The 144,179-nt window shown below is 41.0% G+C and overlaps 2 protein-coding genes across 5 annotated transcripts; one reads left to right on the top strand and one right to left on the bottom strand.

Moving 5' to 3' along the window:
• Positions 1–4,064: 4,064 nt before the first annotated feature.
• On the bottom strand, positions 4,065–90,709 carry wnk1b (WNK lysine deficient protein kinase 1b). The gene is made up of 37 exons (XM_030719795.1): positions 89,744–90,709; positions 52,570–52,742; positions 47,612–47,832; positions 46,726–46,883; positions 41,280–41,368; positions 40,291–40,430; positions 40,004–40,083; positions 38,464–38,688; positions 38,028–38,097; positions 37,540–37,733; positions 32,323–33,750; positions 29,912–30,001; positions 29,036–29,110; positions 28,163–28,240; positions 24,596–24,666; positions 24,276–24,444; positions 23,999–24,115; positions 23,078–23,188; positions 22,785–22,836; positions 22,201–22,335; positions 21,117–22,011; positions 20,581–20,885; positions 20,407–20,465; positions 19,948–20,004; positions 17,799–17,882; positions 17,670–17,706; positions 17,508–17,581; positions 17,041–17,325; positions 16,672–16,922; positions 16,511–16,586; positions 16,289–16,418; positions 15,499–15,696; positions 14,987–15,079; positions 12,054–12,095; positions 10,226–10,398; positions 10,056–10,115; positions 4,065–9,647 (listed from the first exon to the last, which is right to left on the bottom strand). The coding sequence occupies exons 1-37, from the start codon at positions 90,677–90,679 to the stop codon at positions 9,222–9,224; spliced, it is 7,857 nt and encodes a 2,618-aa protein (XP_030575655.1). The 5' UTR covers positions 90,680–90,709; the 3' UTR covers positions 4,065–9,221.
• Positions 90,710–109,749: 19,040 nt separating this feature from the next.
• LOC115773823 (ninjurin-2-like) lies at positions 109,750–142,786 on the top strand. Of its 4 annotated transcripts, XM_030720745.1 has the most exons (5): positions 109,750–109,996; positions 137,981–138,117; positions 138,274–138,353; positions 138,613–138,792; positions 142,376–142,512. In XM_030720745.1, the coding sequence occupies exons 1-4, from the start codon at positions 109,901–109,903 to the stop codon at positions 138,765–138,767; spliced, it is 468 nt and encodes a 155-aa protein (XP_030576605.1). In that variant the 5' UTR covers positions 109,750–109,900; the 3' UTR covers positions 138,768–138,792; positions 142,376–142,512. The 4 variants fall into 4 exon arrangements, with proteins under 4 accessions (XP_030576605.1, XP_030576604.1, XP_030576603.1 ...); XM_030720744.1 differs by lacking the exon at positions 138,613–138,792 and having other exon boundaries at positions 142,376–142,786; XM_030720743.1 differs by lacking the exons at positions 138,613–138,792; positions 142,376–142,512 and adding an exon at positions 141,355–142,240.
• Positions 142,787–144,179: the final 1,393 nt, after the last annotated feature.

A 144,179-nucleotide genomic window follows, 5' to 3' on the forward strand; every position in this document is an offset into this window, starting at 1 on the left:
TGCAATATCATTTTAAGTCATGCAATAAACCAATTAAGATTAAAGATTTGACAGAATCACCCACCTGTGACAGTTAGCTGGGCCGTAATTGGTGATTGCATGTACACGCGTCCAGTTTGTTGCCGTTGTTGTCGAGTACCGACTGTCGGTCAGAAATACCTGTATGTATTTATAATAATGCTAAACACCTTCTAAAATATCAAGGCACATATTTACTCAGCATACAGATAAAATAAGCTGGTTGGCAAGATAACAAGTAACGTGTAAGGTTTTATTATGCGCTGCAGGTTCATACAGGGAAAATCATATCTCAAGTTTATTTTTGTAACGTTTACATAAACTGAAGCCTAGAACTAGCTGTTCTCTCAGTCTACAGTCTGTGTAATTATATCTTCACCCACACACGACATCTGAAGACCCTCACACACACATATGCAAATACACAAGTCTTTTTTTCTTTCTCCTCACCACCATTTCCCCCGGTCTTTAAAGTGTTTTCTCATTACAACAGGATGAGTAGTTGAAAGCGAATCATACAGCAGCCATAAAAATCGTATTAATTCAAGTGCGCTCTCCACTTCAACTTATTTTTGTTGGCAATGTTAGCTCAATGGATTTTTGGAACAAGTGGGACTGCGTGGGACTGTGGAGACCTGAAAGGGATAACTTGTAATCATGTTGTATGAGTGAGCTGTTTACACTCTATATGTAGGTTTCATTTCATCTGTTATTACAGTTACGATGAAGAAATGATGCTGACGTATTCTGCTTAATGATAATTTGGGGGAATTAATGTGTTGCTGAACATTATTTAATGGAAACTGATTGTGAATCTTCCACCACTTTTAGTTCACAGAGCCACTGTCTATGAAATCTTTTCTGCAAGTAGATGTGGCGACCAACCTCAGCCTCATGGCGACCATTTTCAATCATGAGGCAATTGCACAGGTCACCAATTTGGACCTACTGGAATCGATCTCAGCTAGCCTGGTGAAGGTTAAATCACAGTTTAATTATAAACACAGAGATTACCAACACATTGCAATTAATCTGAGTCAGTCTCATGACTTACTTGTCTGCAACATATTTCTTGGCAATATGGGACTGGACACTGCGTCCTGCAGCAACTACGTCACTATTTGTGTAGGAATTTCATGTTTTACATCTATGAGCTTCTGGCTGGACTGTCAATGTAAATTTGTGTTTAATGCAAATGTCTGTTTATGTAGATGCCAATTTTTCCTGATTCAACACAGTTGATCTCCATATATCATAAAAAAAAAAAAAAAAAAAAAACTGCCTGTAGTTACCAACTTCCCCCCATTCAAACACACAGTGATAACAGGCTGACTGTCTTATATGGCCATTTTGACTTTAGCCAGACTAAAGTCACTTTGAAGACAGCAACTGACTGCGAGTGGTCGCAGAACTGGTCCCCATCTTCAAAGCAAACATTTTAAAGGCAACAAGATCACAAGTTCACTGCACACAGTCACAATATTTTTTTTTTATGCCACAGTCTTCAGCTACCTTTTTCCCCTGGTGTGGCTGTAGCATATAACAATGCATAATGTCATGATGGCCATCTTTTCTGTACAGTCTGTTTGTTTATATGGTTTTATTGAAAAAAATGATTTTATATCTCAAGCAGTACTAAGATAAATATTAGACCTTTTTCAGCCAGGGACTAATGTTCTTTGCCTTGTCTTTAATGCTCCATTAAGCACTCAGCGAATGCTTAAATTAACTTTAATTATTTCCTTCTGTTGCAGGTGCAAGCACAGCCATTCTTGTCCTCAAGCCACAATCAACCCAGACCTCAGCCTCCATATGTCATTTCCTGCCACATGAAGAAGCAAAAAGGGAATTTCCACATGAATATGATGGTGTTACATAGTTACGTCTATATACTCTAATCAGTAAACTCTGTATCAGTGTGTAGTTGGTGATTTTGTATCTGCATCTTGTAAAAAAATAAGTATCATAAAGAAATTGATGCAAAGCCACTGCAAGCTCAAAGCTTACAGAAGGCAGATGGGTGCTGGTGATCTGTTGAATGGGGAATGTGAGACCTTGTCATTTGTGGTGTAAATAGTCTAAGTGTGCGTAAAGTTGAGTTTGTTGTCGCTTCATGCTTGTGACATTTCAACTCTGTCCCATCTGACTCTAGCAAGCTTTCACAATCATTAAAAAAAACAAACATTTTAGTTAGACTGCAGGATTACATTAGAAGCTTTTTCACCATTCAAGCATGACCAAGAACACCAACAGCTGTGAGATAAATAACGACAAAACTTATGATAACGTGCATCTACGTCTCCTGTATCGTCGTATCTTCTTCCAGTTTTGAAAAGGCTAAATGTGGAGTGAAACCCCAATCACAGTGTAGGACTTTTTGCAGTGTGGTATTCATAACATAGCAGGAAAATTGCCTGATGTCAGTTTATTGTTTTAATGTACCGGTAAGACTCATTTTCCTTCCCCTCTTCCTTCCTCGGGCCTCTTTTTCTCTAGTCTAACCAAGTAGTTTTCATTGTATCCATGGCATCAGATAATAAGCACTGATTCACACCTCACAACGAGCTGTTTCCTGTCTGGATTTGAGCCAAGAAGCTGTTTAATAAAGTCTGGATAACAGGAAGCAGGCCAGCATATAAAATATAAAACCTGCAGGTTACAGAGTGAATGAAGTTAGGTGCTGTAGCCACGTGGAAAGGACTGGTACTGCAATAACAGGAAAGTCTCACTTATGCTCACACAATACAAACCTGATTGAATTTGTCATTTTTTTTTCTAATGAGTGGCCCAAAAAGATTAACAATCATTCAAAAATCAAAAAGGCACCTAACTCAAGGGATGTTGTGTCGACACAAAACAGACAAATTAGAAGAGTCCATTTTAAATTGTATATTTAAACACTTTGTTACTACCAGCCTGCCAAAAAACACAATATGTTCCAATTTCTCTAGCTGAATCTGCAAGATTACAGTTTGACAGGCGTTAATTCGTTTTTTTGCACCACTCATGTGATTCCCAAAAAGCTATTACCTGAAAACCTGGTATATTTAGGCATGGTCTGAAGCGTCTCCTTAAAAAAATCTCAGGAGACTGAACAAATTGAGGACAGAAGAAGAAGTGGCAGGCCTAAAAAACTCTCTACATCAGATGAAGAGTATCTGAAGGTCATCTCATTAGGAAACAGGAAAAAAAAAAAAAAGGAAACAGGAAAAAAAATCCAGCAAAGACCTGACACAGGACCTGAGAGATGCATCTGTCCCTTCAGTTGATACCCTCATCACAAATGGTCTCAGTAAAAGTAGGGCGGCTGTCAAGAACCCGTTCTTAAGGAAGAGAAACAGGGAGAAGCGGGAGGTATGCCAAATTACACAAGAACAGAACTGAAAATCAATGGCAACAGGTCTGGTGGACTGATGAATCCAAATTTGAAAATTTTTGATCAAATTGTCATTATGTGCAGATATGGTCAGGAGAGAGGTACAACAGTGAGTGTCTACATCCATCTGTAAAACACGGTGGAGGCTCGGAGCTGCATTCAAGCCAGTGGTGTTGGGGACATTGTCAAAAATGATGGAATTATAAAAACAGAAAAGTACTGTCAGATTTTGATGCACCATTCAATATAATCTGAAAAGCACCTGATTGGCAACAGTTTCATTTTTCAGCACGACAATGATCCCAAACACACCGCCAATGCAGTAAAAGCAGAGCCTGATAGAAAACTCACGAAACTCCCCAGAGCCCGGACCTCAGCATTATTGAAGCAGCGTGTGGATCATCGTGACAGAGAACAGAACAAAAGGCAGCCGAAGAGCTTCACAATGTCTACATATTTCAAGAAATTACTGCACCTATTTCCTGTTTTCCTAGCAAAATGAAGAAATGGATGGTGGCTCAACTCTGTATCACTGGGTACCCAGTTTTTTTGGCAGCTGCTCTGGTGCTTCAGGCCTGTTAAAAAGACAGTTATGATGATGGCATGAAAACAAACGCAGCAGAGAAACACGATTTACTTCACTGCAACAGAAAACTCCAAGAACTCTCACTCATTTAAACAACTTTTATTTATTAAGTTTTACAAATAAAGTAACAAATTTATTTACTGTAGCGCAAAGCGCAAAGTTTTATTTTTAATAAGAAGCTTGAACACTCTATACTTAGTGCAAAACATACCATTAAAGGCTGTTGATGACTCCTTACATGTATTGTTTTTTTTGTTATTCTCTCTTTCATTCTTCCATATTTTTTTAAAATCCAACCACGTTTGTACAATGTCAACCACGACACAGAAAAGGGAAACCACTGAATTAAATTAGGAGCTGTTAAGAGACAGTAAAACAGCACATAAAACAAGTGAAAATTCAAAAAAAAAAAAACAAAGTAAAATGTGAGAGTCAGAAAGACCAGAAACAAAAATTCACACATTTTCAGCAACAGTCACAGAAACCGTTGCTGTTCTCGAGACATCATTTCCCAGGAGCAAGCTACACAGAACGGAAAGGAGTTGCACTGTATCTGTGACTGTGGGTTTGTGTGCGCGCTGAAAGGCAGAAACTTTTTCTTTTCTCTACATGTGGGCACTTCTACAGTAAAAAGCATAAAGGGAAAGCGAGCCCTGACGAGGCGAAAACAGAAAACTGATTCTATGATGCAAGCAAGTTCAAACTATCGTTACACTGTGCATGCCTCTCCTGAAAAATAAAAAAAAAAAAAACCCAAAACAATCCTACTATTCCACTTTGACTTCCAGAAACTTCACAATAAGAGTGCCTGTGCTGGAAAACTGTGCCTTTCACAGTAAAATTCCTCCACTACAACTCCAAAACTTCACAATAACTACACCCACTTCCAGCAGGGGCAGAACTGTCAAACCCAGAGCTTGATAGCATACTGTCACTTTAATAACACTGCATTGCAACCATTGCAGAGCAGTAGGTATTCCTTTTATTGCAATCATTATGTATATGTGTAGCTGCAAAGTGAAAATCCAGGATGATACCTGGCAGATAAAACAGCTCCAGTGAATAAAAGCAGGTAAATGCACCGTTTTCTTTGACAAAATGACCTCCATTGACAAAAAAAAATGTCCAATGGCGCTGAGTTGGTGGCATCGTTAAAGGTCTGACAGAATGATTATTATTGAGAACTAAGAAGCAAAGTGGCTCAATGACTATTCACAGCTTCAACCAAACTTGCCTAGTAGTAACAATGTTGCATTTTTTTTTTTTCTTGACAAACCGAAAACTGGCAAAAGCAATGTTCTTTTGTACAAACTTTACAAAGTAACTTTTTCACGATGTGTTTCATTTCATCATGTAAAATCAGAACATCCATTCTGGCAAAAAGTAAAGAAGCAAACTTTGACGTTCATTCGTGTGACGGATGAAAAAAAAAAAAAACTGGAGGGTGTCCGAGGCCTTGGACCTACACCTTTACATCCATTCATTGCTGTGAATTCCATCATTACTGTGGGCCAAACCATCATCACCGTGGGCCAAACCATCATCACCGCCTCTGCCACGCATTCACGCTCAAATACTTAATACTTAAAACTGAATGAATTTTTGGCTCAGTTTCTGTAAAGAAACCCGACAACTGTGTGGTCATGAATGGTTTTCACTCAGATTTGGCTACATTATTATTTTCTTGCTGCTTATTTAGACACACAACCCCTTTTTTAGACTTGCTTTTTAATATGCATCCTGGGTGACCAGATCACAAGTTTACAGCTCTTGAATCTATGTGTCAAAAGGTGTTCAGCTGACTATTTTGATACTTCCTGTATATGTCGCTTCTGCTAGAAGCCCAAGGGGACTCGTGTACAGGTACTTCATCAGCCATTGTGGCCAATCAAGCGACAGATTTTTTTTTTTATCCAAAGGCTAGCAAAGAAACATGTCTGAATGTTTCAAGAACTCATCTACATGCACAGACTGTTCTGATTGTTGACCCTAGCAGGATAAATTCATTTGTGACTTGCAAAGGATGCAGAACAAGACAAATAGGATGTATACATCTTGTGTTGGTGACATATTTTCCTCTGATGGGGATGCATTGGTGCACAGTAATGTTTACACTTCAAAAGAAGTGGCCTGGTGCACTTGAGGCCATCTCAGCAGATCACAGTGCACCTTGGTGCTTATTTTATATTTAGTGCCACAGCCACATGTGATCTAATCTTTCCAGATACATTTTAAAGCCAAGTATAAACAGGATTTTCGGCATCCCTAAACAGGGCAAGTTTTTTTTTAATTCAAGGACCATTAGTGTCTGTCTCTCACAATATTTCACAAGTGAAACAGACTTTTCGAACAGAGCGGCACCGTTATCCTCACTAATCCCAAATTCAGCTGACAGTAGAGTGCGACATCACGGCTTAGAGCACATTTCTGGCTGGCTCTGGTGGTCTCAAAGTTTCAAATTCTGACGGAAAGCTAAAATGGATCTTTGCTTTCAGCTGATATCACATTAAAAATAACACTATTTTGCTGTACCATGGCATGGTCTACTGCAAGTATGCTGCACTTGGGTCAAAGTACAGAGTGGTCCAAGCTTCGAATACAATCTTTAATAACTCCCTCCTTAAAACTGGAAAAAAAAAAAAAATACAGCAATAGAAACAACACTGATCACAAACGTTGGCCTCTTTTACTATCTGTTGACGTCAGTCTCAATCTTCGTTCAAACGGCAGAAGAATAATTCACTCCAAAATTTTTCCCATTTTGCAGAAAATACACTCATAAGAATTAATCATAAACCAGCCTAAACACACGCACACACACCAATATACTGCAGGCCTCTCCCACAAAACCACTGACTTCACAGCGACACCCTTATATCCTCCACATATTCTATCCAATGTGCTCACTTTAACCCCCCCCAAACAGAAATGGGAAGGATGCAAGGCACTAGTTAATACCTCCAGCGATCACAGGAGGCTCTAGAAGGGTCAGGAGGAGCGAAGACAGCGAAAATAAAAGACAGGTTTTTTTTTTTTTCAAGTACATTAAAATGGACACCATTGGTTTTATACATTCACATTCATCTAACAAAACCAGGGGAGAAAGGGAAGGGGAGGGCTATTTAAAGTGTCTGATAGATAAGTACTGTGTTAAGAAAAAAAATAGCTAGCTTTACTTTATTACCTAAATATCAACTATCCTGGTGTTCACTCCGGGTTTATACTCAGGTCTGAAGGTCAGTTTCAGCTTTCAATTCACTCAGTTACAGAGATGAGCTGCAGTTGATTAGGTGTTGGTAAGGCATTGGTACGGAAACGTGTCCTCAGTAAGCGGATAGAAGGACGCTTATTGAAATAAGAGAGGGGGCTTATGAATCTTCAAAAAACTCATTTGTGGAAAGCTGGGAATTGAAAGCGAAAGGACCCCCAAACTGTTCTATGTATGCTTTGTGTTTTTTTTCCACCCTAAAACTAATGTTGTCCAACAACATTTGCTAACAACAAACAACAATAATCACAGTGTCTCCACATCGTACAGCGATGTGCACATATAACAGGTCCATTGACAGAACACGGTTTTGTTTTTGTTTCTTTTTAAATAGAACAATCATTAACAACAATAATTATGATAATAATGTACATTGCATTTCAACCCAAATATTGAAACCAACCTAATTATGACACTAATAACTGAGGCATAGCCTATGACTCAGCTGCTACACCTCCAACAATGTGTGAGTGTATTTACATGAGTCTGTGCATGACTGTATGCGTGTGTGTGTGTGTGTCAGATTGCCAGCTGGGGAGCAGCAAGCAACATAAACCCATCAACACAAGAAAAAAAAATGGAATCATCATAGCCAACATTCAAAAAAGAAAGAATAATTAGACACGAACTGTACATGGATATTCTTCTGATAACAAGGTCACTTTTACACACCGAGTTGTCTCGTGTTTGGGCTTTTTTTTTCTTTTTTTCTTCTTCTTCTAAAAGGTTTCTGCTGTTATTGCTTCAAATGGCAACAGGGAGGTGAAGAGAGGGATGGAAGAAGAGGTGGAGTCGTGATTGTGAAGAGGCGTTTGGTGCGCAGAAGCATCTGTTCTGCCCATTCGGTGCTCCATCAATGTAAAGTGAGTGGTGTTAACAGGTTAACTGAGGGAGGGCTGCTCCTCTTTGTGAGCTTTCCTTCTTCCATCCGTCTCTCTGTCTGCTTGAATACTTTGTAATACTGAGGGGGGAAAAAAAAAAATAGAAGACAGTGGAGATGCGGGGCTACATCTATCCGCGATATGTATTTGATTTAATCTTAATTTCCTTTGTGCTTTTAAAGGTTAGGAAGGATCTCCAACTTCCAAATGACTTCCTGAAACATTCGATCAGAGTTAGGATAACAAATGCAAACTCGTTTTCTTATCATCTTTTCTGCTCTCACCTCAAAGTTCTATCCTGCTGCCATTTGCAGCTCCTCCTGTAAATCACTGCTGTCAGAAACACTGATGATTTTGATTCTTAACACTAAGTAACAACCACTGTTAATGTGGGCACTAGCAATGCTCATCCCCAATGGAAGAAATGCATTTTTGAGGGTTTTTTGTTGTTATTTCTAATAAAGACTGACAAACATGGACACCAGAGGCCCTAAAATCTGCACCAGCAAGAGGTGATGAGAAGGTACTGCGTGGACAGAAGGGCTAAAGTTGGATTTTGTAAAAGCTGGCCACCACAGTCTTCCTCCTCCTCCTCCTCAGCCTGATGTAATGTCTTCCCACCAGCATCTAGGAAGGACAGTTGCTACCCCATTATGTAAAGATATGTTAACTCATTTCGGAGCATGAAATCCAACAAGTCTAACCCAGACATTAGAGCATATGCAAAAGATCTCACATGCAGACAGTTGTTGACAGCAAGCCCACACACACCCTGTCAGAACCCCTTTGGCCTTTTATCATTGCACTCTTGAGTCTTTTTCTTGGGTTCCAAGCCCACAGCAGAAAGGCTGCACTTCTGTCTGTGACCGCTTCTCATGCACAGGTGAGAGGGAAGTGGAGATGGCCAGGTGTCATTTCTCTTTCCTGGAGATTTCCTTTCTTGTTTTGAACAAGTTAAATTCAAATATTTAACCCCCCCCCCCCCAAAAAAAAAAAAAAAAATTTCACACTTTCTAGTCAATCCAGCACTGAACACTCCACTTCACACCGGTCCTTTCAGGCCGTGATTCAAACCGGCCCTCACTCTATTCCCTACGTGGTCCTCAAGTTGGGTCCTCCTGGGTTACTGACTGACTTCTGCAAGGAATTGGTCAGATGGAAAGGTTGGAGTGACCCCTGCCCTGGAATCTGCCCCTGTGGGGTGGGATAGGGGCCCAGGGGTTGGGAGGTGCTAACCAGCAGAGGCTGTGTTGGTGCTTGGTGTGTGGTGGACAGGCTGTGAGCCGGACCAGACCATTGTGCACTATAGGCAGCAGTTGGAGTGTAGTGGATGAACTGGGGAGGTTGGGGTTGAGGTGGAGTGGAGGAGGCAGGAGGGTGGCATAAAGAGCCCTTGCGGGCAGCCAGAGAGGTAGCGGTGCTGGAGTTCGTTGGGATGTGGGCTGAACCACCTATGCTGCTGGGACACAGCTGGCTGGGAGCGGAATACTTCCTGCCCAGACTGGCTGACTGGATAACCTGCAGGGGTGGAGGCGACTAAAGTTCATTCAAGCCAAAACATTGACCAGTTTTTCAAAATTAAGCATTTTTTTCCCCCTAAAATAATATTTGATTTCTCGGAAAATAAAATAAAAATACAGCCATGCAACATTTACCTTAGTTTATGAGATTGTGACATAATATCTTTTAGAGAGAATCAAGATTTAAGATGTTTGTTTATCCATCCATCCATATTCTATATTTATTTTGTTCTTACATGACACATGATCCAAAATAATCAAACTGCCAAAGGATTGGCACAGAAATCCAAGTGTTAGTTGTTTATGGTATATAGTAGATATATAGTATATACTGAGTATGTGTCAATACAATTATGTCAGCTGTATAAATTGGGCACTCTGAATATAGCAAAGCTTTAATACTAACCTCGTAGCTATGTCCCTGCACCGGGGCCTGCTGTTGCAGCTGTTTGGCACTCCTCTTACCCTGAAAAAGTTTTATTTAATATTTAATTCACTTTACAAACTTATTGAACAGAATAATTAATCACAAAAAAATTGCTTTGGGATTCACTGATAACTAAAACAGCAGTAAACCTGTGAGAGGTTCATGGCATCTCTGGCCCAGTTGTCCACCAGTTTATGGAGGTCATCGGTGAAGGTTCCTTTCCTCTGGTGTGGGGCTGGCATGTTGGGGGCCAGACACTGGGAACCCCCCTGGCTTTGACCCAAACCACCTGAACCACTCACTGCATTGGTGCTATTCGTCCCTGAGAGGCGAGACAGCGACAAGGGAGGAAAAGAAGAGCAAATAGTGTGAAATACGGTTTAAAAAGTGAGGTAAAACTGATGTTATCTGGATGATTGTGAAGGCAGGCGGCTCTGTCTTGACCACAAAAAGGGGCAGACAGAGGTTGGTCAGGTCAGGAGGTTTAGGGCAAGTCAGCATGTCGACATGGTCGCAGAACTGCATCGTTTAGTTTTAATGAATAATGATGATAAACAGGAACAAGAGACGACTTATGCCAGCAGAGGAAGGGCACTTTTGCAGTTAAGATAAATTCTGGACCTTTTACGGTATCAAGGAATCAGATTAATGATGCACTGGGCAACCTGTAGAGCAACATTCTCAATCAAAATACTCGAACATGCAGAAGTCAGCTCAGCAAATCCTGCAGAGGCCTGTGTACCTCTGAACGCTCAATTTATTTCCCAGCCACTAGATGGTGCTCAAGCTCTGCATCAGGAATTATCTTTTTTTTGGCCATCACTCAGTACCAAACTTATAGCAGATTAAACTGCAAAAAAAAAAAAATGCACACACTGCAAACTAGTTTTTCGCATATATAATTATGATTTGTTAAAGAAAAAACAGATTTCATATGACACGAGTACCTTCACCACACCATGCTGAATGATGGTGGTCTATCAGTCTAATAGGAAACTAAATTACTGAACACTGGCCTGTGAAATAAGCCCTTTGCTACAAGACACTGCACACTCTGCTGCTTCACATAATAGAGTTCTGAGTCACTTAATTCTAGATCGCTTATACTGCAGATAAGTCTGTGAGAATACATGTTCCTCTTTCATAAATATGTCATTTTAATAAATAATTTGGGTCTGTGAAAGAGGGAATAATAATTAATTTAATAGTGCTATGAGGAAAAGTAAACAAATATATATCGCATACTGTACATAGATCTTGTTTTCTTACGTTTTAAACATTTCCATACTGCAGATTATCCTGATAATTACATGAAGCTGATGCACTTCCTTTGCATATAAGATCAACCCCAAAGCCATGCCGGCAGAATGAGCATGGGCGTTAAATATTTACATGATTTGTTCGTATCAGATATTAAATGAGAACAGACATAATATGCAAGGATTGTCAAGGATCATACAGTTGGTCTGACAAAAAAAAAATAAAAATTGTCATGTCATGCTAAACAAAATGGAGGAAAATAAGAATGAGGAGAGGCTGAGTCATGACTGACTGCAGCAGCGTGGGATTCTGGTCTATGTAGTCTAGGCCATAAGCCATGATGAAGGAAGAGAGGAACGGGAGGGGCAGAGTGGCAAACAGCTGTTCACGTGTTAGTGTTAGTGCATGTCTCTTTATAAGTGTGAGAGAGAGGAAGAGCTTGCAGATGCATGCACTGTCAGTTTAGATCTGTTATGGCTACGCATTTCAGTTATTTCAGTCCTTAAACTGGGCTTTCCCTGAAACATCGTCATGAAAAACTGCAAAGTTTGTATTAGACACAGTAGCTGAAATAACTGAAGTTAACTGATCTCAAATCTGGCAGAGGGTCAAAGTTTTTTCAGAAGGCAGGAGGAAGCGTGGCAGAGCAAGTGCAAGGATGGTGGAGCGGGGTATGGATGGAGGGAGGGAGGAAAGACCAAAAAGAGAGATAGTTACTACAGAGCTGGTTGCAGGGGCAGACTTTTTTCACCATCTTCCCTGTGCGGCCGGAAGACAACGATTGGAGGGATTGGGAGAGAGTCAGAGTTAAACCCCGCCCACAACACACAACAACCAAACACAATGCACACAGTAATTGGTATAACAATTTGACCTTGAAGTAAACAGGATTTTGGCATCGAGCTGCCCAAGAACATCTTAAAAACCACCACACAGTGCAACGTGACTCCAGAAACACAACGGAAATATTAGGTGAGAGCATGCACCTGATTTCTTTTTAAAAGTGCAACCATACAAATGAGTAACGAGTTTACTTCCTGACAAGACTAAGATACTTAGGCAACCTCTGCAGATGTGCAGACCTCAGATTTAACCACACTCAGTTGACAGTTACTTTTAGCCCTGAAATATATATATTATCTAACAAAAACACTTAATGTTGCTTTACTTTCTATTTAATAACAATGGTACACCACCCAGAATTGTATTTGCATACAGCCACATCTGCCACAAATGTGTACTGTGGCTTTAAGATGCTGTTGGGCAGCCAAAACCTGGTGTCTGATTTTCTCTGCAGCTCAGAGGCCCTTACCAGACCTGGGTCCGATATCTTCACAGTTTGACTTTTAGATTATTACAAGCAGGGTGTGATTTGGAGGGTGGTGGTGGTGGTGGTGATGGAGCATTTCTTATTGGTGTCCATGTAAGGTTTAGAGAATAAATCCATAATTTTTCAGTTAAACATAACCACAGCTTTTACAATAATACTGTAGTTTCCTGTGGAGTGTCATGTGCAGCCCGTCACCCTCTTCTACCTACAACAGTAAAATCTCTGTACAGGGAAGGAGGTGACACTGTTCATTCTCTGAGAGCAGAAGCAGACCTTCCAGTTTCACGGAGCCTCCTGATGCTCTGAATCTGGTTAATTTCTCTTATTTGATGAACACCTTTCACTCTGAAATAGCTGCGCATTTTGAACGGAGCTGATCTTGATTATCCCGCCCCATGCAGCGTCATCTCTACTGTAACAGGATCACAAGCACTGATTGTAAAATGATAAAAATTTACATCTCCACTGGGAATGAAAAGTTATTTAGCAGAGGCAGGGACATTAAACCAGAGGGGTGGGAAATCCCCTTCCCACCCAGCAAATCACACCCACGATTATAAAAATGAATTTTATTCTAATTTTATGCTCATCAAAATTGTTAAAAAACAAGAATAACTTAAGACCACTAAGACCGAGGTTTGCTTCTCTCCCCTCCTGGAGGTGCAGCAACACGGGGAGAGGTGATGGAGGGTTGGGGGGGGGGGGGACAAAGAGTGAGGCCGGGAAAGAAGGAAGGGAGAAAAAGGCTTTGAGCTGCAGAGGGTTCAGAAGCATTCATAAACATCCCTTCAGCACAAAACATTTACAGATTATGGTTTAAGGAAAACACTTTATTAAGAGAAAAATATAAATTAAAGCACTGATTTGAACTGAAGTGCGCTTAATTGATTAAAGTTCTTGTAAAAACAAGCTATTAAAATAAACAAAACTGAATGAGAGAAAAGCTAAAGTAACCAACATGTCCGTCTTTGCCTACTTGGAAACAAAGGTTAGAAATGGAAGCAGTCAGGATTTTAAATTAATACCAAAAGACATACAAAAGTGCCTCATCTGTCTCTAAATGATTAGGACCAAAGAGGAAACTGATGGTACGGAGAATGCCTGTAACGCTGTTTGATGTGCATCTTGTTAGGATGGACTCAATAATTTACCAGGGAGCATTAGTTAAAGGGCTAAAATAAAGCAATCTAAATGTCCAGCGTTATGAAGCTACTTGTAAAATCCATGTGCATTTTAGCTGCTGTGATCTACCGGTTTTCTTTTCTACTAATATATTTGCTAGCTTTCCCAGGAATTTAAATCCATATTTTATGATTTAGATATTTTGAAAACAAAGCTGTCATCCTTAAGTTTTCCTTCCCAGTCCTCAGGAAAGGTGACCAACTGCAATCACGCAGCAAACTTCATTAGAACAGCACGAGTATTTCTGGTTGCACCAGATGCAAAATCTACTCTTCTGTCCCGTGACACAGCAGCCAGCTCTCAAATTCATTTCTGCAATATTAATCTGCAGCATGTTGTCATCAATCAACCAGAACTGATACGGGCTATAACTGTAAGAAGTCTAATGAAGCTCAAACCCACAATTACTAATCTTTGATTAGGCAGACAGCCTTCTATGAGGTTATGAATGGCAGCCTATTTTTTAACTCAGTGTCTCTTTTTACCTTTTCAGGCCCTTTATACTTTACCTTCAGACAGTAAGATTTTTTTTGTCCTTTCCAGTAATCATGACCTTATTTTATAGTAAAAGGATTACGCTATTTCCTGCAGCCAAAAGTGCACAAGGCAGCATGAAATGTGGAGTTAAATAAAGAACTTGTCAAGGAAAAAAGAAAGAAAAAAAGATTACAAATGAATAAATAGTAAGTAAGGATGACTGTTGGAAGCTCTGGGACTGAAGAGCTATCAGCATCTGAACCTTTTGTGTCCTGCAGTAAGATCTTATCTCTAGTTTCCCACTTTTTTATGCACCTGCAACCTTTTTGAAGATAAAGATATAGTTTTGCTTGCTTAAGTAAGCAAGCTGATTTCTGGTCTATATATATATATATATATATATATATATATATATATATATATATATATATATATATATATATATATATATATATATATATATTTATTAATTATTTTATTTATTTATTTTTTTTTAATTCAACAGATTTCTGCAGGACACGGGAGATATCAGAAGGAGAAGGTCTTCCTCCATCAAAGAAGAAAACCCACAGGATGACTGTGACTTGACGGATATAGGGGGGGAAAAAATGGAACAAAAGTAAGTAAAGATAAAAGAGCAAAGAAATAGAGCGTTACACACAAAGAGCCAAGCAGGGCGTACTCAGAAAGCGCGTCCTCCTGCCGCCAGGCTTGAAGGCCAAACGCTCCGAACCCCAGCTGAACTTTACGCAGCCTGAAGAGAGGGAGGAGGGAAGGGAGAGGAGGAGAGAAGAGATGAGGAAACAGGAGAGTACAGAAAAGAGAGGAGTGAAGATGAGGAGAAATGAGGGGAGAGGAGAGCAATAAACCCAAGAGAGAAAATTGAAAAAAATGATGTGATAAGAAGAAGAAGAAAGAAAAGATGAAAAGAGACACAGTTGAAGAATACACAGAAAGGACACAGAGTTAGCCCTCACACAGTTTTCGTTTTTTTTTTTTTTTCAACAAACGGAACAATAGAGAGAGATGGGAGATCTTTTTGTGAGTGAGTGAAGACAAACCAACAGCATGCATTTGTCTTAGTCGGCATGCAAAGCATACAATAAGCTGTTTGTGTGAACTTTTAATGCTGTGCAGATGTAATGAGGCCTGGGAGTCTTGGTGGATGCCTACCTGGGGTGGGAGCACACAGGCTGGGCACGGAGAGCGCCGCCTCGCTGGTGTAGGCTGAACACAGGTTGTCGCTGGAGGGAGAGGGTTTGAGGGGCTGGAGCATGGTGCTGCTGTTTGAATCGGCTAATCCTCCTGGGGCTAGCAGAGCCAGCTGCCCGGGGTACATAGTCGGAACGCTCTGGGCGGATAAAGTGCTGCCTGCAGATAGCAGAAGGCATGGGCAGGAGGAGGGAACAGGGCGGGAACAAACACAGAAAGCAGAGAGACACGCACAAACATACACACACACACACACACACACAAAGGTAATGGATAGTTAAAGAGACCCATTGCCCCACATTTACAGAGACACACCCCACACACAACCACACAGAGAAAAAACAAACAGAAAGCGGTCAGAAATATTCAAGCTCCGAGCCTGATCCGGCAAACACCCACAAGCAGATAAACACACACACACATACATATATGTGCACACAGATGCATAAACACAGAGAGGATGTGATGTTAGAGAAAAGCTTTTGAACCGTGCTGGCTGTAGTGGACTTAGGGTTCAAGATTAAGGTGGTTATTTTTGTGGTGAGTTTCTGTTTAGAAATGCAGGGTTAAAGGGTCAGTTCAACCAAATCTTTAACATATATACTGTATCTTTTCATCCTATGGTGGCATCAATATTTTTGAGTTAGTCTGTCCACTAGATTAACAGAAACTTCAGTTACCTATTGCCAATTTTTGTTTTTTTTTAATGAACTGACCCTTTATATGTATAAATGTTTATACCAAAGCTCACCTGGCTGTAATGGACTCTTGCTGCCATGCGTGGAGCTGGTTCTGGACGATTTTGATGACTTGCTTTTGGCAGGTCGTCTCCTCCTGCCAGTCAAGGCTAAAACAGGAGGGATCACTGAAGGTGGAGGAACCTATAACGCCAAAAGGAAGAATGCTTGTGTTGCATTATTTTTTGTGATGCTGCCTTAACTGTAGTTTGTTTTGTTTTTAACTCATTAGTTACCTTTCCCAGCCTGGTGAACAGATGGTCTATTTCCTGCTTCTGCCGGGACTGGAGCTCCTGAATCTCACGCATGTGCCTAGTAGATGGACAATAAAACAAAAAGGGGGCAAATGACTCTTCTTTTCTCTGACACTTTAAGAAGAGAAGAAGGGATAACTCACTTCTCTCTGAGGCGGCTGACTTCCCGTTTGAAGTCCTCATCCTCAAATTCAGAGTCATTGTCGCTGCTGATGTAGGAGTTATTGAAGGAGTTGTTTAGACTTGGCAGAGAGGCTTTATGTGTAGAATCTGGGCTCAAAACTTGGCCAGGATCACTGGGTCCATTAGCAGCCTGGGCAGCAGGTGGAGGACTCTGCTCCTCAGCACGACTGACTGAGAATCTACCAACACGGGCCTCGGGTTTGGTAGTGACCTAAAATAATAAAATACAAACAGTACCATCAGAAGAGGGAATTAAAACTGTTGAAAATGACAAAAAAAAGTATAAGAACAAGAGAAAGGAGGACAGAGTAAGGCAGAGAAAATATTACCTGAAAGCGTCCAATGGTGGTGGGGGGTTTGGGGGAGGGGCGGGGAGATGTAGGAGGGGAGGGGGGGTGGGATCCTGCGGGACTCCTTTGAGGGGGTCCGTCCACCACGTCTCCTCTTTGTCCTGCTCCTTCTGCTCTCAGAGGAGACAAAAAGTCTTTGTGCAATGTGTTCTCTGGGCTCGAGAGAGTAGAGGATGAAGAGGAAGATGAAGTGGAGGTGGTGGTGGAGGAAGATTCAGTGCAGGCTGGTCGCTGGACAGCAGGCTCTTCAGTAGCCAGTGAGACCTAAGCAATGACGAGAAAGATGGAAACAGGCCATGAAACAGAGACGGAGACACACTGCCTGGATCCTACTCGCCAGCTGTTAAACATTTTCTCCTTAGGATGGTATCCAGCGTACCTTTATTATGCTACCCTTACATGCAGACCATATTCATGTGTGGTCTCTTGTGTTGAAGATCTTTTACCTGAAATCTTCCTAACTGAATTCGAGGAGGATGAACAGGAGAGGACAATATCTCTTCCTCCATAGGGAAGGGAACTGAAGGACATATGATCGATATTTTAGACTCCGAACAGATACGGGACAGATAGAGAAAGATACGGTTATAGGGCATAAGACAACATACCTGCATGGCCCACTGAAGGCATAGTAATGTGGGAGGCCTGAAAAAGCGGAGAAAAAGAGTTCAAGCTGAGCAATCTTATTTAATCATTGTGCACAGTATCAGTCCAATATCAGACATTTGTATGCTCACCTGTGTGTGAGAGCTCACAGGAACATTCTCTGGACTTAGCGCTCTCCTTAACTGGGCATCCAAGTCCTCCAGAGGCTGCTGGGACTGAAGAGATGGGCAGAGGCACTGTTAAACCACGCGTGAACAAAAATAGTGCAAGAAAAGACTCAGGCTGGGCGCTCAAGTTATACTAATAGCTCCTGATTAGCAACATAAGCACAGATCAGCCAAAATCAAACATGGTAGAGTTGATTTTAAGATTTTATGGATTAAAGCAACACCAAACTCCAAGCTAAGCTAAACTGATTAATTGATGAACTGCTGCTCTGCGGTGAGCTAGAGTGCAGCCTTAGATCTCCAGGCAGGGCTTTTCTTCCTGAATACTTGGTTTGCAGTTGGCTTTGCAGCTATCTGCCTGAAGAACTGAGGATTGCATAATCAAGGCCATCTCTGTAATCACTGCTAATATATGCACAATCTTATGCTTTTTTTTTTTTTTTTTTTTTTTTTGGCTTCACTTTCTGCTTTTATTGTATTTTAATTTTCTGTGTTGCAATTAATATATTTTTTTATGTAGTTAAGTCAAAACTCATACAATAAAGAGAGACTGTTATTTCTACCAGCAGTAATTCATATTTGCCAACAAGGCCCCATTCTGCACACATACATGGAAAGCCGGAGATAGGAAGAGCACCTGCGAGACCTCCCATATGGCAGACACCAGATCAGACAACAGATATGGCACTGATTAAGACAGACACAGCACTAAAAGTAGGGGCTTTAGTAGAGGTGGGTTGCAAAGCGGTTTGCAAATAGACTACAACATTTGGAAGGCTGAAGCAGTTTGTATAGTGCACCCTATGTTTGCCAATTTGATGTGGGGAGATATATCGGCTGAGCCATTGGTTGGTGTGGAATGAGCTAATCCAGAGGGACTGCTGTTGAGTGTGACCTTATGACCTACCTGTACCTGCACTATGCTCCATTCTCTACTTCGTAAAGGATTTTGTTTTATTGGGCGCTGTATCTATAAAGTCCATTAGTATTATTTTAGAAATTGCTGTATAAATTAATGTATCTAGAAAAACTGTAATAAACACATCATCTGACTAAACATGCAAACCTTTTATTGGTTTATCGGCGGTTAATTTGACATCATCGAAACTAGGCAACGCACACTAATTAGGACCAGTCAAAGACTCAAACACTGAATTTTTATCATCATTCCTCAAAAAAAGTCACCCAATCAGACTCCTCTCCTGAACAAGGTGATGTGCAAGCGGCACAAAGCCTTTCATTCCTGAGCAATTAAACTACAATTATAAAATAATCAAAAACAAATCCCAAGTGAACTTCAGCTGCAGCAGGATTATCTTAATCAAACGGGACACGTATCGCCCGGGAGACTTAAATAAGGGACGCAATGCTGTATCCGGGCAGATCAGATTTTTTTTTTTTTTAGATGTCACATCTCTCTATTTATTCAGTGTGCTTGTCTGGTTAAAAGGAAAGTCTATTTTTAGACGGCAGCATTCACAGTCTGGCAGCTGAAATCAGTTTCACCATCTCTCTGTTCTGAAGTACACGCTGCTCAAACTGTCGACTGCTGAATTTGTCTGGCCGACTATTTGGTCATTCTCTTTGTTAGCCTAACTCAGATGTGCTTCCCAGTCTTTATCACTACCCCTTTTTCTTCTTCTTCTATCATCAGCTGTCATTAGGGGTCACTGCAGCAGATCATCTGCCTCCACTCTCCCTCCTCCACCCATCTAACACTGCATTTAAGTGCTTTTTACTTATTTTTGTTTAATGAAATTATTTCATCTTTTCAGTTTCATTGTCTACTTGGATTTACATGCCGTCACTTAGGCTGTGATCATCATCTTCTGAGTGAAACTGGTGACATGTAATGTGTCTCCTTTTATTTATTTATTTGTTTTTTTTTAGGCATAAGATTAGGTGTACTAAGGTTACTGTGTCAAAGAGCTGAATTATTTAATCTGAATATAGAAAGAGCAGAAATAAGCAAAAGCACCATTTATGCACAGCACAAATTAGATCTGATAAAGATACAACAAAAACGACATTACAAACATAGCAAGTACTCTATAAACAGCGCTGCACTGTAGCAGATATATCAATCTTTAAAATGAGCAAAAAAACCAAACACCTGTATTACACAAGGTCCGGGGAAGGATGGCGGGGGTTCTGTAGGAGGAGAACTGGCCTAATCCCAGAGAAAGAGAAGTGATGAAAAGACAGGAGCAGGAGAAACAAGAGATTTGTATAGGAGATAACAAGAATAGTGTTTATTGTTAAGAATGTTACAAGGAATTTCCATGCCAGATGAGTTGTGAGGAAGGTGGATAGAAAAATGATGGAAGATATACGAAGTGTGATCAAAAAAAGGTCTGTTTAAAAAAAAAAAAGGGGGGCATGTTTTGACCACACCTTGTACAAAACTCCCAAACTACATTATCTGTGACTTTCAAACAATTAAAAAAGGTGTAGTTAAAATTAGCTTCAATCATGCACATGCTCTCTGACCACATAAATACATAATTCTATGACAAATTATTGAACTAGAGCTAGAAAAACCTATCTATATTTTTAGAATTCTGCAACTCACCGGTAGTCTGGATAAGGGAGTTTTGGATGGAGTTGTCTGGCCTATTGTGGCAGAGATGACTGTAAAAATGCATAAAATGTAGAGAGCAACGTTAAAAAAAAAGGGGGGGGGGGGGGGGACCCCACAGATGAATTAAAACTAGCAGGAAAAAGATTGAAATATTATTGCTCCTACTAGACTGTGCAGGCGTAAAGACAGGTGTGCCAGGGCCCTGGATTGGTACGGATGATCCCAGTGATCCCAGCGCCAGGCTGGAGGGGGGTTGAGGGGTAACAGCAGATGCTGTGACAGATGTGGTGGAGGTGCAGCAGGGGCCTACTGGTGATGAGGTGCCTGCCACAGCAGCCAGGTCACCGGCTACGATGTCTCCCTGGGTGCAAGGCACCCCACCACCGAGGTCCATGAAGAGAGACCGCAGCTTCTTTTCCAGAGCTTGGATGTCATCTGGTTTGCACTGCGACTCAGAGGACGCCTCACATCTGAAGAAGACAGGCGACGTCATCATTACAACAGCATCTCTCAAAAATAATCAATATTTATAATTAGAGCACCTGATGCCAGCTTTTTATATTCTTCTTAGTCTTTCTAACATAAGTAATGATGTTTGATACCCAGCCTAAATCTATAAACAATTTTATTTTTTTTTTGGCCTTACTGACTGCTTAAAACACTTTACAAATAGAAATAAATACACAATGGCCACTTCTCACCTGGGGTCACAATCAGCATGGGTGTGCGTCTGCCCAGGCAGGGCTGCTGTCTGTGGCTGAGAGTGCACCAAAGTTGGTTGGACTGTGGGGACATTTGCGGTCACTGGCTGGAGTCCCCCAGAGGGAGATGAGAGAGTTGGAGGAGGGGGGGAGGTGGCAGAGGGAGCGAGCTGGGGACATGGGATGGCAGTGGTGGGGATGACTGAGGAGGTCAGGGAAGGAGTAGAAGAGGGAGTGGGCAAGACTAATGGATGATCAGAAGAGACTTCACTGGCTATAAGAGTTGAAGGTACCGGGGAGGACACAAAGGGAACAGTCTGTGCAGGTGGAGGGGAGGTGAGCATTTGTGGGGGAATGTTGGCTGTTGGTAAAGTGGAAGGTACTGAAGCAGCACTGACAGCAGAAACTGTCTGGGACTGAGAGTGGCTGAAAGCCTGGGGCTGAATTTGTGCTTGTACCTGTGTCTGGGGTTGGGAGACAGCCTGAATTACTGGCTGTGAAAGTACCTGTGATTGAAGGATGGTTTGATTCACTGCTGTTGTAGGAGGAGAAGAAGAAGAACAAGGAGGACTGAGATGGATGGCGGAAGGGGCTGAGGATACAGAAAGGGGAGGAACAGAGGCATCCTGTGTCGGGTTTAAATTGGAAGGGACAAGCCCAGCAGTGGCATCCACAGTGGGAGTGACTGTGCTACTCTGTGAAGGAACAGAAGCTGCTGCAGGCTCCAGAGGTAGAGGATGGGTGGAGTGGATGCAAGGTGGGGCGGTGCTGGGTCCTGGATCAAGCTGATTTTGGTTCTGCTGGAGTTCAAAGAAGGCTTGCTGTAAGCTGACTGCTCCTGCAGACTGGGACAAGCCCAAACCCTGACCCAGAGTCTGCGATGGGGGTGGAGAAACTGGAGGAGGAGGAGAAAACTAATTTAAGCCACACTGTGATTTAATCGTGTGGTGAGATCACGCAATTCCCAGCACAGCTTCAACAAGCTTTGACCTGAGTGCAAAATTTTGGATCACATCATGTGAACACATGTACTGAATGAGAATCAGAAAAACAATTCAATCTATAAGTAACACAAAACCCTTACCCGTTTCAACAGGAGGTGCAGTAGAAGGAGAGGCGGGAAGCATTTGTTCCTTCAGCCTGGCTTCAGGTACGGGGCTAACGATAAACCTTCGACCTGCTGAATGGACCACTTGTGCTGTTGGACTGGGCGAGATATCTAAGAAAAGCAGAAAGGTGAGACACAGCCTTGATGTTAATTGCCATTATGTTCTGTTGCAGCTTTTCTGCTAAAGAAGTGAAAGAAGGTTGGAACAAGAGCACCGCTGAGAGGGCGCCACGCTCGGCTGTTTTGGATTCGTAACAGGTGGGGGGTGGGGGCAAAGTCAGTGAACAAGTTTGATGGGTCTCGCTTGAACCGTATGCATCTACGGTGTGAATTTGAACAGTCTAGGTCACGTCATTCTTGAGTTATGGTGTTAAAGTTTTTGTGGAACCAATGCTGCTTGCCTTTTTCTTTGAAACAGCTAAGCTAAAAAGGTGTTTACAAAAATGTATTTATTGACCTCTATGCAGAAATTCAAGGGCATTCCAGCAGGTCTGACAGTTTTCTTTGCCACCATATTGCTCAGTAAACTTGGTGCCTGATTTCCTTTATATCTTTTTTACCTGGCATGGGGGCAGATATTGCAGGAGTCTGCTGTTCCGCATCACGTGCCATCTGTAGATCAACAAGAGAGCGTGTTATAAACAATGATAGTTGGACCGTGAGAGATAAAGGTGTAGATGGCTATCATTTCAGGACAGGAGCTGAGTAAGTTTACATACACCATCAATGGGCTATAAATATATTTTTGAAACGGCTCTTCTAACACAACTGCAACTATGCACCACCTCTCCAACCCACAAAAGGAACAAAGCCAGAAAGAGGGAATGAAATAAAGACTCATTGTTGTATTTACCTGGCTGTTTGTGTCTCTTTCCAGACCCTTCTCATCGGCGTTCTCTATTACCTCTCTGACCTGCTCAATGAACGACTCTCTCTCACTCTCCAGGATGAACTCACTCTCGACCTGGAGATACACGCACATTGAAAAAGTCCCATTTAGGCACACATTCATGATTTTACAATATTATGAGCCAAAAACAGCAATTATTTCTTTGTTTACAGTGTTCTTCCTACGTGTTTGGGAGGTAACAAGCAGTTTTGCCTTGTGTGGGAACCTGATGAGAACTCTCCATTAAAGTGCAAGGACCAATTATATGTACTTTAGTGGTTTCAGATGATTAAGAGTCAGTGGTGAGTCAGGTGCAGTGGCATGTAAAAACAGTCCAGCCTCAATACAGATGTATTAATAGGGACTTAAATTGAATCTAAACTGAATATTTAATGGTTTTTTACTCCACCGACTAGTGTGACCATTGGGAACAATCTGGGAAGCCATCACTTAATCAGCCTCTAGTGATGGTTTACAATTGTTTGGGGTTTATGGCATAGCCAGGATATCTGGGTAGTGGATAATGGATTTCAGAATCCAGACTTCCTGTTCTGTGCACTGGTCTTTGTTTTATTTGAATGCAAATTCATTTAAAAGGCTAATGAGAAGCTAAGCCGATGCTTTTCAGCATTTTAGCAAATCCAAGCTCTCTGCTGCTCTCCACACGGGCTGTTTACATGCATACAACCACAGTCTGCTCAAAAGTGATTGGATTCATATAAGTTAGACTAAAAGTAGAAACTAGAAATCCTTCAGAACCCAATTCATTTACAGAAATTAAGAATGACTATAAAGTAGTTCTGAGAGACAGAAAACCTGCCACTAATGTATCGACACAGTTGGCGAGAGGGGAAATGAATCAAAGCAGTGTGGTAGTCTGTGCACCATGATCTGGGCAATCTCCTCAGGGTTGTCTCCATCCAAGTCAAACCTAAAGGTCACCATCTTCCTGTTGTGGGTCTCCAGCTGGCACTCTGCCACCCTGTCTCCTAGGTTGGAGATCTACATGCAAACACACAAGTAGACAAAGAAATTAAGCCACAGTAAGATAGAAAAGATACAGGATGTAAACGTAAATTACTTCTATTGTAACAGACAAATTCCCAACAACCATTAAGCAGATACTAGGTGAAGTAGAAAAGAGGGCCTATTGTTTAATTACATTGAGGACATTGAGTTTCGCCTTGGTAATCTTCTCGTGATGTGATCGACTTCGCACAGAACGTCTCTGATGTCGCTTGGTCGAGCGCCCTTCATGACGACCTCCTCCTCCCCCACCTCCTCCTCCCCCCTCGTTGCCGTCGCTCAAACCTGAAGTCTCAGAATGGCCACTGGGGTACGACATAAGCAAAACACAGTAAGAGAAAAAGACCTGAAATGGGCAGTGAGAGAAGGATGTCACAAAGATTAAATGAGGAGAAATTGTTTTTATTTCAGGAAAGCGCAATTGTGTGTGTTCGTGTATGTGCACGCATCTATTACCTCTCTATTGATGAGAGAACTTGAGGTGGCTGTAGCTGGGACTGAGATAACTCTGCAGACTGTGAGGCAGGCTGAAACACACACATACACACACAGCCACATGCATGAAAATGTACACAGTACACAACCAGTGTGGTGGATGTCACCACAAACACCAGGGACACTGTAGGGAAGGGGGAAAAAAAGCAAGGAGCTATTAAAATGTAACTCTGGTGTTTGTAAAGCAGAAGCAAATGCTAGCTAGATTATAAGCAAAGTCTTGATTATTTTCAGAAGTTTAAGTGAATCAAGATATAATATTCAGAAAAGGGCCAAACGAACACAAAAACCGGAATAACAACGATGGAATGAACTGTTTCCTGTTAATTAGGACTCTATCCAGACCTGTCCTCCCTTCCCACATCCATAGCAATTAAGTGGGTAAGTAGCATCCAGGTGCTGCTAAACAAATGCACTTGATTAACTGTTTATCAGCACGTGTGAGCACCTCTATAAAAGCAGAAGTTTTGGAAGTTTGCTCATCTGGAGCTTTCAGGTGTGTGCCTAAATATTCCCAGGAGTGAACATCCCAGCAAATTCACCCCAAGGTCAGATCATGCAATGCTCAGAGAAACAAAAAAAAAAACCCCAAGAGCTACATCTCAGACTCTACAGGCCTCAGTTAGCATGCTAAATGCTAACATTCAGGACAGTACAATTAGAAACAGACTGAACAAGTACGGCTTGTTTGGAAGGGTTGCCAGGAGAAAGCCTCTTTTCTCTAACAAGAACACGACAGCACAGCTGCATCTGAACAAACCACAAGATAGATGAGACCAAAGCGGAGATGTTTGATCATAATGTGCTGTTGTCCAAATGTGATTCTGTAAACACAGCATATCAGCACAAACACCTCCCAACAACTGTCAAGCACGGGGGTGGAGGGGTGATGATTTGGGATTTTTTTGCAGCTACAGGACCCGGACACCTTGCAGTCAGTGAGTCAACCATGAACTCCTCTGTATATCAAAGTATTCTAGAGTCAAATGCCATCTGTCTGACACCTAAAGCTTGGCTAAAGTTTTATCTCACAACAAGACAATGATGGGGCTGAATTAAAAGAGTTCAACTAAGGCTGTCTCTTGTACAAAAAAAACAAAAACAAAAAAATCACAGTTTATTTTCACACCAATCAAACACTGGGTCTAACAGATGTTTCTATTTTTTAACTGGATCCACCAACAACACAGAAAGGTTTTCCAGCAATTATCACTTGATTGCGTATTGCTACACTTTAACCCACAAAAGGCCATTAAACAGGAAACAAACTATTTCTGTGCATTTCCACTTCTCGCATTTATAAACTAGTTGTAAAACTTTAACAGGCAAGTGAAAGACATCAACATCAGTCTATTTAAAAAAAAAAAAAAGTTTAAAATCCACTAAAGTTGCACCTACAGTAAGATGAGTGATAATTTATCATTTACAGGAAAGGCAACACTTTTTCCCCCCTAATGCACACAGTAGCCAGGACCAGTGGTGGTCACTGACCCCAGGATGTGCGTTTCAGGTTGCTAAGAACAGTCCAAACTAGTCCATCAACATCTTTCTAAGTTTCCTTCAGTGAGGATGCCATTAAAAAAAAAAAAAATCTTTATGTAAGAGTGTCAGGATTTTTTTTTTAACATTTTGGGATCGTTTCATTTCCAACATCATTTTACTTTTAATAGATGTGAGAACACTGAAGAGGGACATGAAATCTTTTTGGTGGTTTTGACCATTTATAACCAGTACCTGAACAGGGGCTTCCATGGGGGTATCAGGCGGGGCGGTGACTACACTGATGATTGGCACCACGGTGGCCAAAGGCTGAGGCACAGGTGTGGGCACAGGAGTAGGAGGAGGAGGGGAAACAATAGTAGGCACCACCCCAACAGGGATTGCCAGAGGAGAGGGAGGGGGCACCACGACTGCTGTCGGCATTGTGACGGCAATCAGCGGCGACGGAGAAGGGAGGGTCACCAAAGGAACAGTAGAGGTAGGTGGAGCTACACTGGGCTGGGAAGGAAGGTCCAACAGAGGGAAAGAGAAAAGAAAGGAGAAAAGAGAAGGAAGAAGATAAGCGAGAAAAGAGGATGAGAAAAGGATGGAAGCAACGTTAAGGGGGGGTAAAGAAGTAGATAAACCCAGCCAGTGATCAGATAAGACAAGCATGGACAGAATGAGACTCTACTGGCCTCCATGATAAAATCATGCTAAAATAAAGATGCCAGAGGAGCGAGTCATCCATAGCTGACCAACACATTACTGACACGTTTCACTCTGACACCATTAACGAAGACAACCGGAGCAAACAACAAGCCCGTTAGTAAGGACATCCCAACACCACACACTTTGTGACAGTACAGCTGAGTGATATACACACACCACTGTAAGACCATGCAAAAACAGAACAAAACCCTACAGACAATGTGCAATACGACTTTACAATGTAGATGGGCAACACCCTTAACACTACATCACAAATGAGGACAAAGAAGGTTAAAAACCTACTCAAATATTACCTATGAAATCAGAAGAGTCAAGATTTGGAAACACTGCAATCAAAAACAGCTTTCTACCCTTTCCACCGAGACGGTAGGTGTGTGAAGTCTTTAAGAGCTGAAGCTGCCCTGATTAAATAATATTTACTTATTTTTGGGGTGTTTTTTATGATATTGTGTTATAAAAAAATTATATAGTAACAATAAAACTTATACAAATGTGTAGAAAGGTGAAAATAAACCTCACAGATACAGAAAGAAAAAAAATTCTTATTGAGCATGATCTGCTTTTACCCAAAGATCATCATGCCACACTCACTTGTGTAGCAGAAACATTATGGATACTATTTTGTACACACTGCATAATCAAAAAGCCAAATAAGTTGGTTAACCGTGTGTTTAAATGGCCGATTTCTAACTGTCTGAAATATCACTGTTGAAAATCTTACTCCAAGGTTTAAAAATAAAATCTGTATAAAAAGATGGCTGTAATTCCTTAACAGCTGATGCAAAATTTTTGTTAAACATCGTGAATTAAAGCTGAAATCTTAAAATCCATTGTGGTGATGTACAGAGGCAATACTACACTTTGTCCAATCAAATTATGGCCTTAATCGTAACACCAAAATGAACACTGGCCTGGACACCACACCACTTCAAGATTCTGCTTTGCCCACGGTTTCCCAAGCATTTGTTATTTTCTTCTTTCTTTTTAAAGTTCTGCTGCTGGAAATATTACCCATCTTCATTTCCATGCTCATGTGTTTGTTGTCCATGCTTTTAGTAAGGTGGTTAATACGAGCACGTGGGGTAAACAAAGAAAAAAAATGCTAATTATGTGTGTCAACAACAGAATACAGGGCTTTATACTAAAGGTACAGAAACAAAGGGGGTTATTCTGCCTATGTTCTGTTCAAAGGATTCACCAAACACATCACACTGATACACATCACATCACACATGCAAACATTACACATGTGGACAGAAACACAGGCACAACTACTTAGAGTATGGCAACATACTACACTGTCAATCAAAAAGATACCTGGGACAGAGCTAGCTGAGCAGCTTGGTACAGAAGATAAAGGTGTTCTATGCTGGGAGATGGACTTAAGTCACACAACTAAACACACGCAGACAAACACACACCACACCATACAATCACAGTAACATACAAGTGGACATGTAAAATCACCCGGTGGTAAGCACAGGCAGCATGCCCACGAGCAAGCCAAGAAATGGAAAGAAAAACAGAAAAAAAACAGTGAAAAAAGCAGAACATGCAAGAAAAAAAGTTTAATGCTGACCAAATCTCCATTCATCTGTTTATTGTTTAGCATTTATACCTCTTTATATGTTATAAAATGTATATATCTTCATTAGTATCTGTCAACTTTGCTTTGAAACGTGCGCTCTGACTTTGCTGCATTCCCACTGAATCTCAAAGTTGCTAGCGAGTGTGTGTTTGTGTTTTTTCCCTCTCTCTGGGTGCTTTGAGTACAAAAGTGTATGCTAACAGCAACTTGTACTCTAACCCTGTGGTGAAATAATAAAGGCTGCTATGATTGATTGCGTTTAGTAGATTTGTTTCAGGTTAGAATTTAAAATGCATAAGCATATAGGTGATGGTAAAGATGAATGCAGATATACAAGCCATCAAGCACCTTTAAAAACAACTATCACCAGCCACATGTAACATTAGGAACACTTCAATCTAATGCAGTCTATTATATCTCAAAAGCCAGCTATCAATATTAAATATTGATAGTTGTTTGTTATTAATATTAAACAAAAGTAAATTTCTGGCAATGTCAAAAAAAAAAGATTAAAAAATTCATACGCTTCATAAAAACGACATTTATGGGAAAGCTGCTGTACTGGATTAGGTTAGATTATATATAAATGAAGAGGCCTGTACCTGTGCAGCTGCCTGTGGCAGAGGTGTGTGTGTGGGGCTCTGAAGTGATATGCTACTCTGGCTAGAAGAGGCAACCTGGAGAGGAACAAACAGAGAGAGGTGGGTGAGAAGAAAGACAGAGGAGAGGAAACGTAGTGTAGATATTTACATAAACAGAAATATCCTTTATGTGTTTGACACTTTGAACAAATTGAATAATATTTAAAAAATGCAGTAAAATGGACAAAGTAAGTATTACCATAAAAAATATAAGATGCGACAAAAGTATAGAGGGTCCTAATAGTGTTAGTGCAAGCTATTGCAAAATTTTGCTACCTAATAAAGCAAGATGAATGCATGCAGACCTCTATTCAGCAACCAATTTATTGCACAATCAAAGTTTGGTTCTTTAGAAACAGTTCTTTATAAAAACTGTGGTGTTACTGAAGTAGTGTCAGCTCTGCTGGAGTGGTTACTCCTATTACTCCTATTACTGGTAATTACTGGCATATGCCCAGTAGCTACCAATATGTATGAGCTAAAAATATCCAAAAACTAAGTGCCGAAAAAAAAAAAAAAAAAAAAAAATCAAAAACAACTTTAAAAGGCGTGTTTACAGCGAAACAGCAAAAAACTGTTTGTGACCTCTATGGATAATTTATCCCTCGCGGCAGACGGCTGCCCCACCCTCTGCCAGAAGTTTCTTCCTGTTAAAAAGTGAGTTTTTCCTCCCCACTGTCGCCAAATGCTTGCTCATAGGGGGTCGTTTTGACTGTTGGGTCTTCTCTGTAATTATTGTAGGGTCTGTACCTTACAATATCAAGCGCCTTGAGGTGACTGTTGTGATTTGGCGCTCTATAAATAAAATTGAATTGAATTGTTTTCTAATATTCTTACCTGTTGGGAACTCCCAGAAGGAGGTGGCTGGGTGCTGGCAGGCACCACAGGGGGACCTGGAGTTGGCTGAGGGGAGGACACCTGAACCTGCTGTTAAGAGTCAGATTTAGAGAAAAAGAGACAGAAAAATGGAAAGAGAGGAAGAGATGCAATGTTGTAGGATAAAACAATGGAGGATGGAGGAGAGAAATTGAGAGAGATTAAGGACAAGAGAGAGTAAAAGAGAGAAAAAGACAATCAGAACATGTTTGTAGCTTTGGGATCCAAACCATGCATGAGTACAAACACAAGGTAGTTCTGCTCTTCTATAGTAATCACTTTTTAATCTAGATTTTCTTCTTGTGTATGCACACATGCACACAGACACATATACTCCAATCCGACAGCAGATATATGCACACTAATATCTGATGTATGCATATACACAGCTCGCAGTATAGCATGTACAACAGTACGGGCACAGCACTGGGGGTTAGGCAGGGTGTAAGTAGGATTTATTTTACATGCAGGTCAGAACCTAAGTGATTAACAGCGATAATAAAAAAGATATTATATAGTCAACAAAGCACAGAGTAGAAAATGGAATACTCACACTAAACTTTAATATACTGAGTTAATGATGAAGCTTTTAAAGCACTCACTGAACATATAACCTGTATTGCTCCTACCTCTGACTCTGACAATGCTTTTTAAATAAACCACCAAAAGAAAGCCTGATTGGTATAAACTTATTTGATTTTCAATCCTGATGGCTGTCACCCTGGCAGGTTATGTTTACTTTCTGAACTCTTCAAATAGTCTAAAGTAGCACAGGGACGACTACAACCAGCCTACTGATGACTGAACCCTTACAGAGCTGGACGCAACTTTATACTTGTCATAAAGCTCATCTTTAGAAAATATGGGGAGAGCTTACACAATTACAGTGTGTTGCACCAGGCATACAGCTACCTAGCTTTCTCTAACATTGCAGGGAGTAACATAAACAGATAGGTGATTTCACATAGGAGATATTTTATTAAATAAAATTGCTAAAAAGATCAAGAAATTATGTTAAATGAAATGGGAAAATAAAGAGTTACTGGTGGACAATGAAAATGAAAGGAATAAAAGAAATAAAGTAAACAATTAAGAATGTAGCAATGACACTGATAATATCAGCGTTCTAAGGGTTTAAAGAATTTCAACTGTGACCTTTGAACCCTGTGTAGGAAGATGATTTTCAGTCCGGGCAAGAAATGGCAACATAATATGCTAGATTAAAGAACTGGCTCGAAGCCAAGCTCTTCAGCATTTACAACACAAAACAACAACATCTGAAATACACAGATGAATATTTCTCTGCATGGTTACATTGCTTTGGTTTGTCTAAGCCTCCTTGGTTTTGTTGTATGTTTCTGTGTGTTTGAGCATACAAATCAACAAAGTCGTGCAGCTTTATGTCAATTCAGAGGTTTTGTAGAAAGACAGATTATTAAAATGATACTAAATGCACTGTTTACATCTTGAAGATGCACTTTTTTTAAGTGTGTGGATCTAGATTATTAAACCTAACCATTAACCAACCAACCATCCATCCATCCGCTTATCCTGTTCAGGGTTGTGGGGTGCTGGAGCCTATCCCAGCTGTCACCTTAATATTTACTCTCAACCCAGAACCAAACTGACTTTGGATTTGTACGAGCAAAAATTCAAGTATACCGCAGACACAGTATACAAGCACAAACACACATTTCTCATATACTTTCATATATGAACATACAGACAAAATATTACTTACTGATAATAACAAAATTCACAACATAAACACAAGAAATAAGGGAGCTTAGACTCAGCTTATAAAGCTTTCACACCAGAGAGTGTCCCGAAGAGTGTCGCTTTAATGTAATTATCAATTGGTTAAAAATAATGCCTCACGTTACATTTGAAATGAAATGGTTCCGGTTTAGTATTTTTAACTAACATTCTTCAACAAATCGTCTTTATTGCAACACTGTTGAAAAGTGAAGACGTTCTGATGGCAGAAATAAGACTCTCTGTGGTGCTTTTATGACTTGGGGGGGGTTAAATCACAAAGACTACATGATAACAAAAAAACGCATAAATAAATATGGAAAAATAAACAACAGGAATTGGTGTAACAACCTCTGGGTCAGATTACTAATATAATTTAATTCAGCTACTTTTGCTAGAATTTCACAACTACTTTCCAATTATCTCCTGGCTACTGGCCAACAAGAACTTTAAAGCATTATTTATTTAAACTGTCAGTCTGTGAAATGTAAACAATTTACAGTCAAACAAAAAGAGAGCACAAAATAACTTTTTGTAGATCTTAACTATAAATCTTTAAATTTAAACTAGTAACTGACCCAGAGGTCTAGGTGTGTTTTTAGTTCTGAACTTTGTACCAGAGGGGGGTTCACGGCCTGCATGGCCAGCAATGACTCGTGGTACGTCATATCAGGTTGAGCTGGCACCACTCCTCCGTGTCGGGCCCAGGCACTCTGCATCAGAGACTCCAGTTGATTTGATGACGACCCCCGAAGCGGGAGCTCAGAAGACGGTGTGGTGGGCAGAAAGTTCTGCACTGAAGGAGGGTGTCCCTGGGGATCTACATGAAGAGCTCCCCCTGGTGAATCATAGGGCGCAATCGAGGACGAGCGAGGGATGGACTGAGCAGCTGAGGACTCAAAGGAAGGAGGAAGAGGTGGAGGAGGTGGTGACTGGAACTCTCCTGCATCAGAGGAGGTCAGAGAGTCACTAGAAGGCTCAGGGCTTCTGTCCTTTGTAGCCAAACCTGCATGGTGAAGGAGAAGACTTCCAGGAGGTAAGGGGAGCTCTGGACTGACATAAGAGTACAGCTCTTCTGTCACTGGTTGAAGACGACTATACGTGCCGGAGCCACCGGATCCTGTTCCAGTGCTGTCCTCCAGAGGGAGATCCATGGAACTTCTTCTGGCCCAGTAAAGTCTGGATGCCAGGAGGCTTGGGTCTCCAGCTGCAGCTGCAGCTGCAGCAGCTGCAGCTAAATGAAACTCAAAAACACTTCCGGTAGGTGGTGGGCCGTCAGCCATTACTGGAGGTGCAGAAATAGGAAAAGAGGACGAGGAAGCATGCTGTGGAGGATAGCATCCCTCGGATGAAGAAGAAACAGAGCCACCAGTGGATGCGCTCATGGGGGGTAAGGGTGGTGGTATTGGACTGTGTGCACTCATTCTTTGCAGGATATGAGGATGCAAGAATCCTGCTTGAGATGCAGGCCCAGGATCAAAACCCAAACCAGCAGCTGCAGCTGCTGCCTGCCTCTGCTGATGGAAAAGCTGGTGTGCAGTCATTGGATAGCCTCCATATGCCATTGCTTCATAATGGTCCAATAAGGCAGCTTGATTTAGACTGAGTCTCCTCACTGCTTCTTCATGCTCTGCTCTCTTATCTTTGAAGCCATACAAACTTGGGTCAGATTGTCCTGGGAGATGGAGGGGTTCCCCAACACCAAGTCTTTGAGCAGTGGCTGCAAAACCAGGATTGACCATGAAGAGAGAAGGAGTCTCAACACCCTCCATCCCAGAAAAAGGGTGGAGGCTGCTCCCATAGCGAGGGTAAGCAGGCTGAAAGTGTCGAGTATGCGCCTCGAGAATGGAAGTGCTCTTGCGTCTCTGGCTGTTGTAGGCCTTTGGAGGCCCAGTGGGAGGAGGTGAGAAGGAAATGGGGCGCTCAGGGATAGAGGGGAAGAAAATAGTTGGGGGGTCTGGGAGAGTTGGAAGAGGGATGCTCCCTCCTGCTCCTCCTCCTCCTGTGCTTGCTCCTCCACTGAAGGGGTGTGGCATTGAATGCTGCTGCGACAATGAGATACAATGGATTTAAGAATGACACTCAGAGAGAATGACACAGAACCACAGTAAAGGCCCAGTGAAATGGAGAAAAAGAGCATCATTTCAAAGAACATCAAAAGAAAAAGGGATTCCCCTTCTACACGTAAAGGAAGATTATGTGGTTAAAAGCTGTATAACGAGATGAACCAAACTGGTAATGAAGAGACAGAAAACTGGTTACAATAGACAGATCAAGTCACAAACAAGTACAGCACAAAGACAGGAACACCACTCAGAGACAAGACAGAAAGAAACAGAGACACAATGTGACAGGTGGAGGAAAAAGTGAATTATAAAATGCAAAGAGAGGAAAGGCTAAAGGCTGTTTCAAAGGTTGACATTATCCTAATGCATCCGCAATCAGGAAAATTGTCTTTTATTGCAAAGATATCTCTGCAAAATGTTGACCTTTTAACTTGCCAGCTGCAGCTTGCAAGAAAAGGTAGAGTGCAACACTTTCCAGAAAGGGCGAATGTCTACTCAGATTCATCAACTATCACTAACACCATATTAATCTTAATTGTCCCTGTATGTTGTGGGAACCTCTTGTAATTTTTTTACAAACCACAACTGGCTGTAACATGAGCAGTTTTCCTGATCGAGGATGCACATTTTATTAGAGCTTTCGACTATATAGCAGGGTTAAAGTAAAGTGCAATCACTGTTTATTTAATAGGAACATGTGGTGGCAAGTGGAGGCAGAGAGAGTTTAATAGAGATGGATGTGCAGAATCAAAGACTCACAAAAGAATCTGAAAATCTAAAACAAAAATTTAATTGGGTACATGTGGGTGGGTAAACTATGAAGTGGTCTGTATTATTAGCAATCACTAACTCCATCACTGTCTGTGAGTCTGTTTATATGTGCATTAGTTTTATGGTTTTGGGTCTCCTCCTGGTTTTGATCACATCTGAGATATGCAGTTAATACTGATGGTAGGAAACCCGATTATTGATATCTCTGTGGGTATGGTCACTACAGCATCCAAGTTTCTGATCATGTGTACAGCTGTGTCTAATTTCTCTAGGATCCACTGATCTATCTTCACTGGCTTGATGATGTGTTTGCATGACACAGTTTCCATCACTGTTAATTCTAACAATATCTACTCTTAAATTCATCTAAAAAAGTCTAATTTATACTAATCAATAAGGATTACCTGCTTACTTGGATTTAGCGCTACTTTTTGATCGCATACCTGTTTCATTAAATCATTTGTGCTTGATTTTTCTGAGTCAGAAACATTTTGCGCTAGCAAGCAAACAGTCACGGAGCTGTTCAAATAATTCATTTAGCATTTGTGGTGATCATTATTTCTGGTACAGGCTTTAGAATGGACTGCTGTAGGTGTTTGATGCGGTTTTCAGTGTTTGTGCTTCTAAGAGTTGTGTTAAAAATTTTAGCTAGCATCAGGCCACCACGTCCAAGACTCTTGTAACCATTTATAACGCCCGACCAGCGTGCACATTCAGGGTTTTTCATGTGTCAACTAACAGGGTGCTTCTTGGCTTGTTACAGCAAGTTGATAATAGCTGTTTTTTAATTTTATTATTATTTTTCAGACTCCAGTGTGGCCAATGTCCATCATCTTTTTCTCCCTCTCTCTTCCTCTTTTGTTCTCACCACCACTGTGGCCCATTGGGATTATGTCTTTTGAACCTACAGGGGTGGTGAACAGGGCAGGTAGGCTGGCCCGCCGCTGCCTGGCCCTGGGCAGAGAAGAGGCAGAGTGAAGGGGCAGGACTGTCTCCAGGGCCTTGGAGAGACGCCCAGCGAATGTGTCCCTCTCTGACATGAGAGGTGTGTATGGGGAGGCAGTGGTGAAAAGGGATGAGGTGGACAGGTCTGGAGGTGTGGTGGGCTGTTTTGGAGGAACAACCGAGGATAAGGGAACGTGAAAGAAGGAGTAGGAGGAAGGGGGAACGCAAACGGACATGCTACGACATCGACGGTGGTGCGACACACACTGTGGGCCAGGGAGGGTTGATGGAAGAGGGAGCGACCAACATGGAAAATAAACATGTAAAAAAAAAAAAACAGGAAAAAAGGTACTTAAATAGAGAACACAGCAGATATAGGACAGGAATTAGAACATTAAAATAAACAGAAACAAAATCAATTATACCATAAATAAAAGGCATAGTTTACAGTTTTTATCCATCATCACAACAACAAATAATTCTTAAAGGATTCCAGTTATTTTGTGAGACTGAGATTTATAAACAACAAATTTCTTAATGGAGCTAAACATTTACAAGTCATGTATCATACTGTTAAAAATGTGCAGCAAGACACAAAAGTGAGCTGTAAATTAAAGGCAAATTAAAGTCACACTGAAAAAGAACGAAAGAAACAAAAAAAGAAAAATATCTGAATTAAAATAGCAGCAAAAAAAAAAGAGTATTTACAATAAATAATTAAGACATCGTTTGATGTTATAAACAAATCAGTCTACTCTACTGGTTCCAAGAAACAGACTTTGATGAGAAAATAAGCTTTACGGGAAATTCTGCGTTACTTCAAAGAAAGCCCTAAAGAGGCTTTACACTCATTATATAGTTATATAATCAATGAATGTACATCTAGGTGAACAACAGCAGTCTCAGTCAGTGTGGGTGCTGGTAATTTAGAAGTCAGATGAGCACATGGCGACCAAAAGGTCATCAGATGTACGTCAGAAATAAAAACGTTCACCTCGCCATTATGACTACTTCTGAGGTACCTTTGAATGAGGAATGTGACTCATGTGCTCCAGCTATGAGTGAGTTAGCCTACATATAAATCTTGACCACCAAGAGAAGAGAATAGAACCAAGCCAAGTCGTTGAGAAAATACATCTGTACATCTGTATTCTAAATAAATAATGATGTGATGGATCTCAACTTCGAAAAATATCTTGAATAAGAAAACATTGTCCATGTTACTATTTTTCTGTGTTTGATGTGTGCCCATACAAATGTGCCCAACTATGAATGACTAAAACAAGTGGAAAAATACCAAAAGAAGGAAATAAACATATGACAACACCACAAAAGTAAATATGTAACTGTAACAGAATAAAGAACTGATGTGAAGGAAATGAGGGAGCATTACAAAAATATTTACAGACATGAGGACAGAAAGGACTGAAGATTGAAGGACAGAGAAAAAAAAAGGTGGTAATTGTCTGATAATGAGGGATGCATAATTCCTTTCTGGAATAAAGAGTACTCACTGACATCCATGATACAAGAGAAGTGAGTGGCTACAGAAGTACAGAAGATAGCATATAGTACTACATTGGTCTGCTGGTTGATTTATTGGTTGAGTAAGAGACATAATAGTGGTCTTAGTGTCTAACAGAGGACTGTTTTACCTTACTGGTGGATTAACCAGCTGAAATATTGCCTAACAAACCGTGATATGTCTGCTAAACCGGGTTAAATGTTGTAGGCCGCATGTCTCGGTGAAGAATAAGTCAAGTTGCTGCCTTGTGCTACGTCTCTTCCTGAAGTGTAGTAAGGTTACTCTCGTCAAATAAAAACCCATTCTCTGCATTCTTTTATTTGCACAAATACAGGCGGTTACAATTCCCACACCATTTCCAAACACTGCAAACTTCATTCCAACTCACTCCCACTCGAACACAGGATGCAGTGCTCACTTCAAACTGACTAGTCGTTTTTAATCACATCTGTGCGCCCAGAGAACGTACTAACCCTCACAGATGTGGCACAACCGTCAAGTGTAATTCAAACGAAGGATCCGCTTACCATTGGCTGCGGCGGCTGGGCATAGCCCGGGTGCTGCTGTGGGGCAGCAGAAGGGGTAGAGGGATAGGGGGTCTGGGGCTGGGAAGGAGGCTGGCTAGAAGGGGGGCAGCTGTAGGACATGGTCAGCTGACCCAGGTGGGGAGAGTCTGAGGAGAAAACAGAGGAGCCCTGGCCGCTGTCCACACCACCTTCAGCTGAGAGAGACACAGAAACAGCCTTTTTACTGGAGTAAACATTTTTTATTCCAGACTCTAAAATTCGGTGTTGCACAAGTGAATAAACAATGGCTGCACCTGATTTGCATGAATACATTTACAATTTGATGCTGGAATAACTCTCGTGGCCCATGATGAGGGAGGGGGACTGTATAAATGAATCTTTCACAAGGCTGTGCACTTATGAATCCAAAGATCTTGGTGGGCAAATATAAAACTGTGCAGAATGTGATGATCAACTATTTCAACTACACCTCCTTCTTGCATACTTACATGTGTGTGAGATGCCCGTCTGCTGATAGTGAAGCTGGTGTTGCTCCACTTCAGTCTCCTCCGTCTCTGCCTGCAGACAAGCGCGCACAGGAGGAGGGTCACAGCAAAGCAAAATAAGAACAAAACTCCTATTTCTGAGTCTGACAAGTTTAGGGTTCCCACTGCCGATAAATCCATGTGCTTCATGTTTAAAGTACAGTCTTCCACAAATGGAACAAGGGCCTCAGGGAGTAATGGTTCCATAAAGCAAAGGCAGGATGGGACTTCAAATCATTTGCTGTGGTGACTGTGCTATGACAAAATCAACCTTCTACTGCGCGTATTTTAACGGTAAACAATAAAAATGACTCCCCATCTTTTATTGTCCATTTCTCCTCAGTTTCATTAACTGATAGTCAAACACAAAACCAATGCCATTCCTGTCAGTCCGACAAACCTGTGTGTGTGATGCTTTGTGTGTGTCGAGCTGCTGTTGCTGCTGCTGCTGCTGCTGCTGCTGCTGTTGTTGTTGTTGTTGTTGTTCTGCCTCCAGTTTTCTCTTCTCCTGTTCCTCTCGTACCAGCTGCCTCTGTTCTCTCTTTCTCCGGATCAGCGACACGCGGTCCTTGATGGCCTTGGCCATGGTCTTATGGTCAGCCTCAGCAACATAGCCAGACTCAACCTGTGGGGGTTAAGAGAAGTCACACAGGAATAAGAAACAAACAAGACCCATCACCGATGGGGATATCCTCCCATGATTAAAGAGGATATAAAATAAATGTAGAAGTCAGGATAACATTACAGCCCCATTTCATAATAGAAACCCCTTCAGCAGACATCTTGTTACCTATTCTGCTAAACTACTTTGCCCTAATTTTGAGGCCTTGCCCTGAACTTTTATCCAAATACTTTCAGTCACCCCTGGGTTAGTAAAGATATAATACATATCTCAGCAAAAATATGTTTTCAATATTACCAATACTCAAAAAAATTTTGCTGTAAGACATTGATATTCTGTAATTATCTAACAGTTCTGCAAATACTTTTTTGTAACCACATCCTAGAACAGACACAAAAAATGTTTGCGATAAACAAATTAGAGAAAGTACATACTGCACTCTTGTACAAGGGTATAAGACATAAAGTCTTATATGATCTATAACAATAAGCCGGACATAATGCATACTTACAAGGTATTCACATCATATTGTACGGGAACAGTACTAAAAATGCACCCATACATAATCTGCTGATATCAATGCATTATGTATAACATCACTATAATCATAAGGCAACCATGTTGTTTACATTTGAGCAATATTGCTGAGCAGTAGGTATGGCTTTAATATTGCTCAATGATGAGTCATAGTTATAGAGCAGAAAGGTAAAGCCTGAGGAGACACCCGGACACATGGACAGACATGAATATCGTGTTGCACATCTTTGAAGGGTAACGAGCACATGTCAGATTTCACGGCTCTGCTCCTTGTGGTTTTGGAGTCTATAGAGTGGAAAGGTAAAACCTCATTTCCTTGTGTTCCCTGTATTTGGATGTCAGGAATTCGGGGAGATCAGTGTGTGTATTCACTTCCCTGCCCGCTGTTGTCCCTCACTATTTTCTACGGGGATACTACAACAAACGGATATGAGGGAAAAGAGGGTCCAGGAGCGGGATCAGAAATTGCCTTTGGAGACGAGGAAATCAGCTTTCACTGCTTGCCATCATGCTGTCAAATGTCTGGTCACTGAACAACAAAAGGACTGAACTCTCTGCACTCATCCACTCTGAGTCAGCTTATAGACAAGCTAGTGTTTACTGTTTCACAGAGCCATGGCTGTCGCAGGAAAGTGACGTACATATAGATGGATTTAAAATCTTGACATAGTAGCAACACAGAAATCAGTTGGGGGCGGTCTCTGTGTGGCTGTTAACAACCATCCATCACTCCATAATGAATGGAGTGATGGATGGATTGGTTCCCGTTTGCTGTACTTACCATTTCCTGGGCCACATCTTCAGGGACGTCCTTGTTCAGGTCAAAGGAGAACTCGATGGCTTCGTTGTCTTTGTATTTGCCTGCAAACAAGTCACAAATTGCCAATCAGGCAATTACCTATGGTATAAATGTAAATGTGTAAATGTTTTTTTCATCGGCTTAATATATTGAAGCACTAAGAAAAGCTGCCACACACTGATATCTGAAAAAATATGACAAACAGTGTGCATCATTTTAAATTAATTTCAAGATGCAGATTTATCAATAATAATAAAATCATGCCTCACCTTTAAGCTTCTTCACATCTTCTATCCTGAGCCACAGTTTAATAGCAATCATTTCTCCATCGTCCTCTTCTGCCAGTTCAACCCTGACCCCTGTCTCCTCCTGGAAGAATGCATGGTTCAACAGGATCTTTATGGCATACCTAGAGGAACAGAACAAGATGTATCAAGCTCAGTACAGCATCACAAGAGATTTAGCTGGAGACAGCTATACTGGAGAGGAGGGAGAACTAGAATTTTTTCTAGATACCACTTGATAAGGGACTTGTAGTCGCTTGCAAGCTGATCTCCAGCTCATGAGCTAACAGGAAAGTCAAGGTATTTGATTAACCTTCAGGGAATCACAACATGTTGACGCCATGTTGTCCTAAGATAGCCTCAAACATTGTGCAATCATTTTTGGAACCTCCTAATGTCTCTTGGGGGGAAAAAAATGCAGTTAAAAAAAACATTAGTAATCCTAAAAATGGCTATCAATGTTCCTGAAAAACATTAAAAAGACTCGGTAACTGAATCTGGGTAATTACAAGATTTTGGAAAAAAAATAGAAAAAAAGAGAGTACAAGAGAGCGGTAACTTTGCTTTGGTTAAGCTTCTGACGCAGAAGACGAAAGGCAGTGGTGAAAATGTTGGCAGGCAAACAGCATGTGGAGACAAAACAGAGCACTTCTTAATTTCTAACCAAGAAGGAGTGAGTTAGAACGGTTTTTAGGCAGAGGGGGATTTGTAGTTCAATCTTTCTGCCCATGAAGAGACAATTAGTTTTAAATAACCATTTTAACTGTTGACTTTGAACGTTGAGGTAGAAAATCCAGCATTAGAACTACATGACTTTGGTCTAGCATCACAAACTAATACACATGGAAGGCACACTATCTCCCAGAAGTACCTATTATCTGATGATATTAGGATCTACTCTGTTTTATTAGCAACAAATATCAGATATCCTGTCTGTAAATCTACCCGAAATGTAGTTTTTGTTTGGGACTCACCTCTCGTCCTTGTTAGTTCTGATGCAGCCCTCGATAATTTCCTTCACCTCTGGAATGGCTACCTTGTCAAAGCTGGCAGGCTTCACTCCCTGCACAGAGAAGATGTAAGAGCTATGAAGGGAGGAAGCCTTTAAGAGGAGTCAAACACCAAGACAGACACACAAGGGAGAAAAGAACTTGTGATTTCAGGCTGTCCCACACAAATCATGACCAATGTGACGATATCTGTGGCAGTGGCTCTTGTGTTGCACAGTAAGGGCAGTTCAAATCAAGGTGCAACATGAGCCAGACCCCCATACTGAGGAGATCTGGTAGTTCTGTTATACAGAGGGGGCCTTATGACTAGCATGGTTTGGGTGAATGAGGTTCTGGCTGGACTCAGAATGTAAGTAGTTAATGTGAATTTCTGTTTAATGTGAATTGCTGTGCATGTAGATGGCAACGGATTTGCAGCCGATGGTGATTTATCACAATTAATCGCCATATTATCACAAACAGATTGCATGTAACTGCCAAACTGACCCCATTCAATCATAAACTGAGGGTAGACTGGTAGCAGACTTCAATGCCTCCGTCCAAAGGTAATGAGCCATCACTGAATAGTTTGATGAGTATGAAAATTATATGAGTCATATGCTGTGACCTTTAAAGTCACCAGATCCCAACATAATTCCACAATGAAGGAAGCGTCTTCATTACCATCATTATGCCAAGAGACAGTGAAGCAGTTTTTGCTGTGAAGTATATTCATTCCTCCTGTTAAAGTAGGGCCAGAAAACCCCATTTGTTTGGTCTCTGTACATTCTGGTAAATGACTCCAATGGGGGGGGGGGGGGGGGGGGGGGGGATATATTGATACTTGAAACTTTATGAAGTATTTCTGCATTATTAGCTGACAGCAATTACACTCAATTAAAGTTTAGGGTTAAAATTTTTGACATTCAGAGGTCCTGAACTGTGACAGACAATAATAGTTTGACCCAGGGTTAAATTCCACATAAATCCAGTTGTCCCATCAGGTATAAATAATGAATTGGAGCCTTTCAGAGCCAATTAAGAGCACACCAACAGAAAGAATCAGCAGGATCCCATTCACAGACTTGGCAAAAAGGGCAGCCACCTCTACGGCCTGACAAACACTGGAAATGTCTCCCTGTAGAAAAAGTTTGAAATGATTTGAAATATAAGTAAAAAGCTCAAAGAGAAAATAAGAACATTAAAAGAAAAACTACAAAAAAATAGACAGTAGAATTTTGACAGGGCACAATGTTTAATGCTTGAAAATACAAAGGGGGGAACGGCCACAGAGAGATTTTTCAGGTGCCTTGTTCTTACTGCAGTTAGAAGTAACTGCAGTAAGAACAAGGCACCTCTGAAACCATAGCTAGTTTAAGCAACACGGCTTACCAGAAGGCATCTTAATGAGCAGCACTTTTGTTCAAACACATTTATATTACAGAGGAACAAAAACAGACTGAAGCAGCAACAAAATCAAGAAGGGAGCTGAGGCAAAACTGCTAATAAATACAAGACAGCAAAAGAAAATGAGCTTAAAATGCTGAAATCTCTCCATCTGCCTGCTTGGATAGAGGATGCTACAGTATCTATTTCAGTATTTGAATTTTTTTTTTTTTGTGTGTCAAATCTACTGGGTGCTCACCTGAAAAGCAGTGATTAAATATATGCAACAGGCCGGTGAAATAACCCAAATCTCAAATCACACAGAAGCAAGAAAAACTCAAAAACACTTTCAAAACAGCAAGAAGAAGATGAAGAAAAAAATGCTACATGTGGGGTACGGTTCAGGATTTGTCACTTACCAAGAAAGTGGTCAGAGAAGTTTGACTTTCAGATCCCTTTGGGAGAAAAGTTTTAGTCTACTCTAGTTGACTAACAGCTGCATGTCAGACACACAAACCAGCAAATGACCACTTCTTTCTGCTCTTCCAGCTTCCTTTCCTTCTTTCCTTTGTTTCTTGGCATGTTTCTCTCCTGCTACCCCACCAGTTCATCATTACATAACAACCCTATCTCTCTCCTTCTCCCTGTCACGCACGCACACGCGCACACACACACACACACACACGCGCACGCACGCACACACTCAGAGATTCCAGGGCCAAACAAAGTTAGGACTGATGGGGAAGGTAATGCAATTAAGTCCGACAGAAGAAGAAGGAGAAGAAGAATAGAGGGATAGAGAGAGATGGAGAGAAAGCTAGATTTTAGTTTAATAAGGCTGATTGGAGGCGAGGAATGTTCCAGGAGGAGGACGACGAAGCATGTCAACAAGACTGTTTGTCAAGCTATAAGAAGATAAGCCATAAAGCATACCCAACAGATCTTTCGGACACCGTTTCAGTACAGCAAAAAATAAATAAATAAATAAAATAATCATCATACAAAGGGCCCTTCTTTTACTTTTCGTATTTTTAAAGCGTTTTAGAGCCCTGAAGGTAAAATTATCCAAGAAGAGCTCAGAAATTTATTTTGTAAATTATTTTGTAAAGCATAAAATTTGTTCTGCTTTCTTATCCTGGAACTGCCCTCAGTCTCATGTGCCCTCAGATTTTTACTAAGAGACGCACGGAGAGGTGACTGCGGCGAAAAACAGCCAGGCAATTTCTAGAAAATACAATTAAAAAAACAAAAATTATTAAACTGAAATAAAGTTCCTTAAAGTGGAAACATGATGATTATTTGTCAGTTTTGTATGCTGTATATGCACTACTATCACATACACTACTATTACAATGACAGATGCTTGTTTGAACATAGCCAAAATTTCAAATGATGAGCGCCTGAGACTTCAGACTGCACTAAACATTCGCTTTTAGACTCTTGGCTCAGTATGATGTCACTGAGAGGACGTCAACAACGGGGTCATCTCAGCACACGGCTCTGCCTGTGAGAAGAGACGGCAATGTTCAAATCTTCTGTTTGGGAGGGGTAGACAATCAGGAGAACGCTACCTCAAAGAGACGGTGGCTTTAACAGCGGCAGTAAGTCTAATATTGTTTTTCTGCATAAGTCAGCTGAGTGTCTCTGTGTGGGTTGCAGACAGACTTGCTAAACATGTCAGGGATTAACTAACTTCATCAGGCGCGCCGACAGGGGGAGAAATGGAGGCTGGAGAGCCGGTCGGATGGATTTGGCAGAGAAATGAAAGGAAGCAGCTGACTAAGGCACCCTGGCGTTCTCACAGTGCTGAGTGTGACAACAACTGAAGTTAGCTGTTTGACCAGTTACTTCTAGTTTACGCGAAACACGCAGACCTGCGAACCTAGTGGTCAGCGTCACTGTGGTATTGTAATGGCTTGATCAAATTGAGGATGTGACTTCAGTTTTGTGTGAGAGAGAAGAGGAAAAGCAACGACGGGACAGGAAGGCAAGAGAGGCAGAGAGCCAGGCAGACATATGGACTGAAATATACTGCCTACATTTATTCTGCCCGGGAAGCTTCTTAAATTAAATTGCGAGATTCAAAAACAGAAAGATGAAGGAAGGAAGGAAGAAAAACAGGGGACTATTTTCTGTCGCAGAGATGCTTAGAGGCAGGGAGGAAGTCTTAATCCAAATCCTTTCAGTTTGAATGTGCTGGATTGCATAGGCAAACATGAAAAGGAGCTGAAATGAAAATTTAGATTGAAACTAAACACATATTAATGAGAGCTGCAATAAATGGGTTCACAACGTAAGAAAAAAAAATCTGCAAAAGTAACAAATCAAGGCATCTTTGGCACCGTTTTTATTTTTGGGAAAGAAATATAAATCTGCTGCTCGGCTCTTAAGTTATTAATTTTTAAAGCTAGACTCTACTCAAGTAACAGCAGCTGCTTAAGGTGGAGAGAATGATGCACTCATCCATAACCAATGATAAGCTTCTTCTAATTCAACGACAAGCAGCCAGGAATTCCAGATTAACTGTATGTTCTTCCACCTTTGCTTAATATTAATTATCAAGTAAAATATCTGAGCATCCTTTTTGTTTTGCACTGATGCTTTAGCAGCATTAAAAATGCTATTTTCAGGAAACATTACACATATAAAATGCCACGTTCCCATGGTGTATAAATAGCGGTGCCTTTCATTTGTTCATTGTCGTGTTGTGTTGTTTTCCTGGGTGTTTCCCTGAGTGTTCTGGATTTCTGGCACTTTAGATTTTGGCCTCAGTTTTGGATTTATGTTTTGGACTTGCCAGCCATAATAAAGGCTCGCCTTTTGTTTTGAACTCAGCCTCTGTGTCCTGCATTTGGGTCCTGACTCGACAGAGGATAGAGGGAGAAAATGAGAAAAGGAGAGATTTCTAGTAAATTCCTCGGATCCATTAAGCATCACCGTCAGCATCCACGGAGCTGAACTGAGTTGTGTGAGGAAAAGAGGGAGAGACAGAGCTCATCTGCCTGTGTGTATGCGTGTGCATGTGTGGGTGTGTGTGTGTGTTGGGGTAATGACCTCAGCAGCACTCGGCTTAAAACAGCTTGTGGCTACATCTGGTCATCTTTGCATTTGCTTCATTGTCTGATTGTCCAGCCAACTGTCCCCTAAATTTTAGAAAAGGAGAAACATTATGAAATCTAAAAGGGGAATTCTGGGAAATCTGACCGGATGGGATGACGCCAGAGGAAGAATATAGAAAAGTAGGGATTTGTGCCAGTACGGTTTTTGACAGTTATGTTTGACACACACTATTTAGATGTTTAGACAATCAAAGGAGGCTTTCAATGACTTAAAATAATAATAATAATAATAAAACTGACCCGACAACATAAAACCTATGCTGTTATTTTCATTCCACAAAATACTCCTCCTCATTATGCTCATTTTAAAATCATATTAAAGTTTTGTTAGACTAAGGAAATCAGTTCTATTTAGTTTTTTTGGTCATTCATTACATTTGCAGCTGAAATTCTCTTTTGTGTCCACTGCATTTATTATTAACTGTCCCTCTCAAAAAAGTCAGAGTAAACACACAGAACATTTGTTTTAACCTGACTGAGCTTTCTCACTATTCCCTCAACTGGTGGGGAGTAAAATACAACCCTCCACCCAAAAAAAAAAGGTCTTCCCAAAGTGCTACCAATGTTCCCACACTTTGGGTGTGGCCTATTCTATTGATTCTCAATTTCAGATTTGTGTTTGGAAAAGGCGCTTCCGTCTGTTTTTTTAATCTCTTTGCGAGACAAACCGCAACTTAGCGTGGGAGGGACGGAGTATAAGCAAAAGCATAAGACTGATCAGGGCAAAAACACAATCATATGACTGGATCTTCTGCAGCTTGTGCCAAACTTTTTAATACAGTCAGTAAACAAGGGTGGGGAGGAGTGGCTGACAGAGGACGATGGAGACAAGAGCCAAAAACAGCCTGTTAGATGTGACATAAACATAACACCCTGGTTTACTGCCACTCTCAGCTGATGCACCTGAGCAGAGAACGCAGACTTACACTTGTAACTCTTCTGTAGATCTGGGCAGCGTTTTGGCATTCAGAGTAGGGGTACTCTGAGGTAGCCATCTCCAGCATACACATCCCAAAGGCGTAGACGTCTACAGATTCATCATACTTCTCCTCATACATCTCTGGAGCCATAAACTCTGGGGTACCTGATGAAAGAAGGGGGGGGCTTGTATTTTATGCTTGGACACATTTGCACATTATGAGGTACAAGTGCTGCAGAAATAATAAAAAAAAATAACATGAATAAGGGATTTAAATCTAATAAAATCCAGCTGGAAATAAGACAGCTGAAATTCCAAACCTCCAAACTCACTCAGTGGTGCCACAGACCCGGTTTGTGTGAGTGAAGCCTGAATATTTGAGGTTTGCCTAATTGCTACAAAGAAGCTGTGAGATTTAAAGAGCAGGGAAGTATGTATTTCCACGTACTTGGTGTGAGCGAAGCTCAAATACTTGTGGTCAGCTGTACAACAAAACTTCTGAAAAGTAGCCAGGTCATTATGAGGAAAACTGCAGACTCTTCACTCAAGTTGTGCGCTCAAGCGTGTGCTATAAACAGGGTGTACCTTTGGTTTGTCAGTTTGTATCGATTACTTTTCCAGACAAATTCATCCGAGCTTACTAACAGCCTCGCTGGAAGTTGTTTCACTTTTCACATAGCTGCGGTTTGCTTTAACAACCAGACATTTTTCAAGTAGTAACATTTATCTGCAGTAGGCGTGCACATTATGTGCCTGTGCATGTAAAGTGGTTATTATCGCTGCAGCAAGCTCAAATAAAACAACTCAGTTATTTCAGTTTCTCAGCCTTCACAAACCACATTTTTGTGTGAGCATTTCTGAGAATTTCTGCAGCTGTACGTGAATTCTCCTACCTATGACACTCTTGGCAAAAGACGCCCTCTTCAGCGTGGCCAACCCCAGGTCTCCTATCTTCACCGAGCCCGTGGGCCCCGTGATAAAGATGTTGTCGCATTTCAGGTCTCTGTGAATGATGGGTGGCGCTCTGGTGTGCAGGAAGTGAAGGCCTTTGAGGATCTGTCTGCACCATGAACGCAGAACTTTGATTTTCATCACCTTGAATCGCTTCAGGTAGCTGCAGGACAAAGAAAGCTCACATAAGAAAACTGTGTCATTATGCAAAGTGGCCACAATTATGCAGACAGGAGGAGATTCAGCTCTGGTATCCTGTTCAAGTGACCTTTGTCCCAACACAGTAGCTGCCAGCATATGGCCTCTCAGAATATCGCTCTGTGTAAAACCACTAGCTACAGAAAATCCCATCAAAACCAAGCTGCTCTACTCTGCTAAAAAAAAAAAAATAATTAAAACAACAAGGAAACACACATCTACTGTAAACGCAAGAATGGAGGGTCATGCAGTGACCAAATAAGGGACTAAAGCAGCAGAAACAGGTAGTGCTCCACAGACACATCTGAAAGAACTCGATCTAAGAGTGGCAGCTGAAAAGCCAAAGAGCAGCCAGCACTCATGAGGTCTCCCGATATTTGTTCTACCCGAAGGCAGTTTTAGAGCAAAATCAAAATTTACAATTGCTGGCACGCACACGCAGCAGGTGCCAGCGCTGACTTCAGTGAATCAGGTTTGTGTGTTTCGCCACATAGTTAACATCAGTGTTGCTCCATTTGCACATGTGCTTTACACCACGGAGCAGAAGCAGCCCGAAGATCTCATCTGTCAACAGACCCGGCATGACCCAACCTTCATGTCATCCCTGCTCAAAGATCTCATTGTAACTGTGTCACAATACACCTGGAAGCCTGGCCACTTTTAATTTTCTAGACTGCAAACACAGTGCTGTTTAACATGTAACTCAACTTTCAATCCTAAACTTATTTAGAGCACTTCTTTGTCCTCCCTATTCACAAAACTTGGAACCAATCCCAGCATGCACTATGTGGAAAAGAGGGAAACACCCTTTGACAGGTTGCCAGGCCATCATAGATCCAACGCAGATCCACCTCAGATCCACACCTATGGGTGATTGAGAGTCCCTCCACCTGGTTTGTATGTCTTTGGAATGCGGGAGGAAAATGAGAGGAAATACCACAGAAATACAGGCAGAACAGCACAAAAACAGTACCGCAATTCCACACTGAACATTTCTCCTGTTCTTAGCAAAGCACTGCACTTGATTGACTTTTACTGGTTAAATCAGATGCAGTTCTTGTTATTATTAAGGGCTTCTGAGAACTCATTCAGAAAACATTTGTCTGTGTTGATTTGCTGATTCAAAATCGATTCAGCTTTACAGAGAAATGTGCATCTTCCTCTTCTCAGTAATGGGCCAAGTGTGACCGTGGAGCACGGGAGGCAGGGCATACTCCAGAAATCAACCACTCCATGAGTCATCTTCATGGTGTGCTAATTTCACGGCATTAAAGGAGGCAGAGGAGCTAAATAATCTTGGCTTTGATCTAATTAGTGTATTTAATTCAATATCCAAGCTTAGCTCAGAAATCTCCCCACGGACGCAGTGAATAGCAGGCAGCTGACTGAACTATAGACTGACTCTGCAAACAATGTTTCTGTCTCAGCCAGCAATGCCCTCTTGGTTTTTCCAGCTCTGCCTCCAGACAGCTGACCTGATGCAGAGCAACATCAATAAGTCTGACTCCAGCATTACCGTCAGCTCCACGGTGTCACCAGCTGCTCTAATAACTCAGCAACAGCAAATCTGTCCAAACTGACAAGAAGCAGCTCGCAAAACTCTTGGGTGAGCATTATAGAGCGGTCTGCTTAAGCCACGTCCAGATTGTTGAGTTACAGCCACAGAGGCACAACAACTTTTATCTGTGACCCAGTATCTTTAACAGAGCAGAAAACATCCATTAACGAGTGGTGGAAAGTACACTCACTGAGTGCTGGGCTTAGCTGAGCAGTTCCATTTGGTGCTACTTTATACCGCTACCCATCTTCTTTCCAGAGAAAAACACTGGACTTTTGCCTGCTGTATTATTTCTAAAACACTACATTCATTCCTTGGTTTGAATCCACTGGCTGGCTGAGGCTTTTCTCTGTGGACTTTGTGCCTCTTTGGATTTTCTTCACATTCTCACAATCACAAAGTGCTCTCGAATCACTTTTCTATAGTTTGTCATTAAAATTCCCAAAACAATCTGGGTGAATTCACATATTTCCACAGGGAGATTGTTTCAGGGTGAGGAGCGCAAATAATCTTTTTAGGGATGATTAAAGTGAACAAACCTTAAAATCTGCATCTGAATGACGTCAGTGTTTATGCTACAATATTTCCCACAACCTTCCTTTTCCACAAATCCCCCTCGATCACCCCTCATCGCTTCTGCTACTTCAGATGCATCTCTTATGAAACAACAACATGCCTCTTATCCTCTTCATCTTCCATCCCCTTACCGACCCACCGTCCTCGCCTGTCTCCTCTGCTTTCTTTCTCTGTCATTCTGAAGTCAGAACGCTGTTGAAAGACAAGTCAAATGCTGTGGCATGCAGCACTAGAGTGACGCTGCACAAAGCATCTCTCACATCTCTCAAAGCATTGCGCACGCAATCGCTCAGCCATGCTGCGATTTCAAGTACACAAATTAGCACTTGCAGATACAGGAATGTGTGATATTTGTAAGCAGTAATTGCAGTGTTTATATTTATGAAGATATACTTTAAGTATTCATACAAAAAAAAAAAAAGAAACCTTTACAAAACAAAGAAATGGCAGCAGTCTACACATATCTTCCACACAAAGATGCACACAGATAAGGGCACTCCATGGTGGTATTTCTGTCCTCATCTCCCTTTCTTTTTCCATCTCTTCAGCGTGCAACAGTCCCTCTCCTTTCTGAGTATCTATCTGGATGACGGCCAAATCCCTCAGACGCCTTGATCCACTCCATACAGTAAGTGCACATGTATCCACTGCTTATACTCTTAAAAAAAAAAAAAAAAAAAACTCATGTGCAAGAATTGACCTCCTGCATATATTGTGCTGATCAACATAAAGTTAATCAGCAACAATTCTGATTTAAAATCATTATTATTCAAGTGATTTTTTTTCCCCCCAAAGTTTGATATTTGGGGGTTTTATCTGAGCAGATGTTTTATAATAGGCATGCTCATTTTTTTAGACCAAATAAAACTGATTATAGGATAATGAAAATAACTGTAGTTGCAATCCTGATATCTTGTATCCCTCATATATCTACAAGAGTCCATAATTTTGCAGTATACTGCTTGTTAGTTGCAGTTTTTCAGTTACTTAATAATTTAAGTATGTTTTACTTGTTTGCCACACACACACGTCTGCATCCAAGCAGTTTTTGGATTTTCTGTTGAATTATTCAAGCATGAATTTAATAAGGAAAAAAAAAAATTACAACTCTTTCTCTTCTTTCTCACTCAGCAGGTAGCGGGGGAGTTACATAAAGAGTTGGGAAACAGAAATCGGCACTTGTTAAACGTGTGTGTGTTCTGTTGCGTTGATTCAGGAAATGAAAACTGTATGAACTTTTTGTAGTCTTCCAGTGGAGGGCGCTACGGTCCTTGTTAGCGCTGCATTACTGAATTAACTCTCTTACTCTTTGGTCACAGGTTTGTCACTCTGCCGTGCTGCTTTCACACTGCACATGTAAGCATCCATTAGTCTATTCATCTGACTTTTTGTGCAAACATCTCTCACACTGTGGTCTTCTCTCTCCCTCTCTGTCACTTTAACCTAAACCAACTGGATTCAACTCTCAGATTGGTCGTCCAAACTGAGAGCCGGATGACCAGTGCCATTCCTGAATGATGTCAGGAACGAGAGGAATCTGCAGCAGAAGCAGCAGCTGGCAGGTGGGCCAGTGCCGCATGATGTACTGTATGACGCAGGCTGTGTCACCCCACATTTAGCCTTTTGTCGAATCAAGAGCTCAACGATCACATTCACCAATGCAAACACACATCTATTCTAAACGGCAAAGAGGCTGGCACTCAGTCACATACAGTGACAGTCGCAGAGGCATTAATTCTCCATAGTGATCTTTTTGGAGAGAGACTGACAAAGGCCTGTGGAGCCAGCAGGCCATCGATGTGCAGTTTGTCACACATATGCACTGAAAGGGAACACAACAGAGTTTTGACAAAGCTTCAAACTTCTCTAATCCTAATCAGACTGAGTATCCACGGGATGCTGTGGAACAAGCTTAATCCACAGAGGGCCCCCATTCCTGCCAGGGCAACCCACAGGACACCCCAGAGGTCCTGTATCCACGCCCTGATATGTCCGAGCCGTTATCAGTGACATGAATGGGACCTACACAGTTTTATTCAACTGTGTGGGGGAGAAAAAAAAAAAAAAAAAACTCTCCTCAATAAAAAGCTGGATCACTGTTGATGATTCTGCGTCATTTCGCCCTTTGTGGTCATGTAAGTGACATAAATACACTGCTTAATGCAGGCACACTGGCTGACTCACAGCTGCAATCAGCACTGACACTCTGGGATGTGAGGTGCTTTAAACACTGCTGTGAAAGGCCATTTGAACGTTTGAAAAGAGAGAAAAACTGCAGATCAGTTTAATACGAAAGAGGATGACACAGATGTGTGTGTTTTACATTTCAATGAAAACCTGGAGGTGAGTCATCATCTGTGCTAAGAGCGCTCTTCAAGAGAAAAAGGCAGGATGGATGCTACTGTAGGTAAAGGTGTTAACAGTGAGCACTTCTTAACATGCAGTTAATGCTAATATGTGACGAAGCTCCAGCTGTGGTGGTATGTACTGTATGCAGCACAGCTTCTTAATCTCAAAAGTCAATAAATTAACATGTTGGAAAATGCATTTCATCCCTCGTGTACTCACGTTTTCAGCGTGCCAGATGTCATGAGCTCAGTAACAAGAACAATGCATTTCTTTCCTTTGCAGGGACCCTCCCAGGAGTCATAGAAGCGGACAATGTTAGGATGCTGGAGACCCTTTAACATGCCAGCCTCCTCTTTGAACCGCTGGCGCTCCGACTTGGACAGCTTACGATCCTACGCACAGGACAGAGAGGGAAAATTAGTTGCGTATATACACAAAACTGAGAGAAACAGTACACTGTGGATCTGAAGGGAGGGAATGTTTTCCCAAATTAAGCATGCTGTGTCAGTAGTACAACATTATTACAGCATGTGCAATTATAATCAAATCAAGTCAGGAAGAGGTTTTGAGGGGTGGAGAGGAGAGCTAATCAGACGAGAACAAAGAGATTATGCAGAAAAGAAAATGGGAGGGGAGGAGAATGACAATTCCTATGAAACATGACTCCATACAAGCTCAGAGAAACTGATAACAATAATCTTTTCCATCTGACACTGATGCAGCAGCTAAACATGGAAATCCAAGAGCAGATGAAACGGGGGAAGCCTGATCCTATCAGAAAACGTTGCTGCACTATACAAGGAAAGGATGTGGACGGGGATAAAACAGAAGTGTCCTTTCATCTTAACTCAAAGACTCCACAAAAAATCCATTAGGTTCAGTCTGGAGCTGCATGCCACTCTCATCTTCTTCTGACCCGAGCTGTGCAATATTTATTTGTGAGGCACTCTGTTACAAACTAGAGGTTAATATTCACACCTGTGTTGCACTGCGTGTTCAATACATTTCGCCAACAAGCCTGCTTTTACAGAATTAGTCAGCGTTCTCAACTAATGATTAACTACTCATAAACAGTTGGGTTTAGAAAATGTCAGATTTTTTTTAGGAAAAGTTCATTATCTGAAAAGCCAGAACCAGAACATCATAAGATGCTAACCCCTGAGATCGCTATCTCGGTGATAATGGACACAATTGCTCAAAGGCTTCTGGCTAATGCACACAAATCGAATCCTCACCTTCCAGCTCCTTATGTTCATCATATTATTCCCAATGGGAATTGCAGCCTACAGCATTTGCACCAAGTTTCAGCTGTCTTTACCTGAAGTGGTAGCAGCCTCTCAGTGGGAGTCTCAGTTTAACGGGAATTCCAGCTCTACCACTGATCCCTCAATAAAAACGCAAAGGGCAGTGTGAGTGGGTGAGATGTTGTACAGAACTTTAGGTGTGCTCGTGTGCTTGTCTGTCAACAAATCCTTGCTCATAGGGAATCATCTGATTGCTGGGGTTTTCACCTCACAATATAAACCACCTTGGGTCGACTATTGTGAATTAGCAAAATAAAACCGAACTGAATTGTTGCAATTTAACGGATTATTTAGGAACTTGTCCTAGGCTTGTGTGTCCATTTTAGTGTGAATGTCTTTGTGTACTTATTTGCATTTATCTGCGTGTTTTTCACCAGCTCTGTGTCTAACCATATTTGACAGATTGAGCACATCACTCCCCCAAAAATAAATAAAATCAGCGCTGCCTGATGACAATAAAATAAGGTGACAAAACCTCAATACTCAGAGGATATAAGCTCAAATATTTATGCTCTGAGAGGAAGTCGTGACACACATCCAGGACGTTTCATAACGTCGGCGCCCCTTTTAGAAGATGAAATTATGGGAAAGTGACCCGGCAGGTTTACCGATGAGCACAGAAAGAGCAGCAGGACTGACACACAGGGCTGCGTCTGTATCAAAGTACTGACAACACAGTACACCGTCTGAAAATATAAGAAATGGCAGCGTTTCAGAGGATGCAAGCTCAGACGTCAGAGCTCAGGCACCTACTCCCATAATGTTACAAGGATTATCGCCAAGGCAACCACTTTTGAAAAAGAGGTCCTATGAGGGCACGTCATTCAACGGTTTTATTTTGGTTCAGTCAAAAACATCAACACTGCCTTTCATAAAATGCTGTTAATCTGCTCTCTTTTTTTTTTTTAACCTTTGTATTGTTGTATTTTAGTACTCTGAGTATGAATTCGACAAAACACAAAACATCCAGTGCATTAGCGAAATCATCTGAGACAAAGGAGACACTTGCCATCAATCATTCAAATGGTTTTAAAGCTGCAGTACACAGTCTGCTTTTATAACAGGGCCAGAACCCCCCCCCCCAAAAAAAAACAAACTTGGCACACCCGACTATTCCCTAAAATTTAAAGAAACAGATTGAAACATTACATCTAATATGTTTTATAGAAGCCGTATAGTATTTCAGAAAAAAAAAAAGATATTTACATTTTAGATGGTAGGTTGTATCATCATCACTAAAAATAACTGTTTCATGGAATATTTGATTGCTTCAAGCATTTACGTGTAAATGTGAGGGCGCATTTTCTTGCCTTCCCTTTTGCGTGTGCAGGGTTTCCAACAGAATTCTATTCTACTTGCAGGAGGAAAGGACAACTCCAGGTTCTTCTACTACACAAGGTGCCTACTTTCTACCAAATAAAAAAAAAAAATAAATCAGCTGCCTCTTCAGAGAATCTATTGATCTGCAGACAGACCCCCAAGCTCCATGATGTGCCGGCAGTGTTGTAGTCCTTGATCTGCAATGCAGCCTCTGTGACGTCAGTGTAGCCATGTGAAACCGCTTCCCACCTGCTGCACATCTGGCTAGAATGGCTCTCGAACTTAAAGTGAACTCCTGAGCCACACAAGAACACAACAAACTGCAGCCCAAAACAGCGGAGTTGGAGTTTATCTGATCGCAGGATGAGGAGCTCTCCAAAGCAGCTGATATCGAAGAAGACCACAGCAGTGACCTGGTCAGCCTCCTAGTAAGGAAACACAAGATGGGCAAGGGTCTGCGGCTGCTAAACTTTTCAAATAAGAGTGTGGGAATTGTCCTGTCCAGATGAAAAATGAAAATAAAAAAAAAAAAATCAAACGAGTCATGAAATACACTTTTTGGCTACCCTTAATATACCTAGGCAGTCCACCTATGTAACGTCTGCTGTAAACTGCTGTGTATGCTGTGTAAGAGCAGTTTTCAAAAAGAAAAGAACAAGTCTCATCATTTAAATGACAAACAACACCCATTTCAACAGCCACTCAACAGCACTGTTAGGTCACGATGTGCAAGTCTTTGGAAATGTTATAAAAGCTATTAGAAAATCTTGTGAGCTGCTTCAGAGATTAGGACAATCTCTGAGGTGATGATCTCATACTGTCATATTGTATAACCCAGGGCCTCATCTATATCATATGACTTAGAGAGGGAAAAAGGGGGGGGGGGTCTAAAAGGTTTAGTGTGTTTCTGAAGTGCATTAATGTGTGTGAAGGAGTGTGTGTTGGGTGTGAGAGTTTTTATGGCCTCTAACAGCTTATCCCTTCATCCTGCAGAAACCCAGAGATGGCCCATTAGCAATCAACACACAGAAACATCCACATATGTGCTTACTGTACTCCCCACTCTCTTACTGTCTCCTTCCTATTACGATCACATGACTCCAGTCACCATAGCCGTAGGTCACCTGACTGACTGGAAGCCAGCGGCCCATTTCCCAGCAGCACTTAGAAAAGACCCTGACCACTCATATCTCTGCTAAGACACCCCCCCACCCCCACCCCCCCGGGCATTAGAAGATTTACTCGCTCATTGACTTAATCACCCGTTCATGCACTCACTGTGTGTGCACTCCCATCTCTCACGAACAAATGTGCTTACGCAGTCAGCGACTGAAAGCAAGTGTGTCACATGTAACATATGTGGTGATGATTCAGTTGAAGGTCAGGTTTAGGCGGATACGGTTAGTGTTACAGTTAGTCTGCAGGAAATGCATCTGAAGTAATGACAGCACAAGCACATGTGTGCACATTTGTGTCCACAGACATGAGCAGAGAAAGCAGACAACGAGTCTAATGGGGCTGCTAATCCATTATTAATGTTTCCTTCTTTGTTCTAGTGTATAAATGGATACACATCTCTGATGCATACAGTAGTGGTGGCTGCACCACAATGCTCAGAGACAGAGGAATTTTATCTAGAAGAAGAGCGTATAAAAAAACAAAAAAAACAAAGCTGTTGTCAGGATGTGGGTATTTAAGGAATAAATCTGATCCGTGACACATAAATCATGTTGTTGGGAATTGTGTTTTCTCTCTCTCTCTCTCATCCCTTCTTTTCCATCCAAGCTTCAAAACATCATGAGACTCGAGTTTGTCAGTCTCAAAAATATCCTCTCACTTTTCATTCAAACCCACATCTCTCTGTTATTCTCATACACACACACTTAAAAGCAAGACACGCCTACACACTCAAATCAGCAGCCTCTTATCTGACACTCACACACGTCTTTTTGACATAAGGACTTCTCACCCTCTAATCCCGGCACAGCATTCCCACTGTGTTCCCTCAGCCCATCTGACAACTTGAAAGAAGGCACGTATATATCCCTGCATAGGTGACAGCACTAAGTATGTCTGCCCCACTTCGGTTCTGTAATAGTCAACACAGGCACAGGCACATGCACAGTATTATGAGGTTTCCTGCAGAGGCTGCAAGCTGATACCCTCTGATCAGCTAATTTAGTCTGGACATCCCTCTGTGCTTTAACACTATGATCATGTGATCTGCTCTGGTCTGTTGCACCCCAACAGGAGATCAGCACTCGCAGAACCAGATGGAATGAGGTTGCAACACAAGAAAGCAACACAAATGCCAGGAAAAAAAAACAAAAAACACTCTGACTTGGTCTTCTTTAAACTTACAGGATATTGTATTAAGTGGCTAATCCCTCAGGGGGACAACAGATGCCTAAATATAGCATAAATAATTACAAGATTAGCTGTTTCAAGTTTCTCAGGCTTCCCATTATATACCAGTTATTTTATTAAGTTTTGAAAAAAGGGACAAAAAAAAAAAAAAAAAAAACACTTTTCTGACAGTTTAAATTAGTTGGAAAACTCTAAATCATGAGGAACTTTAACAGTTTCACCAGCCAGTTACAAATCTGTTAAAGTTTCTGATCCTAACAGGTGTTATGAGGAATTGAGTACAGGGTATTTCCCAAGGATTCATACTAAATCTGTTCCTCATTCAGAGGAAAAATACCTCCAGAATCACAAGATTTTTAGTGTGTGCGTGTATGCTCATGTGGGGCCAGAGATGCCTTCAAAAACTAAATAAAATATGATTAATGCTTGCGTCAAACGAACATCAATATACTCCACCTTAAACTGAAGCGAGCACAACTGGTTCCACACTTCAGCAGATGACTCAGTTCAGCGGAAAACACTTAAGCATCAAACTGTGCGAGAGGTTCAAGAGGAGACTTCATCAGATATAAATCTGAGTAATTACAGCATTCAACAGATTAAACAGATGGTACAGTTAAGTGTTTATGAACAATACCGTACATCCTGCTGCAGCATTAATAACCTTGTGGTCAGCACTGTAAAACTAGAGCCAATAAGAACTGACAACAAATAAAATTATTATTCTTTGTTTTTTATACAAACACTGGCTGAAAATATGTTACCACATAGTCTAACAACTAAAATGAAAAAGGCACATTATTGCACATGGTGCGGAGTTTACCACCGTTATACTGACAGGTCTGCTAGGTTTAATATCAAATATTACACCAGTATAAGGGTGCAAAATAAGCCCCAAAACAAAATATCAATAGCAAAACTGTGCTTTTAGCATAGTGCTCCAAATGAACACTGACACTTATGATCCAAAATATTCAAGTGACGAGCAAATTGGCAGATTCCAATAAGCCGTGGGTCCAAAATATGAAGAAAAATAAGTGCTTAGATCCCGTTTATGCTGCTAAACGCATTAACAGATGTTTTGTTTTAAAACCAGATGATGCATCCATGTCAAAACCTGTTGACACGAGGGATGCAAGGGGTGAGTATTAAGTCATTTTGCTATCTGCGCTGTGACCCTGAACTTTTCGAGGCATCACCCAGTAGAGACGCACGTGAGAACGCAAATGCAAAACACAGTCGGATCAGACCCCTAAACAGTCTTTAACGCGCCTCATAAATATCAGTGTGGTGTTGGAATGCACTGATGTGCGAACAGCGCAAGTTCTGTTGCCTCGGGCGGTGTGTGTCCTGCATCCTGCACGACCTACCCAGGCGGCTACTTTCGCCTAAATCACGTGTGATTGCAGCTTAAGTGGACTGCTTCCCGTTGCATGCTACAGGCAAGCCTCATCCCAGGTTAACGTAGACAGAAAATCTTTAATTAAAACAAATACCATCAAAATGCAGCATCTGTTTTTTTTTGTTGCCGTAATCATGCAACCATGCAGCAAACTTCTGATCCAAGTCCTCCAGACTGTGTTGTTGACCCCATTTGAATTTCTTCTAATCAACCTTAGAGTCCTGACCCAAATTTTGAAGAAAGCTGGTCTGTAACTTGAGAAAGAAAAATCAGGACGTGTAAATCCTAATTACCCCTTAGCTGGGTGAATGAGCTGGTTTGTGTCTAGATACTCTAAAGACCTCATCGTGTGTGTGTGTGTGTGTGCACACACGTGTGTCTACAAGTGCACAAAAAAGACCTGGGACGTTCCATTAAGACCCCCCACGCTCTGGAAAGACTCTCCTGCAAAGAACCTCATACCCCACTTCCAGCATACACACCTACACATCTAATAAACACAAACGCACAAAGACCCACACATGCTTTACTGTTACTTGCACACACAAACCAAAACCTCTCCAAGACCTTAACCACAGCTTGTTATGGTTAGCCAGCAGGAGAGCGAGAGAGAGAGAGCGAGAGCGAGAGAGAGACCGAGCGAGAGAGAGAGAGAGAGGATTAGCATCTGTTGTGAATCAGAATAAGTGAAAAGAGAAAGAACAGAAGGCAGAGAAAGTTAGTTTTGATCAAATCATTTCAAAAGGCATTCACACCTAAAAAGCCTCAGTGTTTGCTTTATGCTGTGGTCTCCCACTCGTCTTTGCTGGTCTTTGCGACTGCTTGACTCACTCAGTGTTTCTCTGCCACCCCCCCCCCCCCACCCCCCTTTCCCCGTATTAAGGTGGTTTTTGGTTTCCCCATCAATCACCACTCGACATATTGCAGTAACCAGGGCCATGTGCCCGCGTGCACGCGCGTGCACGTTGTGTGTATTGTAATTCTAGCTAGGCGCAGCAGAATCAGTGGATTCGGTAGTGAATGAGGTGAGATACATGATGCTGTATGTAGGTGCTTTGAATGCTGTTTCGCAGAATATGTTCAGATGTCTGACGTTTCAGTTTACTTTCTCCTACACTGACGTTTGTTTTTTTGCCCTTTATCTCATTCGTACACAAACAGGCCCATTCATGGGACCTCTGGGTGTGTGTGCACATGCTGTATGCTCATGATTGTTAACAATAGGTGCCATCTCAGCCTGCCACTCAGTGTGCATTCTATTGTCCCAACTCTGTGTTGTGTACTTTGTGCAGACAGCCACAGGCGCACACAAAAGCACACACACACACACACACACACACATACACTCTCTGCCAGTGAAGTCATTACCCTCTGCTCTGCTGGTCACGCTTCATCTCCCCTCCCCTTCTCTGTCTCTTCAGTGTTTTTCCTTGACAATTTTTTTTTACTCCTTTACTATCCTACACATTTTCCATTCACAAGATTCCCTCAAATTAAAAGCAGGATAGGTTTTAAACATGGCAACCCACCCACATCAGCCACTACGATTAAGTCACTTGATCCGGTCGACTTGATCCATGGCTAATGAGAGGAAATCTGAGGATAACGAGCAGAACTTCTGGTGTTAAGTTTTTCGCTCTAAAGTGTTAATCTGCAACAGCATGCCATGAACAAAGAATCTCATTATACCTGGAATAATCCCGATTCCAGGAGCTAATAAATAAAACTTTGGTCATCTTGAGCTTGACATGTCAAAGAGGCTATAACGAATTATACTTTGCTTTTTAACGACCTTTAAAACAAACAATAAGGGAGAATTCAATGTCCTTTAAACATGCTCAAGTTACAGGACATCATCTCTTATAGCAAAGCTTATAGTCTAACACACTAATGCCAAAGGCCTAAAGCAGGACTGTTATAAAGCTGTATTCACTGAATATAGTTTTAAATGAAACGATTAGCAAACAACAGTTGATTCCTTTGTTGTTCAAACAGCAAACACAGATCCAGTGAAGTCACATGAAAGAAAAAAAAAAAAAAAAGGGATACAGTGGAAAGGTTTCCTCTGGCCACAATGGAAGGCTTTTGAGTTAAGAAAAAAAAAGCAACTTTGCTGCAGGGGACGAGCTGCTGTTTGGTTTAGATGTTTATTTTCATTAGTTGTAATAAATCAACTTGCTTTCTTTTTCCTTCTTTTTAATTTGTGTCATCCGTTTGTGAGTTAAAAACTGGAAACAGGGTGAAAATATCAAGATTTTAGCTCCCTGTAATTTCATAAATGGCTTAGTACACAGTGGTCCTAAATACACAAAACAAGCAGTCTGTACTGAGAGTTCAAATAACTGCACTGACTGCAAAAACTGTTTACAAGGTGCTACTGAATAAGCCTATCACAACTGCCACAGGGCGAGAGGCAGGGTACACCCTGGACAGGTCGCCAGTCTGGGCGCAAAGCTACTTTATTAGTTCAAATGTAGAACTGGAAACAGTATAATTATGGAAGCTTGTTTCTGCCACAAAAAATTATTATTGTAATAAAAAAAAAGAAAGATGCCATCCATTTTTGAGTTGTTTTCTCAAAATTCCAGGAAAATAAGACAAAATTTTCCCGTCATTTACCGTCAAATCATCTGCTTCCAGGTAAAAAGGGAATGACCTCTTTCACGGAGCTTCCTGATTGGCAGGAATAACTAAAAGTTTTCATTATTAATGCTAATTTTGAGATACATAAATCAAAATTTTGACTTATTAACTTGAAATTTCGAGTTATGGACGGCGAGTTTTTTAGGGTTTTTTTTGTTTTTGTGGTAGAAACAAACTTCCATAGTATAACAGATCCTCCATGATGCCGAAACAAGTGGGTTGCATCAAGTGTGCATTAAACACTTGTGTTTGTGCAGCAGTATTGTATAATGTGATAACTGTTTTTTTCTGTGTGTGTGTGTATGTGTGTGTTCAGAGGTGGGGTATTTGTGTTTAAAAGGCTGCAGTCTCAATATACTGTAGCACAAATCCACCTGCCTCTCTGTTAACACATCATAAACAGATGAGACAGAATGGAAATGATCCATTCCTGAAGGGTATACTCCTCCAACCTTTAAATCTTATTTACTATCCCTTCAACTGAATGAGCTGCATGTTCAATGCCAGGGGGGAAAAATTAAATAAAATACAGACAGGGCTGCTGAGAAAGTCTCTGAAGCTTTGAAGAAACATCTCATGTACTGTAGGAGGATCATGGATGAAATCCCTTCCAAAGCTGACTAAAATACCAACAGATGCTACCGGCAGGAGTTCATTACAAGAAATCTAATATCCATGTCTGTGTGTTTATATGCTGTGTGTGTTTGTGTGTGCTGCTCCTCAGTGCTATAACATGCAAATGACATATCATGCCAAGGTCATCGCACTGTTAGAATAAATGATGACAACAGAGTGTTGGGGTCAGTGTTAGAGAAAGGACCAGGGCTGTCCCAGAAAAAAAACATGACATAATCTGGGAGGACTATCACTTTACACTCCATTAAAACTAGACCTCCACTATTAACACTTAAGCTGAAATTCAACTCTTCTCTAGTTTCACTTTAAAGAGCATCAGTAGCCATCAGCATCCAATCACATAGCAGCACTTTGTGTGTCTTTTTTTAAAAAACTTTCCTTTACTTGGAAAGTGTGACAGTATTAAATTGGCGCAATTAATAAGATGAAATAAGGTCCAGTGGAAATCTGCATGGCATGGAAACCTGACAAATCCTAGTTATAGTCATCTTCTTCAAAAATTTCATTAACTTCAACCTTTTTGACTTTGCCGGACTAGTCTCAGTTCAGCCCCCCCAAAATGTTGGAATATTTCTTGCAACGTAAACAAAAATAGAAAGACAGACTATTATTATCTGCAGCATAATAAACTGAGAACAAAGCCATAAGTAGCACATAGGGAAAAATTCAATCTACAGCAATAACTCCCAACCTTTTTCCTCAAACACCAACTGTTATGTTTCAAGTGTGCTCATCTGATTTGACTTTAAATGGCACCATTTAAATAGTACAACTAGAAGGAGACTGAAGAAGTGTGGTTGGTATGGAAGGGCTGTCAGGAGAAAGCCTCTTCTCTCTAAAAAGAACATGGCAGCACAGCTTGGGTTTGCAAATGGAAAGACTTCTGCAACAATGTCCTTCGGACAGACAAGACCAAAGTGGAGATGTTTGTCCATCATACACGGCACTACGTTGAGTGATTGAGCATATCAGCTCAATCACTTCATACCAACTGTGAAGCATGGTGGTGGACCGGGGGGGGGGGGTCTGTGATTGTTTGGCAGCCACAGGCACCTTGCAATCACTGAGTCTCTATATCAAAGTATTCTAGAGTCAAATGTGAGGCCATCTGTCTGAGAGCTAAAGCCTGGCTGAAACTGGGTCATGCAAGAGGACAATGATCCCAAGCACAGCTGCAAATCTACAACAGAATGGTTGAAAAGGTAAAGAACCAAGGTGCTGCGATGGCCCAGTCAAAGTCCCAGACTCCAACCTGCATGAAATGCTGCGGTGGGACCTTCAGAGAGCTGTGCAGAAACGAATGCCTGCAAACCTCAATGAACTGAAGCAACGCTGTAAATAAGAGTGGGCCAAAATTCCTCCACATTGATGTAAGAGATAAAGGCACACAGAAAATTATTACTTCAGGTTATTGCTGCTCAAGGTGGTTCTGCAAGGTATTAAATTGAGTGTGCTTCATTTTTCGGAAGAACGCAAACCTTTTTTCACATGACTGTAACTAAATAGGCTTTTTAAATTCTTTTACCTATCACTATTGTGACCCCCCCAACCGTTGCTTTTCACTTTCCTATTAACTTAGACATCTATATTAGCTATACTGACTGATAATTGTCATCTTGTACTTTCTCCACTTTGTTACTTTAGAACTGTAGACTTACCTTTTTACCTTTTCAGTGGCAGAAACTGACTACTGTAGGAAGGCACCCCACAGGAATTTCTTCCATGACCTTCCCTTATTCTTTTAAACACGTACTAGTTGGGAGTTTTTACATAAAACATAATTTTAGGTCACAAACAGAGAGGAGAGTAAAAGCATGCACTTAAAACTGTGCGCTGAATTTTTAAAAAGCTCAATATTTATGCTCTGCCAGTCTAACAACCACTTTAGTCCGAGTAACCAACCGGGTGTTTACATGAATATAGTGTTGCTGCAGCACAAACACACACTGACTCAAAGGACACTCCACACCATGTCAATGATGCGTTTGTGCGCCTGTGCCATTTCAGACTCCTCCACAAGCGCCGCAAGGTTGTCAACAGATTAACAGAAACACTGAAGGCACACACACACACACACACACACACACACACACACACACACACACACACACACACACACACACACACATGTGCGCAAAGAACCACTAAAGGAAATGCACAACTGGGAAGAAGCCATATGCATGTGTGCATAAATACACAAATATACACACACCGCTTCACAACTCTCCTCTATACAATAAACATAAAAGGAGGATTAGCTCATGTCAACACAGAAGGAGAGTGGGCAAAGAGATGTGAGGAAATGAGACAAAAGGAACTAGCAATGGCTGCAAATGGAAATGAGTGTGAAAGAACATCTGCATTCCGCCCTCTTTTTTCCCAAGCCATATCTCTCTGCTGTCTTTCTGTCTCTCGCCCTGCCCTTTTCCTCACTTAGCAGTGGCCCATATTTCCTCTGCCGCTGGTTGGTCAAAGCGAGGGAGAGTAACCCATTTAGGCTCCATCTCTGACAGGGTAACCAGAGACGCTGAACAGATACAGGCTACCGATAGAGCCATGCCATAAAATCTGAAGTAATCTGTGAGAGACAACTGAATGAGATCCAGTATGACCAGCAGCTAAGTGTATGTGTTTCTGTGTGTGTGTGCGCGCATGCTTGCCATGTGTGTGTTTATGTGCATTTCTCTGTGGGGTCTGTCTGACGAGTGACTGTGGTTTTGTTACATGCAGGTTTTAGGGTTAATTTGTTCCAGATGTGAGTCCATTACTGCCAAAGTGCACAGTCTTGCGAGACATTAGCCTAGTTTTGCTTTCTTCAAGTAGTCCTCTGAGATGCGCACTCTCAGACATTTGATTTGAATCAAACTGATTTGAACACAAACAGGGGTGATCGTATGAGAAGGCACCCATCATTCCTGACTTTTTTTTGTACCCTTTCCTTTGCACTTTTACACATTTAAAGACGCAAAAGCGCAGAAAACCTTGCACACACGACAAACAAAGCAGGTGGCGAGGACGAGGCGTTACAGCAGAGGCGAGGATGGAAGTGAGGTTACGGGGGAGAGGAAATGGGCATATTTGTCCTCTGAAGTGTTTCCTGTTGGGACAACACACAATGTAGAGATATTCCATACAGTGAACAACAGAGTTTGCACACTCGAATAATAACTTTTCTCAGGGAAGAAGGAAACTGGACGAGACTGTGGAGCCCAAAAAGACTGATTTCAAAAACAGTACACTTTCCTTGACAACTACAGTGTAGTCAACTGTGCAAACAAAAGATGAGAGCGATGGAGAAAAGTCTAGAGAGGCAGAAATGGAGGTTGGATTATATGACACAATGATGCAATAACTGTGAGAACACTGTGCATGCGCGCACACACACACACTCATGGTGTAGGGTTACTGCAGAGGTGCCTGTCTGTCTCACTAAAGACTCAGTGAGAGACAGAGATGTCAATGTCACAAGGCCTGAGTCAGTGTAACGCTTACATCAACTAGAAAAAACACACTGCCTTTGTCAAGCAAAATGAGGACTGTGCTGCTGGTGCTGCTGATGCGTGAAAACACTGTCTTTCTAGTTTCAATACTGTACTTATTTAGAAAGAAATTAGAGGACAGAGTAGTAGGAAGGCATTCAAAACTGCTAAGATGAAGAGAGGAACGGGGGAAATTAAAGGGAAAGAAAAAGGGGTGGAGAGTAGAGAAGGAGGGCTGATGATGACAGCAGAGAAGAAGAGCAGACGAGGAAAGGAAGATGAGAGAGGAGGAGACGGGCGTTTGAATGGCTGACCAAGAGAAGAAAAAGAGCAAAAAGCAGGAAGAAGGGAAGATAATAAAAGGAAGGAAGGAGAGGACATGCTGGAGTTGAAGAGAGATGAGAGGAGTGGGAGGGAAGATGTGCACATAATGAGCTGTCAATTAAGACAAAAGCAGAATTGTATAACTTCATAATGAGTCTCATTCTCAGGATAGATACGTGTAATAATGGCAACGAGGCCTCTTTAATGAGACTACTACAAAAATTCACATACAATATAACAAACGTTTCCCAAAGCGAACTATTATACCAAGATAACCCAGATTAAAACTTTTAACAAAGACACTTTTGCAAAGGGAGGAATATCAAAAGGTTTATTCATAAAGTGACAGCCAGAATCAGACGTTCTTACCTCGGCTCAGGCTAACATTGTTTAAAATAATGAGGCATGAAATAACTTATTTTTTAAATTGGGATTTTTTTTTTTTTCCATCTTCTTCCCTCGGAAGCCCAGAAAAGCCTCTTTAAGAAAGTTTAAAAATTCATTGCAAACATTAAAAATCCTAACTGTTCAGACTAAAGGCAAACAGCAGGTGTGTAACGTGCAAAGTACCGCTAAAGTTTCACAACTATGGGTGTGAATCACAAAGTAACTCACAATATCTTTCCACACAGTAAAAAGTGGTATCACAGTGCAATACAGTGAGCAGGACTTTCTGACATTTTCTCCCTGCAAGTCTCTTCTTGATTGCAAGATAGTTACACTTCAATCACTTTGACTTTTCATTGAAGTCTCATCAGAAATGGTCTCAGGGGAAGGGCGGCTGTCAAGAAGCCATTTTTAAGGAAGGGAAACAGGGAGAAAAGGCTCATGTTTGCCACAATATGCAAGAACTGGACTGAAAATCTGTGGCAACAGGGCTTGTGTGTGTGTGTGTGTGGGGGGGGGGGTTGGTTGGTTTATATCACCGTCAATGTGTTCAGAGGAGATCAGGAGAGAGGTGCAACAGTGAGCGTCTGCAGCCGACTGTAAAACACGGTGGAGGCTGTGTCATGGTTTGGGGCTGCATTTCAACATTTCTGAAGCAGTGTGGGATCATCTTGACAGAGAACAGAATAAAAGGCAGCCAACATCCAAAGAAGAGCTTTGAATGTCCTTCTCAAGAAGCCTGAAGAACTATTCCTAAAGACTAAGAGTGTGCCTAAGAGAGTTCAGGCTGAAGAATAAATGTGGCCATGCCAAATACTCATAAGAATTGTACAAATTCTGTTTTTGCCATGCTTGCATGAAAAGAATGCTGCTTTTTTTTTTTGGCTTTAAATTTCATGCTTTACTTTACCTAACTAACTACTTCATTATTCCAGGGAAGCTGAGTTCATCTTGTGGATCACTCTGGGTCCCAGCCCAAAGCCTATAGTAAAAGAAGTTAGCCTGTTATTTCAGCTGCTTCTTTTTGCTGTAATGGTTGGCAGACTCTTCTGTTATGTGGCGAGAAACTGGATAATTACAATAATGTACAGCTCTGCTGCCTCTCAAAGGAAACACTGTAATTAATCAGAAAGTGCATCTGGCTACAATTAGCTTTACAAAGAGCTGTATAATAAGCAAGCTTTTATCGCCACTGACGGTAAAAGTGCTGTAACTGTAACACAAACTTTCACTGTGTCTGTAACCTGAATACTGCACCATATGAAAGATATCCAACCTTCTTCCTTTGGAACAATGATAACAATAAGATATGACAATATGATTTTTTAAGCCTGGGTTAGAACAATTGCAGCCTAAAATAGACATAAAGGTTGGGACAAAATGTAAGAGACGCCAATGCTGCTCTTCTCTATTCTTTCCAGATTCAAAAAGCGAGAAAATATGGATGTATTTACTTATGAAGATGATATGGGGTAAGTGGGAGACCAGATCTTGGACAGATTTTTCAAAAATGCATTTAATCAACTGCTGCTGGAGTTTCTTGGCTAGCTATGAACTCATTAGCTAGCAGCATGCATGAATATAACTCAGTATTTCCTGGCTCTGTTAACTACTTTAACAGGTGGAGTATGTAAGAATGAGCTGCCACATATAACTGTATGAACTTGAAACAAACCCAAGTGCTGCTTATTAGACTCATTATGTACGGCAATGTGGTATAAAGGTGAAAACATATATCATGAAAAACTGATTTTAAGTGCAAAGATGAGTGCAAAATGTAAGAATACATTAAGTATATTATATACATAAGGTGAAAATGACCAGATGTATTATACAAAATATTTGGATGTATTTTAATCATATATGCATTTTCCATCCATTTAGATTACATATTAATGAAGTGAACAAGCCAAAAAACAAGAGAAGGACAATGTCAACAGAAATCCCTCTACTAGACTTGCTGGCTGAGATAAAAACAAAAAGCACTACCATGCATGCACGCGCACACTCACACGCATGCGCACACACACATACACGTGTTACATCAGCTGCTGGAGGTTTAACAGAGGTCAGAAAAACAGGGTTGAAGTCAGAGAAGGAGAAAAAAGTAGGTAAGAAAGTTTCAGTCGGGCAGAAACAGAGCAAGTGCTAAACATGAATTCATGCACAGTGCAAGCCCAGACACACACACAGAGACACACACAACATGTATGGATACAGCGCTAAAGGAAGTGCTGCTCAGCCAGGATGTTTGCATTGATAAATCCATCTAGTTTTTGATAAGACAGCTCGACCATAACAAGCTGTCTGTTCAAGCAGCTTTTCTGGACATATGACCCTTTATGTGATGACTGGCGACCATTCAGACTCAAAGCCCAGGAGCGAGGAGAGAGAAGTGTGTGTGCGCCAACATATGATCCATCAGAACCATAACTTCAAAAGACTTGCCACAATAATAAGTCCTGTGCCAACACATACAGCAGCATCAGCATGCGTGAATATTGCAGTCCAGAGTAAATCATTAAATTCTCTGATAAAAACCTGAACACATGCACATTAAGTCAGATATGCCCAGACACTATCCCTCTGTATGAAAAACTTAGTGTATCACGGGTACAGGGAATTAAACTTCTGGGCCTACTTTGTGCCTGAACCCCCACCATCTGGAAACATTACTGTCATGGTTCACCCACCGAGCAGGGAATGCAAAACCTCGCCCAGCAGCAAGTCCTTTCCTTTTCCAGGCACACTGTCCCACATGAGGTGCGACGCATGCCACACATTTCGATATGTAGAGCATTTTAAGCTTCTTATGATATTTTTACTTCTCGAAGCTTATTTCTGTGACTGTAGAGGGAACCATACCCCCCAAACGTGAAGGGCTGGGGCCAAGCACAACTTCCTGATCACATCACAAAACAACATGAGTCACATGTTTTCATATGGGAGTATTGTGACTCGTTGATTGCAAACTTACAGACAAACAATGCAGAGGTGTGTGAGCAAACATCATAAATCTTGCACCATTCAAGCTTCCGCTACTGTGTTGACATAGTTTACTGACAGCTGCTATTACAGCTCTGTACAGTACATTGTTATTATCTAGATTTATTTCAGTAGGCATTACCATAAAATATTTTTTCAAATGCTGCAGGATGCCCGAACCTGAGGTACAAATGCGCACGTGTTTGCGGCTTCCTCACGTGTCTGAAGTAGAGCTCATTGAGCATCAGTTATTTATACAGTATCAATCATACAGAAGGCATCTACCCCATAGGTGCCACTGGCGGTGATTTCAACAGGCCGGTTTGTTTTGTGTGTGTGTGCCAAGTGCATAATCTCTCTGGAGCAAGAGACGGTGTTGTTAATAAAATAAATGAATAAATAAAAGGGCAGATGATAAAAAAAAAAAAACTGTTTTTACCGAACATGCAAGGACGGGGGAATTAACAGTAAGGATAAAGACCAGGATGGATTAAGTGAACACAAAAAAAAAAAAGCCTGACTCATCTGTCACTGAAAACCAAACCGCTTCCCTCATCACTGCGGGGTCAGATGGAGATAAATATAATTGATGAGGGATTGGCATGCACACTCATAGTCAGCGCCGATCATCAAATATGATTCACGCGAGTTTTCCTCTGTGTTTGTCTTCCGCCTCTACCAGTCCATCATCACTCAGCGCGTCCCCCCCAACAGACCCCTCAAGTGACCCAAACGCTGACCCTAAAATCTGACCTCGGGCCTCTCTGCTCAATGGGACCCCTCAATCTCTCTCCTTGAGTAGGTGCGTGTGTGTGAATGCTTATTTTGATGGCTGCATGAATGTGACTTGACAGCTGGTATGAACTGAAAAACTGGCTAAATTATAATAATCAGTGTAAGTGTAGCGCAATGTATGAACTGCAATTACATAAATGTTTAACTGACTGTAACAGGACTTTACCACTGATTTTTATAAATTATTAAATCAAAATCTCAAAGCATTTAACCAGTGGCATAAAGGCTGCATTAATTGATAATTGTTGGTTGTGGCCCAAAATGACCAAAAATGGAAGCACAAGAGTCTTCTATCACAGCGGAGTACCAGAGATGCTCTTCAGTTTACATATCTAAAAGGCTGCTTTTAAAAACAGCCTGCTCTGCTCTTAAGAACAGAGCGGCCGAATGTTCAGTCAATCCAGCGGTATTAACGTGGCTCATCCTCTCTGTTTTCATATGTAATTCCTCAGGTAAGCATACATGGAAATACAGCATATAAGGCAAAAAAAAAAGAGGTTGTATAATTCTAATGAGCTCAAAAGTCAATATTATGACCACCTTTATTCTTCAGCACAGTCTGAACTCTCTTAGGCAGCTTTCTTGTGTGTTCAGGAGTGTTCAGGAATAGTTCTCCAGGCTTCCATCTACTCGTATGTTTTAAAGGACACACTGCACACCATGCTGAGATATGCCAAATTTTTGGCTATTACCTCTTCAGTCCACCTTGTTGGTGCAAAAATACTATTTTATGGCTTTCAAACTGTTATCTTGGGCATTTTTTTACAGATTCAGCTAAAGAAATGGAAATAGATTATGTGCTTTTGTGACAGGCTTCTAGTAGCAAAGTGCTAAAGAGACAAAAAGAACCAATTTTAACTTAAGTTGTCAAAAAGAAAACAAAACCCTCTGAAAATGGTCAGGTACAAAGACTGGACTGAAAATCAGTGAAAAAAGTGGTCGATGTCCCAAAAATTTTTTTGAAAGACCTTCAAAAAGACTGGTGAACTCAAGGATACATAATAAATAAATAAATAAAAAAAAGAAAGTTAAAGAAAGTGGAAGCAAAATATAAAGAAACGAAGGGTGTCTTTTGCAGTACTGTGCCTCTGTTTACTGTACAAACCTGACCGCAACTCTGCAGCAGAGATCCTCTTAGGAACTGAGTTTGAATGACCCACTGTTCTGCTATATATCCATGTTTGCTTTCTTTGGAAGGTGGGAGAAAAACTTTCCTCAGATGTCTCACTCTATCCTTAAAATCTGACTCACTTGCTCATTCTAAACATTCATAAATCTAGCATCCCTACACAACCAGCTACTTCCAACTTTGAGCACTAAGCAGTTGGAGGTCACACCAGAGTTTAAAGGGGAGACTGGCTGATGAATGGAGGGCATGATTGTTCAAGGCCTCTATTCACGGAAAGCACTCACACACACACAAACACTCCCAGAGTTTACCAGGGTGAAAGCAATCTGAACATGATCCAGATGCCTTCATGTGTAAAGAAACTAAGAAGTGGAGGGAAAAAAAGGAGAAGTGAAGGAGCTAGTGAGGAGTCTAGCGAGGACACTGGTGAAGGTAAATAAAAAAAAAAAAAAAAAAAAAAAAAAAGAAGGCAGAGCTGAAAATATGAATCATGCGCCGCTGTTGCTGCTGCTGCTGCTAACACCTCCAGCCCACGAGACTGCTATTTATAGGTGGAGAGACAGAGAGAAAGAGAGAGAGAGAGGGGGAGAGAGACAGCAGAATGATAGCAACGAGGAAGACAAGTTCAAAGACAACAGCATAACACTGAGGGTCGACAGCTGGAGGAAGAGGGAGAGATCGAGGGGGGAAAAAAAAGAGACATAAAAGGAGAGCAGTGCGTGGTTACAATGCAGGAGAGAAAGACAGAGGTGTGGAGTGAGAGAGAAATCAGTTAAAGGCAGACAGAGAGAGAAGAGCTGGGCAGGAAGAATGGAGAGAAGGACGAATGATTGTGCACCAGACTGAGAAAATACCAGGGTCAAAATGTGGTCATCTGGGGGCTGGATGGAATGGCAAGTCAAAGATACAGGAGAGAAAAAGTATAAATACAGCAAAGGAAGTAGAAGTATGATGCAAAACATCTGCTGTTTTTAAGAGCTACACGTAATCCCCCGCCACCCCCACCCCTCAGACAGGTGTATGTACCTGACTCAGATCTGAGTCTGTGAGAAAGAGCAAACAGCCAACACAGAAGACAGGAGCTTTGTCAAGATTAAACCTGCCTGATTAATGAAACGTTCAGATGATGTCTCTATCGCACTCTTATTCTTTTGGTTTTATTACCTCATTTTAAGGGTTAATTTTAAAGCAGGGGGCATTCGCAATTAACCTGCAGATTATTTCTCTAATAATTAATCGTTTGTTGACGCTAGGAGACGTCTAAATATACTGAAAAATCACCCAGCAGAACTTCCCAAGTGACACTAAAGTCACTCAGTAGCTTAGTTTAAACATAAAAGCAAGGATTTAATAGGTAAAGGGGACATAAATATGCTCTAAAACAAGAGATGGAAAAAAAACTTTTACATCCTAGATCCAAAATATCAGGGGAACGTAGTAAACCAGACATGTTGGGACAGAGTGGGTCACAACAGAACACACTAATACTGTTTGCCTTGGCATGATTACCCGTTACGTGCTCGTTCGCACTCGCTGACAAACTGGCTCATATATGAGTGTTGCTCAACATTTAAAATCAACCCTTACAGGTACATTTCTGGCAAAGTAAAGATAAAAACCGGTGAGTGATGTGACACAGGTGTACGCTTTAATCCAGATAGCATCAGAAGTACTGTGTACTTCCTTGTTCCTCTCTCTCTCTCTTCCTTCTTTCTGACCTCAACCCCCCCCTCCCTTTTTTTTTTTTTTTGCTCACTTTAAGCTAGTGAGCTGAAACAGAGTTAATGTTTGGGCTAATTAAGGACATTCCCCACCACTGCAGTCAGAGCAGATTTGCTGTTTCAACAAAAAAGGGAAGCCTTCTAAAGAGTTTTACAGTTAAATCCCCCCTAAAATGTGCTGGAAGATACTGCTCAGCTCGCCCCCAAAAAAAAGCTCTCTGTTGCAAGTTTAATCACACAGAGTGGCGAAATTAAATGCCAAATGATCGCTTTATGCTGTTGTCTCGGTTTATAGATAATCCGAAGCAGCAAATCTGGTGGAAATTTACAATTAATAAGAAGAAAAACCAGCAATTCCAAATATGGTCAAGAGTGCTGATCAAATATTTCTTGTGGTTGTGTGTCCTCAACATGCAGTACTTTACAGTGCTATCAAATGTAATGCATTTCCTAATGTTTACTTGCATAAACCGATTAAATATGCAGTACTGTGAAAAACTAAGTACCCCCGATGATTCAAGAGCTGGTAGAAGCACCTTTTAGCAGTGCCTCACACTGCTGTGGAGGAATGAATGAATATTGGCCCCCTCTTTTCTACAACATTGCTTCAGGTCATTAAAAACTCTGCTCTCCTGTCTTCACTCTCAGGTGAAATTTAACACAGGTAATTCCGCCAGGTCGCATGTTTGATGGGTTACTACAGAGACGAATGCGCACAAGCGGCAGCCGGCTGGTGGCTGACCACAATATCTGAATTATGTTTTCCACCATATAGAAATAGAACTGTGCAAAGCGTTTATGCGTACAAGCAGTAACCACAGAGTGCGGATGTGTTGTAGACTGGTGTGGTTTCAGTGCCACCTGCAACTTAAGGATGCAACATGTTTTTTTTTTCTTTTTTTTTGCCTTCTGTGCACCAGTGTGTGCATCTCTTTATCACCTGGTTTGCTCTGTCATATGAAGAAAGCATCCAACAGCAAAGACCTGTGATGCAGAGTTGCTCCCACTTGTAAAGAACTGCTAATTATGACAAGGATGCATTTAAAAAAAAAGAAAGAAAAGCCCATTTCTACCTGCAATGAAAGCACAAGCTCTTTTTGGCTAGCATTTGAAGATACATGAACACCCTAACCTGTTCTTCTGCAAATAAAGCTACACGGCTTTGCATGCATAAATGCATGACCACCCACACTTCAAACACACACACACACAGAGGTATTATCAATATGAAATGCAGGATGGACGTTTGCGGTACAGTAATACGAGAACGCAGGATTGTGAAATTCTGGGTGGATACCAGTGTTTAAGCCAATATTTTTTTTTCTGTTTGTTTATTTTGTTGTTATCCATGTTTCCCATGGAAACAAAGACATGCGGCCTGTTTTGGTCTTTTCAGCTTTCACTGAACTATTTTTTTTTATATATATGTCACCAGTGTAACCAAACAGATAAATATACAATAAATACCCTCTTATTTGCCAATATGTGACTCACCAGGGTCAATATTAGCACACATATTGGTGGACTCTCAAAAGTAATCCGTCTATTTCTCAAAATGTCCAGTTATGCCTCAATTCGCAGAACTAAACCAGTTAATTTAACCAAAAATAAATAAATAAAAATTCAACCTGACGTCAAATAATTCCTCCAAGTTGAAACTAAACTGCAACGCTGTCTTTGATGGTGGTGAGAGCCGCTCTGCACTCTTGTGCAAAAGCCCCTGGACAAAGGAGCATCTGGAAATTGAATATACAGTGGAGCAGACAATGCCTAAAGTACACAGTTTGAATGGGATGGCCGTCAGACCACAGGGGATCTACAGTCCATTACCTCCTAAAGCTGCCCATTAACTTTCCATCTTACTCTTACTCACCCTGTCCGTCTCACCCTCTCTTGCTCCGCCTCTAGCTGCCTCGTCTCTCTGCGACTTTGTCTGCATCTCTCTATTTATCTCTCTCTGTCTGTCTCCATTTATCTGTGCAAATATCTCGCCCTCATTCCGGTTTGTTCGTCAGCCATTACCGTCTCTCAGAGCTGTCCAGCTCTGTTTCTGCCCTTGCCTCTTGCCTTCAGCCCTTTCTTGTCTGTACTTGTGAGTTATCTGTCCAGGCTATTTTAAAGTCTGCTTCTCTATGTACTGTGTGCACTGAGGTTCTGTTCTACTTCCTGCCCAGTATTTCTTTTAGTTTATATCTGTCCCACTGCTTTTGGTTTTTTTTTTTTAATTAGCAAAAAAATAAATTAAGGCATTTAATCAGTTAATAATTTAATCTGTTGCCACTGCATTGCACCTTTAGCTGCAATGCAGTGGCATTTAAAATATTTACCCAAATAGGCATGGATACACATTGTAGTGAGGAGGAAGAGGTATTTAAAATTAAATATTGATGCAGCAAGATTGGACAGAGGCTTTTAGATGACCGCAGAATAGAAAGTATTCAAGTAGCTGCAACACTATAAATAAAAAAAAAAGCCACAATCAAACCCATGCACATCAGTCAAAAGCATCACACTCTCTCTTTTTATGGCTTTCATTCCCCATTTTTTTTTAGGGTTTTCTCCAGTTTCGTGTTCCTCCTGCTTGTTCAGCGTCTCCCTCTTTGCAGCGTAACTGAACCTGGGACAACGCCAGCATGACAGAGATGAACCGTTTATCACCCTTAACACAGTGAATAGGCAACGCAACACAACCCAAACACATTAATGAACACAAAGGAAGGACAACCGTAAACAAGCAGACCTGACCTCTCTGTTAACCCCGCTTTTTAATAACTTGTCCGTGTGTGTGTGTTTTTATGTGTGTGTGAAGAAAAGCCTGGAGGCACACTGCTTTTGAGATGTCTTTTTTTAAATCTTGTAGTGGTGGTGCTGCATACAATGAGGGGAGCCCCTAAGAGTCATGCTACTATATTAAGTGGTCCTGCACACCTGTTGCTCATCAGTCCCTGTTTGAACACAGAACGGGCGACGGGCATTTTCCATTTCAGACATTTCAGACTCATTGTACTAAAAACAGAGGTGTTACCAGTAATATTAACAATGCACTCCATTATTCACAGTGAGCCAGCATGCACCAATATACGGTTACACCAAAGCAGCCAAATGGGGCTGATACCATAAAACATTAATAATCTTTGATAGTGTCACTTTGGAAAAAGAAATCCAAAGCAAATATTTAAGGTCAATTATCAAATGCCAACATTTCCTTCTCAGTTTTAAAAAGGAGGCATGACTGTTCATCCTTGAGTTAACTTTTATGTGAGGTTTCCACAGCCAAAGGCAGCTCAAAAGATCATTTCTGCAAGTCGTCAACCTCTGTGAAAATTGTGGCTTTTCACTAAAGCTACTATGTTCTTTCCATGCTATGACCAACTGCTTATTTATGGCCTTACTCAAAAGACCAGCTTCATAAAGATGGGAAGTCACTTTGAAACAATATCAAAAAGGGCAGTCTGCTCGAGCCAACACTGGACCTGATGATTTTGGGATAAGAGCATGAGGCAATACCTCAGTGGCCTGTCTTATCTCACTGCAGAAACTAATTTCTGGAGGGGGGAAGATAAAAACTGCTCAGCTGAATCAGACAAATGCTTCATGAATTTGGTGACTAAAACCCAAAACTCTGACTTACTGACCACAGCTATGGTGAGACTTCTAACTGGGAAAAAACTGCGGTATATGATACAGACAAACACATAAACTAACAACAACAACAACAAAAAAAAGGTTTGTGGTTTTCATGGCATGCAGGGCTTTAAAAGTAAAAGAGCAATACTTTTTTTGCTGTCCTCCAGCACCACAGCTGGAACGGTCTGAGGGAGATGATGGCTGCAAATCATGCAGCTGTTCATCCTTGCACCCGACCACGGGATTAAAGAGACCAAGGGGGCTTTCCCATTCAATTTAAATGACACTGAGCGTTGCATACCATCCATGTGATCTCGCTCTGTGGTGATTACATCATGCAAGTGTGGTTTATGAGGGATTGACTCCTAATCTGGTGGGGAGAACTTCCTGCCTCACTGACCACAGAGTCTGAGGTTGTGTGTATGTGTTTTTCAATGTGGTGCCACTAACTCAGCATTGTGTTTAGAAGACTCACTTCCATTCTCCACAAACTGACCATGGAAATTAAAATCTAAATTAGAAACTAATTCATCCGATTAACAAAAAAATTCCAACACTGGAATCGGGATTTGAATGAACAACATTCTTCTCCAGATTAAAAGTTGTGCTTTACTGCTGCAACCATCACATTTCAAGAGGCGCAACTTTTACTTTGAAGGTGAATGTTTGCATTTCCACTTTGCATCCCACTATTGTGAGTTACCTTACTGTTCACCAAGTAGATGGCAAGCATTTGCAGACTAAAAGTTGGCGTCTTCCATGCAAACCAACTGTATCAATCTGGTAGTGACCAAGAAGGTTTTGGATGCAGCACCCTCCTTGCGACTAATTTCACCCAGCGACAGCCAGCAACCTCCAGCACCCACTTGCCAGCTGGTCAGGGAATACATATTTTTTTCCCCCCATAGTGACCAGTTGTTCCCAAGGGATCGCCAACCAGTCTCTAGGCCTGTAACTAGGGCCTTAGAAAGAAGAGCTCTAACTGGCATGTAGGCGCAGTGATATCGTTAGGCTCAGTATCATGACTGCCCATCAGTGACGGACAACGGCAGTGTCGATTGGTTCAATATGCTGATACCAACAAAAATATACTACACCATCAGAGCGTATGGAAACCACGTGAGAGAGGAGGCTGAAATTATAACTCACAGTTTCACCAGGCAGATTTTAGCATCCGTAATTTGTTGTCAAGTCACATTTTCACAACTTTCACTTCTAGGTGGGAATAAAAAGTAGACTCTACACACATAAAGACAACACTCTGACACAAGCAGCTACATACAGTCCCCACTCATTCTGCTCTAGTTATGGCTCGGCAGATGACACTCTGCTGCTCTGCTGCTATTTATAGGACAGAAAGAAAAAATAAGAGGGAAAAATCCCATCTCCGCCTTCTCTTTGCCGCCCCCCCTCGCCTCTGTCTCCCCACACACACCCCACAGGCTTCAGTTAAGGTCATGGAGGATGGAGAGACAAAAAGAGACAAAACCAAAGAAAGAGAGACGATGCCGGAGAAACAGAGGCACAAAACGGGAGGGAGCGAGGGAGAGCAGGAAAAAAAAAAAAAGACAAACTGTGTGACAGACACAGACACAAACAGTGTGCGACGATACAACACTTTGTCCCATTTCCAGATGCAAATGAACTCGTTAAACCCAAATCAAACTTTTTGATCTTTGCTTCAACTGGGATCATTTTTACACTACTTTTATATAGTGATCATACAGTACTGTCCAAAGGTCTTGCACAGTCATGTATTTTCTTTACATTTTGCCAAGAAAATGGAAAATAGATGCAATTTATTGAAATTTGCAAACATACATGGAAATACAGCATATAAGGCAAAAACAGATTTTGTACAATTACAGCGGGCTTGAAAAGAGGGGAAAAAAAAAAAAAAAAAAAAAAAAATCAATATTTTGTATGAGCTTTATTCTTCAGCACAGCCTGAACTCTGAGGCAGCTTTCTTGTCATTTCTTTAAGTAGTCTTCAGGAATAGTTCTTCAGGCTTCTTGAAGGACATTCAAAGGTCTTCTTTGCATGTTGGCTGCCTTTTGTTCTGTTAGGTGACTTTTTATGGCTGAATAGGACATAAGTCATAAATGGTTTAACAACACAAAAAACAACAACAGGTACAAGGACTGGCCTGAAAATGAGTGAAAAAGAAAACTATGTTCATAGAGAAACTTTGGAAAAAAAAGCAGGACTGCTCTCTGCTCCTTTGTGCAAGTAGGAGCAGGATGAGCACTGCCAGACCCCTACAAAATGTCCTCCAGCAGGCCACTGGTGTGAATGTCTCTGACCAAACAATCAGAAAGCCTTCATGAGGGTCCAGCGTCCTCTTCTGGGCCCTGTGGTCACTACCCGTCACCGTGGAGCCACTTTGGCATCTGCCATAAAATACCAGAATTGGCAGATCTACCTGTGGCACACCTTGACTTTTTCCACAGATGAGAGCAGGTTCACCCTGAGCACATGTGACAGACATAAAAGGGACTGAAGATCCTGTGGAGATCATTACACTGCCTGTAACATCATTCAGCATGACCAGGTTGGTGGTGTGTCAAGGGAGGCATATCCATGGAGGTATGCACAGACCTCTACAGGCTAGGTAACAGCACCCTGACTGCCATTAGGTATCAGGATGAAATCCTTGAATCCATTTTCAGACCCTACGCTGGTGCAGTGGGTCCTGGGATCCTCCTGGCACACGACAACGCTTGGCCTCATGTCGCAGGAGTACACAGTGGATGAAGGAACTGATATCACTCACTGGCCCCTATAACTACCTGACCTAAGTCCAACATTTCGCGGACATTATTTTTCAGTCCAGCCAATGCCAGAGTGCACAGACTGTCCAGGAGCTCAGTGATGCCCTGGTCCAGATCTGGGAGGAGATCCCCCAGGGCACCATCCGTCATCTCATTAGGTGCATCCCCTGACATTGTAAGGCATCCATACAAGCACGTGGGGGCCATGCAGACTACTGAGTACCATCATGAAGTTTCGGCAAAATGGACCAGCCTGCGGCATCAGTTTTTCACTTTGATTTTCGGGGTGTCTTTGAATTCAACCCTCTGTAAGTTGATCATTTTCATTTGCACCAAACGATGTGGCATCCATTCCTAACATTACTCAGTCCATATCAGTATAGATATCCAACATGATTTTTTTCCCCCACTGAAATCGGATGCGTTTTCAAAGTGTTCCTTTAATTTTTTTGAGCAGCATATAAAGAAATGAGGGTTGCCTCAAGACTTTTACACAGTGACAAACCATGCCACTAAAACTACATTTTCTACATTACAATATTCCATTGTTTGATCGGCTTGTTTGAAACGTAAAAACATGTGAAGCTGAGATTCAGGGCCTGAAGATATTCCAACACACCCATTTTTATTTGGGGATGTGGGGGAAGGGGGGAGTCATATTTTAACACCCCCACCCCCCACACACACCCACACTTCACTAAGGAATGACATCTTATCATTGGAATGCGAAAAATCTGGGAGGGATACAATGAAACCAGGGGCCTGCCCCCTCCTCAAACACACACAAAATAAAAGGTGAGCACAAAGACAGAAACAGTAGCTCCTCTGCAAAGATAGGCTGAGTATGCACACACAGCAGAACAGTCTGTGCATTGTCAGGGCACAGACAAAAGCAAAAGCAGACTAAACACAAATATAAAGCAAAGACACACACAAACAGGCTCACACACACACACACACACACACAGTGATGTGTGGCCCAGGTCACTTTACGCTGGTGTGGACAACAGGCAGTTTAGAGGCGAGATCTTTTTTAGACTCGGGTCAGACACACTTACGCAATCCCCTACACCAATTTCTTAGGACACGTACAGGTCTGTGGGCACGTACTCAACCCTGCCGCTACCGGTTGATCAATTTTACTAATATTGACTGATGACAGTGTTTTCCAAAACATGTATATATCATTTGACCTCACTTTCCTCTCTTCTATTTTTACGTGTTAAAAACATGTCATTTTCCTTTATTTGTGTGATTGTAGATAATGCCCTATGACTGAAGCGCCAAAGGCTTGATTTCAGCCAGAGACTCAACTTTTTGCAGGCAATGGGACAGATTTGCATTATTTACAAGCACACGCTGAATTTCTCCCAATTAGACAAAAAAAGGAAAGTATTCATGATGACCCTCAGCTCTCTGCTGCTGAATAACAGCCTAATGTTCAATAGCAATATTTCTGTCTGTCTTTCAGCACCCAGACTACTTTCAGAAACTGTCCATCTGATCCCAGATTTGTCACTTGGGGCTCAAAACAACGTGATCCAATCCTCGGCCTCTGATCCGCAGCTGTCAGCCAATCGCAGCTTTGGATTTATCAGGAAGCGATTGTTCACACAGTATTGGCATTGTTTAGCAACGTCTCGGCAAGAAATGTAAGAAAGGGGAAAACCACAATGCTTTTCTTCCACTAATCAGACACACACAGTTTCATTTGTGTGTGTGTGTGTGTGTGTGTGTGTGTGTGTGTGTGTGTGTAGGGCTGTATCAGTTTGCCAAATATAACAGCTTCAGGCTGTCTTTTGGACTATGTTGCTTTCTATCAGACTATCTGCAAGATCTACTGTAGGAGATCAGAGATATGCTGGAAAAAAAAAAAAAAGCATATTCAAAGTTGAGTTGATCTTTAATGGAATGGATGAACAAGCAGTGCTAAAGACGGAAGATGAAACAAAAACTTACTCTTCCTTTTACTGTAACTTGTAAAACTGGAAGAAGGAAAGATTGATGCCAGGCAGAAATAGATGGAGATAAGAGGAGGAAGAATTCAGTCTGATTATAGTGCAACAAAGCTGGGCTTGCGGGGGGGGGGGGGGGGGCAGGAAAGTGTGAGGGGGTGTGAGGGGGGAATAGAAAAACATGTCTCACTGAGCAAGTCATCCAACATCTGCCTGATGTATTTACTGTCCCCAACTAACCCCAATATACTCACACACGCACTTATATCAACTGTAAGCACACACTGTCTTTCTGTGAATCAACAGCACACACATACACACAACCTGCTTCTAATTAAACCATGCTATAATCACTAAAAACACACTCAGTGTGACGTAACCACAGACACACACCCACCTCAGCAGCTTCTAAAGCCTCGCTCTCTCCCCCTCTCAGATCCTTACACTTGCAGGATGACTTTATTTAGAAGAGACTGCCAAACACTCCTTCTCTGTGACTTGCACACACAGACACACACAAGTCTTTTAAGTAATACACTTGCTTCTCATTTTTTTTTTTCCAAATAAACAGACTGCAGGGGAGAAAGGTCAGTACTTCTTCACTCTGAGCGCGCACACAGAGTGAATCGCGTAACTAAACTGCTAGCATCTGTATCCGAGGCTTTAAAGATTTCCAATGAGATTTATGTTTGTGTGATAACAGGCTCCACGCCCACGCTTGGAAGGTCTGTGTTTGAGCGACCCTCCGCGAGCACTCTGACTCCATGCTCCTTGCTGATAACATAACATGACCTGAAAATCAGGCCAAGTGACACTTCAACCCTCCACTGAAATCGATACTAACGGAAGGCAGCCCAGCCTGACCGCACTGTTCTACATTATGTGAAACTCTGGCGTACATGCTCGCACATTATTTCTGGGTCTCGGATTCTATCAAACCCCCCCCCCCCCCCCCCCCCCCCAAAAAAAGTGCGACTTATAGTCCAGTGCGACCTATATATGTTTTTTCTTCTTTATTATGCATTTTTTGGCTGGTGCGACCTATACTCCGGAGCGACGTATAGTCCGAAAAATACGGTATGTAAGAAAGATATTTGGATGCAAACTATGTGATATTTAGAATCCCATATACCCGTATCATTTCCTAAATGTTGCCAATACAAACAAAGGCAGCAGAATTTGAAGCAGAGTTTTTAAGATAAAAGACATTTTATGAATGTTTGACCTTATTTGAGGGTCAGAGGTTCAAAGTAACATATTTAGAAACCCGATATATAATACCCCATATGCCTATATGTTCTAAAATCAAACAATGGCAGTAAGAAAAAGTTTTAAAAATCACCCTGTATAGCACTATTATCACTTTGACCTTCAGATGAATCTATTGACCTTGAGGGAAAGGTCAGAGGTCAAATGTGACATAATTTAAATCTTTATACAGTACTTCCTATATGTTGACAATACACACCACACATGTAAGAAATAACTACATTTTGTCGTGTGTTATTATGTATGAGCGTGTCAGGTTTTGATGTCAGGATACTAAACTTCTCGTAGATGCACTGGATTCCTGGAGTTTACAAGGCATGAAACAAACTTTGGCCACGGTGCCCGCTACAGATTCCAGGGCAGAAACGCAACATTTCACCTGTTTCACAATAAGATTTAGTAAAGAATAACAGATTTATGAGAGGTGATATCATGATCATTAGCAGCTGATAAACACACAACCACAGGTGCAGTTTTTAGGGTAGCCAGTGGTGATTTTCCACCCTAACTTACACAGAAAGATCTGCAGAAAAGGTAGATCTTAAATAACTTAGACACAGCTGTCTATCACAACAACAAAAAAACATCAGGAAATATCCAGCAAGTTTCCATAATTAAACAGCTGAGCTTGTCTGCAATGAAGCCCAGCCAAATGAATAAGTTAACAATCCCCAGAAGCTTGCTGCAGTATGAGCTCACATCGTTACAGCCCCACTGCATGCACACGTGAACTCACATAAAGCACAGACCAAACTTCACATGCACATAAGCTCTAAGTTCTAATAAGCAAAGAGAACTGTGTAAGTTATTTGTAGCTGGCATTTAAAACATTTACAAGAGCACGTTTGAGGTGAAAACACAGTTCCTCTTCCTTCACGATGCGTGTCTCTGCGCTGCTGACTGCTACAGTAACTCCAGAATCAATCAGCAAGTAGAAGCAGCCTCTGCTGAAGGCCTTGACACTGCTGCAGTTTGCTGTTTTGTCAGAGAAATATGAACCTCTGGAAAGTCTCACCGTTACACCTCTGCACTGCTGCCCTGCAGTTACCCGAGGATATTTTATCATTCGGCAAAATTCTTTTGCTTTCTTTTCGACACAAACAGCTCAAATTATTTGCATGAAATGGGTCACGTATTCCAAGAGCATCATTTGACCTTAGAAACTGAGCAGCCAGGGTTGTTGGTTCAAGTCTGAAATGTGTCAAAATTGTCGTAGGACAAGCCTTTTTTTTTTTTTTTTTTTTTTTTTTTTTATTTAATAAAAACACATCCTGACAGTTGCTTGTGTCTGCGAACCCTTGCAAACGTTCACAAAGACAGAGAGGATCCACTGTTGAGCGAAACTGCCTCGAGGACAAAATACTTTTAAAATGCTTCATAAATAATCTTCGCTACCTTCTCAATATCCTCTCCCTCCCTCTCGTTCTCCCTTATTTTGTGCCTCGGCCTCCAGAGTGATCTTTTCTTCCTCGTTATGTCCTTTTACCTGCACATGGAGATATTTCAGGCCAACACCAGGTTAAAATGGGTCATCAACAACAACAGTGCTCTGCCATGCTAAAATTGGACACCGTGGGCCACATAGCCTCATTTTGTCAATGTCATGATACCAGTGCTAATAAAACTGCACAAGTGTGATATAGAGAGATATTGACAAACTAATGAATAGTCTGCAATACTTGAACATGCTGGAAAAAAAGGCTGTCTGGGCTCAGCAACTAGTCTCCCTCTTAAGGCACTGATTGAATAACCATTATTAAAGGGCAGTCACAAAGCCCCAAAAGCATGTATGTGTGTGTGTGTGTGTATGCCTGTGTGTGTGGGGAGGGGGCTAATCCGCCTTGTGGTGCTGTTGAGGGACAAATCTGAAGGTCTTTGAGAGCCTATGGAGCCGGAGCCTGAGGTCGCACACCATCTTCTCTCTTCTTTTCATCCTCTGTTTCTACTACTTGATCATCCTCTCTTTTCATTTCCTTTGTCTTTTCTCTCCCCTTACACCCCCCACCCCCCATGTTTTCATTTTCTCTGGCTCCTCACAGGACTCCCTCCACATTCACCTTCCACTTACTCAAACTCGACCCCCCCCTTGCCTAACTTCCCTTCCCCCATCCCAAAGTTCCCCAACTCCACGTATCACTCTGTTTTATTTTAATCAATTTAAACCTCCTGCAAAGTCAACCCCCTCTATCAGTTTGGTAGAGTAGACTGCACTGGTGGTCGAACGCTGGACCGGCTCCTGAAGATCCCTTCTGAAAGACCAGGCTGAACTTTGACTCTTACCCCTCCTCCCACCCTCAATCTCTGCCCTTTCATACAACCCATTTCTCTCTCTTCCTCTTACCCAATCCAGGTCACGGGCGGGGGGGCTGGAAACTAACCCGGCTGTAATAGGGTGAGAGGCAGGGTACACCCTGAACAGGTCGCCAATCTATCACAGGGTAACACAAAGACACAGGCAACCATTCATGCTCACATTCACGACCAATTTGGAAATACCAATTAACCTCTTATTGTGGGAGGAGACTGTGGGAGTAGTAAAAGTAACAGCCAAACCAGCTGATATTCATCGCTTATACTCGCTAATAAAGGTCGGCGTTCATGTGAACAAGGTCGAGTGTGACTCTGTATTTATATGATACTTTCTCTTCATGCTGTACGAAGGAAAAAAGCTCACCAACGTCTCTCTGTGTCTCGTCTCTCCTCCTGTGTGCAGATCTGCACATGCACAGCTGCTTTGTTCTGTCTGTGCCTCCACACAATTAACATTATAGCGGGTGGGTACAGAAATTAAGTGCATCATCAAACTGTAACAACCCCCCCCCCCCCCCCCCCCCGGATCGTAGCTGCTGGGTCTAATTCATGACTCACAGAGCTACAAACAGTCCAAAATTCACAATTGGATGTCTGCCACGTGAACTCATCGTGGTCTAACAGTATCACACAGTTGCTTTTTTTTTTTTTTTAAGTAACTCATGTTCAGACTGATCACAGCCATTCCTTTCATTCCAGGGCACCTACAAGAGCCTCTTCGTTCCCATCCATCTTCTGCCAGACACTCTGATAAGGCACCTTAGCTACTGGATGACCTTCTTCCTCTTGCTCTCCACTCCCTCTATCAATTCATCAAGCGCTTAAGCAAACTACCTGCTCCATCTCCCTTCTCATCTCCTGCTGTGTTTCCATCTAACTGTGAATTTCTCTGGAAACAGCTGTGAACCTATTTTCGGATACGACGCCACGGACCTTAAAAACACAACCGACAAGTTTGAGATGATCCGAACTCTCACACATCTCCAGTCGCCATGCCCACCCAGAGAGTGAATGTGATTGGTTGCAGTGTGTGTCTACATGCGTGTATGTAACTTTACTCCCACCATTCTGCCATATGTCAGCAGTTGCTCAGTCATCTTTGACACACACACACACACACACACACACACACACACACACACACACACACACACACACACACACACAGATACTGGATTACAGCCAGCATCTATAGAGGAGTACTTGCCGTTGCATGCATAGAGCTCAATCACCACAGGCCTTCAATACCCTTATATAAACACATGTACAGTATATAATGTGAGGGAAATTTTCATTCCAGTAAATATAGAACCTCCACGACACACAACACTGTCACGAATCCCCAAGTTTCTCCTTTTTGACAAGTAGTAGAGGCAGAGACACAGAAGCATGTGTGACAGACAAAGCTCAACAAAGGCTAGACGTTTGTTTTCCAATAAACACACGGCCGTTTCCTAGATGCAGGGCATCAGGCAAAGCTGATTTTAGCTCCTGGGATTCAGGAAGACTCGAGGAGCATCTTGTGATGGAGATGACAGAAAAACAAGCACATGCTCTCACAGGGAAATAAGCACACACTGAGAAATATAAACACAGATTAGCAGAGAAAGTCTGAACATAGCGTGATATAACATTTTAAAAGATGAATGAAAAAGAACAGATTACAAAAAAAAAAAAGGACTTGTACCATATTTCAGTGTTTAATGTCTAAATACGGCAACACCTATGAACAACAGATGAAATACGCATTTTTATCTTTAATTCTTAAAAGTTGCTTTTCTGGCACAGTAAAGTGCTTCATCAGGGCAAGCAGTTCCACATGAGTCCACGTCACTGTTTTCTTCCTCCGCTAAAAGCTCAGCCAGTGCCCTGAACGTCACATGACCGGCCGAGACTGTTATTCTACATCTCCAACTGCTCACCGCACCGCCGTCTCTCTGCCTACTCATCGACAAGAGGTGAAAGCTGAAAGACTTTCTCCATTTCCTTCAGTTTCTGTCTGCCTAACCTCCGTCACAGACTGATACACTCTTTATCTACAGGTGTCTTGTTCACGCCTTATGTCTCGCTCCCCCCTGTGACACGCACACACACACTCAGTGAAGAAGTTGCATAAGTGCACCGCAATGAAGCAACGGCATCCTGTGTTGTACTGCAACATGTCCAGTCTCATTTTATGACTCTACAAAATAAAAGTTACCCAGCAATGCCTGACTGTAGGAAAGAGGCGACAGTTTTGCATATCCACTATCAATACTTTTCAAATGTTAAGATAAGATACTGCATATTTGTATGCAGATATTAGGCAGGAGTCTTTAATAGATTTGGCACAGTTATCAGGAAGTTAACCACACTTGCATTTAGGCCTTGACTGGTTAGCATCCTCTTCCGCTTTCATTTTATACAACATGTGGTAGTGGTAACGTGATGCACCACAGCATCCGTTCACACACATCTGAAAGTCAGCCGTCAACACCAGAGACACCAGCACATCCGCAATAAAAATACACAAGCATGAGTAAGAGAAAAAGAGAGGCCTGAGCCCCAGTTTGGCACAGTCACTGTCTGTGATGCAGTACTCCAATATTCAGAAAGAATTTTGTTAAAACTTTAAATAACATTAAAAACATTAAATTGGGGCAGAGCAAGTAGTCTACCAATCAGAAGGTTGGTGGCTTGATCCCCAGCTCCTCCAGTCTACGTGTTGAAGCATCCTCGGGCAAGATACTGCAAAGTGTCCCCATTGGACTGCGAGTGTGTGAACAAGCAGAGTGGAAAATCTCACTGCTACATGTCAGTAGATTGCAGTCAACTGAATTCTTTTCTCTTACCCCTCCCAATTCAAGTGCATAATCCTAGCTACGTCAACAACTCACCTAGCGATACTGAGGTTTTTGAGGAGATCGTGAACTTTTCTGTCCATAAATACTGCTGTTTTTGCTGCCATTAGCTGCTATTAGCCAGCATTACTGAAACTTTCTTTTAAGTAGATTTAATGTTGCTGGACTCGGACACCTGGCGAATAAATACTGTAAAGCATGTTTTCACGTGTTAGAGCCCTGACTTCAGTTTAACAGGCCAGGCTTGAGGAGGAACAGGATGCCATTTCATCAATCTGCCAATGGTGTCATCTCTTTCCTTTGTGTTTTCATTTATTTGGTGAAGGAGACCCCTTCCCAGATGATAAAACACAGGTATGATGCTTCATATCATTAGACTGGAGGTGCAGGCACAAATCTGCTTCCACAGCTTTGGTGTACTACGTATGGGGCCGGTCTCTAGCCACATATGTAAAAACCCAATTAGGTGGAACAGCGATGTCCATCTTGGCCACTGTATTCAAGATGGCAGAGCAACATGGCAGCTTCCACAAACCAGCACCCACTCCTATGCATTTTAAGGGATTCATTCTAAGTTTACAAGAATGCACCAGTTTGTTGAAAGATGCAATTACACACTAATCAATATATATTTATAAGTACAAGGCAAGAGGTATTCTTTTATCTATTAAACAAAAAAAAACTACTGACTATACATGTAAAGACGTAAATTGAAGCACCGTATGAATATGTGTGTAACAAAAAGTGCTTTGAGTGTTCAGTTGAAGTAGAAAAGCATTATATACTGCAAGTACCGGTCCACGTCCCATAAGAGAGTCTGCAAAGAGGCTGTTACATTCCTAACCTGACACATGTGGACACAACAGTCCCTTATTTCCCATCATGCCTGTTAGTTATGGACTGAGTATTCAGTCATTGGTTTATGCTGGTATTTGTAATTTTTGTGCCAATTTAGAGTTTTTTTTTTAACCCTTAATGTTATATTTCTTCACACTAGCCAGATGTAGTAGTATTTTTCTTACAAATGTTTTGTATAAACTACTGTCTAGATTACTGCTCTGGTATATCTGAATGGGAAATGGTACTAATGTGGCACATTTCTACTCAATTTGAGCACTCAAAGCACTTTCTTACTACAAGTCTCATTCATCCATTCACACACACATAAGCCCTTTTTTAACCTAACATTCACACGCTCACAATCCGATGGATGCATCAGGGGCAACTCGGGATGCAGTATCTTGCCCAAGGATACTCCAACATGCAGGCTGGCAGGGCCAACTCTACCTCCTGAGCCACAGCCACCCCCTAGATTGGCACTACTGAAAATATTCTGGTTGGTTGTGGCAAGGGAGCTGCTTAAATAGAGGCAGTAGGAAACACTTTGTACTATGGAGGATTTAGGGCTGCAGCTGATGAGTGACAATAGCTTTTAAAAATACAACTTTGGCCCAGGGAGGCACTAAATGTGCAGGTCAGTACTATTAAAAAAAAAAAAAAAAAAATGTTATAACCAGACAGCCAAATAATTTCAAGCAGTGCAGTCCCCTGAGTGACCGCTCTTGCTGCATTAAATCAGTCCAAGAAGCAGTTATATTTTTAATGACTAACCTACAGATGGAATCCACTATTCATTAAGACAATTACTGGAGCATCTTCATTACATCTTTTGCTGCTTGGGCTACAGATACTATGATCATTGTGATACCACTGTAACACCACCCACATCCACATGCAGTGAAACTTAAGCTTAACTAAAGACACACAAGCAGAGAGAAAATGTGAGACTAAACTCACCGCAAATCAAAAGTTACCAAAGGTTAAAGTCGCTGCCTTTAAATAATAAACATTTTGTAGATTTCGTTTTAAACTTTTTACCATTTAATCTGCACCGGTACATCAGTCCCAATCATGCATAATTACACAGAAAGCCTCTGGGTCAACAGGAAGTTCTAACAAACCATATCAGTACATCTGTAACCTGAAGGTCTCAAGGTAAAAAGCAGGAGACCCAAGATAGAAAGTGTAAACTTCAGCATGAATTTTTAGAGACTTGGGCAGATATACAGGAAAAGACAGAGCACACACACACACTGAGGAGGTCACAGTTTCATGAGTGCGGCCTTACCTGTAGCTCACACCATGCCACTTCCACTGTTGTCTCTGTATCCAGTCCCTTGTATACAGTCTTAAAAGACCCTCTTCCGATCTCAATGTCAAACTTTAGGAAGCGTCCATCTGGTGAAGTCCCTACAGCTTTTATTTCAGCCTCCTCTATATCCTCTTGCACCCGTTTCTCGGCTTCCCTCTGCTCTGCTCGTGCTTTCGCAAGCTCCTTCTCCTCTTCCGTCTCCCTGTCTTTCTCCTCGGTTGGACTGCTGCTTCCCTCATACACATTTTCTACTGCTTTTCCATCTTTGGCCACCTGTTCCTGAAGCCCTCTGGGACGCAGTACCATGCCAGGCTGTTTGGCTACTGTTTGGTTGGTAACATCCAATACTGTCGGGCTGGGCTCTGTTACTGCCCCATCTGTACTATGTTCAACACTGCTAAAGGAAGGAACAGCAATCGTGCACACATCCAAACCTCCCTCAGTATTTTGTATGTGCCCCTCTACAACTTGCCCCCCATGCCCAAATGAAGGCTGCAGGGTGCTGCTTTGCAGATAGGAACCTCTTTGGGACTCCTCACCTTCATAATCCTGTCCACCAGGTCCAGGCATTAAAAGCTGTTGAGAGAAGATGATGGAAGCCCCTTCACAGTCTGGGGGTGACGTGAGTATCACAGCTGCTTTGCTGGGCAGGTCCAAAGCTGTGGCATTCGAGTCACAAATGACACTCCGGCGGAAGAACCGGTGCTCGGCCGTTTTAGAGTCTCTATCCATCGTGTGGCGCCGACGTTGGACCTCGGGCTCTCCACCAAGCTTCTCCACGACATGTGTGTCTGAACTGGCAGAGCCGTTCACATTCTTGTGGGGGGTCTGGGGTGATGGACAGGGGGAGGAAGAAACAGGGGGCAGAGGGGCAGTGAATTTCACTGCTTTGCTGCTATTTTTTTCAGACATTCTTTCAAAAAACAAAACAAAAAAAAAAAAAAGCTGAAACTGCAAAAGAATTTTTTGTAACCTATTCGTGTAAACTTTGGACACAGATCTGAACCTCAAAGTTTGCTAACCTTTGATCAAACTGCAAGAAAAGCAAAGAATGTGCAACAGAACAACAAAAAAAAACCCTAAATGCAGCAATCCTGGATGTCTTTTGTGGGGTTTTTTTTCCCTCTTTTTAAGTCAAAATGTTTTAAAAAGACAACCAACAGTTCCTACAAAGCCCGTTTGTAGAGGGCTCAGGGAAGCCCCAGGTAAGAGGAAGGGGCTTTCTCTTAAAAACTGGGGAGGGAAGGGATGAAAGGCAGTCAGTAGAGGAGGGGTGCAAGCACTGCAATGAGGTGATAACCCTCAAATCAACACAGAGATCCATCCTGCTGCCAACATCCAGACAGGAATGACCAAAACATGGAATGACTGGAGCTCTATCAGACCAGTATGGTCTCCCAAAAAAAAAATAATGACAGAATGTGCCTGGACTCCAAAGCTTCCTCTGGTGGCGTTTCTGTAAGACCAGGCTGAAGCCTCCTCAGCTGATTGAACAAGGGACTTCCAAGAGAGGTTGCTGGCCTCTACTGTAAGGCCAGACTGATGGCTAGGTAGGCCTAGCCTGGCCCAGCTTGGTCTGCTTTGGTCCTTGTCCCTGGAAAAAAAAAATATAGAAAACTATGAAGTTAAACTGTTTTATTTATAGATATGATTATACATTACAGGAATCAAGGTACCTGGCTCCCCGCCAAAGTGGCTGATAAGAACACACAAGCTGTCAGATAATCTAACCTTTTATTGCAGGAATTTGAAAGCAATTTCGAAACCCTGACTTTTTCCAGCCTGTTCGGCTGATTTCTATCTGGATATGTTTTTATTCTCGGACTCACACAGGACTTTGAAAATCATTCGTGTAGCAACTCTGCATGACCATTAAAAATAATTATTTAACTTATAGCTGACCCAAGCAAACCCCCCTCAATTCATCCTGTCTGACACGAGTCATCATAGTTCATCTTTTCAGCCCAATTTTTTTTTTTTTTAATCTCCAGCTCAAGCTCATTAACCAGATGGAGATCTGCATCCCACACCAGTCTTTCCCTCCCAGCTGCCCCTCCGTAGTTAAAACTGTAAAGAGATGTAGCAGAGAATGTGCCTAATTGCTCCATGTTCCAAATTTAGCCCAAGTCAGCACAGCCTGATTGACCCCGAGGTTAGGCTGCTCGGTAGCAATTCAGCAGATTAACATGAGAGATGAGGGGCACTCAGAGTGACACAGACAGAACTACTTCACACAGAATGTATTACATATTGCATTACAGAAAATGTAACAACTAAGTATTCTGTTCGGAATTTGAAAGCTGGCTTGCATAATGTCCTACAGACACCTTCAACCAGGTTATCACGGTAGCACTGGCACAGAGAAAGAGCAGCTGCTTTCGTGTGTTATGTTAGAAACAATTCACAGTAAACTTATTCAAGCTGGAAAACAACTCAGCAAGTTTTCACAAGCTTGACACTCATGCACCAAAAAAAAGAAAGAGCAATTGTCATACAGGCAACTGTGGCCAAACTTGTACATGTACAAATGCACTTTTCTTCAGGAGATATTTTTAAATGACATTTGTGTTTCATGTATCCCCAGAAGCAATTTTTTTTATTGTCTCAATTCAGGGAAATGCTTAAAAGAAAACCACTGAGAATGTATGTGAAAGCTACAAGCTGCTGCAAATGTGACTGCTTGAATGGTTGCGCAGCAATCAGTGAAGGCAATAAAGTGACAGAAACTAAAGAGACTCAGTAGGCTGAGTGGCACAGCTCATCTCATTGAACAACCTTTGAAAGTTGTACTCCTGTGCCTGACACATCTGGCCAAAACGATGGATGCACTGATACCAGATTGACATTAAACTTTAAACATTCATTACTGATTGCAGGAAAAAAAAAAAAACTCAAAACATGCATGTCAGATGTCCGTCCTAACGCAAAGGGATGTGCATCTCCTCTGGAAGGCAGAACTGGGGCTCTTTCACTTGTTAGTTGAATGTGGCTATGGAGCCACTGCAGGTGTGTGTGTGTGTGTGTCACTGCTGTGATTTCACAAAGCTGGGGGGGTCATGTTAATGTTAAGGTCAGGTGTATACTGTTTAAATTGCAATAAATATTATTATTTTGCTAAATAATAAGCATTGTAGATTATTGCATTACTGGTGTCCCCCAAGGACCAATTAGAGGTGTCCCTTTAATTACCTGATGATAGAATAGACTTCGTTACTTAAATGAGCACCACTGCAAAAGAAATCCATAAATATCTACGTGAAGTATTTATCCAATATTAGGTTAAGCACAGTATAAGCAAATTAGTCTACTAACAAAAGATTTAAAAACAAAAAGCATAAAATTTCACCCCTGTGTAATGCAAGCACTGCCACACCAAGAATTTTTACAAAATAAATAGAAGGAATCAATTACATCATGGCAAAGCTATCCAGTGGGCCAAAGTGGACAATATAATGGGCCGATCCTGGCCCACGGGCCATATATTTAATACCCCTAGCCTCAGGAAAAGTCCATGATCTAAACCTACTTGTCACGTAGAACTATGTGGGTAGCATTAAAATACGATAAAAGATAATAAATGATTTGTTATCAGTGATATGAGCACATCATCAGTAACTGAACTCCATTGGTTACGACCGGATCATTAAAGCCTAATGAAGAAAAGGTGCGCACAGCCACAGGCGCAAATAAAACTTCAGTGTAAATGATATAAGAGTCGCTGATTTTAGCACAAGGGTCTTTGTGGTGTCTATTATGGTATGATGTATGGCAATAACAATGCTGCACTCGGAAGAACTGCTGTACTGTAAATCAAACTACTGAGCAGCCTGGAAATGCAACGAGCTTTGAGCCACAGCTGCAGAGCAGCCCGTGCCGTGAGGGGCTCACTGCTGCCTGTTGAAGAACTCGAGGAAACGAGGCTGTGTCGCTAAGTTTGCCTGCAGGCAAAAACAAAGACACGAGCTACGACCGGTCACGATTTTTGTATAAAGCATTGCAATAAACACATGGCGAAGCATTACCTATGACATCGGCGTGGTCTGTGCTGGTGCTGTGGAAATATGAAGGGAAAAACTTGATGAAGAAGCCCCTTGATTCCTCTGCAGAGGGGGTCCGCTCAGACACACAGCACAAGTGTCAGTATGGTGCGTCACAATAAAGCCACAGTTGGTTGTCGAAAACCCAAAATAACAGCAATTTGCACAAAATACAACTTGCGCTTCAACTGTATCCCCCTAAATTAAAGGTCCGATCGGTGACGCGACGAGCGGTCCCTGCGGCGAGACCCGAGCCGACAGACAGACACCTCCCACCGGACAGAGATGACAAGTTCGCCCGCTGGTGTCGCGGCGGCTGTGGTACTACTTTCCCCCCGCGTTGTCTGTGTCCGGCTCCAAAAACGATAATAGTCTCACTCAAAGATGATGTATCACAACCCGTATCGACACCCAGTCCGCTTGTGCCGCCGCTGTTTCGCTCCTCCGGACTCGTATAATGCAAATAAATCCGCTGCGGTCCACAGTGATTCCCCCCGTTTTCAAGTCATCAGACAGCGGCTGCGTCTGCTCCGGGATCTTCTCCAGCGATGACTCGTCAAAGCGACTGCTGGGCTTTCACGCAGCAGAGCCGCATCAACCAACTGCTGTGAGCAAGCATGCTGGAGGAGAACAGGCCGTCTTTCAAAATAAAACCAAATGCCCTCCACAACACCAAAACTCATAAGCTCCCTATATTCCCTCTAAACTTGTTAAGCCGTGAAAGGGCTTTTGTTGATTGCATAATAAACCATTTATTCTTTGTGACAAGCTCATGCAGCCTCAGCACATTTTGTTTTCCTGGGGTATATGAAGCATATATGCTTGTTGTGTTTTCTTGGCGCAGTCTTGGTTGTGAGCTCTCGGTGTTATACTTAGTACAAACACTTGTATGTATTTAAGGTGTATTAGTCAAATATTTAAAATAATCGTTATTTTATAATTTAGGACGTAATGCATCAGACACTGGCCTGATTTTAACTGTTTTTGTTGTTGTTTTTGTTTTGGGTTTTTTTTGGCAGTGGTTCAAAATGTATTTTCAAGCAAAGAAAGGAAAGCTTCTTATAGTGTTTGTGTTTTAGTCTGATTTTATACAGTTACAAACGAAAATTCATTGCCGTATCGATGAAAAGCAAGAAAGCAAGCAAAGAGAAAAGGGTTAAGGAGAATTTTAATCTTATTTTGACAAGTCAAGCCGGAAAGGGTTTTATTTTCTATTGAGCTGATTGTCAACAACCGACAGAGGCAAACTCCTGCATGAGGAGCCACCAGACAGCAGCAGCTTGAACCAATACATGCCGTTCATCGTGCCTTTGCCATTATTTTTTTTTCTTTTAAACTGATAATTATTGAGGCTGCCCCCCAAACACCAGTTTTTCTTGAAAAATTACAAACTTACCGTGAAAGAAGAGACTTTTACTTGAACAGCTGGTCCACTTTATCTTACCCACTAGCCTTTATGCTCCATTTTTCTTTTCTGTTCTTTTTTTTAAACCAAAATTCTTATATTTACTAATTAGGAAACACACTTCGCACTTGCTGCTTCCTCCAGATAGTCATGCAAATGTTCTTTTACTAAAATAACTATTGTGAAAATGTCACACACAAAAATCAGAACTGCCCTGTGGGCTTTAAAAACTGACTAATTTATACAGTCATTACCATATCTTATTATATACAGCTCTTATCTAAGTTTCCACTGTTAATCGCAGGATGATTTGCTCAGTGTGGCTGCTGCACAAATATTCCTCAAGTGGTAAAGTGTTGCGAATGATGTGTTCACACCTGAGACTTCTACCTGTGAGTCACTAACTTGTTCTTTTGGGTCGTTGTGTGGCCACCAGTAGATTAATGTTCCAGAGAAATATGAATGAGCCTGAGTGTCTCAGCACAGATCAAATTATTCAAGTTCGGTCGCTGCTCCTGGTGTCTGTGTGTGAGGTGGTGTTCCTATGCCTGTGTGTGCATGCTGCACATTTTTATCCTGCATTTCCCTTAAGGCAGCGAAAGGAATACGAGGTTGCAATCACAGCTTAGCCAAGTACAGACTAAACCAGACAGTTTTTAGAAGTGTACAAAGGCACTACTGAATTCACAAAATGTCCATAAAGATCCAGCAAATGATTTATTCTCTTCAAAGTGCAGGATTAGTCTGCACAGAAGAACACCTTTTGTCCCTCACAGTTACGGGCATACTAGGCCATTAATGGCACGCGCAGCAGTGGCAGCTGCAGTTTCTGTGACATGAAAATGCTACCCACCAGTAAATTCACATTTCTATAAGCTCAGATAGCATCCTGTGCTATGGTATTCAGCTAATCTGATTTAAAGGAGTACTTAAGCATGTATGTATATTCGCTTTCTTGCTGTGAGCTGGCTTCTGCTCATCTGTAATAAAGTCAAGCATGCCTAAATAAAGCTTAATATCCTAATATGTGTATCTTAATATAATATAGCCCAGCGTACGTTTTTATGACTTTAGGCACACAATAGGCTTGAATATAAGAGTAATGTGATTTTTTTATGGATGACAATCTGCTAAAAAAAAAAAGTAATTTCACTGCTTACATTGTTGAGAAAATGTGTTAACAGTTTAGAGACACTTTTCCAGTGATTGTGTATGGACAAAATGCTTTCTAAGGTCAGAGTGAGTTGTAGTTGACCACTATTCCATAATTGCCACACAGCCCTGCCCCGCTCCTGGGATGGCTGTGTGGCAATTAACCTCAGATGAAAAACAAAACTTGACATTTTGCACTTTATCATTATTTACTGAACAAAACCCGAGCCAAAATGCAGAAGCGCTGTGCAAAAACTGAAGTTCACCCTGACTGCTTCCATAGGAATTAAGAGAGCAAGTGTCAGCCAGATGCTGCTAATCAAATGCACTTGATTAACTGATCGAGCAAGTGTGAGTGCCAAACTAGGCCAAGCAGAAGTCTTAGCTTGTTGGTTTAGAGCATTCAGGTGTGTGTTAACGCAATGCCAAGGAAGAACATCAGCAAGGATTTTAGAAAAGCAATTGTTGCTGGGAAGGGTTTTATCATTCTATAGTGAGAAAGAGTGAAAGTGGAAGCAAATTCGCCCTAAAGTCAGACTGTGCGACGCTCAGAGAAACTGCAAAAAGCCCTAGAGCTCCATCTCAGACACTACAGGCCTCAGTTAGCACGTTACAGTTCATGACAGTAAAATTAGAAAAAGACAGAACAAGTACGGCTTGTTTGGAAGGGTTGAACGTCTCTTCTCTCTCAAAAGGACATATCCACACAACTTAAGTTTGCAAAGTTACATCTGAACAAACCACCGGACTTCTGTCCTTTGGGGATACAACACCAAAGTGGAGATGTTTGTCCATAATGCACAGAACCACGTTTGGAAAATGTGAGGCATGGTGGTGGAGGGGTGATGATGTGGGCTTGTTTTGCAGCCACAGGACCAGGGCACCTTGCAGTCATTGACTCAACCATGAGCTGCACACCAAAATATTCAGTGAGTCAAATATGAGGCCGTCTGTCCAACAGCTGAAGCTTGGCATAAACTGTGTCATGCAACAGAAACAAGAAAATGATCCCAAGCACACCAGCAAATCTACAAGAGAATGGCTCAAAAGGATAAGAATCGATGTGTTGCAATGACCCAGTCAAGGTCCAGACCTCAACCTGGTTGAAATGCTGTGACGGGACTTTAATAGGGCTCTGCATAAACAAATGCCCACAAACCTCAAAAAGTCATTTAGAAAACTTACTTCAAGCATTCCTGCTAAGGGTGGCTACACAAGCTACTGAATCATGGGATATACTGCATTTTTCACACACTGCTTCTACATTTTGGCTTAGTTTTTATTAAATAAATAATGACACAGTGTAATATGTCATGTATTCTGTTCTGTCATAGGTTGTCTTTACCTAATTCTAAGACCTGGAAAGGACTAGATTTTTTTTTATTATGTCCTGATATGTAAAAACTTAGAACTGAGGGTGTAATTTTTTTCCCCCCATGACTGTAGATTCAAGCAGATCATTTTAGTTGAAATTCACTCGATTCTGACAGGTTAAGCTTTACATGCTGACGTCGATGTTTTTCTGAAAAACAAAGTTACATTTTAACCACTTCCTCTTTTGTAATTTCTCTTTATGCCCCAGTAACCTAGTTTTATCTAACTTTGCTTCAGACACACTGCTACCACCCCAGTCCAATCAGTTCTGCTTGCCCAACCTGTTTTTCTATCTTCACAGTTCTGTTAGGCTTAGTTAAATGAGCTGGCATAAATCTGAGGGGGGAATTAATGATTGAAGTTATGCCAAAAGCTTTAGCAGTTATGTTTACATTTATAATAGTACTCTAAACTAACACCCTCATTCATTTTTTTAACATTAGAACAACAACACTATTTTCATAGTTGCCAAGAAATGTGATGTGAATTAAATTCCACTTTGCTTACTCCACTCATTGACTGTACTGCCTCCACCACAAAAACATTTCATATTATCCTTAAGTCTTACTGGTAAAAGTATGAAATGTCAGCATTTTCTTTCTTTCTATCTGGTAACACACTATCAAATATCTCTTTAAAATACATATAATTACTTTTCATCTTTTAATGGAGGTGTGCAACATCCTGCTCCATAGTAGGCCCTGCAACTTCCTGTTCGCAGCTTTCCTTACACTGTATAATGATACCGGCAGAGGTTTCTATGCGTTGCAGTGTGTGCTGATATAAAGCATCTTTCTCTAGTCCTGAAACTCACCCACTCAGCACACACAGAAGCAAGCAAAAGAGGAAGTTTGAGAGCAAAGCTGAACCAAGAATATGTAAAGAGGAAATATGCAAAGAAGGGCTGCTGACACGGCAGTGCGAGTTCACGTTTGTATTCATATGCGTGTGTTTGTGTATCTGTGTGTGCTTTGCTGCTTCCTGCAGCAATCATACAAGCACACCTCAGATGCCTGCGATCAATTCTTCTTTGCAACCTGTCTTTGTCGTCGCTGCATCTCATGCAGGGATCGTGTGCATTTTCATATTCCTCTTTCAGTCTCACGTTAAGCATTAATTTGGTCAACGTGTGGGCCCTGTGACCAATCAGATGCTGGTGTTCTGCTACGATTGCTAAAAAAAAAAGTACTTCTCTGCAGAAGTACTTTTATAGTCACTAGCATTTGACTAATTTCTTGTCATTCTATTTTGTCTCTCTGTATGTGCAACAACACTTAGAGCAAAGAGCTTCTTTACACAACTCATTTCAAGCTCTGTAGTAGCTTTTTGAGTGCTCTGATCAAGGACTGGAGCAGAGGAAGGGAACAGCATCATTAATGCTTTTAAGGTTCTTTCTTTCTTTTTCTGTTTTTCTGTTTAAACTTATCTGAATTACCGCATCCACTGAAAGTGTGTGGGTTTATGCGTGTCAAAGGACGTGCTTTAAAAGCTCCTATGTCACAACACTGAACCTGTCACTTCCCTTCTCAGTGATACTGCATACAGCTTGCACTTTCTCCGTCATGCCCACATTCTCTCTGACTGCTTTTATGTGTGTGCATGCCTTTTATAGAAAGCCTCACAGACACTTAAAACTCTATTTACCGTGCAGTGTAAGCTAATGTTTGAAAGAATTAATTAATTTAGTTGCGTATGGTTGCAGTGAAATGAAATTCAGGACTGAATAATTGTGCAGTACAATCCGTTACCAGCTAGTGACACTAAAGAGTCCAGTCTTTTATTGTCAAAGTTTGATTGCACTTTCACTCTCTGCATTCCCCTTTTCTATTACCGTACATCTCCACGCAGGCTTGTTAGAAACCCATTACTCTGCTCTTGGCCAAACAAAATCTATCTACACATGCTTTCACTCGCCCTGGTAACAAGCCAAATTGGAGGCAATTAACATAAATGAGGTTTCTCTCCCTGCAGGCACATTAGCAGGTCAAACATGACATGGTAGTTTTTTTTTGTTTGTTTTTATTTCTGAATTGTAAAGAAGAGAAGAGAATTACATATATTGTTTTAACTGCGTTTTAATCGCTGGCTGTAGGACAAATACTCATAATATTTCTCTGGATCTTTTTTGCCTCCTGTTGATCCCTCACAGGCGTTAAATCTAAGCATTTACAAATACTTTATCGCTGAAAGATTTTGTAACATTTACTGGGATTTTGTTTTTTTGAATGAAATCCAACTGCAAAATGCATCTGAAGGCAGTCGGGACTCACAGCATGTTCACACTACCGTATGCTTGCATGTGCTGTAGACTGCAGTCTGCCCTAAAGCCACACTGTAAAAGTAACAGCGGTCATAAATACCAAAGTGTGGTCATGAAATATTATAAAGGCAATAGTACAGGCTAAATCTTTTAGCTTATGGCTCTTTTTCCAGTTACTAATTTTGCTAAATACAGAGCTTAGGGTTCAATTATATCTTGTCATAATAAATGAATTGAGCCAGTGGCTCAATAACTGGCTGGAGAAGACATGCAAGTGTTATCCGCAAAAATCAGTGTCACTGGAGTTTAAAAGGCTTGTAGCACGTGGACGTGATAACGTTTTACACAATGCAGAATTTAAGATTTGTAAAAACAAAGCAATGAGAGTGTGCAGCATTTTCTAATTATCTGCAGCTTTGTTTTAAAATTTAATTTCCTGTTTCAAAGGGAGGGACGTTAACTGAAGCCACATGAAAATCCGATTTCATTTTGTGAGTGTTTTTTTTTCTTTTTTTGTGCAAAATAGGTCCACTTCCACTTTAGGCTTAAAGGGGGGGTAATTTTAGACACAAGAAAAAGCATTTTCAGCAAATCGACAATAGGAATATCAAAGCATTTAGGTTTTCTAAATTGTTGAGGAACTAAATTGTTGTTCATATGAGCATGTGATTCATTTTGTATGCCGTCTCCGTCTATACTGTCTCCCACACTCTGTGTTTTGCCAACCTCTTTTATCAAAGCCCCCTTGCTGTGTGTGAGTCATTCAAATTTACAGCACCTTTGGAAACATCCAGTCTTCATTGGAAGAAGAGTCTGCATCTTATTATAGAGTATAATAGATGCCACAGGAAACCAGGGCAGAGACACACTTAAATTAGTAACAATCAATTGCTGACCTATTTTTCTTTATAACTTTTTTAAAAGCTGTCAAGCCTTTTTAGTGCTTTAATGTTCTGCTTGAACAGCAAAATAGTTTTGAAGGCAAAAATGATGAGGAACAGAAATTAATTTACTGCAAAACTGATAAATAAATAAATAAAAGCTAACTGCACTCACAAACTGCTTTTAAATAACAATCATCAAAAGTGGGGAATTATACTTTTTTATTTGCTGATGAGAGTTACATTACATTTCCGCTTAATATGAAGCTGTAGTCAGGAGGTCATCAGCTTAGCTTAGATTAATGACTGGAAGCAGGGAAAACAGCCTGGTTCTGTTCAAATGGTTTAAAAAAAAAATTATTCTGTCCTGGCCAAGAAATACAAAACACCCAATTGTTTGGGTTGTTTTTCACATTGTTTTTTGTGCAGATTAAACAACAAGATATTGAGGTTTTGCAGACATGTGACCGCTAACCACGTGACGTTAACTTGTCCACCATTTTGGACCTCTGACAATCATGGTGACAAGTGAATAAGGATGTAGGGTGCACCTGCGACCCCAGCACGCAGGTCTAGAGAGCAGTCCATGACGATTTGGCAACCTCAATTTGTGAGGGAAAATTGTGTATTCCCCAACAGGTTGATGAGGGAGGTTGGTTGTAGCAGGTTGCTGGCAGTTGTTGAGAAATTGATTGCTAAAGCCTCAGTCACACAGGCCTTTATACCAGTCGGAGACCCCCTGGTGATGCTAGGGACAAATGTGTATTCCCCAACCAGCAGAAACCTCCTTGGGATTCTTTTGGTTCCTAGCAGACTGCCGCACTAACCTGTAATTTGCATGTAAGATGTAATCTAGTCTACAAACTCACCAGCTACTCTCGCTGTGAAAAGTGTGGCACAAAACATAATGTTGAGGCACAATCTTTACTTTGAAGGTGAAGGTTCTCCATTTCCGGATTGCGTTGCACTTTTTCAACTTTTACTGCCGCTTGGTGAGTAGTTGGCAAGTGTTTGCAGACAAGCCAGTGTCTTCCATACAAACTATGGGCAATCTGCTAGCAATCAAAGCAATCATAAGGAGGTTTTTGGTGTGGCACCCTCTTTGCAATGGATTTCACCTAGCAACAGTGAGAAACCTTCAGGAACCACCCGCCAATCAGTCAGGAGATGCACATTTTTCCTCAGTGACTGGTGATTGTATCATGTCCAATATGGTAGACAACTCTCAAGCAGTGTCAGCATGCAAGAAATCTCTTACACGTATTACTTTACTAACTTTAGGGGTTTCTTTACTTGTCAGGTTAGCTGTCTAAACTAACCAGCTCCCTGTAGTAGTTTTATATTAGGTGAAAGCAGAACGGCTAGAGGTCTGCTCTGCTCTGACATACTGACTGTGTTCAAGCTTTCAGCAGGTGTCTAACATCATGATTGGGATTCTTAAAAAAATGACTTATACTTCCTGTTAGCAGCAAAAAACTAAATTAACAAACAAAAAAACACTTTAAACAGGCAAATCGTGATTAGTGAAACAGCTAATCATACCACCATAAAGGGTCCTTTCAGCTGATCCACTTTAACACCAACTAGTGAACACAGAAGAGGTTTATTATTGTAGTTCCCACTCACTCACCTACCCAGCTTTACAAACACATACGCACTTGTCTGCATAGCAGGACTAAACACGGTTACCTGGCAATTAAATATGGTTGTTTCACAGAGAGATCAGTGTGCTTCTATGTGTATTAAAAGACTAAAGTAAAAATGTCAAACTACAGCACATGTTCTGAGCAGGTGAAAGATGAAAGTCTTTGTGCACCTGCTCATCTGCCAGTGAAAACAAACTAGCTCTCTGATCTGTTTCGCCCTCATCCCACAGTACCCTGCTGCATCGGATGTGTATGTTTTTTCTGCTGATGTGGGCATGACGGTGTGAGTTTTGCTTGGCCCAATAATATATAACCACTGTTACCAGATAGCATCGGAAGTTTAGATGTGCAAATTCGCCTTATTAACTTTGAAACTTTGAAGTGTTTTACCTATTGAGCCAGTGCGTGTGTGTGCATCACTGAGTCTGAGCGTCTGAGTGTATACTTGTATTACAGGTGTTGTGGGGACATATAGTCACATTGTGGGGAACCTGCCTAATAAATCATAAATCATTCAATTTTAGGGTTAAGTAAAGACTTAGTCAAGTAGTTCTTATGCTTTGGATTAAGGCACTGTAAGTGACTATTGTCCCCTGATATGAGGGGAAACACGACTCTGTGTGTGTGTGTGTGTGTGTGTGTGTGTGTGTGTGTGTGTGTGTGTGTGTGTGTGTGTGTCTGTGTGTGCGTGTGTGTGCGTGTGTGTGCATCACTGCAATGAAATGCTTTGGAGCATAGAGGCCCCTTTTATCATTGGTTGGATGAGAGACTGGCACTGTGTAGTTAGTGTGCATGTGTGTGTGTGATAGAGATGTGGAAAGTGAGAGGTCAGCACTGCCTGGTACTCAGCTGCTGAAGCCCTATCTTTGTGTGTGTGTGTGTGTGTGTGTGTGTGTGTGTGTGTGTGTGTGTGTGTGTGTGTGTGTGTGTGTGTGTGTGTGTGTGTGTGTGTGTGTGTGAGAGAGAGAGAGAGAGGTGGAATGAGAGCATGAGCAGATGAGCCAAATGACTAACAGCACAAGAACAATGCACAAAGACAAAGTGTCGCATCACAGTTGATTTTAGGCTTTTTGTAGTTCAAATCAAGTCTCAAGTCATTTGAGACAAGCCCAAGACAAGCTTCAGAGGTCTCAAGCAATGTCTCAATTAACTGCTTGCTGCACCCCACCCTGCTTTGTTATCATTGCATTGTCTTTCATGGTTTCCATGCCCACACAGCTCACTTGCAGGCCCCTTGATTCCAGATAAAGATAAACAAAAGCAGCTTCCCATGTCTTGCTGGGACTTGCTAACCGAAATGAATGTTGCTGACAAATTTTACACACTCTAGCTTGCTGGTGATGAGCTTAGATTAGCAATACACATTAGTTAATAAAGCTAGCTAAAATATTAATATGCACTTGATAGCTGACTGGGGGTAAAGCTGATGCCATTTAAGGTGATAGCTCTCTGTCCGAGTGTTTCTGTCTTGCCCAGGAACACTTAGATGCTTGGACATTTATTGGATCTGGGGATAAAAGTGAAAACCCTGAGTTAAAGATACATCCTAGGATGCACTGGGACTCATCTTCAGTGACATCCTTGGATGTTTTGGGTCTTTCAACATCATTCACCCTCACTCAGGAAACCAAGCCAGGGTTGATCAGGGCCTGGCAGCATTGGCTCATGAACCATTGCTCCTGATTCAAAGCTATCTGGAAGCCCTCCATGTCAGACTTGATGCCTTTCCTTTTTGTGACCCCTGTGATCCAGAGTAGCATGTAGCCTTTGAAAATGACTAGTAAAACCTCTACACACCACTTCGATGGGTTCAGTGTGCCTTCCAGTCTCTCCTTCTGCAGATGGAGAAGGTCCTGGTATTTAACCAGCCTCCTGTAATTAGTGGGCAACACGCTGTATCGCCTTAACTACAGGCACTGCATCATGATTGGACAATCATCGTGTGGGTGGGGTTTCACAAACAGTAACCTTAAAAGTCCACAGTGAAGAGAATACACAAAATGATACTTAGAGTCAGCGTTACAGTGGTCATGTGTATTGATTATCTGTTAGAAAATGCTCAGATGAGTTGTTCCATGCTTTTTTTTAGAGGGTGCAATACCCCAAGGGAGGATCTCTCTCTTGGGTAACTTTGCTGTAGTTCAACTTTTTGCAATGATAGATCGCGTACAGTAGCTTCCCCCAACACTCACACATTCACACACGTATGCTTCCTCACTCACATACACAGAACGACCCAAACAACGACGCTTTCATAGAAAAACTGCTTCACATTGCTAAGTTTGAGTATTTCAGAACCAAGTATGCCATTTTAACACATAACTTAACTGAAAGCTTGCTAGATAGTTTTAAACAGCAGCAGGTTGTCTATAAAAGGCAAGACAGCAGTGCTCTCTAAAATGCCACTGAATTCCCAGCAAAGGTCTCATGGAAACAATTCATACCTTATCTCCTCATCATGAGTGCTATACCGGCAGCTTTAAGTCGATTTGGACACCACAAGGTGCTTCAAGCATTTCAAGGGAGGACACTTTAGTCTATGTGGTGTGCATATCACTTTTACCTTGACGAGCAGCATGACTCAATTTTTCACATATCTAAATCTCTGCAGGCAAATCACAACAGAAATCTGCTTGCATACTATAAATAACTTCCATACCAGTATTCCTGTTCAGGATGTTTGAACTCCCATTCAGTGTGTTGCATGTTATTGTCGGTGATTCACAACAAGTCAGGTTGAGTCATGTGAGTCTTATCCATCCAGCCTGTTAATACAAATCACATTTTCCTCAAGGTGGTTTAGCGGTGGCTTCTGTAATTGTTTGGACTGGGAAATAAATACCCCTGAAATACTCTGAGGAGGAGCACAGGTCCTGCTTTCAGTGAAGACGTGTGTGTGTGTGTGTGTGTGTGTGTGTGTGTGTGTGTGTGTGTGTGTGTGTGTGTGTGCGTGTGTGTGTGTGTGTGTGTGTGTGTGTGTGTGTGTGTGTGTGTGTGCGTGTGTGTACATGTTGAAGCAACACCTTCATACATTGTTTACAGTCATGCTAAGCTGCTATATCAACAGCAGAAGCAGCACAAAGCTCTGGGATTACTGAAGATGAGACAAAAAATGAAACATATGAGCTAAAGAGCTAACTGCTCTTCAGTTCCCATTTGCACATTAAATGGTACCTGATGCACTCTAAAACCTTCCCCGTGAAGTGCCCTTTTATCTTTACTGCGAAACACCATTTTTGAGTAGGATTACAAATGGTCAAAAACACACTGCAACACTAGAAGTCTCTGTAAGCCATGACGGTAAGTAAAGAATTTACCCCATAAGTGGAACTATTTCATCTGCACAGCAGGTATTATTTTAAGCAAGAACCGGGCTGAAGTCAGTGTACTCTGTAACTGGCATGGTCCAAAGGCTCTCTGTTTCTAGGAACCAAAGAACGAAGAGGTTTGGCTGAGTAATGAGGTGCCTCATGTAAACACTGGTTTCTAGGAACGATTACAGAAAAACGTGGGCGGGAGAGTTAGTTTTTAACCTTTCATTTAGGGATTAACTTGGAATCTGTCTTTTAAATGGTCCAACAAACTTTACACAAGTAGCCCACTTTAGACTGTTAAATAATTGCAATTTATATCCAAATCCCTTAAAGAGGGCAGACGTGTAATTCTGGAAAACCACAAAAGCAAAAATAATTTCTCGCACAGTGTCAGCTGAGATTAGTTCAGTTCCAGGAAGCTGAATGCACTGAACTAAAAAAGAAGTGAAAGGGAAGATATTTCTGCTGTTAACCACACTGACACATAGCCATAATTCAAAATTAGATTATAGCACTCTCCTTTAAGGTGCATAAAAATATTGCAAATGTTTTGACACAAATATTTAGTGGCTGGTGTTGTCCATTATGTTTATTGAATGTCATCAGATTTATCTGTGACATCAGCGTTTCGCTTTAGAGCGTACTAGTGTGGGGACTGCTCTGAAAGGACATCAGGGTTTAGTAATATTAAGCTATATGCATTCAGGAAATGAATTATAGTGCTCTTCAATTCTGTCAACGGTTAATGATAGCACAAAGCTACAGGGCTGGATCCAATATCACTAAATGAGGCAGATGTGGACCAGCTGCAAATCAATTTCCAAAAAATTTGGGACTCTTTGTAAGATGTAAACAAAAACAGAATACAATGATCTGCAGATCTCACAACTGAGGCAACGTACCATCTTTTAAAAACAGCCTGTAAACTGTAAACTGAAGAGACGAGTTCTTGGACTTTTGAGAGAGGAACATTGTCCCATCTTTGTCTGATATAGGATTCTAGCTGCTCAACAGTCCTGGGGCTTCTTTGTCTCATTTTTTGTTTTGCACCAAATATTTTCAGCTGGTGAAAAGTCTGGACTGCAGGCAGGACATTTCAGTTCCCAGACCCCTCTACTATGAAGCCATGCTGCTGTAATAGATGCAGTTTAGCATTATTTTTATGAAATATGCAAGGCTTTCAATAAAGGCTAAAGATTTTCAATGTGCCTAATCACAGAACAGTTTTCCACTTTGCGTCAGTCCACTGTAAATGAGCTCTGGCCCAGAGAAGATGATGTTTCTGCATCATGTTCACATGTGGCTTCATCTTTGCGTGATCGAGCTTTAACCTGCATTTGTGGATGGCACAGTGAATTGTGTTCACAGGCAATGATTTCTGGAAGTGTTCCTGATCCCGTGCAGTGATTTCCATGACAGGATCATGCCTGCTTATGATGCAGTGCTGCCGGAGATGATCCGATATTCAAACCTTTCCCAATTTTACATTATTCTGAAAGTATTCCACAAACTGCAGACAGAGTTTTGCAGATTGGTGACCCAATGACCATCTTGACTTCTGAGAAACTCTGCCTCTCTAGATGCTGTTTTTATATCCAATCATGTTATTGACCTGTTGTCAGTTAGCTTAATTAGTTGCAAAATGTTCCTACAGCTGTTTTTCTTTAGTACCGCTGACTTTTCCAGCCTTTTGTTGTCTTGTCCCAACTTTTTTGAGATGTGCTGTTGCCATCAAATTCAAAACGAGGTAATATTTTTCATGAAATAGTGAAATATCACACTTTAAACATTTAGCGTGTTTTCTGTTTTATTGTGAATAAAATATGGGTTTAAGAGATTATTTTTTATTTATATTTTGGACAGCAAGCTAAATGAATCAAATATTTATATTAATATTTGGGGTTGGCCCAGGATCCTGGGCACAGTCCCAGAGCTAAGACAAGAGTTGATAAAAGTCACAAGTACAGGACCAACAGTATCAAACACTTCTTTCAATAACTTAAAAGGAAGGCAGTCAAGAGGACAATTTGAGGGGCCTCATATGAAAAATTAATTTCTTTAAAAAAGAGCAGGACGCTGGCTCAAACTGCTCAAAGACAACCAAAGCAGGACTAACAGCTAAATTATAGCTATCAGGCATGACAGAAGAGTGTCTCACAGAAGCCACCTTTTCAATAAAATGCGAGAGGAAGTTATTGCACACTGAGACTGATGCCTCAAGTGAAACTGAGGTTGGAGGATTAAGAACAGAATCAATTGTATGAAATAATACTCTAGATGAGTGATTACTAGTGGAAATAAGATTAGACAGGAACTGACACTTTGCTTCCTTAACTGACCTCTGATACTGAGCAAAATTGTTTCTAAGAATTTCCAATGATACTTGTAATTTATCTTTCCTCCATTTGCGTTCAGCTTTACGGCATTGTCTCCTGAGTGCGCGAGTATTATCGTTTAGCCAAGGCTCAGCTCTGTGTCTAACAGGTTTAAAAGTACAGGGAGCAACAGAGTCCAAAATTGTGTTACATGTATCATAAAAAGATTCAATAAAGCTGCCAGGACAAAATGAAGTGAAATGAATACTTAACAACATAAATTTGATTGTATCAGTATAAAAAATGACACATGCACAACACTTTTTCATGCATTGTTACATTGTTTCTGTATTCGCTGTGCGCTATGTTCTTTCACTTCACCTAATGAAATTCCTGCCTTTGAGATTATCATTTTTTGAGGATTTGTGCGCAGAGCTTGTTTTGACCTTACTCCCAGTACACTTTGAATGTTAAAGTATTTGAACAAGAGAGAAGAAAAGGCTTGCTTTGTTGATTTAAATGTGTGTGAGAAGGAAAAGAAATCATAAGTTTGTGCCATTGCTGCATTTGTTTGTGGTGGGTTATTTTTGGTGCCTTTTTCAGTTCCTGTATTTTTCAGTCTTGCTCTTACCAAAAGGTCTTTAAAATATATACTCTAATAAACCTTTATTTTCTTACAAAGTATTTTTCTTCTTGTCCTACAACTGCTAAATATTCACCAGCTATCTGATGTTCTGATGTTTGTGTTATACGTCTTTATTGATATTACTGATTAATAGACCTATTTTCTAGGTTAACATTAGTGTTTCCCTCTGTTAGGGCTGTAGGTGAGTGGAAGAAGCAAAACATGTCAAGGTGCTCAGGGGCACGCATAAACATCACATCCTTTGATTTCCTGAGGTAAAATAGGCCAAATTTCTTAGAAGAATAGAATATAACAGAACTGAAATCAGTCCACAGGCTATTAGAGAGAAACAAAACACTTGTAGAAGGTCTAATATTACTTTAAGTGACATGAAAAATGTTAAAAACAGAACCTTGACAATGACAAAGCATGCCACTCACCTATGATGCAGCCATGCAGGCAATTTTGGTTTTACTTGACCAGTTTTTGAGATGTCTGCTTCCTGAAACTACACGGCCCGTGTCTACATGATATGGTATGGAGCTTGGTTTCACAGAGCCTAGAGTTCCTGGGTTTAGAGAGCTGTAAACTCCCAACAATGAAGCCCCTGTGCTTTAATGGGAACACACCTGACCTCAGTTAACTCGACAGAAATACAGCAGTATGTTTGTTGTGCAAACAGGCACAAATAGGCAGATTTTGGTGTGCACTGGATGCTAATGGTTTGCTGTGGCCATTCAGAGTTATACAAGGGCACATGGTTACAGTCTAACCATTAAAAAATATTTGTTTTGAATATGATGAATCGTTTAGCTTTTTAGGATTTTTATATAAATTTAATACAGGGAGAGAATACTGGAAGATAAAGACAGAGGCAAAGTGAAAGGGTCTAAAGTGAGAGTCAGGCAGAGAGAGAGAGAGAGAGACCAGGATGGGCTGAATAAGCTGTTTGTTTGTCCCTCTCTTGTCCACCCTGGCCTTGCCTGGTGCTTGGTGCCTGGCGTCCAGGGTGATTTCCTTTCATAACGACCACTGCCATCCCTGCATTAGCATTTTCACTGCTGTGAGGGCAACGCTCAAGGGTGTACGTGTGTTTAGTTGCTTGCTCTTCTACGGGCCTCATTATGCAGGGAATGGGAAAGACCGAGAGAGGAGAGCAGGGCCGAGACATCGACCTGACATCGCTGAGATCCACCATGCCAGCCAGTGGCCCTCTCCAGGTTAGTATACCCTATATAGACAAACCTATAAAAACTATAGTTGTAGCACTTGTTTTATTAAGCAACAGTGGCTCCCTCCTGTCTGCTTTCCTTCTGTTTCTCCCTGTTTCTCAGTTCCTGTTCCCATCACTCTTCAAGCTTACTTTTTTTTTCTCAGTCCTGAGAGTTTGTTACTCTGAATCACTGCTTCTATCTTGGATTTACCACAAAGCTGTGGTATGTTCTGCCTGTGTGAGAGCTGAGGATCAAAGGGTTGCTGTGTGGCTCTCTGGGTTAGGTTAAGTGCCTGTACTCTATCCCAAGACTAAAATACGACTACAGCATCCATCAAATATCAATTAGGGCCTGGGTGCAAAGGCTAATAATGTCCTTTAATGTAGCTGTGGGTCAAAGGAACAGATACACATGAATGCTAAGAAAAAAAAGGGGTCGTTGTAGAGTTGGAGTTTTGAGAGGTAGCATTTATTTTTTTCATATTCACATACTTTACACACACTTTCAGGGTATATTTTGTTTGTTTAAAATGGATTTTTTGACATTATTCAAATAGATTCATGCTTCTTTTTTCAAACAATCATTTGAATCACATTCACAGCAGTTATAGATATTTACATAACTGTTGCTGGTGTCTGCTGGTGTTCTGTATTAGAGGAAACAGGGTTCCTGCTCATCAACCAGCAGGAGTATCAGTTACTGGAACAGTATTTTTAGTCTCCAGTGAGCAATTACTTAAGACAAGATATATATATGTGCATGTGTGTGTGTGTGTGCGTGCGTGTGTGTGTGTGTGTGTAAGACAGTGAGAGACAAGAAAGGGTTTTTGCCGAGTTCACCAGTGTGTAAAATTACCACATCATTTATGCCCTTTGCTTTTTTTTTGGGGGGGGGGGGGCTTTATTTAATTTAATTTAATTTATTTATTCATCTACATGTTTGTAAATGCAAGTCTTTTGAATACAGATGAAATTGTGCTTTTCTGTGACCCCCTACTGTTTTCATATAAGTGGCACAATGAAACATAAAGATTTGTCAAAAATAGGCAACTTTTCAGTGGAAAAAATCTTTTTATTCTATCTGCTCATAGAAAAAAGTCATGTTTATGTATTTTACTCTAAAGCTTTGCTACTAAAATTCTCAAATTGTGTTCCACGTATTGCCACATACATTTATTTAGCAGCAAAAATATGGCTGGTTATCTGCCTGCTAACCACATCCAAATGTAGCATGAATGCTATTCTCTCACTTTTTTTGTCCTGTTTTGATAAGTCACAATCTGATGGCAGTTAAACAGTGAACAATGTTACCATTTATTAAAAATATTGTGCAGCACATATAAAATGTTGGGTATGATAGTAAGTTGCCTTGTTGGTGATAACTGTTGGAAGAGAGAGAAGAAAAGGACGTGATCAGATAAGCTGAGAACCTACAGCACCATTTGGTCACAATCTGCCACTAGTGATTGCAGTGATAATCATATCATGTGGCTTAGAATGTAAATATTTATATCTGCAGATGTCAAGTCCTCCCCACAACTATTAATTTGAACCCTGGTGGCCTAATTATATGATGACAGATACAAGAACAGAAATCTAAGATCTTCAGTAAAGCGGAAACAAGTATGGATGTGCACACAACTGCATGTTTAAGCAAGCAGCTGCTCTTTCACCTTAGCACTGTTGTCTCACAGCAAGAATGTCCTGGGTTTGAATCCACTATCTGGCTGGGGCCTTTCTGTGTGGAGTTTGCATGTTCTCCTTGTGTTTGCGTGGCTTCTCTCTGAGTACTCCAGCTTCCTCCCACAGTCCAAAGACATGCAGTTAGTGGGGTTAAGTTAATTGGTGACTGTGAATTGCCCATAGGTGTGAATGTGAGTGCGAACAGTCGTCTGTCTCTCTGTATTAGCCCTGCGACAGACTGGTGACCTGTCCAGGGTGTACCCTGCTTCTCTCCCTATTTCAGCTGAGAGAGGCTCCAGCCCCCAGCAAGCCTGGATTGGATGGATAAATGGAAGAAAATGGACATGTATTTGTTGTGTTATTTTAGCAAACGGTCTAAAAGCAACAGGTGTAGTAGTGTGGCATATGTTATACTAAGTCCCAGTGACAGTGTGAAAAGAGTAATACAAGGGATATTGTTCTTTAGAAAACCAGCTATTTCATTAAATATCTTTTTAAACCTCACAGTATTGCAGTAGTGTTAGCCACTCTTGATACCGCTGGTAGGAATCGCAAACTATAAGCTTGCTTGCATAACTTGAGCTCCCTTTTGTGATCACATTGCTTTTTGATGGCACATAGACTTTTTTTAAATTTGACAAAAGCACCCTCCAGAGCAATGTTCAGGACTGTAACTGCTCCTATTCATTTCAGGTTCATTTATATAGCACCAACTCTTTGTACTGTAAGGTAAAGGTCCCACTGTAATCTGGAGAAAAGTTCAATAATCAATAAATATCATGGTCTTTGAGTTTGTGACCTTTTCACAACATTATCCCATAATGCACTAACATAGCTCCAAAGAGAATGCTCGTCCAAAGAGAAACATATAATTTGCTGAAATTAGATCTGAGGTTTTCATTCAGTGTCTCTGTGAACCTGTTATGATGAATCTATTTTGATGGTGTGAAAGCTTTACACCTCTAAGTCACTCTCTATGTATAGAGCACAGCAACAGGGTGTGGAGCGCCGATACAGAATCACACGGCCTCTCCAAGCTTGACAGTCATGATTCAAAGAAAGAGACTGACCACACTCTATGAAGAGACTGGTCACTAAGTTTAGCAATTAAATGGGACAAGAGAAAAACCCTCTTATTTTTAGTGTTTGGTTGGGAACAAATCATTTTAGATCACCTGGAGAAATTAACAAAGTAAAATAGTCTGAAAGCAGACAATCAGTAATGTTGAGATCTGAGCTCTGGGGAGGTCAATCTATGAGTGTTCCATTGTGTGCTTTTCTGTCCAGGTGTGTTTTAATGCTTCAGCATTGTCATGTTGAAAAATGAAACTGCTCCATGGTATTGCATGGTTGCATAGTTCCATCAATTTTGACAAGACTCCCAACCCCACTGGCTGAAATGCAACACAAAACCATGACAGATCCTCCACTGTATTTTACAGATGGCTGTAAATGCTCACTGTTGTACCTCTCTCCTGACCACATCTTGTGTAATCTGGTATCCCTCAGGCTTTTCTCTCAGTTTCCCTTGCTTAAGAATGGCTTCTTGACAGCCACCCTTCCACTGAGACCATTTCTGACGTGGCTGTGGTGAATAGCAGATGAATCAATTGAAAGGCCAGATGTATCCTTTGAGTCCAGTTTTTTTTTTGTTTTTTTTTTTATTTCTTAAGAATATGACTTTTGGATACTCTTCATCTGTTATAGATGGTTTTTCAGGTCTGCCTCTTCTTCTTTTGTCCTCCACTTGTCCAGTTGGCTCAGAATCTTTAAGGTCATATTGCGCACCATCACAAGACATTGCACCATGTTGGTGCACATATGCATTCCTCTGAAAATGACTGGACTTAAAATGGATGAATAAGCAGCCAATGTCTAAAAAACAAAACAAACAAACACTGAAAGTACTTCAAAAAAATGAGAGGACACTTTTAAAAATTATAAAAAAATCTGGCTGATTTGAAACAAAATATACAGAAATTACGGGTGACTTAAGACTTTTGCACATGTAACAGAGCATTTTTTGTTCATATGTTCATGCTTTGTACTCCTGTTTTCTTGAGCTAAGAAGGTGAATGACTGAGAGTACAAAATTGATTAGAAATGCAAATCAATGTAATGGCCTCTAAAGTTATGGAAACACAAGTATGTGTGCATGTGTGTGTGTGTGTGTGTGTGTGTGTGTGTGTGTGTGTGTGTGTGTGTGTGTGTGTGAGACCACCTCTTGGCCTCTGCACGGCAAATGCTACATTCTGAGCGTAGGTGTGAAGTATGAGAGTATGTGCACGTCTCATGAACTTTCATCTGAGACCCAGCCGAGCCTCACCTTTGACTGATGTAGAATGACTGTTGTTGTGCGATGACTCATTTTGTTTAATAGGTGTGTATGAAATAAGTGTTTTGCATAACAAAATTGCGGGTCATATTTTTTCCACTGTATGTATGCAAATATAAAGCCTTGTATATTTTACCACATATATAATGTATAGTATGAGTAGCTTGATACAGCACAGTTGTCACCAGCCATCACAATATGTCACAAGTCTGTCCAAACTAGCTCTTTGCAGTTTTAATAGGGGTCTCTTTTGGCAAGATAATCTTCATGAACTATATTTTTGGAGTTTAAATGTGATTGCCATCAGTCGGTGAAGGTTAGTTTATAAATGAACTGCACCACAGTTGCAGGACCCCCTAAGTTTTAGCTTTTGGCATCATGACCATGAATGTCCTGGACAACTTCTGTAGCTACTTATTATCAAATATGTTCTCTGGGACACATAAAAGTTCCAAAATTCAATTATACAACCATGCAATTAAATGTGAAACTTTCTAAAGCTTTTTTTAACCACAGACCTTGTTTCAACTATCTAACCAAAAACCCATTTTAAAAAAATCACTTTGAAATGAGAGAACCAGACGTGCAAAGTGATAATGATTCTAGGTTTAAATGTGACCACCTCCATAAAAGCAGACCTTTTGGCAGTTTGCTGGTCAGGGTATCACACCAATTTCCCCAAGGTCAGAGTATGCAATGCTCAGAGAAATGGCGGGGGGGCATGTTAAATGTTCAAGTTCACAATAATACAATTAGAAAAAGACTGAAAACTGTTTGGAAGTATTGCAAGGAGAAAGGCTCTCTTCTTTCAAAAGGACACAGCTTACATTTGCATATTTGCATCTGAGTAAACCACAAGACTTCTGAAATAATGTCTTTGGACAGATGAGACCAAAGTGCAGAAGTTTAGTCATAATGCACAGCACCACATTTGACAAAAAACAAACACTATCAGCACTAACGCCTCATACCAACTGTCAGCACGGTGGTGGAGGGGCAATGATTTGGACTTATTTTGCAGCCACAGGAGCTGGGTCCCTTGCAGTCACTGAGTGGACCATGAACTCCTCTGTATACTTTGGTATACAGTGCTCAAGTAGTCAAACGTGAGGATGTCTGGTCAACAGCTAAAGTTTAGTCAAAATAGGGTCATGCAAGAGGACAATGATCCCAAGCACAGCAGCAAATACACAACAGAATGGCTGAAAAAGAAAAGAATCAAGGCGTCGCAGTGAAACGCCAATTCAATCAAATGCTGTGGTGGGACCTTAAGAGAGCTGTGCATCAGCTAATGCCCGCAAACCTCAATGAACTGAAGCAACAATGTAAAGAAGAATGGGGCAAAATTCCTCCACAACTATGTGAGAGAGCCTGATGAAGTCATGCAGGAAACAATTAAGTTATTGCTGCTAAAGGTGGTTCTACAAGCTACTGAATCATAGGGTGTACTTAGTTTTTCATAGGACTGCATGGAGTCCTGTGAGAACTGTCTTTTTCACTTAACTGTAGCTGTTATGATTAGTGGCGGGAATCACTGCGTAGGTCATGATACAGTACTATCACAGTTCATTTCCTATGATAACAAGTCATTGTTTACATACATTACAGAACAAGTTCAAACCCAGTACAAAAAGACTTCCACAGGAGTTACTGCTTTATGTAATGTTTCCATGCAGTACCACGTCCAAAATGACTTGCATCACAAAGATTTATTCCTTCTCCAAGGTGAGAGTCGAGGCAAAGACTCAAGGCTAAGCAGAGCTTTCAGTGCTGTTTGTCTGTCGGCACGATTATGCAACAACTATCAAAACAAATTTTATGATACTTGGAGACGGAGCTTGTGCAAAGGGAGAACTAATTCAATTTTGATGCAGATCCAGATTACATTCATACATTCCTCTGTGTGGAGTTTGCATGTTCTCCCAGTGCTTGTGTGGTTTCTCTCCAGGTGCTTCGGTTTCCCACAGTCCAAAAACATGCTTGTTAGGTTAACTGGTGATTCTAATAGGTGTGAATGTGGGTGTGGATGGTTGTGTATCTCTCTTTCTGTTAGTCCTATTATATATTGATGATGTGTCCAGGGTGTGCCCCGCCTCTTGAAATATGACAGCTGGAAAAGGCTCCACATGTACAGTCCCAATTCCAAAAAAGTTAGGAACGCTGTGAAAAATGTAAATAAAACAGCATGCAATGATTTGCAGATCTCATAGACCCACATTTTATTTGTGAATCACTGTGTTTTCTTTTTATTTACATTTTACACAACTCAACTTTTTCAGGGGAATTGTGGTTGCAGTTGCACTTGTACGAACAAAGTCTGAGTAAATTTAACCCACTTCAAAAAAAAAAAAAAGGTAACAATGTTTTTATAACAGTTAGAGTACTTCTCCCGTGGAAGCCAACGCCTCTTAGCCCCTCTCACCAATTTTTATGCAGGAAAAAAACCCTGGTAGTGATGCAAATAAGTCATTTAAAAATAGCATTGTGACCAGTTCAGCAGCAGTGTTTTTTGTTAGAGAAAATAATGCCTTTGGGGTGGACATTAACTGGCCTTTATAACTTTGCTACATAAAACACTGTGAGATAGAGAAACAGCCTGAAAGCACAATATGGGCTGATTAAGTATATCTACTTGATCATCTACCACTGAAAATATAAATTGCAATAGAAAATACATCATACTTGTCTGTGTGTGTGTGTGATTTTCCGCCCTCCTATTTGGCCTTTTCTTCATCCTTTTCTCCCCCTTTTCTTTATTACCCTGTCCTTCCATTCATTTCTCTCTATTCTTGTTTTTCCTCTATTCTCTGTCCAGGGGGGGATTGTGTGTTTTCTTTTCATTTTAGGGGGGAAATGACAGCTAACTCGGTTTGAATCTCAAACAGTTCTAAAAGGAGTCGTGCCCAACTTCTGTGTGTGTTTAAGCATGCGCATGTGTGTGTGTGTGAAAAGTTTTTTTTCAGAAGGTTTAGAGAAAGTATATGTGTTTAAAAAAAGGGCCAAGGATGAGTGATACCAGATGAAACTTGAGATCCTGTCGCATATAAACAATTGAATTATCACACAAGGACCAGTTGGTCTGTCTCCTGTTTTGTTCTATTGATAAAACCACAATTATGTTGTCACGATGAAAAAAAGCAGATGTAAGACACAAATATTCGCATAAAGTCCATCCATTTACTTCCACTTCAGTGGGATTTAAAATATTAGAATAAATATGAGTCTTTTTTATGATATATTTTATGAAGACATTGTTAGTCAAACTAACCAACAAGCATCTTTAAATGAGCAGATTTTTACACATGAAATCAATCATTAGTTGCAGCTTTAAGGCCAAGAGTTTGGTGACAGACTTTTGTTCCTCATCCACTTGTTCAAGTCATACTTGCCAAGAAAAGAAAAGCAGAAACCTCCTCCCCGCTAATGCTGAGGGTTCCCTACTGAGACAGTAACTCACAACACTATAACTCATACACACACACACACACACACACACACACACGCGCACACACACACATACACACACACAAACATAAATCAGAGATGCACGCCAGTCTTATAAATCCAACTTCTCTGTGTGCCAATCTTCTCACAGACTCTGTGTGCACACCCTTCTCATAAAAACATTTTTGAAGAGTTATGTATCGCTTCTCCTCAGCATTTACAACTATATTAGACTGCAGTTTGAGCTGCAACTTCAAATAAATCCACATCTTGTGCGATGTGTGCTGTACTCAAACTGTTGCCAAACAAATGTAGAGGCAGCCACACATGCACAGACCTGTGGCAAAGCATTAACACAAAAATAGATAAAGACACAATGTCATAAACACATACAATGCTTAAGAGGCTGTGTGTGGCAGGGAATGCGATACTGTACATAAAGCCTGTGTGTTTATGGATGCACAGTGAACCAGAATCTTTCATCTAACTCTTGGAAAAGATTGTGAATAAACATATTTCCCCAAAAGATTGAACTATTTCTTTAAGAGAGAGAAGTGATAGAAAATGCACGAGAAAGAGAAGAGTAGAGCTGAGGAAAGATGCAGCTTGGTAAAAGTAATCTGGGGCATATAAACACACACACACACACACAATCTGACCTCATCTTTGTTGATAAAATGTGCTGCTGTGTGCCGGGCTGCTGGCCAGTGTGGCGCATGTGTCTATGGGAGAATGTGTGTGTTTATGTTAATTGAGGGGTGATCTAGAGGTAAATACAGACCTCTCTTTATCTGTATTTTCTTTTCCTCCAACACGAGTAGCAGGTCACTGGACAGGAGAAAGTGTGTATGTGCAAAAGAACCCAGCCCTGAATGTTTCTGGTCAAGCTTTTTTGGCTGCCAGTGTGTGTGTAAGTATCATATGTGTGTGCAGAGATAAGAGTCCCAGTGAGCTACAGGTTCTCTGTCTGCACTCATTTGAGTCAAAACACTGGAAAAGTGCTAGCACTACCACATCTTCAAATCTGTAACTGACTTTTATTTATTTTGCTTGTTTGTTTGGTTTTCTTTGTTATATTTTGCTAATTTTACAGCATCCTTGGGACTTCAACTTGATAAATAACTTGGAAAGTGCAATTAACCGCATGCAACGCCTTCTGTGCTAAAGGGTTAAAGAAAGGTAGAGACAATGACGCCATCTCCATCAGTGTTATATGGATTAATATTATTGCTGTAGCTATTTAATGTTGAGCCCAGTATGAATACTTTAGAGTCTTTTAAATTTATAGCACCAAAGTTACTTTTGCCTGCTACATTATTCACAAGGGGTCACCACGATGGGTAGCTCTGTATGTTTGATTTGGTTTTTATGGCAGATGCCCTTCCTGATGCAACCCCAAAGGAACTGGTGTCTCCTCCTGGGAAGCTTTTGATAGTTAGGTGAATGGAAAGCATGGATCTGAAAAAACAAAAAGCAGCCTTTAAGGAACTCAGAAAAGTATATTACACTATATTTATAACAAAAAAAAAAAACAGTCAACTGAATTAAAAGGCTTCAGTACTTTGTAAAATGGTTAACTGTCAACGTCTACAGGGGGATTAAAAGTATCAATGAAAAATGAAGGTGCTGTATGAACAAAACAGCTGGTTAAGCTTAGAACATTAGCCAACCAAGTGATTTCTTATACACGGTAATCTGAAAATGCTGCATAAGCCTGCATCTGTTCAACTTGCCTGTTTTGTTAAGCCAGGTATGGCAGGAGTTGATATGCCTGCTCATCAATAAGGCTTATTGTTTAAGCCATTGTTAAAGAGAACAGACATGAAAATCAACCCACACTACAGATTTCAGTGGAATTAGAGACAAGCAGAGTTATTCCTGTTTCCAGAGACAAGAGCCAATTGTGGCCACAAGATGGCAGTAATTTAAAGGATTTTGCAAACAGGCAGTGCGAGAAGCTTATGGGTCAGAACACTGGTTGATGTGAAAGGGGAGGGATTACTTTTATTTTGGTTTTAAGATAGATAATTTATTGATCCCACAAGAGAAATTATTGTTAATTCACGTCTAGATTTCACTGGACAAGCACTGCTTGCCTTGCTTACTCTGATGGAACAGCAAGCAAGGCAAGGACTAATAGTCATGCACTAATAGGCAACACACAAACCTCTAATGTTAATATAGTTAACTAAATTATTTAGCTTTTTTAGCTTAGAAAATAATAAGTGTAGACAACTAGTCTACATTTCTCCCAAGTGGAAAAAAGGTCCAGAGGACAAGAGGTGAGTTCATATTTTTGTTTGGATTTGTTCATGTTCAGTTGATTTATCACTTGTACAGATTTAGTGAGTTTGATAGACTATTAGGACATAACAGTCTCAGTTCAAGTGCTGTCTGAACAACTATTATGTTTTAGTTAATGCTGTACATTGTTGTGAGGTCATGTGTAATTTAATGTGTTTAAACAAAAAAAAAAAAATGGGGCAGGGAAGGAGTGATTCAGCGAAAGAACAAGTGTGGGCAGCAGGCAAGACTCAGTCTTACCTCATCCAGGCCCTGTCGCTGATGCCCCTTGGTGCCTGTGGTGCTCATGGGACGATTGTTGATTTCAGCCCCATGAGATCATGCTAACTGTGAAACAAAGGCACCCTGTTAATAATTGCTGTCTGTGTAAAGCCATGATGTCAATTTAACCCTTTTTTTTGTTTATACACAAGTTGTTCTGATATTGTCCTCTGAGTAGGAAAACTGTGTTTTTCTATTAAACTGTTTTATTTTACCAAAAGATATTCCACATTTCATTACTCTTTTAAACATTAGCTACATGCATACTCCTTTAAGGCACTCAATCATTTGCTTTCACTGTAAACTGTAGCTGCGCTCTTATTTGCTTTATTTTAAAAAATGCTCATAACCGCACACATGAGATTTCACAGCATATTTATCTCATTTTTTTCCCTCCACATAGGTTTACTCTGTACAAACATATATATCATGCTTATGAGTCTCCAAGGACTTAAATGGAGGCCCAGACTGGTGTTTGGTCACCTTTACTGCTCCACTGTGTGCGTGTGTGTGTGTGTGTGTGTGTGTGTGTGTGTGTGTGTGTGTGTGTGTGTGTGTGAGAGAGAGAGAGGAGGATTCATGTCTTCGAGAAATTATGGATGCTTGCTTTCAGCGAAGAGGTCAAAGTTGCAGTACTTGGTTTTGAAGAACACACACACACACACACACACACACAGCTAAAAAGGGCTACAACTGCAATAATAATTGTACAAATACAGACATGTATGCAAAGATACACACCCCACTTATGTTTGTTTAATTTAAAGGAAGCAAAACAGTGAGATTTCTTTTTTTTTTTAAGGGGAGAAATATCCAAACTGAAGGAGATGATAAAGTTTCGTCTTACTGTGCATGAAACATTTTATAGGCAAAACCGTGTCCTGTTCTTTGTGTAGTGTTACAGCAATACCAGTCAGTGACGGCTTTTTTTAAATTTAAGAAATCCTCTACGACAATTTAATGCTTTCACTTATGGTTTTTCAGAGGACATTAGTTTAAAGTGTTTCTAGGATTGTAACAATGGCTGGGTGGACATCCAGCATTATCAATGCTGTAGTCTTTCCAAGAGCAAACATTTTTTTCAAATCAGTTTGCTATATTAATTCCCAAGGCAGTGAAGTATTGTAATAGAAAACTGAATGAAAATGAAGTGAAGTCACTTTGTTTAAACTGATAAAGTGCATGCTTCTAGTGTGTTTGCAGAAGTCGAAGGCATGGAAATGTATGAGCTAAATGACAGGTGTGGCAGTGGGACATCATTGCCACACCTGGAAATGAAATGTGTGGCAGTGATGATGGAAATGAAATGAGCGCTTCTTGAGAAAGCTTTTGTCAGAGAGTTTAAATCTGTGCTGATCATTCCCGCATTGCCACAAACCCTTGTGGTAACGAGGGAGCTAGACCATGATTTTCTTTTTGGGCTGATAATGGTTGTACATAAATCCTGTAATAGAGGTTTTCCACTGTGGCAGGACTGATATCAGAAGTTATTACTCTGAAGTGTACCTTAATGGCTTTACTGCAACAGCAAAGTACTGCCCCTTTGTTTCACTTAATATGTGTGAAATGGTGATAATGGGCTGTTGTTAAGTTAAAGGAAATAACTTGACTGTGTTTTAATAATAATTAATTCATCATAAACCAATGTCACACTTCATTTTCTCTCACTATTTTCCCGGGGCATTTGTAACTGTTTCTGAGTCTACCTTTCATTTACTTACATCTTGCCAGGCATGACTTAGACTGAATCTTGGCAAAGTTAAGCAAGGAAGTTTTTTCTACATAATCTTATACTTCCATGTGGTAATTAGCCATTGTTGCTTTTCCATTCACACATGCCTACCTTGTGTTTTTGGCTTGTGAAACATCCGCATAACAAGAAAGTCATGTATGGGTTCAGGTGTCGCGTGTATACACAGAAGGAAAGAGACCGTGTCTGTGCCACGTGTTTGGTCATGTCTGACTGGTTGAGCAGGCATTAGATAGCAAACAGCAACTGCATAATGTTCAGCTTCAGTAGATTTCCACTTGTCACATCCTGAGTAAAATGTTGGCATGGTTGGAGGTTAGCTTGCTAACTAAAAGAAACACACTGCTGTTTACCACCATTCATGTTGGAAAACAGAGGAAAAAACACAATAGCCAGACTAAGTATGGACTTGGCATTTTTGCATGTTAGCACTGAAAAAGAGTTAAACCACAAGAGTTTGAAAATTACCTTTTTTGGTTAATCAAAACTCCCTGTGCCATTTGTGGAACAGCTGGTAGAATGATAAGGAAGATGATGGTTGTGCACAGTCAAATGCAAGAAAATGAAGAGAGGCTAATAATAAATTAGGACAGGATGTCAGTAACCCCATATACTGTTCAAAAGAGGTTGTTTAAAGAATGATCAAATTAAGAATTGTCACAACAAAGGAAGAATTCTACCAACACATTGAGAATTCTAAGCTTCTAAGAATTCTAAGAATTGTTACAACAAAAGGAAGAATTCTACCAACACATTGAGAATTCTAAGAATTGTCAGAACAAAGGAAGAATTCTACCAACCCACTGAGAATTCTAAGCTTCTAAGAATTCTAAGAATTGTCACAACAAAGGAAGAATTCTACCAACACATTGAGAATTCTAAGCTCAAAGCCAGTATTCAAAGATCATATTCAGAATTGTGAGAACAATGTCTTAATTCTAGCAGTGCACTGAGAATTCTAATATCAAAGCTAGTATTAAAGAATGATCAAATTAAGAATTGTCACAAAAAGGAAGAATTCTACCAACACACTGAGAATTCTAAGCTTCTAAGAATTCTAAGAATTGTCACAACAAAGGAAGAATTCTATCAACACATTGAGAATTCTAATGAGACAGTAAACATTTTAAGCATAAAAATTCAATGAAATTTAGAGTTCTAAAATTAAACTAAGAATTCTGAGGTTAAAATCAGAATTCTGATTACACAAACAGTTTTCTAAAATGACAAAGACATAGAACTGTGAGAACAAAGTCAGAATTATACCAACACATTGAGAATTCTAAGCTCAAAGTCAGTATTCAAAGATCATATTCAGAATTGTGAGAACAATGTCTTAATTCTAGCAGCACACTGAGAATTCTAATATCAAAGCTAGTATTAAAATTAAATACAGCACATACACAAAAATAGAGCGTCTTCAAAATACACAAAAACTGTGTATTTTGTTCTTGTCCGTGATTATCTTCCTGTTTGGTAAAAGTCTCTTTTGTCTTTCTTCACACTTTGTAATGCTGTTGCTCTAGTGAACACTTGGCTGTACTTTCATAACTACATTGATACACTTTTCCATTTTCATTTGCATGACTGTGTGTGAGCCTCTTTGATATCTCAGTAGATTTTAATTCTCATTAGTTTGTGCAATACACCCAAACATGAAAAGAAAAATGTACTATTTTGTTTCTGTACTTCACACATTATAATAACCTGTGGCATGTGATGGATCATGAGCCAGATCATCAACTACATCGATTCTATATTAATGTTCCTTCACAGCTTCATGCAGACCTAGGTCAGAGAGATTGAGCTCTCTACTAAAGTGGGAATACTGAAAATGCATGATAGGCAAATATTTATAGCATATTGTAAACAGAGCTGAATAAGATAAATTGTGATTATAAGTGTCAATGGAATTTTGTTCATGAAATTCAACAAAAATCATGTTTATTAGTCAGCTGAGCGATTCAAAAAGAGCACAGGAAATATGCTCAGTCGCCTGTATGTCAGTTCACATATGCGGCCACATGTTTCTGATTGGACACAGTAAGATTGTTGTCACAACATTTACAGAAAGATGACCAGACAAGTGACATGTTAAGATGCTGTGAGATTACGAGAAACTACTGCCTGTGTTTCAGTTATAGGTTGTTTTTTAATACATGTATTCAATTCTCAGCATTGTCCCTATCTGAACACCTGTCTCTTTAAATTTGTCATGTAATAGGATGCAGCCTCAGTACATGACAGCAGCATTCGTGGAACTCGGGAAGTAGGAATACCAACATACAGGCTTGCACAGAGGAAGGAAGTGTGTGTTGTGGACGGTGATGAAGGCCAAGCCATTAAATCCAGGAAGTTGTGGTGAGGAATGTCACAGATGGCATGAAAGCTTTGCAGGCCTGAGGGAGATTTAAAGACCAAACATCTGTGGGAAAAACACATCTCTTCAGAATAAGTGGCAGGAGGAAAAAAAGTACTGTCCATCTCAGGAGTTTTCATTACACCTGTTCACATCACACCTTAACCCCTGAGGCATAATTCCCAAACACTTCCGCTCGTACTGTGAAGCTTTTACAATACACAATATGCACTGTCACACAAATATATTAATGGGCCTCTCCCATAGTCTTCTCGTCTTTGTATGTTTTGGATAAAAGCAGTCCTGCGTGGTTTTAAGTCCAAATCAAATCGTGGCAAATGACCTATTTGGGTCATTGAATTATAATTGCTCAAAACCACAACCACAGTTAGGACTCGTTGTGTAACCACAATGTTATTGCTCTATTCTAAGGCTTACATGACTCATAGGTTTGAGCTTTGTTACTCTTTTTGATGCTTTAATGATTTTTGTACCCATGCCTACAATATGCCAAGCACACGCACACACCTGCACACGTACAGACAGCACACATACATATGCAAGCACAGTGGGGATTTTGGAGGAAACTATTGCATTCTTCAATGGCCATATAATATCAGGAGCAGTATGTGATTGAAGGTTTTCACTGCTGGATAAAACACTGGCTTTCTTCTTCATCCGTGCATGTCATGGGTATTCCAAAATGCTAGTTTTTCTTCTGTGATGCTTCACAAGGGGCAACATTTTCATGTTGAAGGAGAATGAGGCATTGGTGTTTTTGTGAATAGGATGTTCATCTAATTATCAATTATTTTGTCAGGACCCACAATGTAGAAATGATTGCAGCAATTTTAGACTGCTCTTTACTTAAAGATAAATAAATTCAAAACTTTAGTGGCATTGGTGAACAAAAACAATGGGTGACCTGCAGTTTTAAATGCACCAGCACTGCTCTTTACTGAATAAACAAGAAATGCCATTTGTCTTGTATTTTGCGCAGATCCAGTGAGTAAAGGTGTGTTTTAAAGATGATTATGGCATGGAATAGGCTGGCATTGGCCTTTAGTCTTACAAATCACTCAAAGCACTCCTATATATAGGGAACCCACACAGGTACCTGCTCCCATAAGTGCAAACATCTTCACCCCGAGGAGTCTTTGTGAAACTCACTCTTGTCCTCTGACCTCTTAAAAGGTAATGGTATGTCAAAAAGGAAATAGTATAATCTTCCAAGAAAAACAAAAAATTTTGCGATTCCTTGGTTCGGCGAGTGCATGCATATAACTGCAGTGCACCACACAGGTTAAACACTGCAGAGCTCAACAAGGAATTCCAGCTGCCGTCGTCGTCCTCACAAAGGCTCACTGACATCAGTCTGCCCACTTTTCAAACATGCCTTCCTTATAACAGCAACTTCAAGTGAACACTTAACAATGAGTAATATACTTTTACTACTCAACAAAGCATGACAAGGTTAGCAGGGTCCTCTGTGTTTACACAGAGGCTTTGTATGGACCCACCTGGGGCCAAAATGAATGCCACCGTCATGCAAATCATGTGCGTCTGTGGGTGTGTGTGTTTGTGTCAATCCTCAAACACACAGCCTAGTTGCACACTGTTTTAATGTTATGTTTTTAGCTTCTACTGCCTCTCTGTCCATGCATGAAAGGGAAGAGTTCCTCCTGTTGAGGTTCATGGGGTGCATGTTTCCTCAGTCAAACCAAAATTATGACACACAAAATGAAAAACTGGCCGGAGCTGACCATTCCTCTCACTCCACTGTTGATTCTTCTTGGATCAGAGGGTAAAATCAGGCATTGACTTAACTTTTTGAATCTGATTTGCTTGAAGAAAAGGCAACTGACTGCGAATGTATGAGCGTGTGTTTCTTTCACAGACTTTCTTCATGCATAATTTAAAAAATGTGCACAACATGTGGAAAATGATGATCGAACGAGATACCATATGTTACCACTAATTTATGCGTAAAGCAGTTGCTGCTTATCTGCTGAACTGCACTACGATGCAAATTCTTTCTCACATAGCGTGGAAAGGTGCGGTATATGGTCATATCGAGCTAAATGTATAAGTCTTATGGAATTTTTATGGGCCCATAGGCGGTCTCCTTGGCCCAAGTCCAACAGAATCAACCTTTTGTTATGAAAAAATGAGATAACTCTGCCTCTGCATGCTTGTCATTCACACTCTTCAACCTTTCACTTGACTTTAGAGAAAGCAGTTTGGAGACAATAAGAACGTTTCTGTTTATTTGTGTGTTTATAATGTTGCCATGACATCGTGTAATTTATCAGAACACACTGACGGTGCACACACTACTGGCATGTGATGCACACCCATACCACCTGACACACACATCATACTTGAATTAACACGCACACACACAGACACACACATCTGGCGCACATTTCTTCAAAGGTATGTAACATTCCAGATGATCCTTTAATGCTAAGAAAAATACACCAAACTCTTACGCAACAGATTCTCATACTGTGACTGACATCAGAGGAGGAACACGTGTTTATGGACTTGCGCGCATACACACACACACACACAAGCATGTGCACACACGCACGAAAATATAGACCAGCACACTGAGCTGTCGCCAAAGTGTTCTTTTTACATTCTTTATAAGGTTGCTTTTTCTTCTTATAATATTACCAACTGTGAATTGGATCTAATTTTTTTAGTTTCATATTTTTTTGTGAGTATAAAAACATCAGATTGTGAGCCCGCAGCTTAAGGCTCAGTCACGCTAGAGTAAAAATAGGATGGAAACCTCCTTGCAGCTAGTGGTTACTCTGTGATTGCATTAAATTTTTCTACTTTTGTCGACTTTTTACAAGTAGTTCCACCAACTGTTGACTGCAATCACCTAACAGAAGTTGAGTAAGTTGTGCAATGAACTTAAACTTTTATGGGCCCTTATTTTTATAGGAGACACTTTTGATTGCAAGGTGATTGCACGGATGGGAGGCAACCTGTCGCCAAACAGTCCAACTTGAAGTGACTGCAGTCATTTTCAGACAGATTGGCAAGTGTTAGTAAATAAAGACTGTGGTCTTGATGCACCAAAGTCACTTTGAAGACAGCAACTGATTTCAAGTGGATATAGACTCGATCCCTGTCTTCGAAGCAACCATTTCAAAGGCACACACTTACAATAAATTTAGTTGGCTTTCACCGTCTCCAACCACTGTTTCCCATAGTGGGACTGTAGATGATCTAAATCAGTCTGTTCAGCATAGACAAAAATGAGCCCTCTCGACTGTTTTCTCCCACAAAAGCTGTGAGTTCAATTTAATATTACTGCAAGAACAAGATCCATATTTTATCAACTTTTTTTTCTTAAAAGTTTTTTTTCCTGAACTAATTGAATCCCTAAAAAAAGTGCCACATCTGTGAAGTTCCCGGGACCCAACAGGAGGGCACGCCAGATACTGGGGTTCAGAATACTGCCTCTGCTTTAGGTTTAGGCAACAGGAGCACGTTGGCAGACTTAGGGAAAGGTCATAGTTTAGTTGAATGTAAAAGAGCACACTCTACTGGAAGCCACCATTCTGTAATAAACCACAATTACAATATTTCCCTAAACTTACTCACATGTTACAAGTAGACACAGTCATACAGAGTTGAATAAATGTATGGAATTTTTGTGGGAAACATGTCCTTTCAGTGAACATGTTACCAGTATTGTCAGTGCTGTAGTGATTTAGATCATCTAAAGCAGGGGTGGCCAACTCGAGAGCCGGTGTCCTGCAGGTTTTAGATGTGTTCCTGATCCAGCACACCTGAATCACATATAGAAGTCATTAGCAGGACTCTGGAGAACTTGACTGCATACTGAGGAGGTAATTCAACCATTTGATTCAGGTGTGTTGGATCAGGGACACATCTAAATCCTGCAGGACACCAGCTCTTGAGGCCTGGAGTTGGCCACCCCTGATCTAAAGTGATGCATAGAAGTGATGCATCTATACATCTGATGTATAGATGCATCACTTCTATAAGAGGTTTGACCTTGGATAGCCCCGCCTGTGTGGCTGGAGAAACCAGCTGGCTGAGTCACTGATAGGAGGCACTCTGCTAAACCATGTGGTTATGGTGAGGAATGCAGAGAGTCAAATGATATTAAATCACGTCACCCTTTCTCCCGTCCATCCAGATGGCAGACGGAAGCTTAAAAGGTTAGATGACATGGAGTCATGAAGGCACCAAGAATGTGAAAAAAAAGAGAAAAAATACCTGTCAGAAATAACAATATTACAATATTACATATTGTATTTTCATCACAGATGCAGGAATGTTAAGCAAGTATTTTAATGTTTTAATGTTCATTTTAATTGTCTTGTTATTTAATATCCACAGTTTAAATGTTATAAATAAAGCATATGATTGTATTTAAAGTAACCAGTAAGATAAATATAAATACCAGGCAACATAACTGTACCTCAAAGCTGTTGGAGGGCACTACTTAAGACAATCTGTTAATTTCCATCTTTTTAAACTGATCACTTTGATCTAAACATGATTATGCTTCAACCCTTGTGAGGACCACTCTTTGCCATATTTTACTTGCTTTTCCCTGACCCTCACCTTTATCTTCACAACCCGACTGACCCTAACCCTAGATCTGAAGCTCACAAGTCTCAACAGAGGATACGTTTTCACCCTCGAGCTGTAAATTCTCAAAGCATATATATTTCTGTGAACATCATGTTTAATTATAGAAGCAGCTATCCTTCTACTTGTTCTGCTACTAGGAAAATGAATGATCACAAAGAGGCGGGGGAGGAGAAGAGGATTGAGGCAGCATCAGCTGGCGCTGACGTGAAAGGGTTTTATTTACGGTCCATTGCTGAAATAATCATAGCATCTGTAATAAACTGACTATCAATGAAAGTAGAACTGGGAAGAAAGAGAGGATTTATGTGGTAGATAATAGGAAAGAGTAAGAGGAGGAGAGAAGAAAAAGGAAAGGGTTAAAGGGTCGGATCTGGTGTATTAAACTGATATGTGGGTTGTGCCATAAACAGCAAAGAATGTCTTAATTAGGGAACTTATTTTGTTTTTGTCCTGGTATCCGAGGAAATGTTGTCCACGACATGTAAAGACCAGCTTCATGCTCATATTATAAAGTGTTGCAGCTTATTTACACCTTTTTTCATGCACCTTTTTCTTAGTTGTGAAAAGGGGAAAGGTCAAGGGTCAGTCTCTCTCAAGTTGCAAGCTTACAGCGTGTGTTGTGACAGAGAGATAAATGGTGTGTGTTTGTGTGTGTGTAGATAACAGTCTCTTTCCTGTCTTTTCAATGTTAAAGTTCACCGGGTTGTGTGCACGTGTGCGAGTTTATCTTCTGTTTGTTTATCTCTGGACTTGAGTCTGTTCTTTGGCAGGATCCCCACCAAACATACACAAATTAATAACCTGAAATGAAGCATTTCATGTGCTGACCCAGACCCCCCAAAAGAAACAGAAAATATCTAAAGGGATTTTCAGCTGGCACTTATCAGTCAACTGCCTCCTAAATGGTTTTATTCATAACAAATTACTGTAGTTTTCACTGTTTAACCTGAAAAAATATAAAAAGAAATGTGAGCACATAGGACTAATGAGAGAAAATCACAATCCATAATTTGGAGGTGAACCCAGCACTCATAGGGTGAAAGGTGAGTTCATGACCAGCAGCTTACCAGTATAAAATAAAATGTCACATAATACAACTCTTAACCCTAAAGTTGTCTTTCTAATTTTTGTTTGGCTGCACCCGAGGCCTGAGCTGAAGAACTGTCACTTTAGTCCTAGATGCTCCATACATGTGAAAGGTAGATGTTAACAGCAATATGGCAAAGGGAAGGTAGTGTAGAGGTGGTTTGGGGCCAGCTCCCTGCTGGAGAAAGGGGCACTAGGATGACTAGGAAGCCTCCTGGTCGTTTCCAAGGTGAGGCATTTCGGGTTACATGTTCTACCTGGAGAAGGCCTTGAAGCTGACCCAGGAGTTGTCGGAGAGATGATCTCTTTGTCTGTGTTTAGACTGCTGTCCCCAAGATCCAGACCTGGATAAGTGGCAGAAGATAGATGAATGGATGGATGGCAGGCAGGCAGGCAGAATTAATCCTGCCAGAAATGCAACAGAGGAAGAAGAGTAACTGGTTAATCTTTTTGTAGCCATTTTCTCCATTTGTGGATAATGGCTCTTGCTGTGGTTCACTGGAGTCCCAAAGCCTTAGCAATGGCTTTGTAACCCTTTCCAGACTGATAGATGTCAGTTGTTCCTCAGCTGTTTCTTTAAACTGTGGCATGATGTGTTGCTTTTTGAGATTGATTTCTGATACAGTGATTTCTTGATTCAGCAGGTCTGGCAGTAATCAGGCCTGGGTGTAGTAGTGAAATTGAATTCAGCTTTCTAAAAAAAATGGTGTTAATCACTATTAATTCATGACATAACAGATAGTTTTGGATAGTTTTTTCCCATAATAAATAAATTAATAAAAACACCACAACATTTTTTTGTAACAACCTGTGTTGTGTTTTTATTTCCACTGTCTATTTTGAGGACCTTTTGTTAATGGCACTTGCATTTGTCCGCCATGGGCTAAGACTGTCGTCACTTAGCATCACAGTACTGCATTTTTATGCAAAACAGTGAGAAAAGATGGTCAACGACGTTATCTGACATTAGTCATGACAGGAAATGTACTCGCACACATACAAGCTTTTTTCTTCCACATCACAAATGTGCATGTTGTTTCTTCTGAATCCTTATATGTAGGCGGGTTCTTAGGCTACCGTAGCTCTCACAACTTTATGCAGGTAATAGTAAGTCTGATTTGTGACCAACAACCTGTAATTGTGCCTTAAAAATTCTTTGCAATGACACATGTTTTATCCATCTCATGCCTGATTTTATGGGGAATACGTGTTCATCTGAACAGGTCTTAACTAGAGAAAGTGTTCTGCTGCCACTTAGCCAGCACAAGAAAATACAGCTTATCTCATTGCCTCTCTGCCTCCCTTTTTGCTTACTCTTTCTCTTTGTCTCTTTCTATCTGTTTCTCTTCATGTACTTTAATGCTTTCTTCATACTCCCCCACCCTAAATGGCAGTTACATAAAAAAAAACAAGCAGAAAGATGTTGCCTTTAGGCAGGGAGGGCCTTGGAAAAAAAAGGGGGGGGGAGAACAAGAAAGTCAGTCAAGTACATTTACACTGAGACAGATACAGAGTGAAAATAAGATACTGAAAGAACACCAGAGCTCCACTCCTAGTTGGGTTTCCCTTTTCATTGGCCCTTACAGTGACCAATAAGAGTGCAGGGGAGGAGCACTTCCTGGGAAGATGGGGGGGGGGTCTCCCATGTGGTCTGGTGTGTATATGTGTGTGCACTTGGAATTTTAAAGATGTACACTTTTTGTAAGCACATTTTTGCGAGTATTATTGGAACAAATGTGCTTGCCAAGACTTGTGGGGCAACATAGTATATGCATAAAGCAAGTATGTATTATGTGTCTGTGAGTGTATGAGGAGTTTGTGTGTTTTGGGTGTGGATTGTGTACATTATGTGATATGGCCCTGTGCCTATGGTTAAGGAACAGTGATTTTTAGGAACAGGGGCTCTGGGGTTCTAGGAAAAGTTTACTATATAATTCCACTTTACAAAAACAGCAGGGAAAATCGATCTTCTGTGTACAGAAGTGCAATTTTTCTTCCCAGTTCAGTGCCATGTAGTAACCATTAACTTGTATAAGAATATTATTTTATTCTATATCATTTAATAGGAAACATATCCTTGAAAGAACAAACAGTTAATACTTTGTTTTTTACTGAAATGTCCCAGCAACTGCTAATAACTTTGATGATCACAAGACTTTTTCAGTATCGTCATACCAAGTTTTTACTCGGCCACATTGTTAGGTGCAACTGTTCAACTTTCAGCTGCTTGTTAACACAAATATCTAATGAGACAATCACATGGCAGCAACTTAGGCTTGTAGACATGAGGGAGACAGCCTGCTGAACTTCAAACTGAGCCTCACAATGGAGAAGGAAGGGGTTTTCAGTGACTTTGAACATGGCTGATCGTTAGTGCCAAATGAGTTGGTCTGAATATTTCAGAAACTGCTGATCTACTGGGATATTCAACAGTAATTCAACTACTCATTGCAACCAAGGTATGGAGAAGAGCATCTCTGAACACAAACCACACTGAACTTTGAAGCAGGTGGGCTACAGTAGCATAAGTACCACATCTGGTGCCACTCCTGATAGCTAAGAACTGGAAACTGAGGCTGCAATTCTCCCAGGCTCATGGGCTTTGAAACCCATTACTTGGTCTGATGAGTCTTGATTTCTGCTACATTTGGATGGTAGGGTCAGAATTTGGTGCAAACGACATGAAAGCATGGATCCATCCTGCTGGAGTTGGTAACCCATTCTATGAAGATCTCTGTGCACTGTTCTTGAGCTAATCTGAAGGCCACATGAAGTTTGGAGGTCTGTGGTGATTGACTCTGCAGAAAGTTGGCGACCTCTGTGCACTATGCGCCTCAGTACCTGCTGACCCCACTCTGTAATTTTATGTGGCCTATCTTTTCATGGCTGAGTTGCTGTTGTTCCCAATCACTTCTACTTTCTTATAATTCCACTAATCAGGAATATTTAGCAGCAAGGAAATTTCATGACTGGACGTGTTGCACAGGTGGCATCCTATCACGGTACCACGCTGGAGTTCGCTGAGCTCCTGAGAGCAATCCATTCTTTCACAAATGTGATTAAGGTGCTACTGAACAAAATAGTCAACCCTGGACCTTCATGATGAAGCTGCTCTGAGGTCAGCTGGTAGTAATTCACAGCCTAAATGGGTGTAACTGCGCTGACCTTTTCCAACTACTTCTCCTAAATGCTGCTGTAAATAAGGACTTATCTCCCTGTCTGAAACAAAAACTAAAAGGATGGTCTATCATTCTGTGTTGATAAATGCAGATTAAGATTGATAAAAGTGCAGTCAGTACATTTAGAAAGACCTTACACTAAGGGAACACACATGGCATGCAAATCTGCATAGGCCACTCCAGTGTTTTGGTTGTGGTGTGCATTTGTGTGTGTGTGTGTGTGTGTGTTTTGGCAGGAGTCCCAAGGCTGATGTTGATAAAGTGTGACCACGAGTCCCCAAAGGAGAAAAAAATGGAAAAATGCCAGTATACAGGCATACCCCCCCAATCTCACTTTTTCTTATGCTGTATTTTTTTTTTCACTTCCTCATTACCCTCTCTGTGTTTCTCTCTTTTTGCACTCTTTCTCCGATTTCTCACCACATTTCTCTCTCTCTCTCTCTCTCTCTCTCTCACACACACACACACACACACACACACACACACACACACAAAGTCAAAGACAGAAAAGCTGTGGTGCATGTGTTCACGGTGTTTTGACAGTTTCTAGGAATTGCCGGATAGTTTCTTAGAGATCTACCCGCTCTGGATGAAAATGTACTGGAGGATAAACTCAAGCTTTGAGCACTAAAGTATACCACAGTCACTATTTTGATGAAAATCACAACATTAGGACAGATAAACTGCCGACCGCAGGAAGATTTCAAGACCTTAAATTATATCTTGGGATTTGTAAACATCTGGATAAAGTGCAGTGTAAAGTATATTCAAAAATACCAAGTGAAAACAAAGATACTTTTCCTCATTGGTAAAGAGGCAGTTTGTTTTGGTTTGTGGCACACAAACCATAATGTCAGCATCAACAGCTTGCTCCAGAAATTGCAGCAGCACAGTTATGAGAAGCCACAGGACTCATGTGAACACTGTCAGTTTGTTACCAAAGTGCACCTTGCAAATCGCTGTCTCCAGGCATGAGGAACATAGCCAGAACTCAGGGAGCGAAAGGAAGGGAAGAGGATGTAAACACAATGGCTGAGCTAGTAGCAATTATGGTCAGAATGCAAGGAAGACACCAAAACACGTGACCTTTAAGAACGCTGTGTTTACGTCCACCTACTCCACAACTTCTGGAGTGTTTCCATATGTTCACAGAGCAGCAAACTGGCAAAGCAGTGCGATGGTGACTGCTGCCAGGCTTTTACCGTCATCCAAAAATATCTGTGCTCTGACCACCTCATCAAAAATGGACAAATCTGAAACCAACATTACTTATGTTAAAAGGTGTGTTGAAAGAGAGAGTAAGCAATGTGAGCCTTGCTTACTTTTGCACGGCAGCACATCTGGCAAGGGCCCGTGTGATGTGGGCACGCTGGTTGGACTCTTGGCTTTTGCAGAGTTACAAACATTTCAGTTAGGAAGCTCGCTTTGCTCAGATTCATTGTTAGGGTTAAGATAATAAACAAGTGGTTACATTTATGGAATAATGTTTGCCGTGCTTGCTTGGATAGGATATTAACTGCGTTCTCCTGTGTTGAAGTACTGTGCCTCAGTGCATTCATCACCCTGAGCCTAAATTATAAAAACATGACTTGACATTGCTTTTTTCATGATTTACACAGTTCTATTATTATATTTTATGGCATGGCAGCAAAACATGCCACAACATTTATTTAAATAAAAGATTACACATGCCACTAGGGGGTGTCAAAGCCACAGTGTTACTAATTGCATTGTATGTATGTCAGTATTAGGGCACTGTGTAACGCTGTACCACGAGCTATACGACAGCTTTTGCCTGTGACAGATTAAAATAGTAATATCTGAATAGATGACGCTGATGAAGATGGTTTATAAATAACCAACTAAAAACCACCACAATGAAGGGTTGACTAATTGCTTCCTGAAAACGTGTTGGTTTGTGGCTCTAGAAATCATGACCCCAAACCACAATGTGGCAAAGTTTGCTGTTTTTATTTAGTTAGTTTGCTTTGTTTGTTTAGTTATATTTTTAACTGAGAGACATATACTCACTGGTCACTTCATTAGGTACACCTCACTAGTATGGGAGGGACACCCTCTTGCTTTCAGAACTACTTTAATTCAACAAGGTGCTTGAAACATTCCTCAGAGATTGTGGTCAATATCACACAGCTGATGCATATCCATGGTGTGAATCTCCTGTTCCACCGCATTCATCAGACCAGGCAATATTTTTTCCAATTTTCTACCATTGGTGGTTTGTCCATGCCAATTGTAGCCTTGGTTTCCTGTTCTTAGCTAACAAGAGTGACACTCAGTGTGGTCTTCTGCTGCTGTAGCCCATCTGCTTCAAGGTTTGACATAATGTGTGCTCAGAGATGTTCTTCTGCATACCTTGGTTGACAAAAGCGGCAATTTGAGTTACTGTTGTCTTCCTGTTAGCTGGAAGTAGTCTGACCATTCTCCTCTGACCTCGTCATCAGCAAGGCATTTTCACCCAGAGAAATGCCGCTCAACCAACAACCATGCCACATTCAAAGTTGCTTTCTCCCCCATTCTGATGCTCAGTTTCAACTTCAGCAGGTTGTCCTAACCATGTCTACATGCCTAAATGCACTGAGTTGTGCCAAGTGATTGGCTGGTCAGATATTTGCAATAACGAGCAATTGAACCTAGTAAAATGCCTCATGAGTTTATAAATACATGTCAAATCACTCAAAACTGCGAGGGCTTTTTTTTTTTTTTGGCCATAATCCTACATAATGCTCATGTATGTGGAAAGGCTCAAAAGTTGAAATCGATATCATGCATATTATGCTTGGTTGGTGATTATACAAACAGACACAGCACAAACAGAGAAGTTGAAGTGTTAACAATTACTGCACATGTACAATGTCAGCGCTGTTTATTTTGGAGCAGCAAAGCACATTACAGCACAGTGAGGTCATAAGGTACAATGTGCCCTGACTTTGACTATGACTGACTTCATTTATGTGATCTGTCTTACCTAAGTGCATTTTTCTTTCTGTGCAGCTGCACACACACACACACACACACACACACACATGCATGTATGCACACGCAGAGCCATCTGTAAAATGATCCATTTGTGAACAGACCACTTTAGTATAAGTCTTACATAATCCAATATGTGCATCTGCAGCCTATGCACTATAGCAGGACAATAAGATCTTGAAAATTTCATCCTTGATATGTGCTGTGAGTCATACAGTAAGGGCCTATGTAATTATGCCTTATGTTTTCATTTTTTGTCTTCTACTGTCTTCTCCCTGCATACGCTCACATTTCTATTGTTACCTTTATAAAGATGTTCATTTGCATTCTGATCTCTTAAATAGTCTAACCTCTTACTTTAATTAAGGCCTAAACCCTAAAACCAAATCCTCACACCTAGGACAGCGAAGACCACCCAAACTGTCCTCACTCTAATGGTATAAAACTCAACTAGGTCCTCATAACAGTAGTTATTCAAGCACACACACACACACACACACACACACACACACACACACACACACACACACACACACACACACACACACACACACACACACACACAAGTGTGTTTTGCTATCTTTGTGGGGAATTTCCATTGACTTTCATTCATTTCTACAGCCTAAACCTTACCTTTACCCTTTTCCTAACCCTAACCATCACATACCTAACCCTAACCCTAACCTAAACTCAATTCATACCTTAGCCCTAACTCTGACCCCTGACCCAAAAACAGGGTTTCCCCTTGTGGGGACAAGGTTCCAGTCCCCACAAGGAGCAATTGGTCCCCACAACGTAGTATATGTCAGGAAAATTGTCCCCACAAGGTATTATAAACATACGCACACACACACACACACGCCAATTTGTTGCCAAATTGCAAAAAACATTCAACAAGGCCAATTCTCTTTTAATCAGTGTCCTGGGGAAAAACGAAGCTTTGCGGTCACACAGAGACACAGAAATAGGCACATCAACACATACACACACAATTTCAATTTATGAAACACGAGCCATAAAGTGCTTAATGCATTTCTTCTCTTGCACTTCTCAAAGAGTTCATTTGTCTGTTAACAGATCACAAAGAGGAGTATCAGATTGACTCTCTCACTCACCATATTTGTGGCTTTGATTTGGTTGCAAATATTGAATATAATAAATAATATAAGATAAAAAAGACATTTAACAAACTTCTTGTCATGTCAATTATATTTTTTCTTGCATTATTCTGTAGTCTTATCCTTGGTCTGTGCTGCCCTCTTCTGGTCAGTTTCTTCTCAAAGTAAACTGACATTTAGTCATTTGTTTGAACTCATTTTATTTGTTGTTGAAATCAGTTTTAATTTTATCTCAGGTACTTTATCAAGGGTGGCAGAGTGGAGCAGTGGTTAGCGCTGTCACCTCACAGCAAGAAACCCAGGACCTCCTTGGATAGTGTTTTATCAAACTTTATTCACTGTTTGAGATTGATTGGCCTTTTTTAATGGCATTGAGAGTGAGTGGCTGTGGGAATGGGGGTTTCATTTTTTTAACTGTAACACAGAGTTAACACTGTATTGTTTTTGCTACTTTTTGGTGTGTTGGCTTTGTCTTTGCTAACTGGTTTTTAGCTGTAATGACACCAGTCATCTGAATGCATTTTGTATTCCAAGGTAAAATCCCTGCAACATTATAATGGGAGGAATGAGCATAAACTTAGTAAGTATAAAGCACAGAGAGGCTATGTGTCTACCAATCAAAGTGTTCATTTATGTCAAGTCCCATTCATCTTTAGGGTAGAAGTTTAAATTTTATAAGTCATTCAGAACCAATAGGTGTTGCATTTTGCATGGACTGCATTTTGTCATCTTGCTTTGTGAAGTTGGAGGTCAGTCTCTTATACTTGCAAAGAAATATGTGAATGCAACTGGTGAGATGATCACTTAAGCTCTGTATCGCTCTCTCTGTTGCAGGGAGGTTCAGCCTCTAACCTGAACATGAACCTGTATGCTACCAAGAAAACAGCGGCTGAAGGCATGTTGGACATCGCCTTGTTCCTGGCTAACATCACACACATGAAGACGGTCATTGAACAGGGTGCTGGCTACAGGTAGATAAGAAGAAGGAAAATTGTTTATCTGTACTTATGAAAAATTAGTAAGAGTTCAAACGCCAGTTGGTTCTCCATGACCGTGCTTTCTTTTGCTTTAAGTATTACTTTTTTTTTTTCTTCTTTTATTGCACTGCGTTTTCTTTTCACTCTTAGGTACTATGCCGCTGTCCTGACGCTCATTTCCTTCTCCCTGGCTCTTCAGATAGTGGCTGGAATCCTGATCATCATAATCGGTAGGCATTACAGATTTAGTCTGGAGATCTTCTGCTTCAGAAATCCATTTTTAACCCTTCATTTTAACACACTAATTCACTGATACTTTGCTTTGTTTGTTAATATAAGGTGCAGGCTTAAAGGGAGTAGCTTTAGGTATAAAATCAACAAGCTATCTAATATATTTTATTTGCAACAGGGGGAAAAAAACCAACCACAGAAACTATATTTCTCGTTTTGTTGCTATTTTTGGCATGTGTTTGTACATGTGCGTTACAGCTCGGCGAGACCTCAACGACGAGGCCAACCAGAAGTCTCTGGACAGCCTGAACAACACCTTAACCATCATCATCTTCCTCATCTTTGTCACCGACATCTTCATCTCTGTCTTTGGGATGGAACGCACCGGCCTCTTTGCCAGGATGCATTTCTGACTCTCTAACGTAGGAAATGGTTCTAGTACGTAGATCTCTTTAGAAAGTATGAATAAATTCTTAGTCACACGACCAAATCCTGGTCACACGAACACACAGTTATAACACACATCAGTGTAACGTACTGCCCTACTCACTCACTAATCAGCTGTATTACTATTGTATATTTTTAATTCAGTATGGATGGACTGGGCCAATGGACCAACTAGATGTGTGTCTGTCTCTATTTTTCTCTTTGCATGGTTGTGTGCTGGTTATCTGTGTGTGTGCATCGTATGTATGCATGTTCCATGTGTATGTGTGGGTGCAGCTCGTTTGGAGCTGACCCTCCTCCCCTCTTGTCGGCGGTGCTTAAACTTCTTGAACAATCTGATCACCGGCATTATCTGTCTCACCTTCATTGTCAACATTATTAAATCTGCTTTCGGGACACAACGCAGCTGCTTGCTGCGATGGCTATTTCAGCGCTTTATTCTGTGACACACAATCAGCAGACATGACATACGTATAAAGATAAGTAGAGACATATGAAATTGGGCCCCACAGCCACTGAACAAACTGCTATTTCTGAAGCATGACACAACTTTACAGTTTTAAATATACACTCATTTTATAGACAAAGACTGTAAAAAACATTCATCCTCAGGGCTAAGGGGAAGCAAACTCTAGTTCATGTCAGTAAAGGTAGATATAATGGTTTGACATTTATATTTTAATATAATCATTAGTATACTAGATAAGAGCATGACACTTGATAAAACGCTTGCTTCTGCTGAGTAAATGTTGACCTAGCTTAAAACTGAAAACTCTAATATTGTCATATTTATAAAGCACACTGATTTATATACATTAAGATATGCTGGAAACACACACTGCATATAAAATGGATTAGCCAACATTGTTGACTCGGTGGTTTGCAGTCTTCAGCCAAAAGTGAGTTGAGACCAGAAAGCAGAAGATTAAAGTTTCCAGCTAATGTGACCAAGTTTGGTTAGCAAGCAGCATCTTTAATCTCAGTGTAAGACACTGACAGCTGCTATTTTATGATGAGCAACATACTGATAAAATACAGGAATTTGCTATACCACACATTAAGACATTATTACTTGTCAGATAGTGCCTTGAAAAATGTTTCAAAAGGCACAGATCCAGTCGAGGGGGTCCAGCTCAGTGACTCGAATTAGCGGAGGTGAAGCCTAAAAGGCCTTTCACCTACAACACGACAATGGCACCACTGCGCTCTGGGTGATTGTGATCGCGCCGTATGATGCATATTTGCACAACCAATTGAAATTCAGAATGACAAAAAAAAAGAATGCAAAAAAAAATGACAGATAGAGCTGTCCACCAAATTGGACCTGATAAAACCACCAGCTGTGAGGAAAAAAATGTTTATTCCCCGACTGGTTGCTGGAGGTTGCTGGCTGTCACTAACTAAAATGGGTCACAAAAGAGGGTGTTGCACCAAAAACCTCCACGAGGTTGCCATGGTCACCTGAAGTTTGTAAGCAAGACAGCAACTTATCTGCAAACACTTGCTAACTACTGGCTGGGCAGTATTAAAACTTGAAAAAAGGGCCACGCAAACGAAAAGCAGAAACTCCAAAGTAAAAGTGGTGCCTTACCACTTCAGCTAACATGTTTCAAAAATCACAAATTTTACTCTAAAGGCAAACAGTCTCCATTTCTGGTTTGTGTTGCACTTTTCATAGTGTTTGCAGACAAGTTGGTGTGTTCCATTCAAACTATGGATAACTGCAGCAACCTGCTAGCGACTAAAGCAATTGTAATGTTTTCTCTGCATGACCGACGATTGCCAGTGCCAGACTGCTCTCTAGGCCTGTGTGACTGGGGCCTTACTTACTTGCCCTACTTTGTCACACTTCCTAAACAGCAGACAAGTTAACATCACATGGTTATATGATTCCAAAACCTCAGTAGAGATCAAAAAATTCATTTTGGTACCAGGATGTACATTGGGCATTTTAATAAGGATGTCTTAGATGACTGACTCCCTTTTTGAGCTAGCCTCAAAGTGCCCACTGGAGAAACTGCAAATTTTGGGACCCAAAGGGTGCAGCAAGTCTTTGCTATGCAAAGTTATGCTGCCCAATTATTTGATTCAGTTATAAATGTTCTTTTATAGATATGAGATTACTCTTGATCTTGGTTGTTTAAAGCAAACAAGCTAATTTCCCAATGTGTCAGGCATTTTTTTTTTTTGGTCTCTAGATGTAAGTTTAAAATCTGCAGTACTATATTGATACTGATCTCTTCTGTAGCTCATGTTGAATCATTAACTCACAAGGATGAGTCTCCACATGGATTCGCACTGCTAAATGCAAAATTTGGTCTGATCCCATCCAGTGTTTACATTTTATAGTCCGATAAGAAGCAGTCAAAATCACGTACTCTTGACAGAGGCTGGAGGGCAGCATGAGTGACGAGCAAGCAATATTGCTGGTGTTTGTATTACTGTATGTTCGTATGTATGGGGTAAACGTGAGAATGGTGGTTGTGTTTGAAGTGTTTGAAATTGTGTGTTTGTGTATCTGTCTGTCTGCATGTGTGTGTGTGTGTGTTGTAGCCCGCAGGGACCTTAATGTGGTGTCCAATCAGAAACGACTCGACTACCTGAACAACGTTGCTACGGGCATCATCTTCGCCACCACAGTAATTAACTTCTTCATCAGCTTCTTCGGCTCCAAGAGGACTGGCTTCTTCCGCTGGCTGTTGGCTCGACTCCACTTTTGACACACACGAGACTACGAATACACTCACATATCCAACTCATGCACACACCCACCAGCACCCTTTGGACCAGGATTTTTATCTGCACACTTGCGTGGCACATTGGTTTAAAAGGTTTAAGTGCTCATTTTGACAAAGTTGGAAAACAAGTCATGTACAAATCACATGTTTGTGATCGCATCTTAATTCCTGTTCAGACTTTGTAAAATTTATCACGCTGTAACCCAACTAAAATATATTCATGTTAACCAACTGTCATTTAAACACACATAATTTGAATTGCTGCAATGACACGCTTGTGCAAATATTGTGCTTTTTTTTATTGTGTGTGTGTCTCCAACTTTTTTACATGCATTCTCTTTGTTTTCTGGGTGTAACTGAAAAAAGTATAAAACCTGATTTTTTTTTTTAAATATATAACTTATTTTAAAACATGTTTGATGTCAGTAAACATAGAAAACAGCCATAAAATGGGTAAATATCTATATAAACAGAGAGCTAAATAAAAAAAGAGTGATTGAAAAGAAAGCCAAACTTGGCTTATTGTGTTTTTACTGAAGATTGCTTGCTGTTAGTGGACAATTGAAGTGAAAATAGTGAATGCAGTGTACCAGAATATGCAGACTATAGTCTGTATGTTCATGCATGTGAATAAAATGATGAAGGAGAGAAGTAATGTGACTTTTGGCCTGTGTCTGTATCTGTTACTTTTACAGATTAAAAAATATAAAGCATCTTGGTCAATACAAGTGTGTCAGGACCTGGTCTCATGCCTGTTTCTTCGTTGTGTTTGTGTGCATGCATGCGTGTGTCTGTGTGCGTGTGTGTGCGTGTGTGTGTGTGTGTGTGTAACACAGGCCGTCGGAACCTGAACAATTCCACTCTACAGAAGCGTCTGGACTACCTAAACAACATCACCACCATCATAGTCTTCATCACCTCAGTCCTCAATTTGTTCATCAGTACCTTTGCCATGAAGAGTACTGGATACTTCCCTTGGCTTATGATGCGCATTCACTAATGCGCACACACGCCAACTGTTACACTTTTAATGTGCACCACCATAAAAACATATTTGCAGTAGCTTATAATGTATGGTCATTCACACAGGAGACTTGATACAGGTTTTGGGCATTTCATCTGTCCCTAACTACACACACACCCATTTTAACATCTGTAACGCGTCTCCAGTTTGTTGAGCTCTAACTCTGGCAGAACATTTTGCTTTGTCATGTTTCTAAATAGTGAAATAAAAATATACCAAAACACTTTCTCTCTCAGTGATTTGTCTAAGGATCATACATTATTTGAATGTGCTAGAAACTCTAATGTACCGTGTGGACTCCCTTTTTCAGACTGCCTTTATCTAATGGTACCAGCCAGTGAAAGGACATAAGAATTTTATCCATCTATCAGCTGGAAAATATTAAAGGAACACTTTGAAAACACATCAGAAACAGAATCGTGCAGGATATCTATACTGATATGGACTGGCTAATGTGTTAGGAACCAAAGGATGCCACATTGTTTGATGGAAATAAAAATTATCAACCTACAAAGAGCTGAATTCAAAGACGCCCTGAAAACAAAAGTGAAAAACTGATGCAGCAGGCTAGTCCATTTTGCCAAAATTTAATTGCAGCAACTCAAAATAGTACTCAGTATTTTGTATGGCCCCCACATACTTGTATGGATGCCTGACAATGTTGGGGCATGCTCCTAATGAGACGATGGATGGTGTCCTGGAGGATCTCCTCCCAGATCTGGACCAGGACATCACTGAGCTCCTGGACTATCTGCGGTGCAACTGGCTGGTGTCAACCTGATGGACCGAAACATAATGTCCCAGAGGTATTCTACTGGATTTAGGTCAGGCAAGCATGGAGGCCAGTCAATGGTATCAGTTCCTTCATCATCCAGGAACTGCATGCATACTCCTGCCACATGAGGCAGTCAGAAAAGATGAGGAGGGAAAAATGTCAGTGGCCTCCACCTGTAAAACCATTCCAGTTTGGGGGGGGGGCACCTGTTGTTAATTTCATTAACACCAAAGTAGCTTTAAAAATGAAGGTTTGTGGAAGAACTAACACTTGTGGGTGTTCTGAGACAATATAATTCTTGTTATTAAACACATATTTGGATTTCCTGTTTTTTTCCTCCTGTGTTGAAATTGTAACTCATTGAAATTGTAACTCATTGTGTCACCTCTGATTGTATTCCTGTAAATACAGGGCTTTTGCTTTTTCCAAAACTACACACTCTTATGAAATACAACTTTCCACAGGTAGAGTTGGGGTCAGACTGAATAGGAAGTAAATTATTTCTTTACATGTATTATAGTATTATAGTACTATAAGCAGACAATTAACTTGGACTGACAAATGACACACTTGAACATAAAAAAGTTGAGCCACCTATTAAAAAAATTTCTGTAATGACAGTTAGAAATGATAAATAAATAACAGTATGATCATCTAAATAATCAAAACTGATTAGATTTTTTTATCCACCAATATTGCTTGGCAGTAACTGTCTACAGAGTTGGGAGTCAATCTACATTGAAATACATAAAAGAAATAAAATAAATTGTGACCTCTAGTGTGTAATGTAAGGATGATAATGTATTAGAATTTGTAATATAGCAAAACCTCTACTGGACTG

Source organism: Archocentrus centrarchus, chromosome 23, assembly GCF_007364275.1.
Source record: "Archocentrus centrarchus isolate MPI-CPG fArcCen1 chromosome 23, fArcCen1, whole genome shotgun sequence".
NCBI lineage: Eukaryota > Metazoa > Chordata > Actinopteri > Cichliformes > Cichlidae > Archocentrus > Archocentrus centrarchus.

What these genes read in the sequence shown, in the direction of transcription:
- wnk1b (XM_030719795.1), bottom strand. Translation starts at nt 90,679, where the DNA reads ATGTCTGAAAAAAATAGCAGCAAAGCAGTGAAATTCACTGCCCCTCTG. An exon ending in AGGAGATTGCCCAGATCATG is followed by an intron (nt 23,189 to 23,998) that starts GTGCACAGACTA and finishes GTGTATCTCCAG; the next exon opens with GTCGAGAGTGAGTTCATCCT. An exon ending in TGCAGGGACATAGCTACGAG is followed by an intron (nt 9,648 to 10,055) that starts GTTAGTATTAAA and finishes CCACCCCTGCAG; the next exon opens with GTTATCCAGTCAGCCAGTCT.
- LOC115773823 (XM_030720742.1), top strand. Translation starts at nt 109,901, where the DNA reads ATGCAGGGAATGGGAAAGACCGAGAGAGGAGAGCAGGGCCGAGACATC. An exon ending in CAGCCAGTGGCCCTCTCCAG is followed by an intron (nt 109,997 to 137,980) that starts GTTAGTATACCC and finishes TCTCTGTTGCAG; the next exon opens with GGAGGTTCAGCCTCTAACCT. An exon ending in GAACAGGGTGCTGGCTACAG is followed by an intron (nt 138,118 to 138,273) that starts GTAGATAAGAAG and finishes TTTCACTCTTAG; the next exon opens with GTACTATGCCGCTGTCCTGA.